This window comes from Labrus bergylta, chromosome 17 (genome assembly GCF_963930695.1).
Source record: "Labrus bergylta chromosome 17, fLabBer1.1, whole genome shotgun sequence".
Taxonomy (NCBI): Eukaryota; Metazoa; Chordata; class Actinopteri; order Labriformes; family Labridae; genus Labrus; species Labrus bergylta.
Window position 1 is genome coordinate 22,152,362 of NC_089211.1, and position 144,179 is coordinate 22,296,540.

General features: G+C 40.5%; 5 protein-coding genes and 1 long non-coding RNA gene across 7 annotated transcripts; 4 read left to right on the plus strand and 2 right to left on the minus strand.

Moving 5' to 3' along the window:
• The first annotated feature begins 1,374 nt into the window (after positions 1 to 1,374).
• Positions 1,375 to 5,130, plus strand: LOC114921035 (uncharacterized). The gene is made up of 3 exons (XR_003809337.2): positions 1,375 to 1,446; positions 3,165 to 3,318; positions 4,336 to 5,130. It is a non-coding gene; the product is annotated as an uncharacterized lncRNA (long non-coding RNA).
• Positions 5,131 to 5,545: 415 nt separating this feature from the next.
• On the plus strand, positions 5,546 to 71,785 carry adamts6 (ADAM metallopeptidase with thrombospondin type 1 motif, 6). The gene is given in 26 exon segments (XM_029280186.2): positions 5,546 to 6,011; positions 7,827 to 8,251; positions 8,977 to 9,365; positions 12,237 to 12,411; positions 13,026 to 13,249; positions 13,425 to 13,508; positions 14,807 to 14,952; positions 17,634 to 17,677; positions 20,620 to 20,725; positions 23,862 to 24,008; positions 31,203 to 31,344; positions 35,614 to 35,721; positions 39,665 to 39,810; positions 41,517 to 41,580; positions 44,697 to 44,799; positions 46,582 to 46,715; positions 51,454 to 51,577; positions 52,259 to 52,339; positions 54,650 to 54,813; positions 57,363 to 57,501; positions 59,878 to 60,007; positions 63,266 to 63,470; positions 63,556 to 63,732; positions 67,116 to 67,253; positions 67,255 to 67,273; positions 69,169 to 71,785. Coding segments are annotated over 25 exon segments (3,402 nt in total). The 5' UTR covers positions 5,546 to 6,011; positions 7,827 to 8,148; the 3' UTR covers positions 69,279 to 71,785.
• A 13,961-nt stretch (positions 71,786 to 85,746) lies between these two features.
• Positions 85,747 to 115,257, minus strand: cwc27 (CWC27 spliceosome associated cyclophilin). Its single transcript, XM_020648686.3, has 14 exons — positions 115,039 to 115,257; positions 114,688 to 114,784; positions 114,128 to 114,240; positions 113,846 to 113,989; positions 113,585 to 113,683; positions 113,391 to 113,494; positions 113,009 to 113,078; positions 112,250 to 112,329; positions 112,113 to 112,149; positions 111,866 to 112,023; positions 100,440 to 100,543; positions 92,344 to 92,453; positions 92,135 to 92,244; positions 85,747 to 86,482 (listed from the first exon to the last, which is right to left on the minus strand). Exons 1-14 carry the CDS (start codon positions 115,078 to 115,080, stop codon positions 86,320 to 86,322), a joined length of 1,431 nt encoding a protein of 476 aa, XP_020504342.1. The 5' UTR covers positions 115,081 to 115,257; the 3' UTR covers positions 85,747 to 86,319.
• A 606-nt stretch (positions 115,258 to 115,863) lies between these two features.
• On the plus strand, positions 115,864 to 122,926 carry ppwd1 (peptidylprolyl isomerase domain and WD repeat containing 1). The gene is made up of 11 exons (XM_020648687.3): positions 115,864 to 116,027; positions 116,144 to 116,246; positions 117,568 to 117,671; positions 118,067 to 118,187; positions 118,297 to 118,744; positions 118,841 to 119,031; positions 120,362 to 120,554; positions 120,652 to 120,833; positions 120,912 to 120,993; positions 121,603 to 121,785; positions 122,706 to 122,926. The coding sequence occupies exons 1-11, from the start codon at positions 115,895 to 115,897 to the stop codon at positions 122,847 to 122,849; spliced, it is 1,884 nt and encodes a 627-aa protein (XP_020504343.1). The 5' UTR covers positions 115,864 to 115,894; the 3' UTR covers positions 122,850 to 122,926.
• Positions 122,927 to 122,983: 57 nt separating this feature from the next.
• Positions 122,984 to 132,722, minus strand: trim23 (tripartite motif containing 23). The gene is made up of 11 exons (XM_020648683.2): positions 132,567 to 132,722; positions 131,693 to 131,855; positions 129,876 to 129,997; positions 129,465 to 129,743; positions 128,115 to 128,297; positions 127,757 to 127,972; positions 127,217 to 127,351; positions 126,967 to 127,096; positions 126,768 to 126,878; positions 125,398 to 125,522; positions 122,984 to 125,294 (listed from the first exon to the last, which is right to left on the minus strand). Exons 1-11 carry the CDS (start codon positions 132,663 to 132,665, stop codon positions 125,115 to 125,117), a joined length of 1,743 nt encoding a protein of 580 aa, XP_020504339.2. The 5' UTR covers positions 132,666 to 132,722; the 3' UTR covers positions 122,984 to 125,114.
• Positions 132,723 to 134,182: 1,460 nt separating this feature from the next.
• On the plus strand, positions 134,183 to 138,635 carry mzt2b (mitotic spindle organizing protein 2B). 2 transcript variants are annotated; one of them, XM_020648674.3, is made up of 5 exons: positions 134,183 to 134,292; positions 134,512 to 134,700; positions 134,794 to 134,957; positions 137,134 to 137,271; positions 137,851 to 138,635. In XM_020648674.3, the coding sequence occupies exons 2-5, from the start codon at positions 134,525 to 134,527 to the stop codon at positions 137,994 to 137,996; spliced, it is 624 nt and encodes a 207-aa protein (XP_020504330.1). In that variant the 5' UTR covers positions 134,183 to 134,292; positions 134,512 to 134,524; the 3' UTR covers positions 137,997 to 138,635. The 2 variants fall into 2 exon arrangements, with proteins under 2 accessions (XP_020504330.1, XP_020504331.1); XM_020648675.3 differs by lacking the exon at positions 137,134 to 137,271.
• Positions 138,636 to 144,179: the final 5,544 nt, after the last annotated feature.

The following is a 144,179-nucleotide window of genomic DNA, read 5'->3' on the forward strand; positions in this document are numbered from 1 at the left end:
TGAAACAAATATAACCTGAATTATTTAAATCATTAACAGGTCCCAACTCTCTGTGCTTTAGTACAGAACATACAGTAACTCATTTATTATTAACATGAGCTCAGTACATGGCTGTATTCTTCAAACTATTTCTTATACTTTATATCTATGTGCTTTATATCTTATTTTCATTCCATATGTTATTTATATTTCTACAGCTATATTCTGTGTATGAGTTCAGTGAAAATGAATATGGTTATTAATATAGTTCTTAATGGTTACAGATGCTCTTACAAAGTGAATTTTTTAAAATTTGTTAACAGTTTGCTCAAATCTTCAGACACTACATCAACCATGTAACTTTAATGTCATCCTCTATAACCTACACAGCACATTAGGTTCAGTTCAGTTTATGTTACTGACGGATAATTACTACACAAAGTTTTTTAATGTCCACATTTACGTGGAGTAAAACATTCATCATAACGTCAGATAACCATATTTACAGTCTGTGGTTAACCACCGAGATGAACCTTTAGCTTCTAACATCACACAAACTCATTTTCAACATCTTAACAACAAACATTTCTAAACCATTGACTGTAAATAATGAGCTACACAGTTAGCCGACAAGCTAATGCTAAACAAGCTAGGTCCGTAAATATAAATACCGACACTGAGTAAGCAGTAAATATAACACTACTATATCACTTACCGAAGAAAACTGAAGCATCAACTTGTTGGATGGTCTGTTAACCGCACAGCAAGCCATGTATGTTGTCAGATATGTGTTAAACAAACTCTCCAAACGATGTAAAAAAGAGGAGAAATCAGACGGATCAAGCTGTTAGCCTCCTGACCTGCTGACCGCGCAGAGCTGTCAATCAAATCTGACACAACCAAATATGGGCATAGTCGTTTTCCTTAATAGAATAAAATCCGATGAGTTATAAAAAAAATTCACCCCCCCACAGTGTGAGGAGAAGGGGCCGTCAACTTCTCAGATATATCTCGTTTTTTGAACCAGGCTGTAAACATGTTGATTCCTGTGGTAAAAACAGGCTTTTTTGGCTGTGGGCTTATGGAACTTCCGGCGCTTCTGCAGCCAGCCTCAAGCGGAACCTCGAGGAACTGCAGTTTTTTGTACTTCCGCATAGGCTTCATTTTTCGAGACCGAAGGTTGCCCCTTGGTTGCGTGACTTAAAGAGTGTAAAAACATAAATTTCCAATCTAATCAATAAAATAAATCTGCTCTTAGGGTATTTTTATGGTCATAAATAATTAACCCGTGTCATCTAATCACGGGCATGGCTCCAAGGGTGTAGCCTACCCTACAACTTACCTTAATCCCTTACCTGAATGACTACATTTAGGATAAATGTTCATCAAAGTTCAGATAGATCAGCAGGTAAGACTCGACAACGTTGGTAGAAGGGCTTTTCCACATGAGTATAAAACAGGCAGAAAGTAGGACGTATGATTTCTTGACTTTTATGTTGTTTTGTGGGTGCACACTTTGCCTGTAGTCTTGTTATCTTGTTAAGTTTTCTGTAGTCTCATGTGGCTCAGTGTTGTTATATGTAGCCCAATAATGTTGATTTATCTCAAGTACCGGTAGGCTATATATGGTTGAAAGGAAATTAAAGACACTGCAATGTTATTATAATAGTTTTGCAATAGTTAGCGTTCAGTAACAAAAAGAAACTGCAGCCTCTAAAATAAGAAAATAGTTGGATCACTACCTCTCTAAATCATTTTTTAACATTATAACCTTTATGAAAGTAAGATTTATTGAAAGCTCTGCTCTATTAGACAAGGAAAAGCAAGTTTGTTTTTACAGGACCTTTCACCAGGCAATTCAATTTGCTTCACACAAGGTGAGGTAAAAAAAAAAAAAAAAGATTAGCAAGATTCCAACAGTCCAAATCAACTCCCAGATTTATTACTTGATGTTTCCATTTCAGTGAGATTGATTCTAAATGAGCACTGACTCTTGATCGCTCCTGTTTAGGCCTAAATAGAATTATTTAAAAATGTTCAATTGTAAACAAAAATTCACACGTCCAGGATTTAGTGTGTTCAATCCAGTTAACCAAGTTATCAATGCGACTTATATCATGCGGTGAGACGCTTAAATAAAGCTGTGTGTCGTTGGCATGTGAATGTTAAAACATGCTATAGGATTTCATGATCCAAGCAAGAGGGAGCATATAAATATTAAAGAGGAGAGGCCCAAGAATAGACCCTTGGGGGACCCCAACATGTAATTATTGTACGCCCAGATACATGACCACCCAGAGTAGCTAGAGACTGACACTATAAGAATGACATTATTTAGCTCTGTGCCCCTAATAACTGGCAACTGAGTATTTAAATTCCCTTTATATGTCCAATAAGTCATTCATAAGCTAAAAGGAATCCGGCATGGTAAAGCTACTTGTGTTGAGGCGCAATAAGACTCTATTATGAAACAAAATGTACAAAAAATCCAGAAAGCCCGATGCCTTTTGATGAAAAAACTAACTAATAACTCTACGATCCCCAAGTACAAGTAACATTTAATCTGTTGCATACTTCTTAAACATGCATCCAATCACTTGAGTATTTTTTTCATGGGGCAGCTGCTACTTTAATTCAACTATCAAATCTGAATGCATCTTCTTCCTACTAAAATGAACAAACTTTATCATGCGCTTTTCCTATAAAACAAATCTGGAGTATGAAAGTTATACAGCTGACACACCTTGTTATGACTCGCAACAAATTCAAAGAATACTCTGAGTCATTTGCCCTCTTACATAAATGTTGTTTTATCATTTTGTTTTCCTTGTAAAATCTTGGCTGAGAGATGTGACGCAACTCCTCAATCTTGAAAAACAGAAAGTTACCAATACATGACTCGTATGATAAATCTGAGAGAAAATAGAAAACCCTTTGTAGACTATATTAAAGTTAAGCTCAACGCCACACCATGCTTACTGTAACTACACAAAAGCTAGAGTCACACCTTTTTCATAATCATTAATTTAACGTTGCCATAGTAACCCATCATTTAAAGGGAAGTTTTGCTTCATTTTTCTATACCACTGCCTTTGTGTTTTGTTTAAAATGAGAAATAAATGAAAATATGTTTGATCAAAGAAAAATCTTCAAATATTTAAAAATCCTTGCTATGCTCCTTCCAGACACAAGATGGCGCTGCTTCCCAAAAAATAAAAAGGTAAAACCCAAGCTGTCACCTCCTGAGGCTGCTGTGAAGGGGAGCATGTAATGACGAGCTGACTGTAATCATATGGGCTCCTACATAATGAGCAGCTGTAACTGGAACTCGAGGAATAGGTATGATTTTCAATTTCCTACAGACTAAAGATAGACGTGGGCTAAATTACACCAAAAAACACACAAGGTTACCATTAAACTCCACTGCACAGCAGAGCAGACCCCCTGAAAGACTTTCACCCAAACTGAGCAGATCCACACATTTAGACATCAAACTTTGAATTCAAAGTGTTCATGGCAAACCATAAATGTATCTTTTCAGAGTCTGAGATGAGATGTCTTTGATGTTTTTTTCAGGATAAATCAGGGTTGAAGTAAAATCAGACAAACGTGTGCATGTTTCATTTGAGCCCCACAGCACTTTTCACAAGTTTAATTGAAGTTGGTGCCAAACAGACGTCAGAATGTGTTCTCTCTTTTCTGATATTGATTCTTGTTGATGTTTGTGGTTGCTGGGTGATCATCTAACATAGGACACATCTCAGTCTTATACCAACAGTGAAGTGCAGATTATTAATTAGAAAGCACTTTGACTCGAGTACAGCTGAAAGGCTGTTGATTATTTGATGACATCGGCAGGAGTACATTTTTAACTTTTTTAACTACACAAAGCTGTGGATTATTTTCCAGTTAAGATTTAACATTCCAACGTGATCATTACAGTTTTAATATGTTGCATTATGTCAACCCAATCACATAAAAAACGGTTATAAGTCGCTATTCCTTGACTTGCTCTAACATGTATGTTACACACATCATCACACCTGTATAAAGTAAAGACTTTGAAGAAGACCCGGTCAATCCTGGCAGATCACAGTCCTCCTTTGTCCGAGGAGTTTAAGTTGCTTCTGTCCGGCCGCAGATTCAGCGTGACAGCATGTAGGACACAGAGACAAAGGTCTTCATTTCCCTGCTGCCATCGCCTTTTTGAAACGACTAATGGTGTTGCTTTTTCACCTGTTTCTATCTATTGCATTTATTGTCCATTGGAACTTAACTTCTTAGTGTCCTTCTTATGTTGTATTGGCTGTATGTATGTTTTTACTGCTGACTGCAAAACAAATGTCCCTCTCACAGGGATGACAAAGACAACGTTGAACCTTGAACCTTCATCATAATACCTAAAACATAGAGTCTTGTGCAGGAAGATTGTCTTGAATGATCTTGGCCATATTTTTCAAAAAAGAGCCACTAAGAAGGCAAAGGCCATCCTGGGAGACCCTCAGCACCCTCCGCATGCAGAGTTTAGACTCTTGCCAACAGGGAGGAGGTTCACTTATATCAGGAGGGACAAATCAAACTGATATCTGAGGACATTTCAGCATTCATCAGCAGTTGGGATTTAATATAAGCTGTATGCATTGTTGTCTTTGTGTCTCTTATCTCCCTCACGTCCATCATGATGATATCAATGGGAGTTATGTTTTATATGTATGTATTTCAGTTTTTCTGCTGTTTTTCTGACGTGTATTGCCCGTATGAACCTCTGTTGCAAACCAAATTGCCCCTCGGGGACAATAAAGATTTTCCAATCCAAAATGGTGTAATGTAGTCTTCTCCATGATTAGTACCTTTTCTCACTCAGATCCCTTATTAAATTTAGTTCATCATTAAAAAGAGATAAAAAGTAACAGAAAAGAAGTAGCATCTGCAAAATGAACTTAAAGTATCAACATTATTCTGTAGAAAAAGGGGAAAAGTTATTAGTTTGTTTCTATAATGATACATTCATTTTGTAGACACATGTTGCTTTATGTTGTCCAGTGGTTCCCAACTTTGGGGTCTTGTCCCTCCAAACAGCCACGGGATGGATCTGAGGGGTCGTGAGATGATTGATGAAGAGAGGAAAGAAGAAGAAAAAAAACACATTTTTACACAGCTGGAAAGTGTTACGGTAAAATGAAGTACTTTTCTAAATGGAAATTTGAGTTACATATAGGTCTTTACCCTACTCAAGAATGTATATTTAACATTACTTTATACCCTTTTTCCCTACATAATTTAAATTGGTTGAAAAATCTATCTATCTATCTATCTATCTCTCTTTACACCCCTCAGATTGTCTTGAGGGGGTAACAGAGCAGAACTGAGTGTGAGCTCGTGTTATTTCAGGGCAGATAGACATGCGCACAGCTGATGAAGAGGCACATCTGCACTGACGTCACCCTCTGCGAAAAAGCTGCCAATTTGAAGCTGTCCGGACGGGGACAGACCCGGTCTTTCTCTCTCTCTCTCTCTCTCCCCCCCCCCCTCTCTCTCTCTCTCTCTGTGCAGTGTAGTGAGGAGGAGCAGCTCCAGGCCAACTTTAGCTGCTGTTTGCATGCACTTTTCTTAAAAAAGCAGAGCTGTGGCGGCTTCCTGAGGGGGCAGAACACCTCCTGCAACCTCAACTAACTTTTTAAGCCCCTCTGAGCCACAACACAAAGTCTAGATTATAAAGACGACAGATAGGCTGAAAATAGACCCTTCTGCTGGAACAAATCCAGCACTTTGAGAAGCTGAATAACTGTCTTTTTATTTTTTTTTCTGAGTGTGTGTGTGACAGTGTCTGAGTCTGAGCTCCTGCTCCGGTGTCTGGTCTGGAAGAGGAGACTCACAGTTTTTTTTTTTAGGAGGATGGCAGAGTCCAGAAGGAGATGAAAAGAGGAGAGGAGCAGCAGAGGTTTGTGTGCGGAACTTCAGAGCTGCAGAAGCCTTTTGTCCTGAGCTCTGCCTGCACAGTTGGGCCGGATCTGACAATGAAGATGAGCGTGGTAACTATCTGTTTACTCTGAATGTAGGACGATATCTCTCCCAGGTAGTTTGATCGGCGCACATTCCGTGCTTGTGAGCGGTTCAATTCTCCCCAGACTTTGTCCACAAAGCAGCAATTAGCCAGTTTAGTTGCTCATTTTTTGGCACAGCGAGTGTACGCCGAGAGTTTGGGGGGGCATTTTGCGTGGAAAAGTTTGCTACTTTCTTTTGGAAACATTTACGCACTGGATTGCAGCGTTAACAGCTCTGCAAAGTAACTTTGAACTCATTGACAGCTTGAAGCGTTGAGCAAAAACAGCACAGAAACGCATCGCAGTGATGTCAGAGTGCTTTTATTTCTGATTTGTAGGTCGCCCTGTGAGGCTTGTGTTTAAAGGTACCGGTGTAATAATGCATGCGGGCCGGCTGCCAACTGTCTGGGTCAGAGTGGCCAAGTAAGTAGCGCTCTGTCTGCCTGTCTGTGTGCCGGAGAGCAGGAGTACAAACTCAAGGAATATACACAAGGAAAATAGAAAACTTCTAAAAAGTTGTCGCGCAGGTTTGGAGTCCTGTCACAGCAGCCGTCTATCACCTGAATCCACTGACGTTTGTTTATATTCCGTCTTGTTTGCACATGCAGCCGTGAAAGCGCGTCAGTGAGTAAAAAAAACCCCACAAAGTGCACGAATGATATCATGTTTAATGCATCCATAAAAAATCGGGTTATAACGCCTCAGTTACGCTGTGCAGCCTCGTGTTGGTGAGAGACTCAAGTGTCACTCAAGTGGTTGAATATCAAATGAACAGTTACTTGGCACGTTGCAGATGTGACTGAAATCGGTGTTTTTAGTGGCAATGCAGCAGCTTCAAGTTGATGATGTGTTCAATGGGATATTTAACTGTATGTTGGATTATTATTCATTTGGAATAGATAATGCCTTCAACTCTTTATTAATCCATTGAAGCTGCGAGATTTACCGATTTTTTTTTTTTTTTTTTTTTTAAATCAGCCAGCAATTAATCAGCAGCCGTCATTGAGAACAGGTTAATGCTGTAGTCACTTTAAAGCAAAATATTCCCCAAGAAATTCAGATTTTTACTTTAAGAATCGTGATGATTTGCTGCATGTTGTTGGTTCATCATTGTGCATTGAGCATATTGGGTTTTTTTTTTTTTTTGCACAGTTGGTCAAATAAAATAAGAATTGTGAGAAGCTCATGTTTGGACCTTTAAAATTGGAATGAGCATTTTTCTTAACCTGTTTGACAGTCATCTAAAACAGAATGCTTCCTCATGAAACTTCCACTTTTGAGGTCATAGTCATTCTTTTACCCAGTAAAAATCTTTAACAATGTCTTCAGTAATATGAGAAAAATCTGCTAGTTGACGGGTCACATAACTGAATATTGAGCATTGGATTTGTACCGGTTGTTTGGGGGGAAAGCTATATGTTAGATATAACATTATATTCACATTTCTTTTTGTATTAATTATGTTTTTTCTCCATTAGGATGTAGTTTATTGCTTATAAATTGTTGAATAACTGAGAAAACGCTTAATACACTAAACTTTCTTATTCCATCTTATAGTCAGAAATCCGGAGAAATGTGATGTAATGTAATCAGCATCCTTTCATTGTGAAGCTGGAAACACCAGCTATATCATATTTAGGCCTAATAACACAATATGATCATCAATTATCTAACCAAAGTGTTTTTCTCTTGTTTAAGAAAAGATCCTTGACCCTTCATCTTTGCAGTGGATGACACTTTGGTTAGTACCAGGAGGTAAAAGAGGCGTCTATCCTCTGATTGATCTCTCTCTCTATCTCACAGGAATGCAGATGGATCGGTCAAGACAAGCTTCCAATGTAGAGCTTCCTGTTTGGAGTTACACCTGAGAGCGACCGTGTCTGATGGATTACGTTGTTTTCTCCGAGCTGCTGACATGAATCCAGAGGCCAGTGAGATGTGGAAGCACTCGCCCTCAGGAGAGCTCTGAGAACCTGGATGAGCCTTTCGAGCAACGCCCCGAACTTTCAAGTGAAGGAGACGAACCATGGACTTGTTATGGTGTGGCGTCGGACCCGTCGCATGCTTTTAGCCCGTTTGTAGCACCCCTCTACCCCTCACCCCATGTCACAGCTTCCCCTGAATAATGGAAATTTTGTGGAAGACGCTGTGGAGTTGGACACTGAGCCTGGTGATGATGGCTGCTTCTGAATTTCAAAGCGTCAACAGACTTTCACACAACTCTCAGGGTATGACCGGAGGATAGAAAGATCCTCCTTTTTTCACCAACAGTATGAACATACTCAACCAACCAACCAACCAACCAACCAACCAACCAACCAATCAATCAAATCAATCAGTGTTGGCCAGGCAGACGGCTCTTCACCAATGTGTCCGGTTCTGCTCAAGGTTTCTGCCTGTCAAAGGAAGTTCACTTCCAACTTTTGTGAAGTGTTTTTTTTTAAGATTAGGATTCATGTTTTGTGTCTCTGTGTGTGAATGTACAAAGAGTAAAGCTTACACCCACTCTTCATGTAAAGTGCAGTGAGATAACTTCTTTCCCAACAAAAGTTATCTCAGGACACTTTCCAAGAAGAACCAGCCTAGACTGTTCTTTCAAGAAATCACTTGGCAAAAGTTGCAAGAAGAGTCAGGCAGAAACCTTTTGAAAGATTACCAAAAAACTTTTGCCCTTTTCATGTGTTTATTTAGAGGACAGCACAATGAAAAGAGTCAGAAATAAGCGCAATGTGGGGGGTGACATATGGTAAATGGCGGAGGCTGGGGCCACCAGTTCAAGGGATAAAGCCATGAGTGGGTGAGCGGGTGTCCTATAGGCAGAAACCTTGTGCAGAACCAGACTACACAGGAGCTATATGACAAATTTGAATTTTTACTGCTAACAAAACAAATCTAACTGTTGATAATAATCGTAGCTTTACCTCATCGTCTCCTCTTCTCTCTCCTGTAAAAGAGGAATCCCTGTCCTACCTGCAGCACTACCAGCTGGCTGTCCCGGTGCGGGTGGACGAGAACGGAGAGTTCCTGAGCCACACCGTGAAGCACCACCGGCCGGGCCGACGGAGACGGGGCGCGGTGGACCCCATGATGGGACAGCCGCCGGCGTTAGACCCGGACCCCCCGGAGTCTCGCCTCTTCTACAGACTGTCAGCCTACGGAAGGCACTTTCATTTAAACCTGACACTCAACCCCCACTTGGTGTCGAAACATTTCACAGTGGAGTACTGGGGCAAAGAAGGGCTGGAGTGGCGTCACAATGTGGTGGAAAACTGTCACTATGTGGGATTCTTGCAAAATCAGCACAGCACGAGCAGAGTGGCGCTAAGCAACTGCAAAGGCCTGGTGAGTATGGAGGGGGGAAGTTTTGTAATCATTTAGATTTTCAGACTAATACCAACATTGAAGAGGAAAATTCACTGATCATCTGACACATAATGCTGTTGAGGAGAACAATGGTACCAGGGACAAATTAATTGAACTGTTCTCAAATTAATTTCTTAAAAAAGTAGTTAGTTTGACACTAAAACAGGATTAGAAACAAACAGATCAGACACACTTAAACCCACTGCTGCTGCTTGTCGCCACATAGCGGCGAAATTAGAGGATTTCAGCCTGCATCACAACATTTTGAGCTTGAATATTACAGACATTTTTTCAGGAACATACACAAATGTATCATTGTGGTGTCTTAGCAATCGCAGATAGATTTGAATAAGTAAGAGTTATGAGAACGACGACGACAAGTAGCAGCTGATGTTGTAAATTTAGAACCGTCTGTTGCTCTAAACGGGCAGAAATCAGGCCCGAGTCCCCGGTTCTGTGTTTCCCGCATTACTAGAATGATGCAGAGATTTTTGCACTGATATGAACGTGCTTTTTGTAACAAAATTCATTGATGACTATGAAACATTACACATTGTCGACTAAGTGTAATGGACCGATGTTTGCGGTGCTGCAGTGCCGATAGTTTCCTAAGAGAAGGGCCCTGCATAACGACTACATGATGACACATTGTTTAAGACACTCCAAGCATTGATTTCTTTGCTATTTGTTTAAAAAAAAAAAATCACAGCAGCGCATATTAGAAGACATCCAAAACGGAGACATATGGCCTAAGACAGGCCCGTATCGGCTCGACGTAATTGGCCCGACTGATATATCGGTCAGGCTCTATTATGATTCTGAGTGGCGAGTTCACGCTCTCTAAACTGCCCTTTGAGCCACAAAGAATTCACACAGCTCACCTCAAACAAACCCTGACACTAATGTCAGATAACTAATATATGCCGAGCTGGTGGTGCTCTCATGTCAGCCAACCTTTCAGTTGCAGCGCCAAAGGATTAAACCAATTGTAGTGTGCTTAACAGAGTCTTGGCTCCGTTCCACTTGGCAACGCTGCGTCTGCAGGCAGCTTGAGCGAGGTGATGCTCAAGGAGAGAAACCACATCATCTCGGTGATTTGCTCAAGATAAGCTTTTACTTTCCATTTGTGCGTTGAATATCACCTTGTTATCCGCATGTTTTCAACGCCTTGTTAGCCGGGATCAAATTTCCTTAACCGGATCCTTTTTTGTGATTTGTAAAAAAAAAAAAAAAAAAAAAATATCTGTCGAAATCGTGGAACGGAGCCCCATGTGCTTTGTTTCAAAACAAACTGAACAGCACTAACAAGGCATCTAATTATCCTGTCCAATCATTTAGACCTCAGGCTTCTTGTGCACAGACTTTTGTGACTGTCCAGCTTCTCTTTGCTAATCAAGACATTTTGGAAGAAGTTTTAATATCCCTCCTCTGTTCAGAATAACTCTAAAGAAGGGAAAAAGACAAGCCCTGCTTCTTGTTGGCAAATGTAATCATGTGGAGAAAACATTTAGCCAAATGTGTTGGCAAAGGACTACACGGAGTATCATAAATTGAATTAGTGTTTGCCCTTTTTTTTTCTTACAGCACCAAAAATGGACAAAAAAACAGTGTCTGTGCTTTAATGTAATCAGCTGTCTGGACGGTTTGAGACCTTGACATCACACACTGTTAAAATATTGAATATTTTTAATCGTTTCCATTGTAAGTTTTCACAGAGCCAAGCCAGTGCTTTTGACAAACTCAATTTGACTGAATTGATGCTCTGTAGGGGGCGTCGAAGAGCGGGAGGACGTTGTGTTTTTAAAAGACGGACTCGATCATTTGGGGTTCTTGAATTTAACCGCAGACAACATGATCACATTAGGGAGAGGAAATCAACTCCATAGTACTCCAAGAGACACAAAAGAATATATAATTTCTAATGGCCAGCAGCAGGTGACTTAACTGATTGCAAAAAGTTAATTAATTGTGAAAAAGTCTGTGAGAAACACACCATTCTTTTCAGTGAATTTGTAAGCTAAGAAAACCCCTCATGGTAAGGTTATTCTGTCAATCGCTATCTTCTTCAAACAGCATGATTTGTCGGCCATGGTCCCATTTAGCGTAAAGTAGACACGAGCATGGCTTCCATTTGAATGACAAGTTGCTATCACCAGCAGAAGGTAGACATGTAGAAATGCGTATCTACCTTCTTGTCCAAATGTGATAGCTCTTGTCTCCAGAACCAAGACGGCGTCAGCCAGAAATCCATACCCAAGGCTTGAAATCCATGGGTGATGTCACAGTGGCTATACGTGCACTTTCTTACACAGTGCATGTTTAGTCTTACAACATTTTTACAGAGTCACAGAAGAAGTGGTGCACCTGTTGAAGACACTTTAAGAGATTTCTCCGATGGTCATTTACGTCCTTTTTATATATTCTTGTGTTTTTTTTCCAGCACATACACTCAGTGCTGAGCTTGCAAAGATAGTTAGCATCCCGATCGCAAGACACCCTTTCCTTCAGTCTTTTTGTTTCTCTATATCTATGAAGAGCAGGACGAGCCTTACATTTTAAAGTTGAAACACACAAACTGTGTCTAATCGTGTTTACTTTGTAAAGCATCTCTGTAACTTTCTCTGCTTTTTTTTTTCCTTGAGCACACCGGTACCAGCAAACTGTTTAAAAAAGGAGAATTGCTCCTAATGGAAAGAAAATGTAACGATTAGTCAGGGAAACATAACAGTGCTCATCGGTTTCTTCTGCATCTTAGTTGTTTTGTATGCATTTTATTGCAGTACTTGTTTGTGTTTCTAACTTGTTTTTCTTTCATTCATTGTCTCTCCCCCTCAAAAAAACAAAAACAAGCATGGTGTTATAACAACAGAGGACGAGCAGTATTTGATAGAGCCATTAAAGAACATATCCTCCACCACCTCCAGTGAATGGAACCTGGAAGAAGCACAGCAGCATGTTATTTATAAAATGTCTTCCATTCCCTCTCCGCAAGAGCCTAGCCAGGAGTTCAGCTGTGGCATTTCAGGTTGGTGAACCTCCATCTGGGTTGGACTCTGTGTGGGTGGGACTGACGTAAAGGAATAACTATACATAGCAGGTTAGAGGAAGTGCTGGTTTGGTTCTAGGCCCAGGTTCTGGTAGGCATGACCGGGCCTCTTGTGCGCCTGGACACCTTTCAACCTGCAAGAAAAAGTCCTCTCTCTGGCTTTCATAAAAAGGCCTTTCAGTGCATAAAGAGCTTTTTGGCTCAGGCTTTTATGGAAGCACAAATCCTATTTATAGAACCAACAATCATGTTCAGAATTTAGAATTCAAACAACTGCACCAAACGTCTGCATATAGATGTGACGAATTGGAAAAAAGGACCAGGTGGATAGGTATTTGGGCCAAGGTCTTATAAGAAACAGCAAAGGCTGTCATCGCCAGGAAGCTAGCAAGCCCTAACATGTACCATCTTATAGCTTTTTCCCAGAGCATCTGGGTCATAAAGCAACGGCTTTACGCTGCAAGGTTCAAAGGGCCAGATTCTTTATGCATGTGCATCTACTGCACAAAACTGGCTCTCTTTCAAACAGATCAACATTTTGACTGTTTCATAATTCACTCTTAACCTGCCCCTGCCTTCCCTTTTGTTCGCAGACCTCATAAAAAGCAGTGCACCTTGCCAGTCCAGCACACCCCCTCCTGTCCACTCGTCCCCTGCACCCAAAAACATCAGCGAGCAGTCAAACAGCACCCACAGGCAGAGGCGCTCGGTTAGCAGCGAACGCTTCGTGGAGACGCTTGTGGTCGCAGATAAAATGATGGTCGGTTACCACGGACGGAAAGACATTGAGCACTACATCTTGTCTGTAATGAATATTGTAAGTTTGATCCTACTTTTTGGTCGTTTATTAGACCTCCACGCCAACATTTTTATCATACATGGTTGCTGGTTTAGTTTAAGTGGCTTGTTGCTTAATGGTCTAAGAGAAGATGTTGTGATATGTGGACACAATTTGTCTGACTTTGTGTCTTTTCTTCTTTTCTGGAGGTCAGGTTGCCAAACTTTACCGTGATGCCAGTCTAGGAAATGTTGTGAACATTATTGTGACCCGCTTGATTGTTCTCACTGAAGATCAGGTAAAAAAACCCTTCTTTTTCGACCACAAAAACTTGTCTTTATTACTCTATTTTCCATCTTTTTACACTTAATTTGACCTATCCATGCAGTTTCATCCCAGCTCTGACTACCCTGAGCCTTTTTTTATAGTATCTGCACCCTCACCTGCTGTCAGTGTATAACCGATATGCTTGGCGTGAGTGCACTGCAGTATTTTATGTGATTACCTTACTTGAAGGAGAGAGAGAGAGAGAAGAGAGACTCTTCACCATATGGCCACCACTTCAGATGAAAGATATGCTCAGGCATCTTCCCTCAGGGAGCCTCAATTGAGGATTTTTACATGCACGGTACATGTGTATGTATGCGTGATGGGAGAAACAGAGTGCCTAGCTAGCATCTGTTTTTTTTCTCATAGCGGCTCTTCACTTAGCAGCAGGTCCAAAAAAACAAGTTTTCATGTTAAGTGGAGCCGCACTTTGATCCAATGGGAAGGCCATTCATCAGCCTTTGTTTTGGATACACTGAATGTAAAATAAAGTTACAAAAACACAACATTTTAATGGCGAAAGTGAGTCACTGATGGGCTGTTGAGTTGTTCAGTATTGTTTTGTAGTTAATCATCAGGCAAGCTGGAATCAGCACTGCATCACCGGCTGGCAATGCGATGCTTTACAAAGGTTGCATCCATGACAGTAGATGCATTTTACAGACTCCGCAACAAAACACTCCAAACTTCTTTCACGTCTCCTTGCTTTTAAAAATAAAATGCAAAAAGCTTGTTTTAGTCCTTTCTTTGACTCGTCTCACGCCTCCTGCCATAAATGGGTTTACCTTTTACTACGACAGCATCCTCTCTTAAATCAAAAACAAACGTTTCCCTTTTCCAACGACTTGTCCTTTAATCTCAGAAAAGCCTCCTCCAAAAATAATTTATCTAGATAGTCTTCCCGCTTTGGCAGCTCACTTGTTAGCGCTGTCAACACATGACATTCAGTTCAATGTCACGGTTATTCTGCAACTTAAGACAGTGCTAGAAAGTAATGAACAAACAGGAAGAGAGAGGAGTAAAGCATGGAACAGAGGTAAATGCACTGTACTGTTCGGTTTATTTAAATTTTTTGTTTTAAGCATATTCTTTATGAAGTTTATCTTTAAGTTTTATAAAATGTGTAAGAGTGCTGAACTGTGTATGATAGGATAGGAAAGGATATAACACCACACGATGCGATACCATACCATACCATACCATATGATAAGAAACCCATTATTGGTTCAAGAGTCACTGTGCTGCATGTGTGTTGTGTGTATTTTGCAGCCTAACCTGGAGATTAACCATCATGCTGACAAGTCTCTGGACAGTTTCTGCAAATGGCAGAAGTCCATCCTGTCTCATCACAGCGATGGAAACAGCATTCCTGAAAACGGGATGGCTCACCATGACAACGCTGTCCTAATCACCCGGTAAGTGTGACTAACATCTACAGGTATAGACCACAAGGGGTTGCAGGTTTATTTTTCAGTGCTGATAGAGTTAAAAAAAAAAAAGCCATGCAGACAGAAGTTCAGCATCAGGCTGTGTCGGTGTGCTTGTTTGCTCAAAGAGTTGGCCAGTAGCTTAAGTACTAAAGCTTTTTGAATGTCCACTTCTTTGCACAAGGTCTACCTGTTACTCTTAAAGCTGATGGGAAAAAAGACCTCAGTTCTGACAAGAAAAACATGCTGCGTCGGACGTACTGTACCTGTCACACTGCAATTTATGTCAGGGGTGTTACCATAAAACAGCAAAACTCTGTCATTACCGAGAATAGGCTTTATTGTTGCCAGAAATGTTTTGGCCACACAAACAGCAGCTTAAGTATATATTTTCTACTACTGGGTTTTCTCTTGAAAGCGGATGGTGTTTAGTGATTGAGATGGGCTGAAGCCAAACTTTTCGACTCTCTGGCTCTGCATAGAACAATTTTTATACCATCAGTGTGCTCGAGCTTGTTGTCTGTCGATTGATATTTTCCAGCTCCTTTGGATCCTGTTTTTATTCTTAGTTAAAGCTATAACAACCACCAATACCAAGGGCTGCTTAGTCTGTTTGAATCGGTCATTGAGTTTATCTCTGTGCATGTCATTTTTGGTGTTTTTTTTCACGGCTGATGATACATTTAATAACCAACACTTCACAGGAACCTGTTATAGAAATAGTCCATCTTGGGGCTCACAGGAAGCAGACATTATTCATGCAGTTTGTCACTTATTCGTCAGTAGAGATCAGTGTTCATGTCCAGCAGAGATGCATCAGCGGGACATGAACGAACATTTAATTTAATTTAAATGATTCTCTATTTCCACCGTCGTTCAAGAGACCTTCTTTGTCGGTCTGTGACTCGGCGAGCAGTATATTTTAGGCTGTCTTGTTTTGAATGTGGCCTGTCACGTTCCAAAAAAGACACCGAGGGAAATTAGGAAAATAAATCCAAACAAACAGACGTTCCTAAACAAGGTCAAAATTGTACCTCTCCGGTTTGGAGCTCTCTTCTGGTGAGGAGAGAGAGAGAGAGAGAGGGAGTGAAGGGGGGGAGATGAGAAAGAGGAGGGTGAGGGAAGGAGAATGAAATTTAATTTGCTGTGCCCTTGGTTTTAATAGATTAAAAGCTCTAGGAACGATTGGATCATTTATTTGAAATGTATGATGTGTTTCTTAAAGCACATGGGGCTCAGAGTGCCCTGGCCCTTTGTTCTATTGGATTACCTGTAGCCTACAGTATGTGAGTTACGGGGGTTACCGGTAGGGGACACAGCATGAGCTTAGCCTTTCTCTGTACTCACATTCATGTCTGGGCACTGTGTGTTAGCTTGGTCACATTCTGCAACATGCTTGTTCTTTACATTGAGGAAAGAAAAAGGTGTTTTCCAGTTCAGAAACCTTCATGACTTCTTTCACCACACCTCAGCCACCTGCCTCTAATAAGGTAAAGGTGGGAGGCCAGGTGTTTTCTAATAGGATGATGCCATACTGCTGTCAAGTTGCAGCTATGGAAAAAATGACAAAACTTTTTAATTTTACAACCTCCTGATTTATCATTAACTGAAAATTGTTAAGTGAAAAATCAGCGGGACATTGGACCATATTCAAAAACATATTCAATAACCCATTAGTTAGAAAACAGCTAATGTTAGCGTTAAGCGACCTGCTAATACAAAAGGAAAGGTGAACATTCCTAACCAATGGTAATAGCCTAAAATAATGTGACTAACATATACCTAATAAAAACTACTATATAAGTAGCTAGCCAAAAAAACTGTTGGCTGACAGTAATGTTACTGAATCGCCACGTTGCTGAAATGCTATACATGCCTTGTCTTCAACAAATGTTCGCAAACAAACACCTGCAAGCTAACACTAGGATTTGATGACATAAAGTTGTAAATGTCTCGCTAAGGTAAATGCTAGCCAGTCAACAGAAATGTAAGCGCGCTAACAATTACTTTGGTCAGTAAGTGGTTGAGTGCAAATGCTAGCTGTTTTTGTCTCAGCTGTACGTAGGCTACTAAAGAGTATTAAACGTTATTTTACCCCTGAAAAGAAAAGGCGGGTTATCACACTGGATTCTTACATTGCATTTAAAGTTGCTTGTCAATAAAGAAGTGTTGAAATGAGAAGAATTTGTCAAACAAAAATACAAGTTTAGGCTATTTTGTTTTGTTTATAAGCTACAAAGCATCATTTGAATGTTAGCATCCAGCTATTTTGGGCTGTAAGAACTGCTTGATAATGTTTACAATATGAGTATGAACATTTAATTTTAGATATAATATCACAAAACAAATTGTATTGTTTGCGATTAGCCTAATTGTTGACGGTTGACTGCAGAAGCTATTTGATTATCTTAGCCAGCGTGGTTAACAAGTTTGTCGCCATATAGGCTAATGTGAAATATTGTTCTTTTTTTTTTACCATACCTTACGTTTTTACTCAAATCAGACATTTGAAAAGTGCTTTCCTTGAAAATATGGGGAATTATATGCTCTTGTTATGCAAAAGGTTGAAATTTGATCTCAGTAAACTATGCGATAAAACAATTGGCGCCATTGGAATAAACTGCCATGCATAAAGAAAGGTTAATTTAATTTTGTTTTCTCCCCTTTAGGTACGACATCTGCACCTACAAGAACAAACCCTGCGGTACCTTAGGTGAGTAAAAGCAGAGCGAGATGTAGGCTACATGTTTTCTTGCCAAGATGGTAATCTTAGCTGATGTTGACTATACTATTATTTGCTTTAAGAGTTTATTCTTCTCTCTTTCCCCCCCTGGAGAGATTCACGTTCGGCCTACAGCGTGTCCTCAGACAAACCTTATTTAGCAACCTTCACAAGTGTCCTTTAGAGAAACACCAGACGGCTCCTGTGAGACATAATGAGAAGGATGTTTTCACTTGTGTTATTACCTTAGTTCCTCAGTCGACTCCCCCTTTAGTTAGTGGAGGCCACGAGCCGTGAACTTGGACGGGACAGCAGTGGTCACCTACAGTTTATAAACCTGCCCTGTGTGTCGCTCTACTCAGTTTGTCTGAGGCGTTTACACTCCCTCAGGGGTTTGACAGAGAAAGGGAAAGAGGTACGAGTTGGTGGGAAGCCGAGGAGGGGGTGGGGGGAGACAAGAGGAGAAGATGGGGACGGAGAAGGAAAGGAAAATGGAAGGGGAAAAGGACAATTACAGGGAGTGTTAGAGTATGCAGGAGAGAGATAGATTGGCTGATAGGGACAGCAAGCAGTGGCAGAGACCTCGTCCCTCCTCCCCCTCGACACACCCAAAGCCTCCTACCCACCCAGTCCTCCTCTCCCCATCTTATCTGTGTCAAGGCCCCGCAGGCACCACAGTATATCTTGGAGGTAATATTGTGACTTCAGGGGTGGTTTGACAGATTGACCGCATTCGTCACATTCCCCGGTCGCATAATTGCCCTGGCATCTGCTTGGCTTCCTCATTGTCTCAACCTTCTTTTTCCTCCTCCCCCCTCCTCTACTCCTCTCCTCCCTCTCCTCTTCGGGGATCATGCTCCCGGGTCAGATCGCTGGCCTTTAGGGTCGCCAAGTAATCACGGGGCTGGAGATAATACACAGTCCAGCCCGGTGTTAAGAAAACATCTTGCACACACACTTTACTCTCTCTGACACACACACACACACACATTCTTAAACTAATCGTAGAGTAGCCACCCTCCTTCCTTTCCCTCCCTCTCCTCCTTCTTTCTTCACCTTCAGGCTCCCTCTTTCCCTGCAGTCATGGCTTTGGTGGCCTCCTGATTTGCGAGTCTATTCTTGTTTAGCCTCTTAGTGAAGAGGATACAAAAGCCGTGCTGCCACTTAGCACGTAGTTCCTGCAAGAAAATGTGAAGCAGCACTGACCACCAAAAGACAATGATTACTACAGGTTACTTTACCTACACGTGCAAATGCAGGTGTTGTTAAATCTTAAGGCATGTTCAACTCTTCACTGAGCCCCAAAACTCTGTTGACCTAAGTTAAAAAATTAGAGAATGAATTGTGATCAGTGTAAAGGGTCAGTCCTCCTAAATTAAAGTAATCGTCACTTTAAACCTTGTTGTATTCTGCCATACAGACTGTTTCTTTTACATTTTGTGATGGCCTCATCTTCATCCAATACATAAAATATTGATTTAAAATGAAAAAGACCTTAATGAAGATGCCCAAAATTGAGAAAATAATCACCGTATATCAACAGTTAGGTCAAAGAAACGATTTCTATCACATCGTTGCTTGTTTAAAACTTGACCGCCATCTGTTGTCGTGTATTAATGTTGCATTTTTTTCTTCTGCAGTAGTTCAATGGCATACAGCTGAAGAATTAGCAAAATAAACTATGAATCATAACGTGCCTTACTCTTTAAAACCAATATAACAATGGTGCATGAATGAGCCAGTTTAGTTTTTCTTTAAATTGTATTCAGCTGAATTTTATTAAAATGTATTTACTTGATACTTGAAATACAGAAGCCCTAAGCAGACATTCATCCATACTTTTACCAACAAATTGTATTGTTTTCTCCAGATTTCTACTTATTTATGGCGACTTATGCCGGTTGTCCCAAGATTACAAGTACGTTTCTCATGATCTCAAGAAAATGACGGAAAACTGGTGTTGCTATCCTGAGATAACTAAATGAATAAGTCAAAAATGAAGAAAAAAAGAACCCAAAATGTGCGTGTAATCGTGTGAAAACAGATTAAATAAAATGTATGGACATTAGGACCTTAGGGCTTTAATAACTAGCATATCAGAGGATACTGTTAAAATATTATGTATGTGCTGTTTTAAGTGATATGAGCAACACAAAATAAACCCGATTCACTTTAATGTAACTGGAGAAGGTAAGGATGTTGATTCATAAATGAAAACTGCATGGGTGCATTCAACAAGAAAAGAGGGAGGGACGTAATGTAAAGATTCTTTATTGCACCTCTTCTTTTCCTCAGCCTAACCACATTCAAAGTCTTTCACTAATTTTTATGGGACACATTTAACGTGCTTTCTCCCACACACACACACACACACACACACACCTGCTTTGTGCTGTCATACGATCCGCTCTGCAGTCACCTGTAGATGTAATCTGTGAAGAATTGCCTCCTGTCTCCCTATCTGACCTGTCAGCCTTTAGGAAAAACGGACCTGCGACACCTGGATTGTGGAGAGGTTTTTTAACTTTAAACTCCCTCCTCTCCCTTTTCACTCGTTCTCCTGGGCTGGAGTTCTGAAATGAGGAAAACATCTATATTCTCTGACAGGTTTCTGCCGGGGTACCGCGTTGGTGAAGGGGGTTCTTATATTCCCCTCCTTGGCTCGCGTTGTAGGCGATCCCTTGTTACATGAATTGAAATGTATAAATCTAACCATGTCTAGACATTTTCCAGCCGACTCTGTAGTGTGCGAGGAATAAATTAAAAAAAGGATGTCTAGCCGCGGATGCTGAACTTAACTCCCCCTGGTGACTAGGAGATCATATGTGTGGAATCCTAATTTTATGACCATGAATCCTAAGAATGCCTCGTGTTGACCCTGTGTTTGTATGTTTGTCTCGTGTGTGTGTGTGCGTGTGTGTGTGTGTGTTCAGGCTTGGCCTCAGTAGCTGGAATGTGCGAGCCTGAGAGGAGCTGCAGCATCAATGAAGACATCGGCCTCGGGTCTGCTTTCACCATCGCACACGAAATCGGCCACAAGTGAGTTTTAAGACGTTTTAGGATCCTAATATAAAATATATAAAATGTGACTTTACACTGATGCAAGTAGCAGCGGTGGGATAAAGTCAGAGTTCCTCATGGAAGAATCACGGACTCATTCTTAAAGATCGCCCTTGAGACTTTTATAAGACCCCAGATGGTGCTTTCACACTTGCACAAAAAGTCTTTTTTTTCGGGATGTGCTGCATGTGTGAACGCACTCAGCCGCTGCAATTTTTCATCCTGACTTTTTCGGGAAGTCAGGATGAGCTGATGTGAGAACGCAGCAGGAAATATTCAGGGAAATTCACAGCGACGAAGTGGGAGGATGCAAAGACGTTTATATCCTGTGACCTGCGCACAACCTTAGAATGTTTGCACTTTATCCGGTGCGATGTCAATGAACATAATGCAACTACTTCCTTAAGTTTTCTTTTTGTCCTTCCATACTCTTTTGTCTTTACCTTGAATATGTACCATACTGTACGTAAAACTACATGTAGCTGGATATAAGGATAAAAATCCCGATATTGCTTCGTCCTCCAATTCCACATTGCTCTTTATATTCACCTATATCTTAAAGAATTATTTTTTGGGCTTTTTCTGTATCTTGGGGTGTATCTTAATCGCTCTCAGTCTCAGCCATTGTCTGTTATGTAGCCGCCCCTTTAGCATTGCATTGAGTGTTTTTGTACAGGTGTCTAGTGCTTTGCATACAGTTACATTTCCCAGAGAGTATAGGTATGCACTCTGCGCACAGTGGGTTTCATTCTGAGGTTACAACATGCTGTTTTAGTGAACTGAATAACATGTCAGTATGAGATTTCATAGGCAGTCTTTATAACATATTAAACTTAGCATGGAGGTTAAATCAAGTCATTCCAAATCAAAAGGAGAAAGTTCACGTCATGTCTTAACCTACTGGTGTCAAAGTCAATGTCCTATCTCTTTCTCTACTCTGTGCTCTGATAATTGCTCCTAAATGGACTTTTCTTTCTCCTTGCATGCTCTCGCTCCCTCTGCAGACGCTCTTGAACTGTATCTCCACATATTCCCTCACGCAAATGTCATCGTCCACATTCTCTCTCGACTCTTTCTTCCTGAATTTAAAGCAAAAAATAATAATGATGATGCATTAGTCTACGTATCATTCTCGGGAGAGTTCAGCAAGCTGGCGATTTCCTTTATTATGTCTCCGTGTCTGCTTCTGTTGTGGGGCAGTTGTAAAAATAGTCCCTGCTTCTAGAGGACGTATAAAAAAAAAAACACACACTGCAGTGGGGGTTTCGGCGAGGCTGATTTATTTCAGGAGTAGGGTAAAATGTCATAAACGCCGGCCTTAGAAAAACAGGCTGAGGCTGCGCGATGTGGTCGGGTTTGTTATATACATTAGACCTGATTTGTGCTCCTGGACTGAAAAGAAAAGTAAGCTTTGACATCCTGCTGTAAAGTGAGAGTTTTTCCTCAAATCATATCCAGACAGATAAGCTCTTTTTTTTTTTTTTTTTTTTTTGAAAAATGAATTGTTAAAAAGATTTATTTCCAGCCCTCAGTGTGAAATAAATTCTTTCAGAGACCAGAGCCTCAGGTCGAGGTTTTTGGGTCTTTTTTTTTTGTCTGTTTGATGTGAAGTATCTTTGCTCCTGTCTGCAGTGACTCTCCCTCCCGGCCTGCTCAGACCTGCAGGCGGTGATTGACAGGCAGGCATCAGAGTGGTGATTAGAACCTTTTTTTCGTTCCTGCCGTGCCCCAGACAGGGTTTGACTTCTGACCCCGGGCTCTCCCCAACACAGCTGTTTCAGAGCCATAGAGCTGCATGTTTACAGCCAGCAACCTGAAGGACCGTCCACTCTCAGCCCGGCTAATCCGCCAAACAGTGGGATGCTTTTAGACCCTTTGTTACTAAGGATCAGAATTCAAAGCTTGCTTTAAGTCCCACTCCAGCGGGTTTTTCTAACAGTTTTTTTTCTGTTCATTTTCTCTCCCAAACAGATGCATGACATCTGTAACTAGATTGCTGAACTAGCATACCATTGCACTAATGCAAAAAAGTCATATTTACACACTTTATTTACAGGAAATTCATTGCAAGTTCATAGAGAGGTCAAATTTTTGTCATGAGCGTGACATTCCTATTATAAATACTGCGGCGCAGTTACCACCAACTCTCTTCAGACTGTAATATTTCATCTTTAACTGCACGTGGCTGTTAGCTCTAGATGTTATTTGCAATAGCTAGATAGATAGACTTCATTTGGCATGGACAGCACTTCATTTGCATATAGAGGGAACAGATTTACCCCAAATATATGAACAATAGATCATATCAATATGCGCAAACATTATCGTCGCACAGAGACACTCTGTGCGCTGCAGGACATTTTGAGAAGCACATCACCCCTTTGTGTGTGTTATATGAATTAGATGGACTCTTAACAGCTTTTTAACACAAAACTCCAACTCAACTCCTTCTCCAGGGTGAGCTGCACGAGTGAATGAAATAGACACATTTTTCACCTGGACTTTATGGAGACTCTTCCTTGTCAGCCTCCTAGTAAAATTTCTGCAAAAAGTCGGAAAGAGCAGATGTGTGAACTTAGCAAAGTAATATTCACACAGGCCGAAATTGTATCCGCTATGTTGGAAACATTACATGTTGACTACCAGAGCTTCCTTTTTTGGCATGTCTTACCTCCAAGTTGAGCGAGCTGATACACCTTATGTGTGAACAAATACAGTAAGCTGTTTTCATCCACTTGCAGTGACTTTTCTAGAATATTATTATCTTAAGCTAACTCAGAGGAAATTCTATTTTCATGCTGGCAGGAGGATAATGTGTGCGTTCTCAGATGCAACCCACCCTGAGTTTAGTGGATGTGTGAATAAGGGTTTGAAGAGGAAATAGCTCACTCAGTTTTTGCACTTCTTCGAATTTGATTTATTCTACACTTTTATTTTTTAGCAAAATTCCACCCCGTAAAAAGAAAGGGGCTGAAAAGATAAACTTTATTTCATATTATTATAATTATTGTCAGACAATAACTTAGAAATATATGATGTATAATAAAAAAAAAAAGCCAATAAACAGTTGCATTGGGACTAACCCTAACCCATTTTTTAATACTGTGTCTTTCAGTTTTGGGATGAACCATGATGGGATCGGGAATTCCTGCGGTACCAAAGGCCACGAGACGGCCAAACTGATGGCTGCTCACATTACAGCCAACACCAATCCTTTCTCCTGGTCCGCCTGCAGTAAAGACTACATCACCAGCTTCCTCGAGTAAGTGGATGATGGTTGTTCCCTGTGGGGCTGTCTGAGTGTGTTTGGATTTGTGTGTGTGTGTGTGTGTGTGTGTGTGTGTGTGTGTGTGTGTGCAGGAGAGAAAAGGTTTATGCCTTTTTTCCAGCTCACTTGCAGCCTCCTTACAGCTTCTGTCTGGCCCTTGTGGCTGACTCGTATGGTAGTCCTTCCTCATTTTTTATTCACATCCATTTCATCACTGAGGCTCCTGCCAGACCTCCTTGTGGCTGTGTTTGATAGCTGGGTGCCTTCCACCCTTGCATCCTCACACCACAAGGCGGGTGATGTTAGAGCTCCTGTGGTGCTCCGTGGTGATGTGTCGGCCAGCTGCCTTCAACCGCTGCTCTGTGGAAAGGTCCTAGAAGACAAAAACCTGGAGAGCACAAATAAACTGGGGGAGGGGGGGGGGGGGGGGGGGGGGGGGGGTGAGATGTGGCAGAATGAGGGATTGCTAGCTGAAACTTGCCAGCCTGGCATGGTTTAAAAAAAAAAAAAAAATGTAGAGAAGGCCAAAAGAACATCTGGAGCTGCTGCTCTCCAGAATGTGCCAGACACGAACTCTAATTTGTCTGAGCTGCTGTGGGATCATTGACAATGACAGGATAACCTCTGAAGGGTTATTTTTGAGAATTTTAAACCTGCACCTTTACTTATTTCTGGGACCTGAATGACTAAGGCCCCGTGTCCACCAAGCATCTTTTTTCAATGGTTTTCAATGAGTACAGAGCGTTTGAAAGCAGAAAGTGGAGAAAAAGCGCAACGCCCAGCGTCTTTTCTGCCCTTTTTTGAGCGGTTACTCCGAGTGTCCCCAAAGTTCAAAACCTTCAGAAAGGTGCCTTTGGACGTCACCGGCGCTCTTTTCAAATGTATGATATTTCCCTTACTTTTGCCGCCTACAATTCGTTTCTTGTACCCACATGCTCCTCGCTCCGTGTTTGATCGGGAAATAAACGATCTCAAATAGAAAACATGCAGTAAAAAGTAACGGAGCAGTTTCGGTCATACAGCAGAGACAGGATGGACGTGCAGTGCTTTTCTTCTCAGCGCACAAACGCTTCATGCAAACACGGCCAGCGCTTTTCTGCCAGGAAAAAACGTCGACATGGTGCCTATGTTCATTCTGTAGGTCCTAAAACTGCTCCAGTAGACTTCGACCTGCAGCAGTGAAACAGGCTTCAATCTTCTCCTTAGCTCACCATCCAGTCATAAACTGTATCCCCTTTTTTTGTTTCTCAACAAGACGAGGTTTTTCCTCTTGACTTTTGTTTAAAAGAAAGCTGCCTGTCACCGCTGTAAATCAGGTTAATAAGAGCTTTGAGAGTCAACAAAAACAGAAACGCTGCAAAACATGAAACAATTTATGCTAAAAATAACATTTTAAGATCCAGTTAGGAAGGCAGTGCTGGTTGTGGTTTTGACTCATTCACATTAAACATAGTAACGTCATCCATTGTTATAATGAAGATATTGATTTAAGCAGATTTAAAAGCACCATGACTCACTCAGAGCGGCATCGGGCATGTTATTTCTCTTTCTGGTGGTTCTCGTGCCACGTTTGTCCTCGTGATCTACTGAGTCAAAGAAGCTTTTTATACCAATTGTTCCTTTCCATTTTTATTCCATCAAGAGCAAGAATCCTTGACGTCAGTCCGTAATAGTTTAAGAAGTCCAAAGACAACTGGCAGCATGTTTCCCCTTCTGCTGGAACAATCCCAGACCCCTTTATGATTGTTATTTTCTACACAATGAAACCGTTTCCCAACAGTGGCACAGCCCACCCAGGGTCTCAGTCTGATATTTTCTTTTTTGATTCAGACCACTGGGACTGTTAACTTTATTGTTTAAAAAAAAAAAGGGGGGAATTCCACCAATTTTGCACTTCAAAGTGTGTTTACAGGTCAGGGGAAGACCAGACCTCTGTAGCCATGCCATGAGGCTAACACCCCCAGGACATGTTAGCCACTGCAAGAAAAACACCAGAATCCCTGACCAAACTTAAAACAGTTGGTGTGCACTGTGGTCAATGTAGGGGATTTCAACAAGAAGATTTCATAGAATACGAAAGCTTCATCTCCAGACGCTTCATGGATCCATTCGTTTTGTTAATCAAATTTGTATAGAAGTCCAAAATAATATTACTCCTTATAATTATAATATAACTTATAATATTAGTACTTTCACTTTATTCGCCTCACTCTGGTACGGAAGCCCTAAGCAGACATGTTTCCATACATTTGATTTACCTCCTGCTTTCCTGTGATAACGAGTAATTCCCCATTGTTTACTCGAGATCTCGACTCATTTATCTCGTATCCTCAGAGTTGCAAAAGCACAAAGCAAACCTGGAAATATATAAGGTTTACCTCACCTCGCCTAGTGTGGTGACTATGGCATGTGGTTCTCTGCAGAGGTGTAGTGGTGTCTGAAGAAGAGGGCGTACTCTGTAAGTGTCCCGTCCAGCAGAGGATAAACGGCCTCCGTTATTAACAGGGACATTGGACTACTCTTGCATTTTTAGTCAGTGCATACTAGCCGATTAGAGACAGAGTATGGAGGGTCATCCCTTCACCATCCTAGGAAAATTTGCAGCGTCCTACTGAATAATGTCAATCAATCAAAGGTGTGAATGAGAGGAGATTTAGAAGTGTGAGACTGAAAAAAAAGTGGGTATGCTCCTTATACCTGTGAATATCCCTGCACTACACCACTGGTTATCCGGCCTGTTGTTTTGTTTTGTAGATCACCAGAAAATTAACCTGTTGTAAAAAAAATAAACAGGCTTTACGGTCTTGAATTAATGAGACATATCGATGTGATGAAAATGGAAAACCAGCAGAAGACTTAGTCTCAAGGAAACGACTGAAATTAACTCGTTATTACAGGAAAATTTAACAAAATATATGGATACATGTCCGTTTAGGCTTCCATACTCTGGGCCTATTATAGATGGCTAAAAATGTAAACTTTCCCCTGCAAAACAGCAAAGAGGATTGCAAACACAAACTTTTTTTTTACAGTAACGAAACTGCAAACAAAAACCCCTTCATTTCCCATCCTTCCTGTAGAGTCTTTCTCTCTCTCTGCAGCTCAGCTTGTTGTCTCATCACTGTAAGACCGGAGTTCAAATCCTGATACGTGACCTTTTCCGGTGAAGCTTCTTGCTGGACGAGTTGCAAGCCCGCAGTGTGTCTTCTATGTGTGTGTGTGTCTGTTTGTGTATTCATGTTTGGTTTTAGCGAGGTCCTCCAAGAAAGCCGATAATAGCTGCCTGTGGTTGTCAGATGATGTTTCCGGCTGAAAGCTGTTAGAGGAGGGGTCGCTGAACAGCACTTGTGACAGAGACGACAGTATTATATGCCAGCTCCCAGCGGGGGCACAAAGAGCCGCTTCTCTGCCGCGCCGCCGGGTTCCTGTCCTCTTTCTGGCTCGAGTGTCTGAGAACGATCGGAGCTAAAGAAAGAGACAAAGTTGTTATACTTAATCTCTCAGTGGAATCAAGTATTACTTGACCTTTGATGTAGCTCCACCGGCATCCATCTGTTAGGGTTTTTCTCCTTTTTTATTTTATCGCCTTTAGCTTTTATTTTTGTCACAAAAGAGTTCTGTCTGTTCTGTAAACTCCAATTATCCTCCCATTCTCTCCCCTGAATCAGAGTTTTGGATATCGCTCATGCATCCCCTCGCCAAGTAAACAACTTTGGCTGCGGTGTTGGCCTAGATTCACCGTCTTGCTAAAGCAATATGTGGCGCTTTGTTTGGGTTTTTTAAAGGCATGGTTTATGAATGCGCTCACAGTTCAAGCACAGTTTATCCTGTTAAAAATGTTTAACAGGCGGGGTTGTTCGGGTTTATTAAGCTGCCACAGACCACATTTTGAATATTCGACGTGTGTTTGCTGAAGTTAATTGTCAGTTAGTTTGATATAATCATGCGGCCGTCCCTGCGCTGATTCGCTCCAGTCAGTTTGGGTAATATCTACACGAGCGGGCTGAGTGTCAGAGTTCACGGATCGCTGATGCTCTTGCTTATTAGGAGGATATTTCCGCTCAGCATTATGAATTTGGCTGACTCCTCTGGACAGGAAGCCTTTGCGACAAGTCAAATAATAGCCTCTATGTTTAAACTTTGACTATTTTGTCTCCCTCCAAACCAATAAATAGTGAGGCTTGCCCTCACTGCACAGGGAGTCTGAGTGCCTCTGAGACCAGCTCTCTCTCTCTCTCTCTCCCTCTCTCTCTCTCTCTCTCTCTCTCCCTCTCTCTCTCTCTCTCTCTCTCTCTCTCTCTCTCCCTCTCTCTCTCTCTCTCTCTCTCTCTCTCTCTCTCTCTCTCTCTCTCTCCCTCTCTCTCTCTCTCTCTCTCCATCTTCTTGATGATGAGGATCCTAAGACGAGGAAGAAATTGAATAATTTCATTCGGTTTGTGAAAACGAGGGATGGAGAGAAAACGAATGACAGCAGAAAGAGGGAAAAAAGGGGGCAAAACGGGGAAGAAATAAACTTTAACTCTCTTTGATTTGGAATATTTAAGTTTAATTTAACGCACATTTGTTTCTCTGGAATGGAAAGAAACGTTAGATGTCTGTTTTTAATGTGTTTTAAGAGAAGCCACACAATCTTGAGTACGTTAGAACTCAGATTTCAAAAACATGCTGGTTTGGGAAGTCCAATTGCTTCTCTCTGTTTCTGGCGTTAACGTCATGCTAAGCTAAAATAAGCTTACTGGCTGTTGGCCGAAGCTTTATATTCAACATGAAAGTGTGAGATAGACATTCATCTTGTAATCTAACGTTCAGGGAAGGGAATGAATCAACATTTCCCAAACTTTAAAACCAATCCCTTAATTGTGCGATCTTATTTGATATAACCAAAATTGCAACTATAGTGCTGCTGTAGTGACAGGGAGGAATTTGAATACAAGAATAGATGGTGGAATCAAAGAGTAACCAAGGTAGGAACTTGAAATTAAAATAGCTTTAGTGTTATGTCTTGATTGGTTTAATTTAAATTCTTGAACATCTGTATGCTTCCCAGGCCCAAAAGGGGGGCGGGGGGGTGTTAGTCTGTGGTGCCTCACAAGAATGATAAAAATGTGTTAAAAAAATGAGAAACAATGCCCCACTTCCTTTCCACAGAACGCATTACCATTTCTCCAGATTATTGTTTACATGAAAAACAACAATTTATGATAATATCAAATCAGTTGTGCTACTTCACAATCTGTCAGTGTACCCGCCGGGGAACTGCACAAGTAACCCCCCCCCCCCCCCCCCCGAGTACAAATAATAGGAAACAACTTCCATTCATCTTCAGCGTATTGAGACAAATGTGTCAAAACTATTCAGCTTCCAGTGCGTTCTGGGCCCCGTGCTGCAGTCTGCATTATTGTTGTCAACAGGCCAACTTCTCCTTTCGAGGGACTGGAAGCGTTCCCCTGCATGCTGCAGCTGCCACAGCTGGAAAGAACACAGTGTTATAGTAAATAGTCGTAGGGATATTTCGCCTTGAGAGGAACTTCTGACTCAGGGACGAGCAGGGGAGGTCCAGATCAAAATGAAACACATCTGTGATTGTTTATTGGCCATTTTTGGGGATGATTTTTAGTGTCTTACAAGTTTGCAAAAGGTCAGAAAGAATAAACATAAATTGTATCCTGTGAGTTGTCTGCTCTCAGTCAAGAATAAACAGAGACACCAACAAAAGACATTTTTAAGATAATGAGACCAAACTCTAGTGTGTATGAAGTCTTTGCAAACACAATTATTTCTATCTGACAAAAAAGACTAAACATAATCTGAGGCCTGAATATATGACCCATAGCTCGCTCCAGATTTTCCTCTTCCCTCTCTAGCTCTATTACCTCGTCGTCTCTTCTCTGTATTCTCTATAAGAAGTGACGTACAGGATAGCGGAGCACATGAGACATATAATCACAGAGGGCTGGTCTTTTAAGACAGGCTGGTGAAATGTCTTTGCTTGTGCTCGCTCCCTTTGATGAGGAGGTGTTGATGTGTGCTATCAGCATTAACTACATGTCATTTGAGACCCTCGACATGCTTCCTACAGTGGTAGTTTGGTGCTAAAAATAAATCAAGCAGCACCAAGCCAAGGTTTTAGAAAGGGGAATGCCAGTATCTCTAAACCTTGGCTTTATTTGATAAAATTTGGGGTCCAAGTTAATTCCATGTGCAGATTATTTTGGAATTGCCGGCAGAGGATTGCTTCAGCGTAAAGCAGTAAATCAGGCTGTTACGGTGGCAACTTCATCAATTTAAGGATGTGTTAATGATCAGTGTTTGTTTTTCTGGGGTTTTCGCAGATTGTTGAATGTCTGAGGGTATTACAGAAAGCATCCCTACCGAAAAAATAACTTTTTATGCACCTCAGCACTTTTACCAATGTGCCATGCATTTGTACTTTGTATGTTTTATGTATTGTCTGTGTCGTATTAAGTGACTCTCCCTGCAACCACGTTTATCTACAGGTACAAATAAAGTAACCTGAATCTGAACCTAAAGCAGGAAGACCCCTTTTTTAAAGAAAATCTAGAAACAGCAGTTATTTCGCTCTCTTCAAAGCCACCAGACTCCGTTGACAAAAAGAGGATTTTCACCTTGCACTTAACGCTGGAGTCGCAGATTAATCGCTGCTTCAAACCAGTTAGTTTCATATGTGCATTTAACTTGTATTGGATCAAGTATAGCCTTTAAAAAAACAATTTTACCAATCCCAGAAATCGAGGCATTTTGCCATCAATCAAGGAACCAGGAAGTCCTTATTCCTCTGAGGTCAAATGGAATCTGGTGATGTTGAAGAAAGCAGTAGAAAATATGTCTTCTTCTTTTTTTCTGTCAAACAATAAAACTTGATTTGCATAAATATGAACCTGTAGAGGGCATTCTTCGCTCAGGTTACATTGCAGCCATTACAGCCTGTTTTATGGCAGCTGACTGAAGCAATCTTTGGTATTACTTTTAACTTTTTCTACATATGATGCATTAAGATACCAAGAAATGATCAAATAAGTTTAAAAACACTGTTCCTTGAAAGGAGGATTGGGCTTTACTCTCAAGATCTTTGGCTTTTCCATTTCTGCCGATCTCTGCCATTACCCAAGTGAAGAAAGGTTTCTTTGTGTAAGAAACAATCCTATTGTAGGTTTGTCTTTTTGACAGCTCAGGTCGGGGGACGTGTCTGGACAATGAACCTCTGAAACGAGACTTCCTGTACCCAACAGTGGCCCCGGGGCAGGTGTACGACGCAGACGAGCAGTGTCGTTTCCAGTACGGAGCCTCCTCACGCCAGTGCAAGTATGGGGTAAGAAACCAGCATCTCCTGCTCACCTGTTCTCTTCTCACTGACCCAAGGGAAATCTGATTAATTGAGTTTACATCTTCTGTTTTCAAGCCAAGTTATAGAGTCAGAAAATTGCATCGCTAAAACACCAACATATGCACAAAAAGATACAATACGACGCAATTTGGCAAAGACAAGACAAGACACCATTAGATGCAATATGATACGATACGATAAGACATGATTGGACCTACTTTATTTTCCCATCAGGGAAAGTGGTTCTTGGGCTCCATTGCTCCACACAATTTTCTGAAATTCTACCGAGTTCCTCAAATTCGAAAGGAATTTTTGTTCCAAATTGGACGACATTCACAACAGGTGTTTCTAAGATACAGAAGAAGAAGGGGAGGGTGGACCTAAAATCCTTAGCCAGAGCAGAAGGATAAATATGGTAGCAAATGAATATTCTGTCATGAAACCAGTTCCCAAACCTCCATTGGTTTCTGAACGGATTTATGGAAGCTTATTCTTGATGACCATCTCGAATTCCAGATCCTAAGACAATTGCAAAGAGGTGGACTGAAGCAGTGTGTGCATGATGGCTGTCGGTTATCAGGGGTCAAAGAATCCAGGTTAAAGAGGTCTTGCTTCTGGCCCCCTTTAAGCCTATCTGATTTATTTCTTTTGTCTGAGAGAATGACGCTGATTGGACCAAAAATGGAAAATCTTCCCACATTCTTCTTTTCACACACTTCATTGGATGTACAGTACATTTAAGTGTCAAAGGGCTTTAAACTTTACAGTTCACAGGTATTTTATTCTTATTTTACTCGTTGATGGACAGTCACAACATGTTCTGTCCTCACTTGGATAATAACAGTTTATACTTCCTTGTTGAGATTAAAGGTGGGAAAACATTGAAAGACAACTACAACAGGCTCTTAGGTGTCTTTTCACACGACGCCTTAATTATCTTTTGAATCTATTTACTCAGCAGACAAAGAGACGAAGGATCGGCATCAATACTCCCCACATCTGTAAAGATTATGATTCAATCCTCCCTGACTGAGTGATAAGAAAACCTCAGTACATACAGTAAAGTGACTCAGGCCGTGAAAAGACGAGCAGCAAAAACAGATCCAACAAGATCTCATGGAAATGAATGTGATATTGTTTTGCGTTTCATAAATATTTGATCAAACGTTGGGGAAAAAAAAAATAGGGGACAGAGATTAGCTGAGATCATAGAGTAATTTCATGTCACTGAAAGAAATATCTGACAGCAGATTATAACAGGCCCAAAGTCAAGCCCTGTTATTTTGGCTCCTAAGCTCATAATTGTGGTTTCAGATCAGCATGAAAGCAGAACATTTATGAGTGGACTCGGTTCCAACGAAGCTTTATTAGATTTCTTGCGTCTGATCTATTTCATGAAGCCAATTTGTGAAAGAGATGCCCTTCGTGACTCTTTACAGGACAGTCTTGACCACAGGAATGGATAAAAGGTCTAATGAACAGAAGAGTCTGGTTTCTAAAGCCATGACTTATAGATGAACAGCGATGGGAAACCTGAGGAAGTCTAGCCGAGCTTATTAAAGTTTATCTCTAACATAACAATAAATAATCTTGCACGGTCATAATGTGGTTTTTAATATTGCACTCGTTAAACATGTTGGCTTGGACTGTGACATGACAAAATGATTTATTATGTATTCAACCACAAGATACAACATTTCTGGCGACAACTCTTCACCATATTGGGTCATCTTTGGGACCACACATCCTATCTCCACACATGACCTGGAGTGTCCTGTTTAACTGTGTTGTAAAGCCCTGGTTCCAACCCCACAAAGGGCCACCAGGATGTCCACACCGAAAAATGTTGACGTAAATACCAATTAGTCTGGAATCACTTGATTTACATTTTAATTCTGAGAGGCACTCTGCATGCTGCAACCAATCCAATATATCTTCCAATATATATTGGTACCCAGACATATTTGGTAGCCTACACTTACTATGAACATGAATTACGGTTTGTTTGATACTTAATTAAAAGCATTTTCAGAACATTCCCCATCAGTTTTGGGTTTTTACCAAATGCCTTAATGCTCAATTCTGCCTCATTGTAGAAAAATGGGTTTGCTATTGAATACGATAAAAGACTAAACAATACGATAATGAGTTAGGATACATTGTTTTTGCCTGCTTTACTTTAATGAGTTGCTTCTACGCTTAACACACAAAATTATAAACAAAACCTAAAGAAATGAAAAAAAAAATGTAGCTAGCCTAAAATTTTTTTCAGCTTTGGTAATAGTTCTAGGGATGTTAAAACCTGTTTGTTAGATAATTTGTCAACCACTTTAAATACATTAGCCTCAGCCTAAGATGTACTTTGTGTTTGGTCCTAATTAGCATGTCAACATGGTAAACATAACCTGATATCTTCTTTTAAAATGATGACCATGTTAGCATGTTGTATAGGTATGTATGTGTGTGTGTGTGTGAATCTATCAATGATCTATGTATCCATGGAGCCAACTGTGTAAGCTGTGACTACAAATTTCCCCCTGGGGAGACAGTCGAGTGTTGTATTGATTGTATTGATGTTGACTTTAGCATTACGCCAAGGACAGTCTCAAAAAAGGTGTTATCATGGCTGTAGACTCTGTAGAATTTGGTTTTTACCATTTTCCGAGTCAACTTATTGTTCTGTCTTAGCTCTTCTGTGAAGCCTTTTGAAAACAATTACATCTGTTCATTTAAGAGAAGACGTCAACGTCCAAAACACTTGGTGACTTTGAGGTGGGTTTGGGACTCTAATTGGGCTATTTTGGGATAAATCGAAACAATCTGTCATTCCTTAAACAAACCAAACCAAATCATGATTTTCTTTTATACTCGTGGATCGTTACCAAAAGAGCCTGAGAACCACTGATGCAATATTTCACTGGATTTGGCCGACGACACCTTTAGCAGGAGGGGATATCACAGCCGTTAAATCACAGCGTGAGACCGTGTCAGAGGTGGGAAAAGTAACTTGGATGTGAAGAAAGGAAGTTTGGGTAATTTATAGCAATAATTTAGTTTCAGTGACTGCTTTGGTCATGCTCAAAGCTTCCGACACAGGAAGCTGGAGGTATGAAAAACAAACAACCTTTGATGGCTATATTAACGAGACCCTTACTGAGTACCCCTGCCCTTTTTTTTATTACCCGCTTGTTCTCTCTTTAGCGTAAATCAATCAGGCTCACATCCAAGTTCGTTAAGGCCCCGGCCGCTGACCTTTTAGCAGGGCCCAGATAGTGAATGGAGCAGCGGGGTGGCTTATTGAAACCAGCTGGCCTCGGGGAGCTGCTGCAACTAGAGAGTGGCAGTTTGCTGCTTTATTTAATCTGGATAGGCTCAGGGAGCTGAGGGGCCGTGGCATATTTACTGACCCCCGGGGTCAGAATCAATGCGCAGGATCATAACTCTTTTTCATGGGCCTGCTCTTCTGCCGTACACAATTGTCCTGTAAAAGCCTTTGAAGTTGAGAGGCAAGTCGACCCAGTTTGCTTTAATGGGAAATCTAATGCAAGGTTGTGCAGAGCTGTCCTTGTAACATGTGTTCACTTTATGGTTTTATTTATTTGGGGGCAACTTGGAGCTGTCTGCTCTCTATCTCTCTCTCACACACACTCCCTTCCTTTGGTAATCTAAATGGATTCTCCTTATGCTCCAGACTGAGGAGTGAGTGGTGTTTATACAGACCACTCAGTAATACTAAAGATATTTGTCCGGCCACAAGTCGTCTTTATCTAAGACTTGGGAGGCCTGTTGCTCACTCTTGATTTCCCCTAAGAAGAAGAAATTGGATTTCTTGAACTGATGTCACGGTCCCGTGTGGTCCCGGGGCGAACGTGAGCAAAGGTTAGTCATGGTGGTGTTGATCCAGCTGACTCTTCATTTCTCATAAGAGAACATTAACAGCAACCAGTGACCCTTGGCGTATTGCTCAAGATGCGCCGTGATCCAAAGCATATGGGCTCTTGAAGTTAGCAGTCTCGATGTGGTCCCTTTTTATCTCTTCTCATCCTCTGATCTGATCTGGAATTATGCAGATTTATAGAGGAACTTTCATGCAGTTTGTGTTCATGTTCCTCTCTCGCCGACTACAAAGGAAAAAATAGGAAAACCACAAAAGCTTCTGATAAATCATCCTCACTCTTATTCACCAGCAAACATGAAATGATTTGCTGCTAAAATGATTTATTCTGACCAACTTGCTTTTGCCTTCTTTCCTAGGAAGTGTGTAGAGAGCTCTGGTGCCTTAGCAAAAGCAACCGCTGTGTAACAAACAGTATCCCTGCTGCAGAGGGGACTCTATGCCAGACTGGGAGCATTGAGAAAGGGGTAAGTCATCAAATGTTTTCTCGTACATTTTGCAAATATCAACCCCCCAAGAAACACCACATTTTCTCACTTACTCAAAGTGGTATCTAGGGATAACTGTGGTTTTAAGATATCTTCAAAGTTTTTATTTCACTCTACCCACAACTCCCTCAACCGTGATGAAAGATGGGGAGGAGAATGATGAAAGACCATAACCATATTCCTTCGGAAATTTTAACAAAGTTTTTTGCCAAATCACATCCCAGAACACAACTCTGAAGCAAGATGTCCTTGCTAGCTTTTACAACTCAAAAGTTACCGCTCAAGACAGTGAAGAACACTTTAATATGATGCACAGGGTCAAACAGCCCCCTTTTTCATATTTCAATCACACAGCAAATCACACCACACAAGGACAGGACTAAGCGTAGCTCTATTTAATACTTTGGTTACTTGTTTTCTCTTAAAGGACAGCATGTCAAGGTGGTTGCAATTGTACATGACATGAATTATTGAGTCAAAGATGAACTGTATTGGGGTGCCGGTGGCAGAGTGGTTAGTGCGCGCACCTTTTGTACGGAGGCTTTTCCACCAAGCGGACGACCCGGGTACGAGTCCGACCTGTGGCTCCTTTCCCAAATCATCATCTGGCTTGTTTAACTTGGCAATGTATGTGCAGCGTGTCCATTGGTGATCTCTGTCTGAACCCATTGGCAATTGGCTAATGAAGCTGTAGCCTCAGGGAGTGACGGCGTACATCTTTCCAGTCTTCTGGTAAAGCCAGTAGTTGTGTTAGACTTCCTTTTCTATGTGTTGCCATTGTTTACAGTGCAATTAGCAACTTGAGAAGTGGAGTTGGAGACCAAATTGTCATCAGATGTCTGCAGAGGGTTCAGGGATTGCTTTATGGTTGTTTATGTTCTGCCTCTTTATCTGTCCCCTTGCACCGTTGCACAGCTGAAGCCTGTTTAAATGCAAGGGGACGATGCTACTGGTAGCCTACAAAAACTGAAAACCAGAACACTTCCTATACCAAAATATGTCCATATCCATTCACATCCATTTTTTGACGTTGAGGCCGAAATCTCAAAGAGAAATGATCAAAACTAATTTTAAACAAAGCCACTCAACTACATCTACCAGACAAAGGTCATTTATTTGCAACTTGGGGCAATGTACCCTTTAACTATTGAACACTTAGAAAGTGCTGTACCTGGTTCTATGTGTGCTGAAAAATTAGTTGAAGCTAAAGCTACCCCATTACTTGGACTTGCAACTATCCCACTCTGGTTACGGGTACCATTCCCTCCATTTGAACTCGTCCAATGGGTGATGCTACTCACTCACACATACACACATTCTCACACACATGTAACCAGGCCAGGCTTGAGGTCATCGGCCCGCTGTTGATGCCAGCCAGGTTAGTGGAGACAGTTTTAACACGGATTACGGCAGCCATTGTCGCTGGATGGACCGAGGTCTAAAAGGGAAGAATAGGAGAGTGTCACGAGCTGTCACCCGTGATTACCATTAGCTGAGTGGAGCCTTTGAGGTCCGGGGCCCACGGACAGGGTCCTGGACAACACAGGGGGCCCCAGGTTGAGCCAGGGGGGTTTTGGAACAGCTTTGGAACAGCTTTAGGAGAGCCACTGGCATACCCTGTCTGCCCCTGCCGGGGACAGCTTCAAAGGAATATGAATGTCAGCCATTTCTCACCCAGCGTGTAATGGAGAGAGGCCCTTCCAACAGGAGAAGGGAGAGAGGGGGAGAGAGAGAGAGAGGGGGAAGAGACAGAGGGAGGTGGGAGAGAAACCGAAACTGACCAACGCAGAAGAGATTATTGTGGGAATGGACTTGGAGAAAAATACTCAAGATTGTATTTGAAAGCCGACTTCACCTCCCCTCTGTGTTGGGTTTTCTTTCTGTGTCCTCCTCATCTCTCAAACCCCTCGTCACCTCTCTCCCGCTAATCTTGTTTAGACAGCTTCTCAGGTCAAGAATGAGTAAGCCAGGGAAAGAGGACGGCGGCCTAACCTCACCTTGACTGTCCTGGTATCACTCGGTTCTTAGCCTACTGACACAGTTGGAGAGACAAAGAGCTGTCTCTGATCCCCTCTTCACTCTGTGGCTCTGAACAGCTTAGCAACAGGATTAAAACACTCCTGAAAAGCCACACAGTGCTTTCTATCCCTCACCTGAAAGACCCTCACAACACCATGGCAATGTTAAACTAAAATACAAGAACATACTGAATCAGTTTCAGAAGTTATTCTGTTGATTAAATAGTGTTGGGAAATGGTCAAATTAAAGGTATAGATCATTTTATTTACCTCCTTGTAATACTTCCAAGCATATCAAAGATAGATAAAATAGAAATAAAACCGATCCTGTTCCTATTATAGAAGGGGGGTTAAGGAAATAGTTAGCCTAGCTTAGATTAATACTGAAAGCAGAAATAGCAGAAATAGCTTGCTAGCTGGCTAGATTTGCCCAAAAAAACAAAAGTATTCCTACCAGTTCTTAAACTATTATCTTCATGTTGTGTATCTTCTATGTTTAGCTCCAACAGACACAGCAATGTAAAAACAAAAACTATTCTAAGTTGACAAAACTTTTGGAAGCTTTTTCCCACAATACCCAACGCGTATTCTCCCGCCTAAAACACAGAATCACTGTTTTTGAATTAAAAATTGAAGATCAGATGTGGGATGTATGATAAGTCAATGTAAGAGTTTTGTGTGTTTCTTAACCTTTGAAAGATGCTTATTTAGGATCCACCTTTTAGTTCTATACGTTGAGTTAAGCTAAGCTAGGCTAAAGTCAGCCAAGTACAAAAAGAAACAGCACTAAATTAAAAAACTGTCAAAGAGGATGCATGATTCTGAGATCTGACTTAGCAATGCCTTAAAATGTACCTTAAGTTTACTCAAATAAGCTAACATTAGCTACCGGTATTCACACCAATGTTATGATGTTGAAAGAAAATACCTGGAGGATTTGAAATGAGCAGGTGTACAATGAATTTCTTGAATAATATTTTATAATTTCAATATATTTTATTTGCAAGCGGACAACTGTCAGATTTGCATATATCCCTTGCCTACAGTATTAAAGCTAAGCTAGGCTAATCAAATCCTGCAACTTAAAAACTAGGCACGCTTAAAAAACAGGCACATTAAAGAATAATGTTCAATGTAAAAACTCACTGTCAAAACAAGTCAAATGGAGAAATCCTACAGTCAGTGAAGTGACCAAGTCATGTCTGTTTGACTTCAATTTTTACCATAAGATACCGCAGCAAGCTAACATTAGCCACCATAATTAAGAGGTAACACCAGACTTAGTTCGGCTGTAGCAAGAAAAACCTTGTCGAGAAAAATCTAAAGCTGCACAATTTTCTGAAATGTTGAACTATTCCTTTAATGGTAAAAAAAACAAACAAAAAAACAAAAAAACCCCAAGAACAATATAACAATAGACTTCTGTGAGGAGGGAAACCTAGACAGCTAAAGCAGCAAAATGGCAGGTGAGAAAGGCGAAATAACAGGACTAATGCAGAAATGAAATTATAGGCTGAGTAATAGTGTAATCACAAGTTAAGTAAAGTGTGTGTCTGTCTTTTGAGTGTCTTTATAAAGCAAGGAGAATGTGTTATTGAAGGAAAACTTCATCAGTCAGGTTCTGTATAGTCTACTCTTCACTATAAACAGATGCTTATAAATTTATTGGGAGCTAATAACGGTTTGAGATGTAAAGCTGACACTTAAGCATTCTGAGTCGTTATAAGTTGCATGTTATTGTGAATCTCGCCTAAACTTCAGAGTATAAAACAATCGTTAATGTGTCTCAGTGTTTGTGTTGTAAAGAAATGCTGCATAATAAAAACCCTCTGTCTCTCTCTCTCTCTCTCTCTCTCTCTCTCTCTCTCTCTCTGTTGCCTGTGGTATCGCTCCTCCCCGCTCAGTGGTGCTACCAGGGGGAGTGTGTGGCGTTCGGTACCTGGCCTCAGAGTGTGGACGGAGGTTGGGGGCCCTGGTCCATGTGGGGGGAGTGCAGCAGGACCTGTGGGGGCGGTGTTTCCTCCTCCATGAGGCACTGTGACAGCCCAGCGTAAGTAGGCAAAGTAAGCCACAGCAAGCTGAACACACACATCCAGGTCGTGCCTACAGGTGTGTGTTTGTGTGCATGTGGGTGCTGTGTGGATGATTGTTGTGTCTGAGTGGGGAGTAGAGATAACTAGATTTTCTCTGAAGTAAATCAGTTGTTAAATATTTCCAGAGTAAATGCCTCCTTCTTTGGGAAAAAAAAACACTTTATTTTGAAGGTCTTTTGAACACTTTTCTTGTGGAAAATTGAAGAGTATACCCACTTCTTTAGGCAGCACTACACCACTGACTAAGTGGTCAATCGTAAACGGAAAAACAGATGACAACATTTGAACTGGTCCGTGCTGCATGAGTTCAACACCAACAATATACAGTTTTTCAAGGGAAGTTGTACCCATTTCACGAGGCCTTTGAAGTGAGATTATGTCTTAGATAAGTAAGTCAAACTCTTCCTCTCACAAGCTTACACTCTAAACAACGAAAATGAAAGAAAACACTCATTTGATTCAACTCTCAAGGCAGCCTAGCTACAGTCTGACCTGCTCTGGTGGGACCGGTAACTTTGGGTGGCACATGGAATGATAACTGAATATTGCTAAAAAAAAAAAAAAAAAATACAGACATGAAGCCAAACTCGCTGTTTAGGTCAAAGCACATCTATGAACACTCGCACAGAAAACATCTAGGCAAAGATTGTCTTCAAAGGCACAATGCTCAAGGTCAAACCTTGCTGTCAAAAAGGTTCATTTTAATCCAAGAGACTCAGATTGACATAAAATTGTCGTAAATTTGCTAACATTAGAGAGTAGTAACACAAGTGTAAATAAGGCTACAGCAGACGCCATGAAAAAAAAAGGTTCTTTAAGGTTTCCCTGACCGGCACTATCGTATAAAACTAAGCACAGACGGATCTCCTCATGCTGTTTAAGATGGACTGATACAGCATGTGCAATCTGTTAAGACACATCTCTCTCTACTGTAGATTATAGCCCTGTGTAGTTTTTCTTTTAAGGACCCTCGTGTGTCCTCGGTAGACAAATCATCGTCTGGTGCATCTCTGTCTGGCAACGAGACGTTTCTGGATCCTTATCCTGCTTCCAGCGCTGCATTCCTTTCGCTGTGGAAGCTAGATATTACGTCAGACACATCATGGGAAGACACGAGAGGAGAGCCAGGGTGAACCAGGGGGAAGGAAAATTTAAAAAAAAAAGGAAAGGAGGAGGAGGAGGGGGGGGGGGCACCGAAATAATGTGGAACACCTGTGTAAGGTGATCGTTGCTGCTCAGGCATCAGGGGAAAACAGAGCCAGACGAGACGTTGTGCAATGAAGTGCAAATAATGTAGGACAGGGAGGTTGATGAAGGTGAGGAAGAAGGGGAAGAGATTTCTTTAAGGGGGGAAAAGTAGAGAATCGTCATTTGCATCGCTCCCAAATCTCAAATAGCATGTCACACTTAAGGGCTTTAAGGGTGGCTTGGATTTCATGAATGAATCACTGGCACTCACACAAACACACTTTTGTCTTCTTTCAAAGACTGATTCAGGCCTTTTTTTTTTTTTTTTTGTCATGACCTGCACCTACCTAAACCTTCTTAAAGATCACCTTACATCACCAGTAATGACTTCTATTAAGACAACTTGTGATTGTATTTTTTTGTTGTTGTTGTTGCTTATTTCCTTGCACTCATTTTTTTCTCCTGTGTCCCTCAGCCCATCTGGAGGAGGGAAGTACTGTCTCGGGGAGAGGAAACGCTACAGATCTTGTAACACAGACGTGAGTTTTCTTCCTTTTTTTTTTGGTAGTTAAAACAAAGTTGACTTGGAAGCTAAACTATTCTCTTGATGGATGCACTGCTCTGATTTGTAAAGGCACTGCGATACACAGCCTGCTGAGATACTCTGACCTTGGATTGGTTTTGACCTGGCAGTGTCACAGCACCTCCTCTTCGCTGCTCTACATTTTTGCTTCTGCAGGACATGTTAAATTAGGGAGAACTTTAAAAAGGAGTACGCGAGCTATAGCAGCATCACAGTTAAGCTTTCCGACATGTTTTCTTCCTGGAACGCCACGCAGATGATAATAAAAAAGGCACAAGCTGTGATTCAATACTCCCAATGGTGACTTTAGGTTTACTCGCCTCTTTGTCACTTTAAAGTCTGCATATTGTTTGTGACATTTCACATGAGTCGAGGATGATGACAGTTTCAGAGCCGAATCCATGAAAAGCAATTCACTGAATTAAAAAAAGAAAAAAAAAAACGTCTGGAGCAAAGCTTTAAACAAATATTTAACATGGCTGCAAATGCCAGATCTCTGTTCAACTATTTCTAGGTGGGCTTTTTTTTCATAGGGTGAAAATTGAAATAGTTAGGGCCCTGGTGGACGTTTTAACCACAAGTCTTAAAAATAACAGCTGAGAGCAAGCACCGAGTGTTTTCTTTGGAAAACAAACATCATCCCTAACCGCCGTTTCATCACACTGACCACACCTCGTCCAAGGAAATGTGTGTGCGTGAGCTCAATGACAGATATTCACACACACATGCATAAATTGATGTTTGAATCCCAGCTTTTTCTACGTTGATCAGCTGTCAGATATTATTTGGCAATGTTGCCTCCCTTTCCTCCTTTTTCTCCTGTGTCTGTCCTGTTGGAGGACAATTTATATCACAAAGCTGTTCCAGTTCGCATAATGCTTTATGCTAGAGCCCATTAGCCAAAGACCCCACCAGATAAGGTTAAGACTTAAGCAAGTTGTTGTCAAACTTCTATAAAATGGGAAGATAACTTAAGAGTCCATCCCAACGCTTCCAGGCACTGTGAGGCTGCACTTCTACCATCTGTGCTGAGTGCTAATGTCAGCCGGAGAAAAGGCTGATTTTAATAGTAACAACTATATTAGATTATCTTGTAAGCATGCTTGCTTTGGCCAAAAAAGCATTACACACACAACTAATAATGGGGAAAGGACTTATAATCATAATCAAATGTTTTTTGCAAAAACATAATCATGACCACACCCCTTTTTTGGGTATTTTTTTTCATTTTTCACAATTTGTAGACAAAATTAGAAGTTCACCAAGAGAGTGCTGACCTTGGTGAAGGCCAGTCGTTAAAGGGAGCTATAGCAGCTATAGTACTGCTTTTCTGCATGTATGGTTTATAGCTATAGTATGTTACTTGTGTCTCCGTCTACAGCAGTACTAAGCTTTGCATATTGTAAAAACTTAGGCCCTCTTCTCCAAACTGGGACTGTGCAGACCATCATCTACATAGTACACTTACTACTGATAAGTACCTCATATGACCCCCTTTAAAAATAACTTAAATAGGAAGGAGCACATCTAAAAAACCTAGTTCTATACTGTATAAGTCTGGAAATATTTCAATAAATATTAGAGTTTTACATTTTACTTTTCATGAGTCCAAAATGTAATGGGTTCTTTTTGGCCCTAACAAGTTTTAACAATCAGGCCGGTAGTTTTTCCGTAATCCTGCTGATAAACCAAATAATACCCTCTATGGCAGAAACAGTTAAGTATAGATAATTCATTACACAATCAGCCAGTCAATAAGAGATGATAAAAAGGGATCCGTACTTGCAGCTCTTCTAATTTGATCCTTGAGGTCCTTCTTCAAACACGTGTTGGCACAAGTTCAGCTCATTTGGTCTTGTGTCGCATTTCAACACACACTTGTAATAATATTATTCTGTCTCCTCTGATTCAATCTGCATGTTTGATGTGCGAGTTTAAAAGCTGCCATATTGCCAAACGCTTGACTGGTAATGAAAGTGGCTCGGGCCTTCCCAATGGCCCACTCCAACGTGGAACACTTTCAGCATGAGAAATACAGCTTTGACCTAAGAGCTTTTATTTGCCCCATGGGAGAGTGTTTTGAGGTTTCTAAGGACCTTTTCACACCAATAAAGTGTTTCTTTCCACTTTGTGGACCACTTTTCCACTTTTTTTTTACCTCATCTAACTGGAGAAAACATCATAAAAACGAAGAAGTCCCTACAAATGCAAAGCTCACTGTTCTCCATTAGAAATTCTAAGAAGCAAGTCTGTTTTAGTGTCTATTAATAAAAAGTGACATCTTATATTGACTTTGTCCTGTAGTTAATTATCAAGTTGTCAATGAAAAAAAAACACTTCCCAGAAAAAAGCAATCGCGGTTGCCAATTATTCACTGATGGTAACAACATGCTAGCTTTGCATCTGAAGATCTTACAGGACCATTACACGTGTTTCTTGAAAGATTTAGCTCCTTCACTGCAAATCATGTGCGTTTGTTCTGCCTTTTTTGCGAATGCATGACACAGGTTTTTGAATTTATGGATACTTTCTTTCCAGTCGTTCCAGTTATGCATTGGTTTCCATTCATTTCCCTGTGGCATGAAAATCTATTGGCAAACTCTTTAAAGTTGTAAAATCCATTAGAGCGAACATCAAGTCTGCATTTTCCTTTTGTCAAAGTTACATAATCATTGCTGGGTAATGAAGTTTAACTGCTAAATGATAAGAAAAAAGACTGTATTGCTTTACTCCGCTACATTAAAACAAGGTTTGTACATTCAGAAAGTTGCATATTTATATACTTTACCAAATCTTTATGCAGCACTGAATACGCTGTGAATGGTTATCCATATTTAGCAGCTTATGCAACAACATTAGGAGTATGTATTTAATGAAAATGGTTATTAAACAGAAAGTGTTTTAAATCTACTATAGGGAAATACCTTTTTTAAAAATATATTTTCATAGCATTAGGGGAAAGAGTCAATGAAAGTGCACTTTTATGTTTATGATTAGCTAAAACTCTTGTATTATATGGTCATTTAAGAAGCAAAAATCTCAAGTATTATTATTATTTCTTTGTTTTTTCAGGCCTGCCCTGCCGGTGCTCGTGATTTCCGAGAGAAGCAGTGTGCAGACTTTGACAGCATGCCTTTTCGTGGGAAATATTACAACTGGAAACCTTACACTGGTGGTGAGATACATTTTAAAGTGGAAAAAATATGCGCTTGCTTAACATTCAGTAATGCTAATATAACAATTTAGCTGTTTAGTTAATTAGTCTAACAATACTAGGGCTTTTTTTTTATAATTTCAGGTACATTTAGATATTTTCCTGAATGATAACTTACAAAATTCACTTTGCCCATAACATTTTAAGTTCAATCACCGCTAGCTTACATTAGTTGGTAGTCGTAGCTCAGTTAGCTAGCCAAGTGCTACTACTGTATGTACACAGGGAGTCACTAAGCTACAATGCGAGCAAAACCGGGACATGTCAGTGTTTTATAGATATTCTTTGGCACTCGGGACACGGAGTTCGAAAGCTTCACAGGCCTGGACAAATCCAGACCTGATCCGGATGGTCACCCGCCTACACTTTAGCTACAATGTTCGCATAACTGCTGCCAAAAAAAACGAAGCAAATATGTTTTGTAAATTTATAGTATGTAATTATTTTTAATTATAAGTAGACCTTCATGGGGGGGAAAAAAAGAATATCAGTGAACTACAGAATGAGCGAATGGTACTGTGCAGTAGGCTAATGGTAGATTAAAAATGTAGTCCCATGATTATCTCATGAAAACATTTTGTTATTTGAGTTATGTTGTGTTACTTTGGTGATTCTAGGTTCCAGTTTTACCTGTTTACATTTACATTACAACAATTTGAATTAGTTAAGCACCTCTTTCATTCCTCTATTCACCAGGTCGTATTCACAACAGCTAACGCTCACTCTCTCTGTAAACTAGCTTAGCCTAGCAGTATAAATTTCTAGTATTAACTAATATCTCTGTGTAATCAGTTTTTTGTTAAATCTTCATTTAGTCAGCACTTAAAACGAGGCTAAAGTTGAAGATATAAACAGCTGATGGAACCAGCAGCTCCACACCGACTCGCCTCGGCGCTGAGCTGTAAAATCTTTCTGTCATCCTTTTCACGTCACAAATGACAATCTGCAGGCCGGCCTGTCTTATGTACTGAGTTCACACTAACAGAGTGAAGGTCTCTTTGAAGGCCAGGGAATTCTTTAGATTCCTATACACGTGACTCTGTTTAAAGACCCTCCCTGGTCTTCTGGATATACTTATTGTCCTACCTGGAATAGTTTACATTTTGGACAGACTTCCAGACATCTCCCAGAAAAAGGTTTTTCTTAACTCTCTTCTAGACCGACACTTCTCGTACTGAGCCAGAATGCCTGGAAGTGTTAATGTTCTGCATCACAGTTACTGTGCAGGGCTTTGGGAGTACAGGTCTGGTGTCATCCCCCCTCCCCTTAAGTTCTCTTCTTGATGTCTGCAGATCATGGAAAATTTCCACTTAGAAAAAGCGATAAAAGTTTGAAGCATGTAAACACGGCTTTTATTTTCCTTGATAGATGGAAGAGCTTAAGCTAGATCTCTTTTATCTCAGGGGTCTGTTTTGTCAAATCTATCACCTCCTGACTCAAAGCGTTCCTTGGAGCTGGGAGCCGTCATGTACAAACAGTAGATAACCTGCGTCAGTGTAATTGTTGTTGGCAGCTAGTTTTGGTGTCCCAGTGACGTCAGCCTCGGAGTTTCAGATCTGACTTTCCTCCACTTGATTACTACTGTCAACCAAGTCAAAAGGAGATCCCAGAGCTGGCAGTTTCCTGATCCCTGCGTATTGTTTATCTTTGACTTCTTCTGTAAGGTTGTGTTGTCTTGTTTGCTATCTGCAGGCTGATAACAGTGTGCTCTGTCTGTCTCTGTGTGTATTCTGTGTAAACCAGGTGGTGTTAAACCCTGCGCGCTGAACTGCTTGGCAGAGGGTTACAACTTCTACACAGAGCGCTCTCCTGCAGTCATAGACGGCACCCGGTGTCAGGCGGACTCTCTGGACATCTGCATCAATGGAGAGTGTAAGGTAAGTTAACAGTAAATGGTCCTTTAAGCACCTTCCTTTGAACTACTTTATTTGTATTGCACTGACATTGTACTTGGTCTCTTGTTTTAAAATCCAAAGTTGTTCGTCAGAGACATTCGACTGAACTCTTGGCTTTTAATACAATCTCTTTGTTTGTATTTCCTGCCCCATTGGACTCATTACTTACAATTTAGACACATTCACATACCAGAGGATTTCCTTTATTTAATAATATCTGATACAAATGACGACAGGAGCTAGAAATGTAGAGCCCAGAAACACAATAATGATACTGTGTTTTATAAAGACCAACTTAAAGCATCGACACAAATCAGTCTGACTAAAATAGAAGCAAATAAACTGGTAAATAAGACCAAAACAACAAAACAACACATACATTAATAAAAGTCTGGCAAAGACGTATAACAAAGCCAACAGTTAAGAAAAAGGTAGTCGATAAAAAGTGAGTTTTCAGAAGAGATTTAGAAGAGGGCACTGAGTTTGACTGCCTGAGATCTCCCTAAAAGTTGACATGCAGAGTACACAGTAAAACTTAAAATAAACGCTCATCCCAATTTAAGGCCCGGTCACTTTTACCAGCCGGATGTTGCTGCACGTTTGGACAAATAAAAGCAGGTCTAAATTATTGGCTCTGATTTTTTCCTTAAAGAATTCTGGATGTTTTTATTCCAAATATATCATGATGGCACATTTGCAGAAAATTAAAGGCAGGGTTGGCAATTTTCCAAAACTCTGATTTTGAAAAAGAAAGTTTAAAAAAAAAAAAAGTAGAAAAACAAAAAGTGACTATTTCACTACTCACAACGGCCAATGACAAACTCACAGTATACACTCCGTCATCGCTGACGGTGTAGAGAACGAGCAGGGAGACAGGGAGGCGTGATTGGTTCATCAGATTGGTACCTTGTCGCAGATTTTGGTTGAAGTTTTTACAGACTTACCACACTACAGATGAACATTTTTCTTTGTTCCTTTTTCAGAGCACATGAGTTATTAATTTCTGTCAGAACCTGAAGACAATTTCAACCAAAATCTTAAAAAGTGTATCTGGAGAAAATGACCAACCCTGCCTTTAAATGACACTCATGCATCTTTTACCATGAAAAATAAAAGTCTGTGTAGGTCCACAGTAATCCAGGTCATGATTGAAGCGTCCCCTAGAGTAGTGACAGTATATACATTACAGCTACAGTGACAAAGCAAGGGTTTCCTCAGCCTGTGTACGTTTTTTTTTTTTTTTTTTAAATCTTGGCAAATTCTGATAAACACAACAAAAATGCACCACTTTCAGAGCATAACAATTAAGCCATTGAGTGTGTGATTGTGATCTTGTTGACTCTTATCGGCACTTTGCAGCCTCAAGCGGGATTGTTCTGTGATGAATAAAACACAAAAATCTTTGTTTTTAATGAATAACAATTTGATATATATTTGATTGAATAAAAAAAGGCCGAAAACATCTTATTGAAAGGAGTTGGCGATTGGTGCCGTCTCTGTTTTCATGAGCATAAATCATTATTGTACAGTTTGTGTGTAAGTGTTTGTGTGTGTGTGTGGGTGTGAGTGTGTGTGTGTGTGTGTGTGTGTATGAGACATTTTTTTGGTGCATTCTCTAAGATGCAGCTGAAATAACTTTTTGGTCCCTCGCTTTAAGTATTTGCTTTGACTTCCACCTGACCGTACCGTTTGGCATGACGGTGCAGAGTCTGCGCCAACAACATTACTCTGATTCTAATATAAAAACACAACATGGTGTGTGTTTTAATGGGTAGAGAATCCTGAGAGGTGGAATATTTTCAAACCGAGAGGAGCACTGCAAGGTTTTTTATTTCCAGACCGAACGCAGCGTTTTTTATTTCAGAGGCTCTGCCACGCCGTGATAAATCTCTAGAACTCTGCTTGGAAGGTTTTCAGAAACACTCAAAACTGTTCAGCTGTTTGCAGGCGCTGCAGAGACAGAGAGAGAAAGATCACAAATAACAAGGAGACAGACAGATAGACAGGGAGAGAGAGAGAGAGAGAGAGAGAGAGAGAGAGAGAGAGAGAGAGAGGACGGACAGTGAGAGAGAGTTGAAAGAAGTGAGAGATCCAGAGGAGGAGTGCAGGTGTCGGTGATAACAGCCCTCCTCCATATCATTAACAAACACTTGCTGAAGCTGTTGTTACACAGTTTTTTAAGGGCAATGCTCTGTCTGGGTTAAGGCTAAAAAAAAACAAATATCATAAAATTAAGCTGCACACAATTTTAAGGCTGTCAAATGTTCAATACTTTTCGTTATCACATGTTTTAATTCACTACAATCTCAGTTATAATTTTTTTTTTTTACCTAAAGCTGCGGATAGCCAAAGAGAGAGCAGCTGTGGTCCATTCAAATTCACAGGTCACCAAATACTGATGTTTCTCAAGTCCATGTGGAGTCTTATAAAGATGCAAAAGTTACGTTTCTGTCTCTTGAAAAACAGACAGAGAGCAGAGGTGGCAACACTGTCTAAATCTATATTTTTAAGTTATATTTTTGGGAGATGTGGAGTATTGGAAGAGACAGGAAGTATTGGAAGGAGAGGGGTGGGGACAACATGCAGCAAAGGGCTGAGGTCAGATTCAAACCCATGACCGCCGGGACAAGGACTTTAGCCTCTGTACATGGGGTGCGTGTCATAACAGCTCGGCTATTAGTGTCCCCAAAATTGCACAAAAAATTATACTTACGATTTTTCTGTACAGAAACATTGCCACTCTATTTGACTGTGCAGGACTTTGCATGAGTTATTGGTGATAAAAATTCAGCTTCTAGGTATCGATTTTGTTCTGTTTTTACAGGTATTGTATCCAAATTAAGAATTATGTCAGCCGTTTTGTTTTTAAATCAAATAATTGATCATTTGCTCCAAAAAATGTTGGAACATGTGAAAATACCCATTACATTTTTTTTCACTTTGTCAGTCAAGAGCTCCAAACATAGCAAATCCAAGCAAATCCTCAACATGAGAAGCTACAATATGAGAAGAAATGTCATTAACAGACTAATCATTTTAATGCTTCAACTTACTTAATTAAAGTGTCGAGTTCATGTACGATAAACCATCTCCCCCTCAGCTAAAGAAATGTACCAAAATGCATTTTAAGGATGTCAAAGTTTTTCTTGTAACAAACATTTTAATTCTCAGATGCTCATGTGAGTCCATGCGCTGTGGATGTGTCAGCGTTTGAAGAGGAGAAATAATGAAATATTAAAAACACTGAATCTCCCGAAGTCTGCTGAACTCTGCAGCTTGACTTCCAAGGCATTACCAATCAACAGACGATGCAGCAATTACTTTAAATTGAGTTAGTTTGATCAGTTGGTTAGACTATTTTTATGAGCACAGATAAAAGATGGAATGGGCTCCATGTGGCCTCTAAATTAACGTTTATTTGAAGCCAAACAATGTGATCTGTGATATTTGCTAGTTTGACCACTCAGAGTCCATCATGTTTAATGACCTCTTGTTTATTTAATGGGTAACAAACTTGCCAAGTTATTCTTGATTAAAGCTGTTATTGCGTGTGTTGTTGTTGTTGCCGTGTGTGAGAGACTCAGTCTGGCGTTGTTCTTCATTTTTATTCCCAAATCCCCCAAAATTTAACAACACAACATTTTTAAGGCCATCTCGCAATAGTTCATGGCGTTTCTAGGGCGGCCAAACCTGTTTTATTTATCCTGATTATATAAAAGTTAATGTAATATAGGTCTCAAATGTACAGTTTTGTTTAGACAAAAGAAAAGGTAGATCCTAAAACAGCCTGGTTTTTCAGACTGGTGTAAACATTTGTTGGGTACTATTTTCAGCAGCGGATTAATACACATGGAGCTCGAGCGAGCGAGTGAGTGAGTGAGTATGTAGGGCAGCAGCAAAGTGTATGGTGGAATCTGGACTCCTACATTTTGTGTTTTCATGCAAATCAAAGCATGTCATCTAATGAAACAAGACAGTTTATGAGGGACAATCAGGAAGCTCATTTACTGAAGAAACTTCCTTTTTTTTTTTTTTTTTTACAGAATGAGTCAAAAATGACAAAACTAAAGAGTATCGTTGGACTAATTGTTTCAAAGCATGACAAAGTTTTGCTGAGGTAGCTCACTGTCAGTGTGAGCACTCAAAAAAATGGAAATTATCAAATTATGAAGTTGTTTTAACGACCCCACACAAACAACATGTTTGACCATTTCCCGCTTTCTTTACGAAGCTGAGTTAACCGGCTGCATTTTGGTTGCATATTTATTTGTTCCTTTAAGAAAAAAGGAAGCTAGGGAGGGACTTTTGGAGAGTTATAATTGGTGTTAGCCCATTGTATTCATTGTTAGAGCAATCAAACTCAAACAGTGACGACTTTCATTCACCTTCATTGAGGAGGTAGGGACGTAAAAATTCATTATTTCAATGGATTTAAAGTTTGTATATGCTTTCACAAACACATATGAGAGTGGGTTCACTCCTGGCATCGTCTCACACTCGTGACATTAGCTAACTATTGCCTTTGAAAGACGATGAACGCATTTAGCAAATTGTGGAACTTCTCCTCGGGCCTGCGAAGCCTGAGCTCTGAAATCTGGCTTCGAGGAGTTTCTGCATTGAACTTCAGAGTACAATGGTGCTGAATCCTGATTTAATTTTCCAGTCTACGGTTAAAATAAATACTCATTCGCATTCTCCAACTTTGTTTGTTGGCTTCAAGCATGTTGGCTGCGACAACATCCTGGGCTCTGATGCAAAAGAAGATCGATGCCGTGTGTGCGGAGGGGACGGCAGCACCTGCGAGGCAACAGAGGGACTCTTCAACGAGTCTCTGCCACGAGGAGGTAAAACATGTCTGACTCACACTCATATTCTCTCACCTCAGAGGTCTGTTTAATAAACACATTTTAAAAATAGGAGCAGAGATAGAGTGTTTTGATTGGATGACCACATGTGACAAACTGTTAGTCACTGGAGATACCCGTAAAGAGAACAAACTTACTAACTATTCGTCCCAAAGCCAACACATATCCGAGAAGAAGATGATAATCATAACAGCAATATCATATTTTTGGCAACAGAGCGTTATGTTTTCAGCCGTGTTGTCAGAATATCAGTCAAAACACAATGATTCCCCCATTGATTACATCATGGAGTGAGGAAATCAGGAGTGGAGACAGGACGTGGTGTTGGCTACAGCCTGAAGTCGTCTATAGAGAGCAGGAGAGAGAGAGAGAAAACATATTTCTCCTTCTATGGTATGGCTAGTAAACCATCTAAAAATACTGTGTGTGCATGTGTGTGTATGTCGGAGACTGTAAAAAGAGAAAGGAGGGGATTGTTTTGTCCTCCTGCTTTGTCCTTTTTGGGTGTTTTGGAATTTATCCTATAGGTACTCCTTCCCAACATGATATTTAACTTTCTGTCTTCACCGTGTTGTTAAAAAAAAACCCAACAATGTCTCATAGAAATGAGGCCTTGGAGAAGGAATACCACCTTAACGATCCCCGTGCTTTGTCTCGCAGGCTACATGGAGGTGGTTCAGATCCCGAAAGGATCAGTTCACATCGAGATCAAAGAAGTCGCCGTATCAAAAAATTATATCGGTAAGTGTTGGCCAAAAACATGATGGTTACTTCTCTTCATTGGATTAATAAGCACTTATCGGCTTTATTTGTATCAGCGAAGCTAGCAGCATGGCTCCAGGGACTGCAGAGTTGGTCCGTCCAGTACTTTGGTCCAGTACTGACAGAATAGCTGCTCTACTATTGGATGTGATTGCCGCGACTATTGTAGGAACATTCATGGTCCAAAGAAGTTGAGTTATAGGATCCGTTGACTTTTCCTGTAGCATCACGACACCTGGTAAAACTCTTCCAAAGGGATTGTGACTGACCAAATATTTGCAAAACAATTCAGACTTTGTGTTACATGCTAATTAACAATTGTAGCGGGGCGCCGGATAGCCTAGCGGTTATGGTGCACGCCCGATGTACAGAGAATGTGGGCCAAGGGGTTCAAACCTGGCCTCGGCCCTTTGCTGCATGTCAACCCCCCCAACTCTCTCCTTTCCTCACTCTTCAGCTGTCCGATCAAATAGAGCCAAAAGCCAATATCCAATTGTCACCATGACAACGATTGGACGTTAGCATGCCCTTACATGCTAAAACTATGATTGGAGGTAATGTCATTGTGAGCATGTTAGCATGCTATTTAACAATTGTTACAGGGCGCCGGTTGTGATGCAGCCCCATGTAGAGAAGCTGCAGTCCTTGTCGCGGCGGCCGGGGGTTCGAATCCGGCCTCGCCCCCTTTACTGCATGTCAACCCCCCCCCCTCAACTCTCTCCTTCCAATGTTTCCTTTCACTCTTCAGCTGCCCTTTCCAATAGAGCCAAAAGTCACCATGCCAACAATTTTGAAGTAAGCATGCCCTTACCTGCTGAAACTATGATTGGAGGTAATGTAATTGTGAGCATGTTAGCATGCTGACATTAGCACTTAGCACAAAATGCTGCTGTGTTACAGTGTAGTCCCACAGGCATACTAGTGGGACTATGTTTGGTTTCAGTTCCAATCATCATCAACCTCAGCAGACCCCGCAGCTCACTGCAGAGTGATGAATTGACAATTTGCAACATCAAGCTGTTTCATATTATCTGTTCAGTTCTGTGTAAACCACATTTTTAAGGGGTAGGGGTTTTTCCTCGTGTCTTAGTCAAGAGCCAATTAGAGGATGCCATCGTTTAATCTCCTGTTGCCTAATGCGAAGCCATAAAAACGTTGAGTCTGTAAAATAAAACCTCCCCCTGAAACCTTTGCACGTGTGATGGCCATCTTGGCACCAGACTCCTCCGCTCTGTTCCAGACTAAACAGAAAATACTACTTTGCAACACTGGAAGCATCAGACCCAAAACAATCACACAACCGGATTCAATCAAGCCAGCTCTGTGTCTTTTCATTAACAACAGAAAGACATGTGACAGTGTGTCGAATTTATAGCGGATGGTGTTGATGGAGGGCTTAAGTAACACTTTGAACCGGAGAGCTGCATGGGATTTATAGGGCCGTGGTGACAGCTGCCTGCTCCACCAGGATTATGGGGGATATAATGTCTATATATCTCAGTTAAAAGAGCGCAATTTTAGCTATTTTGTGGGACTACTCTTTTCTCTCCAAGTAATTTGTAACTGTTATGAATTGTATCTGCGACCCCAGTGATTCTAAAGATATTTGTCTTTTGCAGCATTGTCTGGATCCTCGCTATTTAGGTCAGCAAAGTTAACATCTTTATGTTTTATTAAAGCAAAAACTGCGTCAGACGAGATAAAAAAAAACTCTTATAAAGACTTTAAAAGTAAAAGAATAACAATGCTCTCAACCAGAGCCAGATGTGCAGAATTTATTACGACGAGGGATCGTGATACGTTAAAGAGGAGTAAACTATTGTTCATCTAATCTGCGTAAATGCAGCAGAGGGGGAATCTGCAGCACGAGCCAGGGAGACAGAACAGCCAGCGGTTGGATCGCTTCTCCTCAATTTGGCCCCGTTTCAACGCAGAGAAAGTGGATATTTTCAGATCTGTTGTGCTTGGAGACCGGCTCTTGTTTTGACAACCAGACAGAGAGGTATTCACGAGAGTCGTCCAAGCTTTCACCTGAAAGTGTGTTTTCTTTCTCTTCCTCAATTAGACGTATGTACATGTCGACACACATGAATGCCTTTGTGTACAGGCTTTAGTGTGTGTTTCTGCTCAGTCTTTGGATGGATAGGGAGCCGTCTATGACATCGAGGAGGCTGAAAATGATGATGATCGTCTCCACCTGTTGTCTCTGCTACTGTTGCTGTCTCTTTGGATTTCATCCTTCTGAACGTTTTTTTTTTTTTTTCTTTCTTCTTTTCTCTGATTTCTTAGCTCTTAAATCAGAAGGGGATGATTATTACATCAACGGAGCGTGGACCATCGACTGGCCCAGGAAGTTTGACATCGCCGGGACGGCCTTCCACTACAAGAGACCGTCTGATGAGCCGGAGTCTTTAGAGGCGCTGGGAGCTACCACTGAAAACCTGTTTGTCATGGTAATACAAAATAAAACTTCATTGTACACAATGCACAAATAAAACAGCTGACTGTGACAAAACTACAGTCTTGATGTTTCCTGTAGAGTTGGAGGAGCTTTCCTGTACTGTTTAACTTAAAAAATAATAATAATAATTAAGAGCCTCAGAACTCCTCATCATAGAAACACAGAAGTCTTTCGGACAACTTAAACCTGCAATTACTGATTTTTTTTTGCCAGTTTTAAAGCCTTTGAAAGGATCTGTAAAACACGACTCTGCCTTGGAGATCTCTTATTTATTGTGTTTCATGTTACACAAAGCAAACACAGCAAAGAACATGACAAACATCTCCTTGCCCCCCATATCATCTACATCAGGGATGGGGCAACTTTGGTCACAGCAAGGGCCACATTCATTTAGCTCTCACTGCCAGAGGGCCAAATTGTAGTACACAAAAACGATTTCAGTCAATTATGTCTCAAATTTAACTCAACATATACCAGCGATCAAATATTATTATGGACATATTTCTGGTTTTCATGATTTCATGGCAGATTTTGTCATGTTTTCTTCATGTTTCCAATTAGTTGATATGTAAAAATTGACCTGAGGGGCCACGTTGAGGGTTGATGGGGGCCGCCAGTTGCCCACCCATGATCTATATCCTCTAGCGTGACCCTGTCATATCAATCCTTAGTTAGTATTGGAAACTTGTTGGGGCAAAAAAGATTCATCAATACAATTCTTGTTGGAGTTGTAATTGGGTATACCTGAGCAATCTGTTCAATATGCACCATCCAGTTGTTCTGTTTTTGGTCTCCACCAACTCCTGATGGAAATTGTGTGCTTTTTGGCTGCTTAATGCTCCACTTTGTCCATCAGCCAATCGCTTTCTGGGTCTGACTGCTGTTTGGTTCTGAGCAGGTCGAGTTTTTAAGGCTTGTATTCAAAAACAGGCGCTTGCTTTTGCCTCGGTAATAGTGACCATAACTAAAAGATGACTTGAACAATGCTAAGAGGTTTTGTATAACTGAGGGGGAAACGCATATTTTTTTACAAAACACAAAGCTATTTGATCCATTATTTGTACAAAAAAAATGACCTAGACGTATTTGTTTTCTAAATACCGCAGCCAAATGTGGCCATTGGACAAGCTGGTGGGATGTGGCGACTTAAGTTCGTTTATAAAGCACCTTCTCTTTTTGCATTCTTTGTATGGGATGGAAATAACATGGTTCTGCATGTCAATCAAATGTTTCTGGACTTTTTTCTCGAGAAACAGCTGCTTGCTGAGTCCAGGAATACCTCAGTGAGAGCATTGAGAGTAAAACCCCCCCCCAAAAAAACAGCTAAACAATGAGCTGAAATTAAAACTGAAGCTGCGTAAAGCTGATGGGAAGCTTCAGATTCAAGTGATGATTATTTTCTCATCAACACAACAAAGTGACCGCTTTTACATCTGGTGGCTAATAGCAGCTTCTATGACAATATCAGCCGCCTTTCCCCTAACATTGTCTTTGCAGAAAATCTCACTTTCCAAATATGTTCGTCAACTTCTCGGTCGTATTGTGCTTTCTAACATGTGTGAATTATGTTGGGCTACTTCTCAACATCTGGAGGATCTAACCTTGTCTGACCCCTCAGCCAGCGGTTTTGGGTTAAAAGATATTTACAGTAAATGTGGATATTGAAAAGAATAACTTTACTTCATTGGTTAAACGTCTGTGTTGTTGCATGTGCACATCAAGAAGTGTGACTGTACCTTTAACTCTGCATGTATGTGTGTGTGTTTGTGTGTGTGTGTGTGTGTGTGTGTGTGTGTGAATATGAGGCAACTGAGCATTTTCTTGTCGTAATGCTTGGCGGTTTTCTGCCTCGACATGCACGCTGAAAATACCAGACCACACAGCACCACTGGAATAGACGCGCAACCGGCCGCTCGACCACTGGCCATTTCTCTGTGGCTTGCAAAACCCGACTCCCTCAGACTCCCTCAGATTCCCCTCTGCATCCAGCAGACTAATCTAAACCCACCAGAGACTCCCTGATCTGGACTTAAAACAGCATTTAAAGCAGCTATATCGTTGTATTTTTATATTAACAATGGTTTAAACGACTGCGTAATGTGAAAGAGGTTGTTAGCAGTGATTAACCAAACAAGAACTGTCTCATGAATCAGCTGTTCCCTTCGGAGCGTTCAAAGGTCTTAGCCTCTTCAAACTCACTGTTTAGGTTGTCTCCGTCTTTTGTTCTGTCTCACACCTTTCATCAGCTCTTTTAGGCCATATAAGATATATGAAATCTAAAGATAGTGACGTATTTGGTAGTTAAAGGTCCATGATTTCTATGAATTGGTAAAGAGTAAAACTAACAGAAATAAGTGTAAATATTGCACCTAATTTAAAAACCCATGTTAGCATTATGCTGTCTTAAAATGTTGTTTAAGTCAAGTCAAGGCTGGAACTATATGACTATAAAGAAGTTATTTTTTGTACCAACATGTACTTTCTCCTTCCCACTATTGTTCCTTTCTGTCCTCACCTTCTGTGTGCTGCTTTCCTCTGCAGGTCCTCCTTCAGGAGCAGAATCTGGGAATCCGATACAAGTTCAACGTGCCAATCCAGCGGACAGGAAGCGGAGACAACGAGGTGGGCTTCTCCTGGCACCACCTGCCCTGGTCTGAGTGCTCGGCTACCTGCGCCGGAGGTGAGTCACCTGCACAACACCTCCCTGCAGAGTCCGTCCTCTTACAGTATCAAACTTAAGGAAAGGAATGCAGCAAGTCACCAAGAAAGACAGAATAATGCTGGCATGGTACCAACCGTGCAGGAGAACTGTTTTTTATAAATGAAGATTATCAGTTTCTTTTTGGTACGAGAGAGGAATCCTCTTTCTGTCGACCTTCGGCTGAGCTCCTGTGGCCCTCCGAGCATTCTGCTGCTGAATACCACAACATGCTGCGGGTGTTTAAATTCCTCTTTTGAATATTTCTAACCTTCTCAAATATTTAATGCCTCATATAATGTGTGTGTGGTGTCATTCTGTAAATCTTCCCCAACCAGTAATTACACAACTGCCGAAAGAGCCGTGTGTGTGGAAACCCAGTATCATAATTTGCGATTGGTTTCCAAAATCATTACTTTAAAGCTGGAGATTCAGCCCCCTAATAAATTCAATATGTATATTTTCCATCTTTCAGCCAGAGTAATGAATACACTATCATTTCTGTGAATGAGCTGCTCTGCATAGCTTCTGGTTTACCAGCGCTGCACACAGATATACCGGCCGCTCTACTGCAGCGCTTGTCCTACAAAGTCAAACATTTAAAAATCTGAAACCGCAGTGAAATGTTGACCATGGCCCTCAAGAATGACTAAACCAAACCTTTTAGCCCAAAAGCAATGGGTTTCATGTAACAATAAATAGTGTCTCTTCCCAGTTGTCAAGTGTGGCCTGGACGGGTTTGTAATATTTAGTAAAAGCATGACTGAATAAGCATGTGGCTTTCTGCGAGGAAGGATTTTCAAGACGTTTGAAGCTGAGGAAGGCGGCACACATGTTCTCCTGTTTGGTAATCAAGCCTTTTGCTTTATTGATTTATTGTTGATCTTAATGATCTAATGAGGGGGTCTGCTGTTTGTGTCTGGCCGGGATGATTTTTAAACTACAGCCTGATTGAAAGTGGATTCTTTAGACTTCACTGCTACAGTTCTTGGAGAGTGGCTTAAAAAAACATGAAAAATGTAAACCTTTCTCTAAAGATTTTCTAAGTTTTCTAGGACAAATAACTTTTTTTAAAAGTTGGGTTCGGTAAAAAGAAGATGCCTTCGTCCATCACCAATCGCTAACAGTCATGGACAACACAATTCAGTGCAGCTGTTCACTTATAGTCTTCATGAGTCTAATTTTCAACCCCTGACTCTGTATTTAATCCCACTGTTCCTCATCTGTGGTGTAAAAACAGAGTCAAAGTAAGTGCTTTTGTGTACCCTTTGTACCCCATTGACCATGATGTCACAGCAACATGGCAGGTCGTGATATGTTTACCTGCATCCGACTGAGAAGCTGTGCAGCTGACATCAAACTTCAACAGAGCAGAGAGCGTTTAAACAGTCAAAATACTCCAGTTTCAATTCCCTAACTCGCTTTGCCAACCTCTACAGTATCACCCCTCTGCACCTCCATCACAGTTATATATGTTGTGTGTTCTCATTTTATGAATCGGGTTGTAATCGTCAAGCCGGCCATACTGTTGTTTATATGTACAATTACCCAGCTTATCGCTTATTTATCTGTGACCCGAGTGTCAACGACTTTTCTATTAGCCTAAGAATATAAAGGGTCTTGTCCTACTTTTATTCAGTAAGCTGTTATATAATTATACACCCATTAGTTATAGCCAGCTCAGCTAATAATGAGGTGTAGTTTAATAAATCACTGCAGTAATAAAACCCATGAAAAACAACAACTGAAACTCTGTTACCCCATGCCTCGTACTCCGACTCCAAACTGTAATTCACTCTAAACACAGATGGGTAGATTTTCTCTACTTCACACACACACAAATACACACACACACACACACACACACACACACACACACACACACACACACACACACACACAACGTCCATATCTCATTACATCTGCCAGACAAGTCTGCTGCAGGATCTGTCCCACGAGACCCCAAACAGACCCTTTCTGAGTTGGTATGACACACACACACACACACACACACACACACACACACACACACACACACACACACACACACACACACACACACACACACACACACACACACACACACAGTGGGAGGTGTGACACTGATACGGTAGCCCTCGTTCTCTCCATTAGAAGCCAAAGTAAAGAGCTCTCTGCTCTGTAAAAGTGATTTGCCAAGATATCCTGCAAAGAATCAGGAATTTACATGTCTGGATTTACTACAGACTGAAAGCGATACCATCCCCGCTCAAACACAGCGCTCCAACACGACAGGCCGGCTTCCATGTTTCCTGAGAGCGAGGGGTTTAATGTGCGAAGATCAGCTGGTCCTTATTGATCGGTGTTCTTCCTCTGCAGGCTCCCAGAAGCAGGAGGTGGTGTGTAAAAGGCTGGACGACAACTCGGTGGTCCAGAACAACTACTGTGACCCCGACAGCAAACCTCCAGAGAACCAGAGGGACTGCAACACTGAGCCCTGTCCCCCAGAGTAAGTGACACCCACTTCTAACTTCTAACTTTTTGATGAATAAATCATTTGAGGAAAAATATGCCAATCACAAATTTCAAGATCCCAACAACAGATCTCCAGTAAGACTTCTTTCTTTCTGTCTGTCAACAACATAAATCTTCAATTTGACTTTATTTAACCAAATAAAGGCAGAAAAACGTCACAGTTCAGTATCTGGAAGCAGAGGAAGTTTGGATTATTTCTTTCAATATTGAAAAAAAACTAGATTACCTAAATGAACTTTAGTTGTTTTTATGTTGAATTATATACATTTTTTGTATTTTTAATTTTTCCCCCCCCAGAAGTCCTGCGTCATTCAGCTTAATGTTTGCAAGTAGCCTTTTTTCAGCATCTCAAACCTGCATTAACTTATATTATAACAACTTGGGGACAATTCCAACAAGCTGGAATCACTATAACACACTGTATTATCACCATACCACCAGATGATAAAAGAAATGTTAGCAAACATTTACCTCACATTCAGCTGGTGTTACGGTTCATTTAAATGGAGCTCCACCAACTCCTGGGAGGAAGTGTTGTGTTCACTTTCTATTGCTGCCCTCATAATCTATTTGTATTTGGCGTGTAGTAAAGAGTGTTCTGAAAGGTCGTTTTTGCCGAATACAATTTGTAAAAACTGTTGACGTTTAGTAAGAAAGTAGTAATCTGTGAAACCTTAGCTGTATACCCTAGAGGTGCTTAAATGCTCCGTAGATCTGAGGAGGACTTTTAAAGACGATTATTTTATTAGTATGTCTCGGTGCAATGCCGCTCACATTACTCACACACACATTTCAACCATTGTTGATGTGAAGATATTGAGTATAGCAGCTTTAAGTTTCCAATAACAACCCTCCATAAAAGGAGACTGACTCATGACATGAATTCACCTTCAATGAGCCTTAGTTTGCGAGATGTGTTTGGAGGAACATAATAAAATAAAATGGCAGTGATTTATAACTTCATGTGTTAACCATTTTGCAGAGTTTGCCTCGTGCCAGAAATTAGAGCCTTGAAAATGACCACCTGTGTTTGATTGTTTTGGCCCTCCTCTACCAGTCCTCGAGCAGAAACACACACGTATACAGGTGGAACATGAACTTGTGTTTGGTGGCCAAATGTCTGCAGCTTAAAGCGCGGCCAGACTAACTTCAAACACGTCTGGAAAAAAGAGGGATTAAATGCATCGGGTTAATTAGTTTCAGACTATCTGACAATTATTTGTGTATTAGAGTGAGTGTTGGTTTCAGACGAGAAAAAAAGGCCAAAATCTACTGTATAAGTGGTAATTTGTTTTCATACATTTAGACTGCAGTCTCGGGTTATTTATTTCCCCATGTGTACTCAGCGGACGCAGACTTGTGGTATCTCATTTGTTTTGATTAGTACTTGAAGGCTATTGCAAAGCATGTGTGTGTGTGTGTGTATTAGATTACATTACACACAAGATAAGTGTGTGTTAAAAAGGGCTAACACCCCCCTGTGCAGCCCCAGCAAAAAGGCAGACTAAAACGAGACCATGTAAACACGATTGTTTTAGAATAGGCCGGGGTTTATGGGCTCGAGTAATGAAAGCTAACACAGATGTTTGAACACGTCGTTAATTCTGTATACATTCCTTCACATGATGTAATATCTCACAGGCTGGATGTGTTTAAAGGGCTGTTGTCTGGGCACTTTTATGATATTAATTCTAAAGTCTGCAGACAGAGAGTTGGATAAAACCGGGTCTGATTTTGGAGGGTTAAAAGATCAGAAAGCCGAGAATGGCATGGCACAGTTATGGCCATTTCAGAACAACCCGGATGGTGACCTGTCTGTTTGGTAACTTGCATAATGTATGACAAAATCATGGTTAAAATGTTAAAATCAACACAGTCCATCCAGGTGTTAATCTTGTGTCTGAAATCATTTTTTAACGTTTTTGTCTCTGGCGGTAACTTCTGCGCTTTTTATTATTTTTATTTATAAGCAATTAAAAAAAAAAGTGTCTCTTATGGCGCTAAAAGGTAACATTCTACTGAGGTTATAGTTTAAAAATGTGTAAAGTAACGCTTATCTTTCTCTATGAGAGTAAGGAAAAGATTGATACCACCCTTGTGTATGTAAAACGCTGAGTAAGTGGTGCTAGCTAGCTTACACTTGCTAGCACCACTAGCCTAGCCAAGTCACGCCAGGCAACCTCATCTTAAACCACAGATGTTTTTGTTTTTTTCCCAATTACTGTTTGTGTACGTGTTAAACTAATGAGATTCAATGTGTCAGTAACACAGATAACACAAATATACCCGGAGTTACAGAGCCTTATGCTAATACCCTCAGACAGTATGACTGGCTATGCTGGCTCAGTTAGATTAGCATAAATGGATTAGCATAAGGTGAAATAAGGTAAACTCCAGGTAAACATAACATTAGTTTTTGTTTACCTGGAGTTCAGTGTTATTCCCACTGCTTTTTTTCTTAAGCTAAGCTAATTGTCTCCTTGTTCCTGCTAAATACTGAACCTACAGATTTATTTAAGTGGTATAAATCTTCTCATCGAGCTCTTGGCAAAAAAGTGCTAAACCTTTTTTTCTCTTAATACAAAACTAAAACCAGAATTGATATAAAAACTTGACTTTGACAACTTTAAAAGCGGCTCTTCTTTGTTGCGCTTGTCTTTTGGCACTTGACTGCCAACTGTAAGAGACCACCAGCAGACGTGTGCATACACTGTACATGATGTGCTGCAAATCACAAACACAACACAACCTGTTATTTAAAAGTCTCTCAGTAATAAAAGTTAAACACAGGCCTCAATGTTTTACTTTAATTTCACTTCAATTTTCTACGCTGGTGGTGCATAGGTCCATGAATCAAAATACCACCAACCTCTGGACACAAGATGAACCAATGGCTTTTGTTGGCCCCTAATGATCTCTGAGTTTCTCTACCAAAACCAGAAACGTTCTTTATGTAATATGATAAATATTTGCCAACAGCTGTCGAAGATCTGCCCAAGTAAAGTAGTCTAAATGTGAGATTTCGACAAGTCAGCTTCAGATACTTGACAGTTTTGAGGGTCAGAACTATGGAGATATTTGCTAGGGTGAAAAAGCAGCTTGAAAAATTGTCCACTACCTTAAGAAAAAAGACTTGCAACAACACATACTGTCTGATCACTTGAGAGCTGTTAGACAGAGCTCACTGTTAGCTGTGGCTTTTCTGTCGTAACTCTTTTTTTTCTCTCCTCAGGTGGTTTATCGGCGACTGGTCAGAGTGTGGGAAGACATGTGACGGCGGGATAAGGACGAGGACGGTCCTGTGCATCAGGAAGATCGGCCCTGCCGAGGAGGAGACGCTGGAGGACACCCACTGTCTGACTCACAGACCCATCGAACAGGAGTCCTGCAACAACCAGTCCTGTCCGCCAAAGTGGGTCACTCTGGACTGGTCAGAGGTAAAAGACAACTAGCTGAAGGTAACTGTAGCTCACTGTGCTGTCCAGATGTTCCACTTACACCACCTCTTTCCTCGCTCTTTAGTGCACGCCAAAGTGTGGACCCGGCTTCAAGCACCGCATCGCCTTGTGTAAAAGCAGCGACCTGACGAAGACCTTCCCTCCCGCTCATTGCCCGAGCCACAACAAACCTCCGGTCCGAATCCGCTGTAGCTTAGGACGCTGCCCTCCTCCTCGATGGATTCCTGGTGAATGGGGACAGGTAGGACTTCTCCCGACATCACAGCCTGATCCAAAAGCAGATAGACCCTTAGGCCCTTTTTCACATGTAGGCTCCTGAAAATATCTCGAGAATTTCAGGCAGACTGCACATGAAATCCTCCTGAGCTGGTTGTTCACACATCCCTCAAAGCGGGAGACTGTCTCTGTATCCTGAAAGGTTGGGGATTATTCTCAAGAGGCAGGACATGATGTAAAAAAATCGATTCAGAAGTGGAGGACAAGGGGAAAAAAGTCAACTATACGACTCAGCTCACCCCTAATTCACACAGAGTGTTTGCTAGATTGTTTGCAGGAAAAACTCCCGCTAAAAAAGCTGTTTTACCAGTTTTTCTAATAGGTTTAAACTTGAATTGTCACAAAGATTATTCTGGATGCCACATGAGACCCTGTCACTTTGATATATATGCATCTCTAATAAGTTAAGGATCTATCTTCAGCATGATTCTTTTTTTTTTTAGCTCTCCAAACAACACAGAGCTGGGTAATCCTTTAAAGGAGATCAACAGAGAGATTCCATGTGTTGGTATTTACACCTGGATACCGAAACCCTGTGACGTCTGCACCAAGGTTGTGTTTGCGTGTTTGTGTCCAAACTCTCCAGCAGACCTGCAGTGTGTTATCAGTGGCAGCAATATCCTCCAGGGTGTTTGAAGTTTATCTGCCTCACTATCACTTCCAGGAACCAGGACTTCAGAGGGAGACGAGCAGTAGCATTCTTGGGCCTCACTCTGACGTGACAGAGAAAAAAAGCTGTTGAGCACTTTACAACTCAGCTGACTCATGCTCGGGAGATGTCGCCAAAAAAAAGTGCGTCAGAGAGAGCAGAAAGTGTACAGAAAGTATGGCTTGTTAGGTCCTTGGATTTCTTAATATTTAAGTGCAAAAGTGGAATCTTTAAACAGACTGTCCGATGTTTAGACGAGGGTTTTTTTAAGGGTGCTCTGCTGTGGTTGATGGAGGTGATGTCATGGTCTTTTGGCTCTGTCGTTCGGGGTCAGTGAGGTCAGAGGTTAAGAGCCAGGCAGTCTAGGTCTCATAACGGCCACATGTGCGCTCGCACGGACGTCAATAACACACCTTTACAATTCAATCAGAGGCAATAACAGTCGTAAACAAAGCAGAGCTGCGTGATAACCTCGGCGAGGGGCCACCAAAGAGCTTCGTCCTCATCTGGGTTAATACCTCACAGAGCAACAGCTGGAGTCTGCTCTTACACAGCACTTTCTCATGCACCTCTGAGTGTGTTTGTGTGTGTGTGTGTGTGTGTGTGTGTGTGTGTGTGTGTGTGTCCTTTCCCTCTATCTCTGCTGTAATTACAAGCCTCGTCCTTGCAGCTCGTCCTCTCCAGAGCATCAGAAAAGGGAGTGAGATTGTTGCCAGCTACCGGGCACCCGTGCTCTCCCCGGGCCAAAAGGTCACCGGTTCAAATCCCACTTAAGTCGCACCACTGACGTACGCCATCTGTCATGGCCGGCAGCGGGTCCTAATAAAGACTCTCTAATTGGGAAGGGATGACATGCGGGGCTCACTGATCTGAGGCGGCCAGAGAGGATCATCGAAGGTGACAGAAAGCCTGCTCGTTCTCTCGTCAGCAGGGAGAGGGGCCAGCTGGGCTCACACCGTCACATATACACAGACACACTTTGTCAAGTGATGTCCGACAGGTGTGCGTTCAGAGGAGAGTCATTTGATGACATCTCCCCTAATTTTGCCGAGCATGTTTTGCCGAAGGTGTGTTGGCAGTTGGCGCGATTGTTTTCGTAGTTGTTCTCTTGTTAAATCCTTTTTACACACGAAGATCCAGTTTTATTACAACTGGCACATTCATAGAAGAAGAAATAAAGGTGTGTGTGTCTGGATCAGGACTACAAACTATTTCATGCGTCAACAAATGTTTTCCCCCCTTAGTTCTGTTGTCAAGGCCACTTCATCCAGTATTTATTTTTCATTACGTTTTTTGCTTCATCTGTTAAAATGTCATGCCAGGAATGACCATATGCTTTTAGTTGCTTTTTATTTCGTTGCATCAAAATTGTATTCTGTTGTTTTGGAGATATCCTCGTTAATAAATCCTAATTAATTGGCGCAGTACTGGGAAAGATCGTTGACATTGATAGACCATTAGGTACTCTTTTTGTTGCGGCATGGGGGCAGGACATTGTTTCAGCAGATTGAAAGAAGAAAACTGAAACTGAGGCAAATATATCATATAGCTGTCAATAAATGTTTTATTTTGACACTTTTTGGGCGAAAACATAAAGGTGTAATTTTTTCTCATTGCTGCAGTCGTATTTGTACATTATTGTTTTGCTAAGTTTTAAATTAAATACGTTTTGAGTTGGAAAAACAGATAAATATAGATGCTTGCAGTTTCAGAAATCACAACACTGAACTTGTTAAGAGGAAAAAGAAACGGCAGAAAGAGGGGAAGACGACGGTATGTCAGAACCAAGCGGTAACCTCCGATGTGCAAAAGTGAAAACAACTTGAGTGTCCACTTTGGGCTGGCTAGAAAACCCAAGGAATCTCCATTACGTCACATATTAAAATGCCAGCAGAATTTAACATCACTTTTCACTGCCTGCTTCAAAAGAACAATTTTTTTCTAGCTTTTTGGAAAGAAAATGAACCATTGGGGGGGAAATGAGTTGTATTGTTTCTGTTTTTCTAGATCAAGGTTGAAAGTTAGTTAGTGTCAGCATTTCCAATATGATGACCGCCATCAGTGGGCTTCAAACTATCATAAACTGATGGATGACGTCACTGAGACTGTGTCCATATTTCCATATTTAACACACTCTATGGCCAAAACAAGCTCACTGAAGTGCACAAAACAAAGCTAGAAGGTTTGATATTAACGATAAGGAGGCTTCAGAGTCAGTGGGAGCAGAAACATTTCCATCAGTCTCGTGTAATAAACTGTTTAAAGAGGAGATCTGAATTTATTCTCCATCTTCTAATTTATCTGTGCTTCTAGCTCTTAACCTGGAAGGACTATATCCAGAGAAATACAGACATTTTTCTGTCCGCCTGTTTCTTGTTGTTGTTGTTTTTTTCATTGAGCAGGTAAAACCATGTGACCAACAGTTGAGCTCGTTCCTCACTGTAAGGGAACACATTGACATAACAGGATGCCGGCCAAATAAGACAAAAGGAAGGTGACCCTGTGTGCCTCTGGGGCCTCATGATTGGTTGATGGGATCAAGTTGTTTGAGTGTAAATGCAGGGATTACTTGGAAAGAGTGTCTGTCTGCATACTGCGACCCAGCTCTCAGGGGTCACAGGAGGAAAGATTGGTCCTCGTTCACCTTGTTGGAAGTTTCAGACAATAATGTTGACTCTGTCTCTGAAATTCTCCCGCAGTGTTCGGCCCAGTGCGGCCTCGGTCAGCAGATGAGGACGGTGCAGTGTCTGTCGTACACCGGGCAGCCGTCTAACGAGTGCGCGGACTCCCTCCGACCGACCACCATGCAGCAATGTGAGAGCAAGTGTGACGCTACCCCCCATCTCCAATGGCGACGGTAAGACATCAAGCACGCGAACATACACACACCTGGGTCCTCTTCACCACTTTTTCCTGCTGCAGAAGGCGGAGGAGTTATACAGTTTGATTGGCCGCAGGTAGGAAAGACCTCCTGTGGTGCTCCTCTGTGGTCAGACACTCCAGAGAGGCGTGCAGGGGGTTGAAGGCTCTTTGATCCATCTTGTAAAAATGTCGAGTTTATCTTTATCAGCATACATTTTATCGCAGTCCCCTATCAGGATCATTTTATTTCCTGACCCTGTCCAGCCATCGTATTTCTACAGCAACGTCTCGACAAGTTGTCAATTCCGATATTTCCTCACACAGCTGCAGGTTTCTGTTTCAAACTGCTAACACAAACACAGCTGTGAATACCTATTGTGCTGTATATTCGTTGCTTACACACAAGCCAGTTCTCTACACAAGTGTCTCTATCTCCGTCTTGACCGTTCTGCTATGACCTAAACACGCTCGGATGACACACTCCTCTACACTTTGCCAGCTACATTAATCTTTCCAGTGAGGTTGGCTCCTGGTCAAAGCGAAACAGCTCAGCCCTCCATATACACTTACACATGATGGATGGCTGTTCAGATGCATCGGGAAGGGCCTTTCGATTAGCCTGAATGGAAAACGTGAGCAGCGTTTACATGCTGGCTAATGGGATTAGCTGTAGGCTAATTGTTCCTTTACGGACAGCAGTGAGGCAACGTCTCGTTTCATTTGGCTCTGAGGAGGCCGGGTCCAAAGCCTAATAAGGGAAGACACTCTGATCGTGATAAGGCATTTAGAGGACTGCCTGTCCGGGGTCCAGCGAGTAGTTTGTGTGAGCGTGTTGAGTGTGTGTGTGTGTGTGTGTGTGTGTGTGTGTGTGTGTGTGTGTGTGTGTGTGTGGTGGGGATGGCAGATAGCCCAGCAAGTGAACGTGGCCAGGATCCGTCTCAGTCCAAGCCTCTGGGTCCAAGTATAGCTGCAAAGTTTTGTTCTGTTGAAGGAGATGCTGGAGTGCTCATGTAGCAGATTGTGCCTCTTAAGCTTACAGTTATATGCTGTTTACATTTTTACAAATTCTGGACCCCAAACACAGGCAATCTCTTAGAATATCCATGGCTATTCCCCTTGTCTTTGCAGGCCCTCCACAGGTGGGAAATGAAGGGTCCTGTATTACTCCCCCCCCCCCCCCCCTATTTTAACTCCAGTCCAAATACTGATTACTGGTGCATGTACTGGGGATTTGGCACAAGTACCCAACAAGAAGTTTTTACAGGACTACAGTCTTTCTGTAATGACTTAATTTGTTTAAAAAAAAAAGAATAAAAAACAAAAAAAAAAAGTTATTGATTAATAATTTTTATCTAGAATTTTACTACATTCATAATAAAAAACATCATCTCAAAAAAGGAACAAGTTTGAGACTTTATCCTGATAACCTTTTCAACATTCAGGATTTAGATTGTTTAATTTGTCATGTGCACAATTAGTTAAAAAAGTTCATGCATTAATCTAACATTTAACAATTCAAACATAAGTATAGATAAATATACAAAATGTATAGTGTAAAGTTGTGAAAGTGTAAAAGTGAACACGTGTCTGCTTGAATTATAAAAAATATAATCTGAAGAACTGTTATCAAACTGTGGATAAAATGCTTCAGCGTCACACACATGGATGATAAAAATAGATCCAGGTCAAATTTGACATGTTGCCAGACAATCAGATGCTGTAATCACTGAGCCCCTCAAGTCACTGGAAACTGGACCGACACACAAGAAGCTCAAACTGGGGTCGGCCTTTACTCACTGAAAAATACAGAACATAAAAGAGTCATTTAGGAAGCTTCATTAATAAACTGCACTGACATTTATTTGTCTTTTTTTGCGTCTCTTTCTGCAGAATGCAAAGATGTAAACAAAGTGGCCTACTGCCCGCTGGTGCTGAAGTTCAAGTTCTGCAGCCGTGCGTACTTCAGACAGATGTGCTGCAAGACCTGCCAGGGCCACTGACCGACTGGAGCACAAGAGCGTGACACAGCGAGAGAGAAAGGCAACGAGAAAAAAACAAAGATGGAGGGAGGCTGATATGGCACTGAAAGGGAGAGGAGACAAAAACAAGGAAGACTGACAGGAAAAAAAATCTGGCCACCAGAGGAAAAGATCTGTCAAAGGAACAAAAGGAGAGAAGTAAAGATTTCCCTGTTGGTCACATGTGCTCCTCCTGCCCTCCATCACGGTGGGAGCCGAACCACTGCTCAGCCCACGACGCTGACACAAACTGAATTTTTAAAAAATATTTTTCACTTCTGTGAAGTGGAACTTGGAAGACGATATGTTGGTGATGTTATTTTTATTATAATAATAATTATTAATATCATTGTTAGTGTTCCTTTGTGCTGGACACATCGCTCACAGAGGATGTTTCCCCCGCAGACGGACGGACAGAGGACGGGGGCGGGGGGGGGGGGGGGGGGGTGACTGTGATGGTGCTATTGGCAGACTTTTGTCTTTGGTGCACTTTTTTTTTTTTTTTCTGTGTAAATACTTTTGCCAATTTTCCGCTCAAATACAGCGACAGAGAAACCCCATCAGTGTACTGTATATTTATTGTACAATTCCAAACAGAGCTGAGTTATTGTCCTCTGATCACGATGTTGTCAGATAGGAGCCTACTGTCATGGAAGGGAATGTAATGTGACTGAAATCATATTCAGTGTCTCTGTGCTGGAGTTAAATATAACATACTGTAACATACATGAAACCCTTATATAGTGTAAGGATTTATATATTATATATGATGTTAATCCAGGACCAGAAAAATACCAAGATTTTAAAATCACTTCTTCTTTCTCCCACATGGGTGCCTTAGTTCCTCACTCGTTAGTCCAAAGTTAGCATCAAGAGTGTGCCTGGGCCGCATGAAACACTGTCACCAACCTGGCCTTTACTAAAACATCCCGTTAAGGAGCTTCCACTTCCACGTTTGAAGGAATCATTTTGAAGGAGCATATGCAATGAAGCAGCGTGTTCGTTGGATCACAGAGCAGTCACTAGTTCTTATTCTTTCACCATCAAACGTTGATTAGCCGACTTTTTTGTATTTCAACCGAAAGTAAAATACGTTTTTGGAAATGTTGATATTTGCCTTCTTGCAGAGAAAAAAAGAGGCTTGATACCAGTTTCAGGCCTGTTAAGAATGAGGCTTTGGGGCGCGCTGGTGGCGCAATGGTTAGGGCGCGCGTCCCATGTGTTGAGACTCTCGTCTCGAGCGGTAGGCCCGGGTTCCCTTTCCGCATGTCATTCCCCGCTCTCTCTCCCTGGTTTCCGACTCTATCCACTGTCCTCTCTCTGCATTAAAGGCACAAAAAGCCCAAAATAAATCTTTAAAAAAAAAAAAAAGAATGAGGCTTTGACGGTTTCTACTGTTATTATAAGGCTCTAAACAGTGAATAGATAGCTTAGCTTAGCGTAAAGACAGGAAACGGTGGGAGGGGGACAGATAGCCTGCCTGTCCAAACCTAAAAAAACATACATTTTGGATCAGGCTGAATCTATTATTATTTTTCAGAGGATAAAACAGTGGATAAACTATAACAGGGATAAAAGGGTGGGGAAAGTCATGAAGAGGGGCAAGGGTTGGAAGTCGAACGTGGGCCATCCGCTTCTGAGATTTTAGCCTCAGTGCATCGGGAGTGCAATGCTAAACTGGCATCCTTATCTGTTTTCTTCGATCATTTTTAAAGGATTCTTTGAATGAGAATACATTAAAAAAAAAACAATAATAAGATGAAAGAATGCAAATACACGTCATTGCATTTCAATAAGATACGGTCGAACTTATATTAAAACACTAGAGAATACGATTGTGGAATGTCTCAACATAAGCAAAACATTTTCATGGAAAACAAACTAAAAGTCAAACTGTTCCAATAAAGTCATAGAAATAAACGTTTGCCACCATTTATGGCATTCCTAACACTGTTTTAACTAAACAGAGAAAGAACATTAAATGAGAGGGCCAGAGGACTACACAGAAAACAATATGGATCTGATACATGATTCCAGCTATCAGATGTAATTTGACACTAACCAAGTTAGCATTAGCCTTTAAGATTACTCCAATTGGCTGTTATGGTTAAATATACATTAGTGGCCAGAGTGACAGAAGCAATAAGGGGAAAAATTTCACCTTTGATTTCACTTTGATGTACACCTTTAGAGACGTTGTCAGCCTCGAATTTTCCCGCTTTTTCCAGTCTTTATGCTAAGCTAGGCTACTGGTTGCCGTTCTAGTGGTATGTGATGTTGGTGCTCTTCTCGTCTAATTCTCTGCAGAGAAAAAGGGAAGGTGTGCATTTCGAAAAACATACTGGCTGGGGCTAAATGTACATGTTTCAGAATCATCATTGCTATGTCGCCTGACGAGGGTCGGAGGCTTCAGACATCTCTCCAAATGAAGTCATCGCCTCTTCCCTTGAACCTTTCCTCTCATTATCTTTGTTCCTCAGTGAAAACACCCTACTCAACGGTGCTTCCTTCTTGATGTTTACTTTTTTATTTCCATGGAGTACTGTGTTTACCTCCTTTTTTTCCTCCTGTTCTGGCTCAGAAGGTTTAAGGCCTTCCCAGGCTTCTGGTGCTATCAAGTGGGTGCTTCCATTCGACCCTCTCCAGTGGGCTTAAAAGTGAGGCTGGATCCAAACAATATGAAATAATACCCTTGTCAGTTTCTCTGTTGGTTAAATGCTGGTCATGTTATTGTTTTGTGTGTATCTGTTTTTTACCTCACACTGGGAAATTTCATTGTTAACCATGTATTGCTGTGGACACTCACCCGGTTGTTACTGATCCCTCTATTCAGGGGACGTGAGAGCCTATTTAACGTCTACACCACACTTTTTAAAGAGGTACAGTAGGAGAAATGTGAGAGACAATGTAGGAGTGTGCAAGAATCTCATGAAAGCTGTTAACAACTAATTTCTAATTTTGCTGCTGCTACTTTTCTGTAGCCACCTACAATATGACAAGGTCGAGCAAGTTTTTATGGTTACCAAACCTTGAACGAGGCAGTTGGGAGAGGACAGTAGAGGCTGGGAAGCATTTGACATCTTCAAACTGCTTGGACTTACTCATCTACTTGGGAAACAGAGCCTCCGGAAACAAACAAAAAAAAAAAAACAGAAATCAATCAAACTGGTACTCATTGCTGTGAACTTGGATGTTTGAATGTCACATTGCTTATACCTGTACCTAAAGTGCAAGAGAATGAAAAAGCATCATGTGATTATTTGTTTATATTTTATATTCAGTATTAATGTTGTACACTGTTACTAAATTTTTTCAAATGTAAATTATATGCTAATTTATTTCGTTGTCTCACTTGTACATTTATTTCACTGCATGCAAACTGAAAATTAGCATAGTGAAAAAATGCAGTGATACAGCCCCTCACCAGCCCCCTTTTTTAAAAAGTAGATACAATAAAAAGAGCAGCTTTTAAAGAGACTATGTGTTGGCGTGTTCATTTGTTTTGACTAAGATGTTTTTTTTTTTGGCTTTTTATGCCTTTATTAAAGCGACAGGACACTGGGTAGAGTTCTAAATCGGTGAGAGAGGAGTGGTGAATGACATACAGTAAAGGCGCCACAGGTCGGATTCAAACCGGGGCCACCCTCTCTGAGGACCACAGCCTCTGCACATGGGGCACACAAACCAATCACCAGACCACCAGTGCCCCAAGCTTGGTGGTGTGAATTTACACTCAGAGCGAGTTGATGAAGTGCTGAAGCAAACAGCTAACCCCGAAAATATGTTCTGTCTGGGTCTTGTTCCCGCAGAGACGTGGGACGGAAGGTCAAAGAACTTGCTGGTGGTAAATCAGCAATCTAGTTTGCTTAGCTTGCTTAATATTTGAATACAAATTTTGCAAAGACTATTCAAAAGATTTAAACCAACAAGCCTTTACTTACTGTCCATTACATGGCAGCCTTTCTTATTAAAAGCCACTCTTAAAGACACGGGCAGGTGAAATGATTTGGTCCAAGATGGTGTTGTCATTTATCTTGTGTGTAATTCAAGAAGCTAAATCATTTAGTGATTTAATCCCAGGGATAGTTGACATAATTCTGTAGCTGGCAAGCGAACAGCTAGGTTTCTAATGGAGCAACTTCTTTATCTAAGTATTGTAACAACAGTCGTCTATCTTTCTCAGATACAAAATGAGCTTTTTGAAGATAATCTGTGTTAGCATGTTTCTTTTTTTTGTAGAGGCTCTATCTGGATTTTTACCCATGAAAAATAGGAATCTAAAGAAATCTAACAATCTTGCTAACAGTCAATCAGCAAGCTAGCTGGCCTCCTGGCTTAGCTTAGCCTACGTAATGTGGGAGCAATGACTCAAAAGATTTGTTTCCATATATTCATCTTTAATGATACTAATTTATTGAGTTAACACACTTAACATTTTACTACATGCAAAACTAACAGTATTATCTTCGTGTTTTTTCCTGCTACAGCACCTGGTTGATATGTAGCAGCTAGCTGCTTGATGACGATTGTCAGGTATAATTTCTTTCTGTTTTCCTTTACTGGGCTCTTTATGTTCCTTGGCATTTTGGTCAGCAAGAGTGGAAATACTAAGCGGTCCATCTACTATGTAAAGCATACTTTGGTCCCTTGAAAGGTGCTATATAAATTTCAATAGATTATTATTATTATTATTATAATATATAAAGCTCAGACCAATAACTCATTACTTGGGTCCTAACACTACATCATAAGTTTCCACAGCATAATTCAAAAGATTTGTACCATCAACTCCTTTCAGAGTGGAAAAAAGCAGTGATACAGCTCTTCTCCAGGCCTTTCCTTTAGAGAGGAAAAAAAAGTAGAAGACGCTTTTCAGGAAAAGCTGTTTTAGGTTCATTTTTTTCCACTGCTTGTCAAAACACATCAAAACATGTCTGCCCAACATTTGGAGTCATGTACACAGTGATCCGTTTGAGAAGAAAAAGGCTAAACATACACTGAGGATCAAATGAGAAGTGTTGGTGCCAGGGTTGATGCTCCGTTCTCACAGGCTTTAAGAGATATACTCTTGTCCTTTCACTCAACTCTTGGAAGGCACCCACAGTATGAGAAAAGCCAATGGCATCACACCAGGATACCCGTTACCACCACTGAGGAAATCCATTCATTTGCTGCCTGAGTTTAGGGTGATTGAATTGGAGGAGGAGGGGAACATTTGTAAAAGCTTTTCTTTTTTTTGTCTTTATCTACTCGACTCCCACACGCCAGCTGCATCATCATCTGGGACTCAAACATAATAAATGTCAGCCATTCCAGGTTAACAGTGTCAAACCTCTATCTGAACTGTCCCAGGTTTGTTGCCATAGCTTTGGTATGGCACTCTCCTTCCTCTCATCCTGGCCTCAAGTGTCTGGATTCACTCTTTGGGAGCTGTGAGGTTTCCACTCTCCTTGGTAATTAATTCCAAATAAACAGTAACTATCCCACTTGGCTGGGAAACGCAGCAGTCTCCTTCTAATCCACAGTGTCCAATTACAGAGGGAGACAGATGGCCTGTTTGGTTTAATGTAACCAGTTTAGAATACCTGTATGTCTGGCCCAGCTTCTGTCTCCCGCATTGGCCCGTCTACAGGGGTCTGTGATTACATTAGTCCTAACCTACAGTGCTGAGGGCGACAGGGAGAGAAAAAGGGGAGTTGATAGAGTTCAGGCCTCGACTCTGAATCTGCAGATGACTTTACAGGCCTGAGTTATATGAAACTTGTATGATGTGTGCACATATGTTGAACACACATTAAACATACAAACAAGGTATTGTCTTGAGAAACAAACCAGTTCTCTGAATATGTATACATGTTAGAATGAGCAAAATACCTTTGGATAATCAGCCAATGGAAACAAGAAAATAAAACATGCTGTCACACACATTGATTTGGTATTTTTATTCAAATAATCAATAAATGTCTTTGTTACGCTGCTACACAACCCCACATCTAAATGCTATCCTTGCGCCTGACTCTAAGGCCAGTGAGCCTGTAACTTAATGCCTCACCTTACGTGTTGCATAAACGTGAATGTGTATCCTGCCTTACCTGAATGTGTGTGCAACTGTCCTGTCTGTTTGAGGGGTGCGTGTAGTTGACTCACCGCCAAGATCCTCATACTTGCCGCGACCAGCACACTCGGACTACATGATCCACGGAGTCACTTGGGTACGATCTCCTCCGCCAGCCCTCTCTTTCGTATCAGTTTAGTTCATGTGTAAAAAGCACCCGTGAAGTGTTGACACAAAAGCAAACGTTACTTCAGATTCAGTCTCTCAGGTGTCCTCGCATCTCCCTCGTGGCGTCTCTTTGACTCAAAACCAATTTCCGCCGGCTCCTCCACAGGTGCTGCTAATGAAGGTAACAGAGACAGAGCCACCACACCCCCCCCCCCCTCAGGTGTGTCATCAGTACTGACCCTGCTTCTCCTCCTACCAACCACACCTACGGCTAAAGACACTGAAGTGAATCCTAACGCATTATCATAACAGTCTTGGTTTTTCAAGTGCCTACAAAATGGCCTGGTCACATCCAAAATAAAGCCAATGTGGAAGTGCAAAAAAAACAGTTTCTCAAGTGTCCACTTAAGGGCCAGCTCCCCAGGGAATCACAATTGGTTCCCATATTAAAATGCACTTTTTACAGTCGAATATGGCGACCACCATCGTAGGGCTTCAAATTGGTCTCGAGTTACCAATGAGTGATGTCACTGAGACAACGTCCATGTTTTATACAGTCTATGGTCACATAGGCGATACAGTAACATTGACTGCATGTCTTTGTGAATTCTTTGTTTCAAGGAGCTTGTTGACATAATGACTATACAAACAGAGCTCATTGATGAACGTCTTGATTGGTCACTCTAAATTTCCTACAGGTGTTAAGTGTGAGTGTGACTGATTGTTTGTCTCAAAAAATCAGCCCTGGATTGACTGGCCACCCATCCGGAGGGAGGCTCATGCCCTCTGCGACCCTGAACAAAAGCAGTATAGATAATGGATGAATAGACGGATTGATGGAATCTTCTGGTAAACGGCTTTATTTACAACAGCCTCATCTTTTACTGCAACGTCAATTCAGGTCGATGGAATTTTGCCCTTTTTAAGCTCTGGTTTGTCCAGGCCTTTTGAGTTTAGTGCACTGCCAGCTTGACTGTTTACAACAAAATAAAAGCCTGCTGAAAAGCATGTTCGCGTTTTCCAGTATATTGAATTTATTAGTCAAGGGTGTATCAGTCTCCTTGAGGAGTATGTGTACTTGACTGAATAAATGACATGGGGATTTCTCAGTTGCTGAGTCATGGAGCTCATGGGCCGCTGAAGAAAGGAGGATGGGGAACAGATTTGCCCCCTCTTCAGAACTTTGCACTTCAAATAGAAACCACTGACAGTGAAATAAGCCATTGCTGTTGCTAATCAGCAAACAAATACCCCTCTCAAGCTGCATGACAAAACAAATGCCTGCAAGACACACCAGCTATAATGTACCAACAGTCATGAGCAACTGCGATCATGCAGGAGAACATGTTAATATTCTTAAGCATTCAAACTTCAAAGATTCTTTCAGACTCATTTCAGAGTTGCTCAGGTGGTAATCATCTTCCTCCCCTCAGGGTTGAACACCAAAGACCTGTGGCATTACTCTTGGTTGGGCTCCTGAGCTCTAAACTTTAAACCAGTCTCTGTTTGTGTATTTATTCTCCAACTGAAAGGTGTGAGGATTAGCAAAGTGACGATACAACATAGCTTCCTAAGAGTTTGTCATTCTTAATCAAAGTTGCGGTGTTACTGCGGCGTTGTCGATGAGTGCTTGAAGCGTTTCCGACACTCTTCAATCCGAAACAAGCGCAGCAGGACAAACAGCTCCAGATGGTGTGAATGGAGACAGTGCATGCACGGACCTGGGGGGGTCTGACAGGCAGGAATGCTGGCCTGGGATGGGAAGGTCATGGCTCCGGCACCTGCTATCTACTGGGCTTGGTTTGGGCTCTGTACTGTTAAGCCCTGTTGCTCTTTCCCACAGCTGAGGCCCAGATTGAACTGCTGCCGACAAGATCAAAGCCCTGAAGAGCAGTGGCTGTACAGGAGAGGGCAACAGTTACCCCATCACATATCCAAGAAGGATGTGTCTTTTCCTTAACACCTTCAAATATGCAAAGAGAAATGCTTCAGCTGTGAACCATAGCCGCCTTCAAAATTGCTTTCTTTAAGTGTCTAGAGCTCCGAACGTTTCTTATCACCTGTGAACCAACTTCTGTGCATTCAGATCCCATCAATAAATGTACATTGAATTTTGTGCACATCAATAGAACAGTTCAGAATCAATCAGATTCGGGGTTAATTGTCAAATACACATACAAGGCATTTGACTTGGTGTATTTGTGCTAAACAATTAACAATTAATTGTTCTCTACAAAGTGGCAGGTCACATAAGGAAGTGGCATATTGGATTGAATTTGTATCCACAAAGTTTCTTTTGTAAGAAGCCATTTTTTAATTCTGATTCTATAAGATGTCCTTTTTGGAACAAGATCCTGAGATGCAAGCTTCTGGAGATGGACAACACTTTGAAAAAGCATGTAGCTGTTCCGATGGCTAAGTCAAACAATTTATTCACCTGTTCAGATAGGATCCAGATCTTGATAATATACCACCAACAGGCACAGGTCTGTGACCAAACAAACTGGAGAATCAGATCATCCTTCAACCTGCAACCTGATTTTAGTGGTTTTCATGAAGACTACTTTTTTTTTGGTAATGGGAAAACATGTGTAAGATTAGTTAAATACTTAAGCTACCTTAATAGTTATAAAACAATTTCTGTCCAAGGCTTCAACTGCACCTTCATGGCAATTTTTAGATTACGCTGCACCTCTGCTGTAGGAAGCTAAAAGGTTAAATAAAGTTAGCCTAAGAAGCTCCATGATGCACTCATTGACCTTCACTATGTTGGAGGTTCCATGAGTTCCTCCAAAATGCAAATTACGTTAGAGTTAACTGTGAGCCCTTGAGTCCAAAGGACATAATTATTATTTCTACTGCTGTCCCATGACACCAGTGATGCAGGTATGTACCCCTGAGGCTCCAGGCTAAGAATATCAAAGGAATTAAGAGCAGAGAAACAAAGTGTTTGTGGCCACCAAGCAGCAGCATGTTTCTGAGAATACAAGGTGACCGTGCCGAATTATTTGCCCCCTAGTGTCCAGCATCCACAAATGTAATATTACAGCTAAAAGGAAACAGATGGAAAATCCTTTGTTCTTGGGATTTCTGTCTTGTAAAAGGCCATACTTAGTGAAATATCAAAGATATAAACAGTTTGCTTATGTAAAGATTTCAATTTGGGTGAATTATCCTCAATTATCCATCTTTTGTGTAGCCCTGGCTGAGCCAATTTAATATCTTAGAAAAGGACAACTCTATCTGTTAACCTCTGCTTGGAATAGACTTTGTTCACCAAAGAGCACCATTGACTGATGAATCTCAAGTCAATTAACAAAATTGCTTGCAAGCAGATCATTTTGTCTTTATAGCCACTTTTTCATTGTAATGAGAGTGGCAAGAGATTACTTAAAGGACGGCTAACACACTCTGTAAAACAGAATGACTTATTCCTCCATTAAACACATTGTTACTTCAGAACATAATTACAGTTACAAGCTACTAAAAGAATAGATCTTAAGAGGGTTCACATTACAGTCGACCATCAAGACTGCTGTCAAAGCTCCAACGTGTCCCACCTCGATGTCCTCGGTATGTTCGTGTATTACACAAAGATTCACCTTTTCCTTGGCAGGAGTGAAGGACATGTGGGCTATGAAACAGAGACAGAAGCAGCATTACAATGAAACCGAACAGAGTAATGGCCGTGAGCCTTGTAGCTTTCTGTACTTTGACTACAGCCCCATTATCATTTGTCCTCATTAGCTTGCTGTAATTTATTAGTTGTAGGCAGTTGGAGCAGAAGAGGCCAAATCTCAACATAATTCATTCCTGATGGATTTCATAATGTTCTCGAGAGATAGAGGATGTCCTTAAGTAAGCCGCACAAAGAGTAGGCTGTTCAAGAGGACCATCCAACCAAATGATGACTCTCACATACACACACATAATGTTTTTCAGCCTCATCCACAACCAAGCTAAATCTCTTGGCTTTACTCCATTGGCCTAAGTGATTGGCTATTGATTCTTTATACACTTAATCCATTTACCTGCTGGATTTCCTGCTGACAGAGGACAGTACTGGAACAATGTTGCATCTTTCAAAGGTGACCCAGCTACCTGCTGAACCAGAACGTATAAGGAACCTGTACAATGAACGCCTCAGTGTGCTTGAAACTTGATAACTATGACTCTCCAACCATTGCACATCCATTTGAAACCCTATCTAATGTAAACTCAAAACCTTCACAAGTATGATTTTATATTATAGCTTTTAGCTTTGCAGGTGTTTGACTATAAATCTAATAATAGACAATTAATTGGTGATAGAGCCATGAGAAACAATGAATGTATGTACCAAGTTTCATGGCATCCAATATCATAGTTGTTAAGACATTGTCTTTAAAACAAAATGTCTACCTCAAATTAGTGCCAGAGAAAGGATCTGGGGATTTTTCAGGCCATTAAGATTTTCCTCTGCGAAGTATTGCATCCCTCTATCAACTGTAGATGCACCTCTTAAGAATACAGAGATTTTTCATTGCTACATGAATCACAAGTCAGAGGACTAGAGTGAGAAGGATTCGTCCTCTGGGCACAATAAATGGTTTTTACTAAATTAAAACCAATTAATCAATGGGTCAACAAGACATTCATCCACCCAGCAAAACATATCTTTCTGAAACCTAATGTCAAACTAATGGTGGCGCTGAAGGAAAAGTCAAAAGATACTTAAAAATGTTCTCATCTTCTGGGAACCATGAACATCTAATCCTAATTCCACTTAAAACAAAAATGTCAACTCCATGCTGGCTCAAGGGGAAAAGTGTGGGGATTAAAAAAGGGAAAAAAGAACGTATTCTTTGGGCAAAACAAACGTTTCAACCTATAATCACCAATCTATTGAGCAGACATTGAGATCTCTCATACAGTCCCAGAGTATTAAAGATTTATCTTCTGGGCACTATGAATGTTTTTGTTAGAATTTACATGGTAATCAATCCTTTAGTCATAAAGCCATCATTATATAACACAATCATCAATTCTATAATCGCACTGGAGGAAAAGTCGGGAAATAAACAAATAAATTAGGATTAATCCTTGAGGAAAGATGGATGCATCATTTTTTTTGCGATTGGTCATCTCTACCGTGTCATGGCATTTCAGTTGTTTAATGAAACTTTTTACTCACATTTGTCCCTTTATCAAAAGACAGAGGATTACAGGAGTCAACGAGATCCCTCCTCTGTGCAATCATACATTTTTGGACCAATTTTCATGGTAATTCTTATTTTAGTTTCAAGGAAAAACGTGAACCCAATGAATAATTGTATTACCACCCCTTGAACTCTGCGACTTTCATAGGAAAAATAACGTCTATGATTGAACCATATTGTTCAAATTCCTGTCCGTAACAACAGTTAATCCTGAAAGTGAAAAGTATTTTTCTTGTATTAATATTCCTGCTCATACACTACGATTGGTTGGCATCAGTGGCCAAATTTAAGCCAAACCACAATATGGAACCTACTATCCTTTTAGTATAATTCAATTTTGTGTTTATGTGATCTCAAACTGTGAATATATTTACCTAATAATTTTACACAGTCAAATTAGGAGGTTCAATAACAATGGCCTTCTATGTAATATAATGCTACATATTATATTTTCAGTTTGAGGTAGAGATATTCTGAGGTTTGCTTTTTTTTAGTTTAACCTTGGACTTAATTTATTGTTTATATTATGTTCCTTTTTCTGAGTTCAGTTTCTTAGAAACAGCATTCATTCCTGATTAGTCCTGTCCAATTAATGTGGTTTTGGGGATTTCATGAACAGGCCACACGTGGACCTCGCGATTGGCAAGATTTGGAGAAATGACTACATTATTTTTTAACACTAGTACTTCTCTCCCCGTTGTCTCTTCCTGTGACTGGCATCTCTCTGGCTCCTGACAGGCACCTCTGCACTGACATGTCATTTTCAAGGTGTGTCCAGGTAGCCGTAGCTTGGATCATCAAACACAGTAACAACAGAAGAGCTCAGCAGAGATGCCAGACAAAGAGTGCTCTGTATTACCCTATCGTCTTAGAATGTTTTAACAAGTTTTTATGCTACTTTAAGAAGCAATGAAGGGGAAAATTGCTCACAGAAAACAGGACTGTAATGAAGAATAGACTTGGTTTGATAAAAGATAAATACATTTTGTGAAGTAGCTGCGGGATATGAACATGCCCTGATAAAGGAACTGATTAAATGGTCTCTACATGCCAATATATACCCATACACATACATCACAACATCATTTAAATGCAAGTCCTTGGCTCTGAGAGAAATAATGCTGCCAATTGGCCGATGCAGACAGCTTCAGAACAAAAGCACAAGCTGTCCAGCCAAGAAGTTGAACCAGGCTGAACTCTTGCCATCATGCAATGTCATCCTGCAAAGTGCTGCAATGATCAATAAAGTTAATGCATAATGCTCTTTGTAGGAGGATTTCTTTGTTACATGAAAACCTTGCTTTAGTTTACTGCTCTAAAGCTGGGAAACATGATAATCTGTATCTGTTTAAATTAGAATCTGGAGGCAGTTGACCCTGTTTTTGGAGTTGAAGGGTTCTGGTAACTGTTAGTCAGTCACAGTGGCGTCGTCCTTTTTGTCTATCGTCCATGTAGGCAGGAAAAACTTTGCGGCAAACAAAGAGAGGCAGAGGCAGAATGCACCTACTGTGAAACCTAGATCAGCTATACTCCAACATTGATTTAGCTTTTAAAAAAAAGTTATCATCTACATGCACCTCTCAACCTAAGCTCAACTCTCGCCTGTCCATTAGTTCGCCGGACTGTAAAAAAAAGAAAAAAAGAACTGCACTGAAAAGAAAGTTTTGGGAAAACTTGCTAACTGCTGACTTCACCAGAAAGCTTAAAAAGTTGGCCGTCACTCAAAAAAGCTATTTAGTTGATGGGATATGGAAAATGGAATGAGTAATATTTTCATGGACATGTTTGATTGTGTTAATTAACAAAAAGGGATCTTGGAGATTAGAAGTGTGGTAAATGCTAACTAACTCACATTGCTTGATAATAATTGCTTAATAGCCAGAAAAGACAGGAGGAACAGTTTAAGCAACCAATTACCACTTCAAATGAATGGAGGCCCATTTGAGTGTTGTTTTTGGATTGATTGAACGATTCATAAAGTATACTTTTACACAAAAGTAGAAAGAAAATGCAGGCGGCACCAGAGAAAATGAACCCTTTGTTCTGTCCTTGGATGTCTGTGAGTGACCAACCAGTAACAGTGAAAACCTGCCGTCGCTGTCTCACAAACGCACCCCGACTTACCGAGCTCTCTTCTCCTGCACTACCTTTCCATCTCACTGTGGGGAAACTTTGTGGGGAAGCTTTGGAGTGACAAATCAAGGGCATCACATCGTGGGTGGAGTGCATCTCTGACACCAAACTTACATTATGCGGTAGTAACCAGCTGTAGACCCCTCACTCGTCTCTCCATGAATGTATGATCATGTTTGTACATGTGTGTATTCCCAGCCTGTATGTTTCTCCTTGGGGATCAATAAACTAGGTATTTGTCTTCTTCTTTTTAATTGCAGAAGTGGTGTAATTGACAAACATTTTACTTTATGTAAAACATTAACAGAAAATAGTTCTTAAAATGTGCTTAAAATTTCTATTAAATGTCTTATTGTTTTTAAGAGAAAGGAGAAAGAAGTCCTTGACAAAAAGGAAGTGTTGAATTTCTAACAGAAGAGAGGGATTACCTGTCTATTTTTAGCCCTTTACTACAAGGGCAGATGGAGATAGTGTTTGTAGGATAGCATGATAATGCTATTACCATTCCATCTCATTCCTGGAAGTCATGTGAGCAGCAGCGGAGAGTGGTATTTCCTGCTTTGAAGCTGGGCACAGTGACACTGGGAAACCCGATGGTTCTGGGGAGGAACTGTATACTGTCTTGTCTTTGCTCAACTTTAAACATACATTCATTATTTATGCATTATGAAATATCCTAATGAAAAGCTGATTTACCTTAACAGTTCTGTGCGTCTTCATTCAGAGTTATTTGATGATTTGTACCTGAGCTGCACCCTGAAGGACATACACAGAGTTAGATCATTGTCTCACCTGTTTCAGATTTGCAGCAGCTCAGGCTGGGCAGGGATCACATTGTAACATTAACTCTCCTTCCTGTCCCCTATGAAAATTTAAGCATAATCCCAGTAGTGCTGTCATAAAATAGTGCTGCTCCTGGTCATACAAGTATGGTACTGGCGGATCATTTACCCTAAAACCACCAGCATGAGGTAAAGCCTTTGGTTTGAACGGTTCCTTTTTACAAGCTCTGGCTGCTTCTCTGGTGACCTAAGCAGGACACATGGATAGATATTGTAAAAAAGGAATAAAAAAAAGCAACATGTTGGTTTGACCGTCATTGGATTCTGCCTGGGCATTAAAGGAATAGTTCAACATTACTTATTTTCTTACTGTGAGTTTAACAATAGAAGATTGGTACTATTTCAAAAGAGTACCAGGAACTTTAAATACCAAAAACTACCAGTCCTTTGTTTGATGTGCTTTCAAAAGGGCCTGAACTTCTTTTTTTAACAATGCGTCGGTATCTTTAACACAACAAACTGATCAAAACAATGGACATAAATTACTAGTTTTTCTTTTAGTTACATTTTTAAGGAGTAAAATAATGTTTATAAATTAATAAATACCTTATTAAGTTCAAGTAGCCTACCTAGGTAAAGTTTCTGTGATGGAACGTATCGCTTATTATGAAGCAGCTACGACAAGGAGACAGTTAGCTTAGCTTAGTTAGCATAGAGACTGAAGGGACATAGCTAGCCAAAATACATTTTTACACAAGCAGATAAACATAAAGTAGTGACACATTGAAAATATGTCAGGATTAAACAAACTCGACAAAATCTGCATGTTCAAGAGAGCAAAGGGTATTTTTTTCTTTTTTGTCGGGATAGCAGTGCTTAGCCTAGTCTGTACGCTAAGCTAAGTGTTTTCAGGCTGTAGCTACCTTCATTTATCAAACAAAAAAAGGAAACTGATTTTGAATTCTCCTCAAATCCTATTAAGTATAAACCCTACTAGTTTCCAAAATTAGAAATTTTGCATTCAAGAGTTAAAAACTGTTTTCGATGATGACTCAGCTATTCATTAAGCTAGCTCCTATTGTCTGTAGCCTACTTAAACCCCTTTTATCCTTCTTTTTGTTTGTTATTCACCCTGTTTATAATAATTATCAACAGCTGGTGAATGTGGCAGTATTAAGGCATCTTAAGGAGTATAAAAGTAGTGATCAGAGGAGGTAAGGTTTAGTAGCCTATATGAGTCACTACCAATTATTACTGAGTCAATTCTGTTTATTAGGTAGGCTAGACCTCCATTCTGCTGTCAAAGAGTACATCATTCTTTTCTAAGGCTCCCTCATAGTCGTTTTTTATATTTCTTGTTAGTCAGCAAGTTTCCACAACAAAATCCACCTGTTCTTTAGCATGAGCAGGTACAACGGTTAGCTAGCTACCTTTAATGTGCATGCATAAACAATGTCAAAGGTGAGAGCATTCGGAGAACAGATGTTCAACCGTATGACATCGCAGCGGAAAAACTCAGAGTTTGCATTTTGTCCGTATAAGTAAGTCCCCCCCCCACTCGGCTCCACACCTGGTGTGAGTCTCCAGGTGACTATAAACAAGTCTGAGTTGTCAATTTTTTATTTCATGTAGGTTCACTGAAGGACTTCTGGTATAGCCTACCTGAACGTGACTGTAGATAAATACCGGATCATGTCAGAAATCAAGGGTTTCTAATAGAATATTATTATTCAAGCATATTTGTAACCTCAGAAACATAATGGCTGAATTAAATAACTTAACTAGAACATGAATTTGTGCTCTGATGCTTTTATATCCTTTACTGAAGTTATAAGATTTCTGTTCTTAAGAGAAACAGCCAATAAACTAATTTCCACGATTGTTCCATGAAGAAACTGTTTGGTTTATGATCTCAGAAAATAGTGGAAACGGCCCCATCATGCTTTCCCAGAGTACAAGGGGATTGGAGGTTAGACAAAATGCTGATATGCCTATTGTCTTTCGTCAAAAAGATATTATGATTGTCCTGCACTCAACTCCAGCAGAACAACCGTATTGTAATATTATCCTTATCATCATATCGTATCATCAGATGGGGACAGTTGATGAAATCCTTAACTTTGTCTTCTTTTAATCTGTCAACAAAGACTTCAACTTCCACAGCAGTTAATCAGTTACATTTTTGTGGTAAAAACACAACTTAAACTTGCACAGAACAAAATCAATAAAGAGATAAGAGCTAATACTTTCTGACAATGTTATCAAAAACCTAGACCAGTGAGCTTTGTAAAGGGAGTTATTAGTGCAGAGCCGTTGTTCTGGATTGTACAGGTGTCCCTTATAAAGTGGCCGCTGACTAGTGAACAAACAGAATCATTTCAGGCAGCTAACAAATGTTATTTATTTCTCTGGCAAAGTCTAATGCTCCCATTTAAACATTTACAGAAGAAGAATGGGATATAAAAGTTAACAACGTTACATGTAATGAAATCATGACCTCAAGCATTACTATGAGGCCCGATGAGTAAGTGAGCGTCGTCCGGGTGCAGCTGTTTTTAAGAGAGGAAGCCCTTCCATCACAGATTACAGAGAGCGTTTGGTCAGCATCACGGTCCAGATGTTCCAGTGGACGGGCAGGATGCTGGAGGACCAGTTTTCTTTGAAAGTCGTTTGGCTTAGTCAGGACCTCACCTCTTGGCCTTCTTCTCCTTCATGATCTTCTTGCTCTCCTCTCTCCTCCGTTTGTTGACGGGGTTGCGTGGATCGTAGATCTCGAAAGTGTCCTCGTCCTGCATGTTGGCATCCTTGACTTTTCTGGATTGCTCATCAAACTGCAGAACATGGGCCATCCTAAATCAGACGGAGAGAGGCGGAGAGAGTTCAAAGAGGAGCTGTGAGAGGATCCACTAAATCACAGATCAGTTGGACTCCGACCAACAGGCTGGAACGTTTGAGTTTAAGCTGTTTGATTATGATATGAGGACGAAGAAATACATGTAGTATACACAATTCAAGTAGTATTTTAAGCAGCTAATCATGAAGATCATCATTATCACTGTGACAGAAACAATAAAAATATGTCTACGTTTGAGCTGTAAAAAGGTTCTAATAAAACAGAAAATAGACCAAAAGTTTGACTGATGTGCAGTCATGCATCAGCATGCTTTAACCACCCGACGTCCCTGACGCCTAGCCACTACCAGCGGACCGCGATGTCCCTCAACCACCGCCCGATGCCCAGCCACCACCATCCCCAAAACAGCTGCCGTCCTCATTCATGCACGGCCTGCTCCGACCGCCACCTCAGCAGTAAGGAAGTGTGGAAAACAGGAACACGAGGAATACAAAGGAAAAATTCAGCATATGCCCATATGCTCTTTTGTAAAGCGTCTACTTTTTTAAATACTCAGGTGTACAATTTTAAATTGAAGAAGCATTTAGTCAAATATTATACAAACAAAGCACACAGTAAGTTTATTCAAGAGATTTGCTGAGATTTGATCGTTCAGACTACACCTGAATGTTTCCAAATAATCTGTGTTAGTTCTGTTGGAGGCCAGTATATCACAGCGCTGTTAACACAAAGTGTTCTTAATGCACATTTTAAGCCTTTTTTAATGTTTTAGACCCAGCAGCAGACAGACAACATGGTGAAAACATCACCTGAGCCTGGTCTGTGAGTATTCAAACTGCTTGAATCATCATATTTAAAGAGCTTCGATGAGTAAAAAGTACGATTTTATTAGCAGTTTAAGTACAGTATGACGCTCCTTCTTTAGCTGTTTGAAAGTCCTGACAGAAAGCTCCCTCTGGTCCCCAGAGGACAGACGCCCATGTGTCTTTCATTTCCCCCATCAGTTCCTCTCCCCCCAAAGACAGATTAAAGAATCAGGACTTTCCTCACAGGAGATATCAGTGTCTGGCACTTCACAAATAAACACATTTCTCCGGCTGCTTGATGGATGCCATCTGTGAATCTAAACATTGAAGCAGGAGTCGCTAATCAATTACAAGGATCCATTTATAGCCACGCTACTACAGGCAAAACGATCCACCCACGTTCATGTCTGAGTGGAGAATTCATGAAATCCAACAAAATATGAGACTCATGTAAACATGAAATATCTTAACTAGTGGATGGATTTCTCATTAAACATGAACAGGTATTCATGGTCCCCATAGGATGAATCTTTATATCTTTGCTTTCTCAGAATTTTTGCAGGATCACCATCATCACATGGTAACATCAGTTCACAGAGGAGTTTGTTTAACGATTAAAGATAAAGCACCAGGAATGTGGTATTTTTGTAGGCCAACCTGGGAGTCTGATCGATCTAATCTCTACAGATTCTGCATAAAAACACAAAATCTATAAGTGTAGGACTTCAGTGTCAGAAGTAGGGATGGTCCACGCAACTAATTTCCCTGTCCATCGAATTGAAATTAAAATTCAGACTTGTTGATTTGCCTCAAAATAAGAAATCAAAATTGAGCACAATATATTTATCACAGCCCTGTTAAAGTCCCCATGAAGCAGAACTTCAAGAGTATCTGACTGCCGTGTCCTACTGAACAAGACAGAACCAATCAGGTGATAGAAGGCGGGACAAAGTGCTGGGATGAATTTGATTAGATTATTTAACTTTGAACTTGTTTCTAAATGTTTTTTTGGAGAGTACAGAGAGTGGAATATCTGTGAAGTTTTGGGCTTTGTGAGCTACTCAAACCAATTTTTACATTTTTTTTTTCATGATTTTAAAACATCACCAATTTGAATCCAGCCAGAGATCGAAGCGAAGGAGTAGTCAGGTAGAATTTGGCCCAAAAAATAAAGCCACTGAGCTTTTCCTTATACACTTGTTTAACATAAATTTGTTTTTAATGTGTTTCTTTTTTGAATAAAAATGTGTCAGTCTTAACTAGGGCTAGGTGATATATTTTCAAAAGAGATAAAGGGTAAGACTAAATGATTTATATTGATATATTTATGTTAAAAATCTTTATTGTTTTCTTCCATAGAGCTGCCAGTTCGCCTATTTCTCTTCTCTCTGTCTGTCCCTCTTCACTCTGCTCCACCTCTCTCTCTCTCTCTCTCTCTCTCTCTGAGACAAACTCAAAGAGCACCTGCACTGAATGCACAGCTGTGTGTATTCTGTTCTGCAGGAAGGGGAACTGTTTTCATTTCATTTTATTTAAGAAGCATTAAAAAAGATATATTATTTCTTATTTATGTCATTTTTCATGCACATGTTGACACTGTGCAGCAGGCTGTCAATTAAAGTGCCTGAATGATATTTGGCATTTGGCCCATGTGGATTACTCTCAGAATTGTTTTTAGCCCTCTTCAGAATGCCATTTCAAGCCGCAATATGTACAACCCCTGTGATGTGAACCTGAATGTCATGGAGGCGTTACAGTGGCAAGGTGGTTTCAGCAGAGCCAGCGGGGGAGCGCAGCGTTGTGTGTGCGTGCATGTCTGTCTGTGTGTATATGTGGAGCTCCTGCTGTGCCATGCTTCTGCAACGGTGAAATGCAATGTGAATTTACAGACTGGGACACCAATATTACACCGTCGCTGAATAAATATGAATGTACAAAGACGTTATGACGGCAGAGCTTAGTAACAGCACAAATTCACAGAAAACAAAATTCTGTATATATTGTGTATCACCAATCACCTAAAAAAGGTTTTTTTTTTTAGCCCACATAGACCAGCCCTAGTCTAAACGCCTGAGCTAACTCACTTCCTCTGCCTTATGTCACACTCTTTAAACTTTCCCTTTAAAGCTGATGATCAACAGATCTGTCTTATCGGCTCCTGAACAAAACATTTACACAACCATGTGTTGTGTAAGTCTGTGTGTGTACATCATGCTCATGCTCACACAAAGTGTCTAGACCTAAACACAGAAACTGAACATTCTCTGCTGTGTTCTTGCTGCGTGTAGCATGTGGTGTGTGTCTGCTCACTCCCCCTGGCTGAGTGTTACAGTGTTGCGCTGCCTTCCTCCGGTGTTCATTTGAAATCGGCGGGAGTTGTGACAGCTCATCTAGAATGTCATGGCTAGACTCCGGCGGACCCCTTGAGGACTCCTGCAGGGTGAGCCGGCCCGCCTCTGATAATTTGTCTAGCAGTCGCGGTGATGACAGCCCGCCCGGCCGTACAGCCATGTGGAAACCCGGCGTTCTGGACTTATCAAAACCACTCTGTGCTGCTACAGAAGCCTCTGCTGCATTTATTTTTCTTTTGCTGGAGTAAAAGGGGGCTGGGAAATAAGGAGGAGAGGAGGGATGGAGAGAGTGTGGCCTGAGAGGAGGAGGAGGAGGAGGAGGAGGAGGAGGAGGGAGAGTTTGTGGACACAGACAGATGGAATAGTTTACCTACTCTGGCCCAGACTTGACTTCCAATGTCTGACCTGTTGTAACCCACATTCTGTTCACAGCGCTAGAGTGGCACAGACTTCCCACTGGTGTTTTTCTAGGACTGCTATGCTACTGACGCGGCCCCTCCCTCCCTCCTCCTCCTCCTCGCCTACCTGGCGGGGGCGGCACAGTGAGGTGTCTGCAGCTGAGGCAGGCTTCTCTCAAATTCATTAGGGCCCCTACACACACACAGACACACACACACAGACAGGCTGCACTTCAAGGGGGCTCCTCGAGACTAATAGCAACTACAGATTTTGTTATTGTAAATCTCTCACACGCGGACACTTTGCTCACATTTTAAACACATGGTATTCATTTCAAACCCTGTACTCAGTGTCGTCAGTCTCGGAGATCTTTGGTGAAAAACAGAATATGAGAGGAAAACACAGCGTCAGGCCTGATTTCCTGATGGCCAATCTGGCGGTTGAAATCCCGACACACACACATACACACACACATCATGCATACACAAGAGTTGAACTTTCACACACATTTATCAGAACCATGAAGCGAAGCTATGCATCCGACAAAAGGTCAGTTTTCATCCCTCCTGCTACAAAAGACAGACCTTTCTGCACGCTGCTGTTCCAAGTCATTCCAACTCTTACTATTATAATGAATGGTTTCTTTTTACAGTCCAGTGTTCACCGCGAAGGGTATCAATGGGAATAACACGAGCGAAAACCCAGCAGAGGGCTAATGAAAACGGTCTTCTGGTGCCAGCTGGTCATGCTCGAACTTCACCGTCCACAAAACAGAGTTGTTTGCCAAACTGCTTCTTGAGCTCTCCAGGCGAGCTCGGGGACGGCGGTGCTCACGTGCTGCTCAGAGCTGATAGAGCTGATGACAATTTATACAACAGAGAATAAGGGCACGCTTTTTAGGTGGAGCAAGACTTCTAGCACTGCAGCTTTCTCACTTCTTCTTTTCAGGGATCCTGTATTCATAGTGTGTTGGTAAATGTATTACCGTCATGGTCAGCGCTGCTCCTATAGTGAGAAACCTCCCGTACTGCTGGATCGAAAGCAAGGCGATACCATACTATACCTTATTCATCTAATTTTAGGAAAAACAATCTAAATACATAGATATTGATTATATTTTTAAGCATGTTCATTTACTGCTCTCAGAAAGCTAGTTTCTTTAAGCACTGTATCCCAGACTGTTTATTTAATGTCTTTTTGCTGCTCCGCCCTTAACGGGTGTTCACTATAGTGGAGTTTCTTTTCAGTAAGCAATGAAGTGAAATCCTAAACAGTCACACAAAAGATCAATTTCTTCCAACAGCTCGTTACTCGGATGAACTCAGAGAGCGTCAGAACTATCACCTGTGACAGACAAAAAAACATCCAGTGTGCCTGTAAAAATAATGATTTCCCTTCACTTTATGGACACACATGTAATCATCATTCCCTCATTTGTCATGAACTGACTGTTTTAATGTAAATACTACATAAACTATCTACCTCATGACTATTAACCCATCTGTTACATAATTTACTGTCCTGTTGAATACAGCGTCTGTTGCACTCCTCACCACTGCACTGCCGTGTTAAGTCGGCTTGTATATATTAGTTTAGTAGCTTAAGTTTAATTTCTAATTCTTGTATGTAACAGAATGAAACCCGTACCTGGCCAATAAAGATGAAGTGAAAGCAGAAATTTGCAATAATAATAATGATTTTTCATATTTGATTTCTTTTTTTTTTTTTTTTTTTTTCATATTTGATTTATTTGCTCATTTCAGTGTCTGATTTCAACACAATAATACACTACAAAAATATTTTCTCATAACACTGAAACACTGTTCATGAGCAAACAGGAGCAGGAAGAAGAAAACTTATAATACCTGCCCCTTTTTCATTCCAAGGGCATTCCAAGTGCCCTTGGTGTAATTTGATTAGTGAGAACAGGTGATGTGTTATTCCCTTCTTGATTTCCCACAGTGTTGTTCTTAAAGATGTCTTACTGTATACTGTACCAAATGAGCCTGTTGTTCTCACTCTTGTTCTCTGTATCAGTTGCCGTGAGATCAATTAAAAAAAATTAATTAAAGTTTTGGTCAAGTTCACTGACCATCCTTTGTCGTCATCCTCGGCCAGCTCCTCCTCCGCCGCTTCCTCCTCTGGAGCGTCAGTGATGGCCGACGACAGCTTGGACTTGAATCGATTGAGGAGGGCCAGAGTCTAGCAAAGAGCACAGACATAAATAAGATAGTTTACAGGATGAGATTCAAGAGTACAACAACTACCCGTCAAGGATTTGAAATGATTGTAATCTTTTACCTGTTCTTCCCTCGTCTTCGAGCCCTTTTTCTTCTTCTGTTTCCTGACCTCTTCATACTTCTTTCGACCCTCCAGATACTCGGAGACGGCCTCACTGGACGGCTTTTTCTCTGGAGGAGACAAAAGAGAACATCACACATGATCAACTTTGAAATATTTCCTCTAAGAATCTGGTCACTCCTAACCACTTCCTGGCCTGAAAAACAGTCACTTGTCATGAGGTCGTATTTTTTAAGAGCAGTTTGTTTGTTTGTTTGTTTGTCAGTTGTATGATGGGAAAAGTTGCCTGCCAGATTTTTATGAAACTTGGTGAACAGAAGAAGCTGAGGAGTATGAAGTCCTGGAGCAGATCTGACTCCACTTATGATCAACACCTCGGCAGATTTCTAGTAGTTTTCTTCTTATTTTCCATTGTTTTTAATTTTTCTTGCATTGAACAAAAAATAAAAATATGTATGAGCACAAAAAAATCCACTGCGCACAACTTAAATACAAAAAAATAAATAAATAATGAACACTAATGCAGAAGCTATCTGAAGAAAAACAGATTAAGAACAGTTAAAAAAAAATCCCAAGTTCACAACATCTCAAGAGAAGTAATACCACCGCTTCCCATGATGCTCTCTGGCACATGACAGATGAAATTAGCAGAACGGGATCAGAGAGAAAAGCGAGCGGCGCTTGTCAAGCTGTGACAGTTGCCGCCGTTGTTGATCCGAGAACATGATAATAAGAAAAAGGTGAGGAGATGAGGCAACACAGGGCAGTCCCTGTCACCTCACACTGACATGCTCTCTGCGTGAATCCACACTTCTGCCAACCCCTCACTAAGATGTAGTGGAGGAGAGCTCCAACCTACTAACCTCTCGCTTTATCTCTCTCAGAGATGACCTAAATTCCGACGGCTACCTTATACCCAAAACCTTATGTAATTGATCGCTCCCGGGCGGGAAAGACCTCTTTAATCCTCAGAAGACGAGAGCACATGTGCCCTCTGGTTGCAGGAGGGGAAAAAAACAAAAAAAAGTAATTAAGCTGGTGTTACAGAAATATTTGTCATGGCTCATCTTTACAAGTATGTTCTCAGTTTGTGTCATATTTTTGGAGTTTTGTTTTAATATATGAAGATTACAACCCAGTACCATTCATAGTTTGGCCCTTTTTTTTAATAAACTTTAATGTGTGTGTAGCCCTTATTGTATTTTCTTTACGTTTTTAGAGGAAGCTTTGGTCACACGGCTTTATTTTATTATCTGATGATGTCATTTCCTGTCAGGGCTCATACAGCATCTTTGCACCTTTTGTACATTTTGTGTTTTTTATGTTTATTTTTTATATTTTACATCTTTAAATTCTATTTTATATATTGTAATAGCTTCTTATACTGTATTATTTAAGTTGTTGCTAGTTCTGCTTTATTTCCTTGTTAATTGTTTTGCACCAAAACACCAAGTCAAATTCCTTATATGTGTAAATGTACTTGGCAATAAACCCCGATTCTGATTCTGATTCTCAGTATTAGACCTGCACAATGTGAGCTGGTGCACAGAGCAGATTAAAGTAAGAATGTGCAACATTTTACACACAAATACAGCATAAATCAAGAACATCCTCTGTAAATGTAGACGGTCATGTCTACAATGAGCGAGAAGTGTGAGTCCTGCCAGCTGTGTTGTTGTCAGAGCTGTGTTTACATCATGATTTTGATGACCTGTTTTAATCAAGGACTAGAGAAAAGAAGAATAATACACTCGCTGCTTATTTGGATGTCATGTAAGTGTGTTTAAATCACAGTCAGTTAATTCATGTGCAATATGAAGCTACGAGCTAACTTAAGTGTGCTAACATTAGCCTGCTAACACAACAATGCATGCAAGATTTAATAATTGCATGAGTGCTTGTAATATTTGCATGTTAGAAAGTGACCTCGGGATAAGACTTTGGCCTAAGCAGAGGTGTTGTTTGAGTTCAACAATTCACAATTCGCTCAAATCTACGGTTGTTGGGCTTAGATATGAATATATTCTGTATTTCTGCTTGATAATGTTTTCAATGCTCCGATTGGTTTTGGTCTGTTGCTTTAAATAAACCGGCCTTGCCTTGCTGCAGAAGTTAAAATGCAACAACAGCATTAGCGATCAGCATCAGCATGTAGTTGATGGTTTCTTTGGTAAAGTGCCAAAAGTGTTGAACTTATCACTACAGCTGTGTCGGAAAGAACTAAAGAGGTATCGTCTGTGTGTTTTATCAAATGTAGAAAGAGAGTCAACCTGCAGAACTGACAGGAATGTTGGGAATATTTTCTCCCCTGAACGATCCACCTTTGCTGAATGTGTGAAGTGAGAGACGTCGGTGTCTCATGTAGTTAATTTGCTTCTGAAGGTCTCAGCTCAGACGGCCGGGCTGTGAAGTCACAGAGCAGCAGACAGTGTGTACAGTCTGCTGGCTGCTGCAGAGCTTTATTTTCCACAACAAAATGTGATGTCACAGACACACACACACACACACACACATCTTGCCACTTCTGACAGGATGCTGTGGCACATTCAGGTGCACCAAATAAATGATGTAACTAAGAAAACACTGAAGTTTACGGTCTGTCATTCAGTAAAAGCTGCTGTAATGTGTCAAGTGTATTTATTAATATATCCCTTTTTCATGAGCAGTAGTCGTACTTTGTGTCCAAAATCTACTTTTAAAATATGCATGACAGATGCCGTGAAATCATAAAAAACAGAGAAAGACCTGTCAGAAGGAAATAACACACCCACACTCATCTGGTGACAGTCAGTTAAATGGTCATTAAGTTTACAATTTCTTCTCCATGCCAATCAAAGATGGACGATACGACAGCTCTGCAAAGGAGAAGCCAAAACCTTTGGACTGACTGACTGCAGCATAGGTCACAAGCTCCGCCTCCTCCATGTTAACAGATGAAAATAAGGCTATTAGGTTCGTATTTTACTGGATTAGCAGAGTAGGGAAAGAATGGCAAGAGGAAACGTTACAAACACTAACACCTGAGTGATATATTTACTAAACCATACCTTGGAACTGTGCTGACATGAGGGATCTTTGCCATTTCATCTCTCGGTTAATTGGTGTTTTTGTTAGTGGACGGGGTAGGACGCCATTCTCCCGCGCCCATATGCGTCATTCATATTAATATAAAGTCAATGATATCAATGAAGAAACCGAAATACAAAACACAAATGGTAAATCCTTAATGAGGTGTTTTATTTATTTGCCTTTATATTGGAAGCTCTTGGCAGACTCAATTCAAGAAGAATTAAATTAAAGATAAAATACTTCGAGGTCAGGAGAAAGATAACCAATGATTTCAAGCCCCCGAGAGGACCACTTTTCTTGACTTTCAGTTTAAGAAAAGTGTGCAATTATTTCAAGGCTGTGAATTCAAAGCAAAACATTACCTGGAAATCTTAATGCCACACTCTCCTCACTTCCCGCGGTGTCAACATGGAAATGTGCTCTGCTGCTCGGGGGGCTAAACCTTTTTTCTCCTGATTTATGAGACCAACAAGTGATCTCCCCCCACCCCCCCCCACCCTTCTCTCCCCACAGTCACCTCTCCTGCTCTGCATCTTGCTGCTGCCTGTGTCATGCTGGATGCTGACTGATGATGCCCCGAGGTCCTACACGAGGAACACACATCACCTTCTCCAGCTGTTGTCACTAACTACTATCTTTGAGTTTGATGGCCTTTCTAACTACATTCCTCCCCCCCCCCCCCCCCCCCCTCCTGTCTCCTGGCTCAGGAGAGCAACAAATCAAGGCGCCGATGCTGTAGCAACCGAGGACTGTTGAGGTCGACAAACGCCTCTTTTTTATAGGATAAAAGGTTCCTCTTCTCTGTTAAACAATCAACAGTTGAGCTGCGAGGAATTACCGCCGATCATCAATCAAAAACACATCAAATATGATTTTGTCAGTTGGTACTTTGAGGTCAACCCCAGCTATCCATCTTTGGATTATGCAATAACAAAGACTGCTTCAGAAGCGTCCAGTAATAAATAAACTTTCCCAACAGCTGTCAAAATGTGTAGCGTGTAGACAAAAAAATATGCAAATCCCGATCACACGTAAATCTTGTTTCAAAAAGGGATCCACACTGAAGTTTTAATTTTATAATTATCGCTAAGTCAGCATTCTTGATAAACGAAAATACCCATTATGTGTACAATTTACGTGTCAGATGGTGGCTTGGGCATTACTGGCCTTGCTTTTAACCATTTTGATTCTATCAGATGAACTTTTAACTATCTTTTCTCTACCCTCGGATACATTGGTGCTAATTTAGTCAAGAAAAAAACCTGCTTCTTTGATTGGTTTTGGATTCAGGAGGGAAATGTTGCAAACACAGGTGTTGTGAAAAAATCTGAAGAACTGCAGAGCGACAGAGAAACTGTAAGTTATAGCTTATTTGTTGTCTTGCACTTCAGTATAAGAACTATAAACTCTTAACACTCTTCGATATCTGTTCATGTATCACATTTCATATCGTTGGCGCCATATTGAACAAAATCTCACATCACATCATTTAGTCATAGATATAGTAGGTGTTAGTTTAAATTACCACTGCTGTAACACTTATATACTGAACAAGTATAATAAACAAACAATCAGGCATAACCTGTAACATATCTACTTGGAATAACTTATGGCCGTATTGAAAGGACAGTAGTTTCAGAATGGCCTTCATACAATGCTGTTGAGAAAAAACCCAAATTACAGAAACATGCTTTAATATAAGTGATGTACTGTCATGATACTGGGCGTTATTGGGTCTGACAATTCAAGAGCTCTATTTGGTGTCTTCTCTGTTTATTTTATGTATCTGGACAAGGCATAATAAAAGACTTTTTACACATTTTACCTACATACATTTGAATAAACTATCCAGTAAGTGTGTTATTATCTTAGTTATTATATGCAAATGTCATTTTGATCACCTCAGAGCAGACAGAGGTTGTATTTGGCATGTATGCATCGCTTTATAAGATGTAATTTTCGGGGGAAAGTACTGTACAGTAAAAACAAAAACATGCTTCTATACTTTTTACAGGTAAATGACTAACTGTACCCATCAATGACGAGTGAACTTTAGGTTTTGGCCTGTAGCTTTTTCATTGTACGGCTCAGGAACAGAATTATGTGGGTTCAGATGAATCTGTTAAAATAAGATTAAACTTAAACTATGGAGGACGTGTTACTCTGCGTTACTCTTTTGTGATCTTCATTCTCCGTTTGCTATGGACGAACCTCAGAGTTGCCTTAAATGCTTTTGGCAGTGCTTTTGTTACAAAGTGTCATTGCTCATCAACAGTTTATGCCATTGGAACAACATTTGGTGGACAACTGTGTATATGCTGTCTGAATAGCCATGACGAATTTGGGGGGATTTGACCAATTGGTTGTGCTGTTGTACTTCAAGTATAAATCAGTCTCAAAACTTCACACTTGGGGGACATATTGGAAGGACGCAAAGGAGCGCTTTGTATGTGATGTTTGAAGTATCTTACTAACAAAGAAAACAAAAATCCCATTGGACTCTAACGTCTACTCAAAACCAGAGAATGACAAACAACAGCGTCAAAACATTTTGACTAAATCCATAAAGATTTCTCTGGTTTTGGTTAGAATTGTTGGGAAGCAATGATTCATATTCCACCGACAAGAAATCTGTACTCAGACTGTATCAACAACATTATTACCGTTACTTTAGGCTATTTTGGTGGTGTTTTGCTTTGTATTTGACAGCTGACAGTGCAGACAAACATCGGAAACGGGGGAAAAGGGGGCATATAACACCATATGGTTTTCGTCTCAACCACTTGTTTTTGTCTGGTTGGTTTGACCAGACAAAAACATTCAAATCCTCAAGACTTCTGAGAATAAAGGTTTTTCGGTTGAAGGGATAATTGATCAAAAACCCAAATCAGTCTGTCACTTTCATCAATTAAGTCATCTTAACCCAAAGAATGAAGATATATAAAAGTTAACATTAAGAACTAAGGGACAGTGTCATGGAGAAGTCAGTGATCCAGACAACAAGGCTTGACAGGTTTTTATATATTTCTGGAAACCATGTCTTTATTAAGATTTGTGGACAGACTGAAGAGCAAATTGGGTGGATTTTTTTTTCCAAAAAGAGGGGCTACTTTAGATTTAGATTTTAACATTTACTTAAGGTTTAATGTAGTTCCTCAAGCTTAAGGTTTGTAAGCTTGAGGAACTACTGTTGAATCTTTCAGAGCTAAAATTTTAATTTAATGCAATGAATCCCCTGAGTTTTCCGGGTAGACATCACTCCTCGCTAGCGAGAATAAAAATGGTGGACCTGCGCAAAACTTTTGCTTTAGGCTGGGGATGGAGTCCATGGGTGAAGATATCAGGGGAGGGGACGGTATTTTCCCACTGTGACATCACAAGGAGAGCAAATTTTAAACAGAGTATTTTTCTCTGTGTTCTAAGACTTATGCAGACCACAAACAAAGGACTTGATGTGTTTATTTCACATTTTGTGGGTTGGTAGACACTCAGGTTACCCAAATATATGTTCGAAAACATATGACCCCTTTAAGGCTTTAGAAACCATGTGATTGACGAATAAATCAATGATGATGATTAACTGTTGGTTGCAGCTCTGACAAAGATAGCACTGAAGCCTACATGATGCCCATCCCAACACTGACCAGTTTTAGAAGCATGTGGGGGGAGATGAGACCAGAAGGTTGACCTTCACAGAGGCCGGAGCAGAACCAGGAGAATGATTTAAGCTTTAAGGGATGACAGTGTCAATGTGAGATTTAATGTGTGTGTGTGTGTGTGTGTGTGTGTGTGTGTGTGCAGCTTCATAACAGGGACGAGATAAAACGAGCCCTCGCCACAGTGTTCCTCAGCAGGTTGAGCTGGGTTTGAAGATTTCCAGCATCTGAGCTCAGCTGATATCCGTCTCCCCTGCAGTGGCCATTGGCCCATGACATCTAAGAATCCCATTTAATGGAATTAACTTTTGCTTCCAACAAAGAAATGTAATGAAGAACTCTTAAAAACAACGCCCTGCCTCTGGCTGCAAAGAGAAGTACAAAACAAAAGGTTTCCTGGCAGAGTTGAAATACTTAGTTGAGATAATGGGGGAGCTCAGGCTAGATGCCACTCAGGTCAAACAATGTAGGGCCGTTAATGACTCAGCACTTGACTTTATAACTGGATCTATTAAGGGAAAGATTATTTCTGCCTAGTGTGTTTTCTTAAACAGCTTAACTCTATGCAGATATCACTAAGAGCAACACATTCTTTGTTAATCTTTCAGTACAATGCAGTGATTGTATTTTGTTCTCAATTGCCTTAAATCTTGAACAAATCACTGTCTGGGTTATAAAACATAAAACCATCAGTGTTTGTGCAGACAAAAACAATGTTTGAGCAACAATAAAAGCCCATCATGGTGCTCTTTTTTTTGGAGGGTTTGTCTGGTGGTAATCCATCAGTTAGACTGCAGGACCCCCCGTGAACAATTTTGTTTTGTTGCACAACTACACAATGCTAACCTCCGGCCTCAGAGGCTTTAGTAATTTTCAAAAATCTGTGTCAGCATCAGCAAAAATATCCGAAGATTGACTGCGTTATGACAGACATCGGTGTGGTGAGGACCGGAGGAGATTTGGTGGGTTTTATTTATGATTTTATTTATTTTAACATCGATCAAAAAGCTGCAGACTAACAAACACACAACAGGATTCAATGTGCAACTATAGCAGCCACTCAACAATTTCCCCACACACACATTTCTGAGAGCTTTAACACAAAAATGTAGACCCTTTGGGGGGAAAAATAGACGTCTGTTACTAATTGACAAAATCAGAGGGTTGCCTGTGTTAGTGTCCATTAGCAGAGAATGCAGCACAGACCACCCTCTTAGAAACTTTGTTCACACTTAGAGCTCTGCGGTAAAAGACTTCCTGTCAAGATCCATGTACAGTATATTATCAACCACCCATAAATTTACAGTGTAATGGGTAACAGTGATAAACATCTATCAGTAAATGAAGGGGATAGAAAATCTGCCCACATACCTTCCTTGACTTCTTCCACTACAGGTTTGAAACCCTCTTCTTTTCTTTGTTTTATGGCCTGTAGGTCCTTCTTCAACTGACGCGCCTCTTTCCGCAATTCATCACTGGAAGTAGAGAAATGAGGAGTTTAAACTCAAAAGAGATAATTCATACGTACAGATTCAGAGACTAAAGCAGATCATGACAAGTGTTTAATCAAAGTTTTGAGAAGACTGTTGGTCCCATTTGCTTCAGCTGTAAAATAAGCATTTACACATTCCCTTTTAAAGATAAATTCATACTATGGTATGCACAAACAAACACCAATTGTTCTGAAAATGTAATGCCCGTGATTAATTATGTGGGTATAAACACTCTGTGCAAGTGTCAGGATAAAGAATGTACATTAAAAGCTTGTGTTGCCCCAATAAATGTAATGGAGCCTTAATAAAGTAATTGTTCCCCCTCCAGGCTTCTGGACAGCACTAAAAGAGAGCAGACTCAAGTGAGAAAAATGTCAATGTGTTTCTTGTTTCGAGGCGAGCAATTTGCATGAAAGTAGGACTCATTAAAGCTGAAAATGTTAACCCATTAGTTCAATATACCTTCATTCAATGTTCTGAGCATTTGTAATGGATTCAAATTCTGTCACTCAACCGTATGGATGATTGCGGATATATATTCTAACTCTTTAAAGATCTAGTGTGGGCAGAAACATTGTATGTGCTGCGTCTTCAAGAAGCATTTTATTTGGTATGACTACTTTTGATAAGAAGTGGATTCACTGGTTGGAAAATATTGTTTTTTTAAAGTCCCAAGCAGGTTTGTCAGGTCAAAGCCACAAAATCTACAGTTTAGACTCAGAAGTCCAACATTTTCATAGACTAAAGAAAGACTAAAAGACTCTGTTCCAAGTTTTCACAAACACGTCTCAAATAAGGGAAAAAGATACATCCAGGAACTCCAAAGTGAAGACCAAAATGTTCAAAGTCAAGGCCAAAGTGAAGACCATAAAGTCCCAAGTCAAGGTTCAAGTCAACACCAATAAGATCCAAATAAAATCCCAACTCAAGTCCAATGGAAGCAAGGCTGGTGTGCTTAGAACAGCAAGACTTTATAAAATATCAGAAAGTCCAAGCCAAGTCTCCAGTCAACAGATAGAGAAATCCAGTCAAGACCACAAAGTCCTATAACAAAACCAACAAATTGTAGGTCAAGAAAAACAAAAAGCATGTGGAGTATTTCAAGTACAGATCAACAAGTCATAGACCAGGAAGTTCCAATTGATGGGCTGTAACAACTAACTTAAGACCAGTGTCAGAGTACAAGTCATGACCAGCAAGTTACAAGCCAAGTCGACAGTCAAGACCAACAACCATCCAGTCGATGACGTCTTAAGTCGTATCAAAGTCAAGACTAACAAATAGTCAAAATACATGCAAGTCATGAACACAAAGTCTCAAGTTAATGACAAATAATGCTTTCATAAAGACAAACATGTCCCAAATCAAGAGCACTTGGTCCAAAATGAAGCCCAATGTTGAACCTAGCAAGTCAAAAATCAAGCGAAACAAGTCCAAAATCAAAATAAGAAGTCCGAAATCAAATGCAATGTAGCTTGAGGGAAGTACAAAATCAAGCTCGTCAACTGCCAAATTAAATGTAAAGTCAAGAATAACAAGTCCCAAATTATTCTTAAATCGAAGGAACAAATCCCAAATCCAGCCAAGTTGCACCCTAGCTAAACTCTGAGGAGTCAATCCAGGCAAGTCTTAATTCAACATTTGACAAGTGTCCCTTCAAATCCAGGTACACAACAATGATGTGCCCTTCATGAAATGTAATTGCAATGCCACATCAAGTTGTCCTTTTTATTGTTAGGCTTGCCAGGTCGTAACATGAGTACCAATCAAGTCCAACATGCTTGGCTTGAGTTCCAACCTTTCAATAAGCATAAGCATGCACTATGGATAAAACCCCATGGCAAAATAACAAGCTGTGTGCAATGAATTACAGAAACATCCTTTGATACCTTAAACAAACAACTGTCATGCTATGTTAGTGGCAGATGTAATGAAAGACTTTATACATCCCTCCCTCAAGTGGAACAACATTAAATATTACAGTCACTGTTCATGTCCAGCCACCCTTATAAAATCTTTAACAGGATGACAGCGGCAGGCTAAGGCACATCCTTGTTACTTGACTCAAGGTAGCGTCCCCTTTGGCAGGTGGCCTGAGGCCCAGCTCATGCAAGGCTAAATGTTCGTCTGAACCAGGGCCAGCAATGCTGATTATTGTTCCCTTTCATATGATTGAGTCTACTGCCAGTTTTAGAGCAGATATGTTATGTTAGGAAATGATAATATTTTTGTACTGCCTGACAGTTCTGTTTTTGTCCCGTTCTATTGCAGAGCCACAAAGCACAGGTAAGCTGCTCAGTCTGGGCCCCTGGCCTAGAAACATGTGAGGCATCTCCAGACCAAACAATGGCTGCCTTTGTTTCTTACATCTGCTTCTCCTCAGCACTGACATACATTTATATCTTCTTCTTTTCTTTTTATCTGAAACGTTCACTCTTCTGTTTCTACCTTTCCAACACTCATGTTAACCATTGTTTATATTCTGACATAGACTGTTCACAAAGCCTTCAGGGGATGAAACTGATGGATATTTTAACTGAAAGTGCCTTGGTAAAAATTAAGAGCTTTGACCCAATTTGAAGCCATGTCTTTTCTTTGTTAGCTTCCCTGCAGCTCTTATGGATACACATGAGGAATCAGTCAGACATACAGTTGTTAGTCCTCTCTTTCCTGAAGAAAAAATGTTGCAGCTGAGTTTTAGACGGAGTTGCCAAAAGCAGAACTCTTTGGCAGAGAGTTGGACTTGGCCTGCACGAGAAAGTTGCCTGCAAAGCTCTGTCTAGAAGCAATGACAACAAACCTTTTTGGCACTCATTTTATGTAGGGTAACTCAGAAGTGAAAAAATAAAGGTCGGCTTCATAATATTCAATTAACACTTTTTGAAATGTATACATTTGATTTTGTTTTTTTTAGCTGGAAGAACTTGATTCAAGACAAAACGTTAAAAATATGTCAAAAGTAAAACATATAGGCACTTTATCTTCAATTTATGTTTATCAACTGATTTCACAGGATCCGTGTATTTGAGCTCTGTTGGATGGACCATGTATTTCCTGAAGAACCTCACAACAATACTTTCTCTATAAAAGACTATTACTACATTAGGCAGCTAAATAAATGATCTATTTATAATTCGTCAGTACTACAGCACTTTGACTCTGGCACTTTGCTTGGATATTTATTGAAACATCTGATGTGATGTGGTTGTTTCTTTTTTTTTTTTTACATTTTTCAATGTACAGTGTATGCTTTGAAAATGTTTTATTATTTTATACAAGCATACCCTTTTAACTTTTATGTCAACACCAGAGTTGCCGCTTCTAATCTTGCTGTATCCTGTCACACAATGAAAATAAAGGGTTTCAGTTGAGTTTATGTATGAGAATATCAATTGGCTGAAACATATTGGTTAAAGAGATTTTTCACAAATTGCCCTACAATTTAGTATCAACGCTGGACACACAGACGAGGTACTATCACACCAACCTCAGGCTCTTACTTGAATGCAGTCCAGTCATTTCCAGAGCTGAGAGTTTTTTGAGTCATATATAATACAGTGAGGAACTGTTTGGCTTAGTGATCATTTTCGACATGCCTTAACATGCTGCCATTCAGAAAACAAGAGACGTATCCTAGGCAATAGCCAAACAATCGGCTCCACAGCCCTGGTGCTAATAAAGAGAAAGAGGCCAGAGAGGACAGGAAAAGCCCCAACAACACCTGTTGAGTCACACCTTAGGGCTCAGCGAATTCCTGCTAAGACCCTCACATCACATCACAACAAATTGTTTTGTTTTTCCATACTCAAGAATACATAGGACTAAACAAAAATTCAAAAATGGTTGACCTATATTTGAGAATTCCTCAAGTTTTGACTGGGGCAGGCACCATTACCAGTATTGGAGATGTAGAAAAATCAAATTCCGCCATTTCGGACATTACGATGTTTTTACTAAAATACACTTTTTCTTTTTACAAGATTCTAATATGGTTGCATAGCAGGACACTTTATAGTTGTAATAATATATTTGTGAGAGATCCCTGGAGGACAAAGCATTTATATGTACATGATTTCAAAGATTTCTTTGACATATTTTGAATGTAAAATCTTTCTTTCATTTAGATCAGGAAACTATTTATTTATAATTCGTCAGTACTACAGCACTTTGACTCTGGCACTTTGCTTGGATATTTATTGAAACATCTGATGTGATGTGGTTGTTCTTTTTACATTTTTTTGCCTTTATAGCATAACTTAACAACAGGGGTAGAAGGATGGAGCCTTGGGGAACACCACAGTTCATAGAGGCCATAGAAGGCCATAGAAGAGGAGACATCACCACTATTGAAAATAATTCAGTTTGAAAAATAGATTTGAACCAGTCTCACGCAGTATTTCTGCTGCCAATGACAAAGACACATCCATCAATCTCTCAATCCATCAATCTATCAACAGGATCTCCATTTGCCAACAGGAGAGTACATTCTGATGATCATCTAAAAAACAGAAGGCTGAGCAGAGAAAGAGAAGCTGCTCAGATGTTGCCATAAGTTGCCAGATAAAAATAACTAAATGGGTTAAGTGTTTTTTTGTGTGGATCCCTGCTATTCCCAGTGGTCTGGGTGCACTTGGGGCCTGCCAGCTACTGTCACTCTTTCAGAAAATTCAAAAACAGTGAAAACCCAGAGAGCTGTGGATGATTAACTTTTCATAAAGAAAGCATAAGAAGTGATTGGCAGTAGACCAAGAACTCTCTCATGATTCAGACATTGTATTTAATACTCCAGTGTCTGGCAGGAGTCTGAGGCGAACACAGGAATTCAACAACCTTAAAAATAGTACAGTGATGACTGTATGGTTCATCAAAAATTCAATTGGTTTCCAAAATGCACAAGCAGACTCACTTTCCTTTTTTGGATTTCTTTGGATTTTCATTTTCCAGCCTTTCAGAGAATTTAGGAAATGTAATTACCGATGGAATCAAAATAATTCAACGGGAAAATATCACCACTATGCAATTGGAATTTAAAGTCTATTAAAGTATATTAAGAAGTTAAATTTAACTCCTTAGTCTTATTAGGAGTGCCAGCAGCAGCTTCTACTGCTATGGAGGACTCAAACCAGTCTAATGACCTAGCAAGTGATGTGGATGAATGTGCTAGAATAACAAGATGGCTGGGTGAACTCCCCTCAGGGGGCACTCCATGGCTTGGTCAAAAGCCAAGGAGAACTGTGAGCTGGAGTGGAGGAATCCAACCTCAACACAGGAATTTGCATGACTTAGCAGAGTGATCTCGACCAACACATTACCCACGCAGTGGACCAAGGTTCCTCTTTAAGAAGCTCTCCATTATTGACAAGATCCTCTGGAATTCAGTTAGTAAGTTATGAGGGAAGAAAGTTATGAATCTTGTAGAATATAGGGTGATTCTTTTCTTGACATTTATATCACTTGTATATCAAGTTGTGAATTTTTCTGTTCCTCTTAAAGACACAGAAAATCTGCACACTGTCAGATGTTGATGTTGATCACAGTCCAAGTGGAGTTCTGCTGGTTTTTTATTCCTTTCCAAAAGTCTTCACCCTCCTCGTCCTAGACATGCATCGCTGTCTGGAACTCTTTCCAGCCAGCAAGTGCCCCATATGGGGCAGGCATGCTACAGTGGGCCAGGGATGTGTAAACCTGGCAGTTCCAAAACATACACAATCCTACTGCCAAGAACTGGATTATCTCAAGCAGTTTTCTGCACAAAAGCAGAGCCGAATGCTTCTTGATCTCTGCAACCTTTCCTTGCGAACGCGTTGGGTTATGACCGATGACAAGAGACAGGTGCAGCCAATTAATAGAGTGTGACGCAGCGTCCAGGGTTAGGCCACTTGGGCAGGATCATTAGTGTCTGATGTCCCATTTAGGTTACACTGTCCACAAGGCTAGAGGAAGGCTTTCTTCAAGACAAGAGTGGCAAAAAGACAAATACAGAAACAGTACGATAAAAGAAACAACACTGCAAGTTGGTTTAGGCTCCAACAAAAAAAAACATTTATTCCTTTTAAATTTCTTGATTCTTGTTCTTGTTCAGTTGTGTTTCATGGTTGTAGATTGTTCCAGGCTTTTTATTAAGACACAGCAATTGTCTTTCACTAACGCCCTTGGAAATGGCTCTGTCCATAAACTTACACACAAGCCCTAAAGCACCATTGTGTGGTTATTGGTCTAATGACACACTGTAAATGGCCATCATGTGCATGATGTGATAATCTTGATAGCACCTTGATTTTAAGGGCTCTATTGAAGTCATTCCACCTGTATCATTAGACTCTCACTCAGCCTCCACATACTGTACACACCATATATATATATAAGTATGTGATAACAAGTGATATAAATAACAGGAAGTGCAGTGCTGTCATTATCTTCAGTCAGCAGTAAATGGAAAGCGATTACCAGAGACAGCAGAGGGAGCCAGGCCCCGCTGGCAGGAGCAGCTCACACTGTGTCCCACAGCCATATGGAAGCGTTTTGCTTCCCCAGTCATGCCCCGTCGGGTTTAACAAAAGTGGCGACTACCACATACACTGCTTTTGGGACTTCATTCAGTAGTGTCTTTTATGAAGCAAACCCCCCGAAAGAGGCCTTACTTCAAACATAGCAACACCACACTTGATCAATAGCAGCATTAAAAGAAGCGTCAAACTGTGAGCACAAGAGCTTCAAAACAACATCAAAACATCACAGCAAGACGAGTCAAACTAAACAGGACCTGCCTTCATAGATATGACTCATCTTTTAAAGTGCCTCTTAACTTGCTCAGCGCAGGTACAGAGCAACATTATTTGGCAACTTTCTCGTGAATGTGAACAAGTCCAAGCGTTTTGCAATCAGAGGACATCGCAGTGGAATATCATCTGGCTGCGATGTCGGATAGTTTGGACCTGATGTAAAAACTATTTTGGTTTCAGGGAGAATCCAGATTCCAAGGTCGTCTCAGCACGCCTGGACTTTGAGGGGAAGAAAGACATTAAGTATTAACTCCCCCATCCCCCCCCCCTCCAACTGAGACCTGAGTGCACTGCAGAAACCAAAAAACTGATCACACATCGAACACTCAACATGAGAGTTTTAAAGAATTATTCTTAGGGTTCAACGATGAGCTCTGTTTTTTTATACATATATAGATTGGGGTTTAAATGACTCATGGGAAATTAAAGGAATTGAATTGTTTTACTTCAACAGCTGGGATGAGCTGTGATGGCTGCAACGCAGAGGAATGACGACACACTCAGCTGACGAGACGGTACACCATGTTGGATTCATGACAACTAGACGAGGATATATTTTGACACAATTTTTTGAGAAAACTTGGAAGACAAGATACATGACTGGAAAAATAGTACTTTATCTGATTGAAAATCAAAAAAAATGTCACAAAAAATGTCTTGTCTCTCGGTCTGTACCCAAAATGCTGCCATGCAAACAACTTAAAATTGGCGGGTGCATCTTCTATGGTAATTTCTAGTTCGACATCAGACTCTGTTCGGCCTGCTATTAAAGGTATAGCAGACAGTTGCTATACATACCAGGCCAATCAGAATCGAGTATTTAACACAGCCGTGTAATAACCTGGATTTAAGTCACTCAGGCAGACAGAAAGTAATCGATTATTTTGTTAAGAGTTTTAAATTAGTTACGAAACAGACTGAAAATAATACTGATGGCTCTGTATGACCTTCAGAAACAAAGTAACCATCAATTAACCATCATAACGTTATTTTCTAATAATCGTAACTACTGTTGCCGGGTAGATGTCTGACCATGTGAGCTGCAGAAACATCCTTTGTTTACATTTTCACGACAGAGAGTTGTAGTATTGAACTGTTAAAAGACAACAGGGTGAACATCAGAAAACACTACGTACACATGTACAAACAAGATCAGCAAAGTGTCCCACATGATAACAAAAAAACAGAAAAACCAAACAAGGCGGTGGTAGGCAAGCAGATCCCGTTTTCAGCAGGTGAAAATGACTGCTGTTGTCAACGGAGTCAGGTCACTTTTGCGCCTCCTGTGAACCGAGTGGTACATCTGTTCTCTTTGCTGATTTGCCCACCAGACATGTTGTCTGATGAAAGATCTTATCCTGTGTCAAATCAAATGCATCACTAATTCAATGAAAAGCATAAAAAGGCTGCTCCTGCTTAATGCTGTCAATCCACTCATATGACACACAACCCAGGGCAAGGGATTCACGCTTTAAAAATAATAAATCTTGCTCCTGACAGTTTCATTTTCTCTAGAAGGTCATGAAGAGGCTTAACTATTCATTTCAGTCTGTTTCATTACCAGCTAAAAACTCTCGACAGGAGCTTTAAGAGGGGGTGTAAAAGCTGTTTCTGGTTAAAAACACACTTTGTTATTCTCATTGTGAGGCAAGAACAACATGTTATGCCTTAATTTTAGAGACAGGACAGTGGATACAGTCAGAAACCAGGAAGAGTGAAAGAGTGAGAATTGACATGCGGGAAAGGAGCCACAGGTCAGATTCGAAACCCGGGCCGCCCGCTCTTGAGGACTTTAGCCTCTGCACACTAAACGCTAGGCCACCAGCGTCCTGACAAACAGCCCTTCTAGTGGATAACGCACACTATCCCTGAAATGTGAAGGCATTAGCTGGAGTTATTAATAAACTCAAAAAAATATGTCAAATATAGAGCCCTGTTTCAAAAGAAGAAGAAAAAAAGATTTGCCCTAACGAAAACAAAAGTCCCACATCAGTAAAGTCAATCAGACAGAAATGAAAACTGCTTTCAACATCCTCTCTCCGTTTTTCCCAGGTGACCAGACACCAGTTGGTGTTCCCTCCTCTGCTCACAGAGCAGCTGAAAGCTCAAAGAAAAGCAACAGTGGGAGAGCAGAGCTCACCCTGCAACAATGCCCCCTTTGTCCCGGGCTAACACTGTACCTACCGGCCTGCTCTTTGATTCGCTGCCAAGACAAACCACTGTGTTGGGTTACAGTTCTTGTAGCAAAACAATCTGCGCTTGTGTTTAATATACTACAGTCTGCCTGCATTGGGCTGGCTGTCAGTCAGGACACACACACACACACACACACACACACACACACACACAGAACTGAGCGGGCGCCCTCTCTTTATCCCATTAGCACTAATGAGAGAAGGGTATGTTGATTACGTGTGTTGAGGGCTACCTGTTAAGAGGATATGAAGGAGAGATAACTAATAAGCATCAAAGAGAGATGAAAGAGAAATCACTCCCTCGTCTCTCCTCGCCTTTCGTCCCGACGCCGTCTCACACACCCTCACCTTCCACTCTCACCTTCACACACGCACCGTTTGCTTCTAGCAACAGAAAGTAATTTGGTTGGAGTGCCAACATTCCTGTTTTCAAACAGAAAAAAGGCTCCACTGATGTCGGTCCAGGAAGCTGCAACGGAGAGTTGTAAGTGTTTGTATGTGGACGCGTGAGAGAAACACAACTGGAAGGTACGGGGGTCCAGTGGCTCGCCGTTAGCTCAGAGAACGCCACGAGAAAGTGGAGCATCATATTCTCTGAATGAGTCTCTCTCAATGGAAATGACTCAAACGTCACACATGAAGTGAACATGACCAAATGGACTGAAGCTGTCAAACCTAAAAGACCACATTTGATTTGACTTATTACAACTACATGACTGATATTTCTTTCATCCGTTAACCTGCTCTGTATTTCATTTTCTTCTTTTCTATCTCTACCCCTCCGAGGGGAAGGCTTCCTGTGTTCTTTTCTAAATCAGTTTACGTCATGTAATGTGGAAAAATCTTTGAAAGAGTTCAATTGTTAAATATACGGGGAGCCTCATATCCAACTCTTTACGTTAAAAAAAAAGCTCCAATGTTTGAAAGTTTGAGGGAAGAGTTTTGCAATTATTCTGAGATTATATGAAATTATGAATGTGAAGAGAATGCTTTTTAAAAAAAAACCAAAAAAAACTGGATAAACAAATAGTCTGTATATCAATCTTTATGTGTATAGCGACAATTCACCATATCATCTTTTTTAATCTTTAGATTTATTCCTTTTTTATTCTTCTTAGTGATTTAATTCTTACTTATATTTCCTTTTTGTGCTTTTAATTTATTTCATTGATTTCAGTTTTGTTTTTCCTTTCACTGCCTCTTTATCGTTTTAACGTCTTCTTTTTTGATTTCTTATTCCTTTAATTGTTTTTATTTTTCCGTTTTATTCCTTCATATTGTTTGTATTTCTTTTTATTCCTTTTGCTTAAAGATATTAGGATCTGCTAGTCTTCTCAACAAACCTTCCATGTCAAGTGTTTTCTATTAATGAAGTATTAATGGGTAGGTTAACTAATAATGTAAACAAGCAATATGATGGTTAAACATGAACCATCACCATGAATCACATTTAGAGCCCGTCTGTCGTCAAGCCAACCCTCTGATATGATCAACACTCGCTGGATCTCAACATCGTTCGTGTTTTCAATCACGCTGTAAAATACAAAGTTAATTGGTGGATTCATTTGTACATGAAGCTGCTTCTGGAATCCAACCACTACCTATAAAAAAAAAAGACACAACAACCCTAAAGACAAATCTTTACCGCCCTTGAAGGATTTACGGCTGTAAAGATGCAGTAATGATTGTTTTTAGTCGGCCCACAGTCGAGGAGTGTCCAAATATGAGCTAAATCCTTCCCTATGTTTCAAGATGAACTCCACGAACAGCTGAAATTAAACGATAAATCCTTAAATCCTTTGCACATCCAGCAGAAAGGCCAAACGTAACCTCAGTCTGTTTCTCTAAAGTGAGAATCAGCTGCTGTCCTTTAAGACACTTGATCGATTATTAGATGATTGGTTGGAGGAAAGACGTTTGGAAATGTCACCTTTATCTCTGTCAAATGATCATTTTCTCATCAATAGTTGACATTTCATTGACTTAGTAATTCTTAATAATGAAATAATGTTGTTATAATGTTGAATGAAGCAGCCCCTCAATCAGTGTTCAGTAGATGTTGTAAATGAACCATCTAAAGCCCGGCTGCTGTCTCTGTGGAGAGAGTTACTTCATGTGCTGGTCATCTTTCCGCTGTACAACACAGCTCAACAGCTCCCCCACCAGGTTGTTACATCTTATTACAAGTGGAAGAACAGCTTTATAAATACCTCTGAAGCTGTTAGTGACCAAAGCTGAAGTCAATATGTACAAAACAAACCTTCCATCTGTCAGACAAAAAAAATCACAGCAGAGACTACGATTAAAAAAAAAAAATGCAGTTTTACCTGCGGCTGCTTTTCTTCCCTCGCTCTTCTTCACTGAGCTCTGCACCTTTTTCTTTCTGCAGCTTCTTACTGATGAGCTCCCTTATCTTCGCTTTCCTCTCTGAGTCTTCATCTGTATCATCATCATCGTCGTCGTCGTCGTCATCATCATCATCCGTCTGGAAGAATACAAGGAGATATAACATCAGAGAAAATGACGTCTGTAAAGGAAAAAGATCAAACTTTTCATCTTCACAGGTCGACATACCTCGAGCGTTTCTCCTGATGCTCCCTTCTTCTTTTTCCTTTTTTTTAAGAAAGAATATTGGTTGGTAACACAGTGCTGGAGGAGTTGTTTCTTTGATGTTTAATCTATATTTATGTATATATAGTCATTGTAGTTACTTGTCCACTGCTGGGACAGAGCTCAGTCTGGGGTCGTCCTTCAGGAGGTCGTGGCTGCTTTTGCTTTTTCCCTTCAGTGTCTGAGCGAAAAACCAAACAAACCAGAGAAACGTTTAATAAACCTTTTTAACTGCAGAGTAATCTCAATTTCTGAAACTCCATTTCATATTAATACGATAATTCAAATGAGATTCAAATTTCCACTGAAGAGCCAAACGGATACTGATCATGGCTACCAAATGTAATATGGTGAATGAAGAGCTCCCCCTGCTGGCTGGCTGCAGTATAGGTCATGAACCCTGCCTCCTCTATGTTATCAGACGGGACACGGGGAAAACATTCAAACTAAAATACACTTCAATAAATGTTCTCACACCACGATTATTAAGCTGATTTATGTCCATGTGTTCATTTTACTGAGAGCTTTGGCTTTAATTTGATATTCGATGTGAAAAAGAGCGGGAGTAATGGTCATGCAGGCACGTTTTTAAAGGCTAAATAACTGCGATCATACTTTTCTTCCAAACATGGAAAAGGCAGTGTTTAGTTTTACTCTTCTGTATCCTTGTAAAAACCAAATAATACAATTTGTTTAGGAGATTATACACCTTTTCACGAGGATTATATTCCTGTTCTGCCAATAAATCCCCCTTAATTTGACACACTGGTTTATAATCTGCCTGAGAGTGAATGGACACTGAACTCTTATTCACTGGCAGCCAGCAGCAGAGAGACGACAGCAGTTATGTGTCCGAGTACCTGGCTGACTTGATTAGCCACCTCCTCTTCTTCTTCAGCTTCCTCTCCAAACGACAACAGACTGAAGTTCCTAGAAAATTCAGAAGCATCAGCAGAAGCAATCCTCAAACTAAAAACAGATTTCAGTCGAGCCCTAACTATAATTATCATCATCATTATTGTTATTACTATTACTGGACTGCTCATTCCACGTTTGATTGTAATAATAATACAAACAAATCACATTAATCTTTATGTTTTGATCATTTTTTTCCACTTAAAGACGTTTTTGATGAACATGAACTTTCACTTGCTGCTTGAGCACGTGTTGCTGCTTCACAGTTACACACACACACACACACACACACACACACACACACACACACACGATCCGATGACTCACTTGGTGGCTTTCGACTGGGATTTCTTCCCCTCCTCTTTATCTTTTTCCTTTTTGGCTTTCTTTGTTTCACGAGGAATGATGTCATCAAAAGGAGAATGAAGGACCTGTTAAGAGAAACAGAAATAAAACAGGTTTGATATCACTAAAACGTACGACTTGAAAATGATCAAACCAGCAGAAGAATGAGTCAATACCTCGGTAGTTTTAATCTTGTGGGGATTCAAAGGTCTTTCGTCGCCGTCACATTCCACTTCTGCCAACCTTAGCATATTATAAACGGTGTCTCCAGTCACCTGCATTGGACATTAAGAAAAAACATGCAGAAATCGTCACTGGTCGTATTATTCCATGTGTGTGTGTCTGACGTGGGTCCACGCAGGATGGAAACATTTCCCATGTCAGATATCTGTGCAGAATAAACACACAGAGGTCACAGGTAAGGTGCTCAAATGTACCTTTGCGAATATGGTGTGTTTATTGTTCAGCTCATCTGCTCGTCCCAAAGAGAAGAAGAACTGACTGCCGTTATCATGCGGTCCAGCATTTGCCATGGCAACCAAACCTCTCCGGTTAAAGCGCAGCCTGGAGTGAAACTCATCCTAAAAAGTAAAAATACAAACATCAACAAAAAGTTACTCCAGTTTTTTTTTTTGTTTTGAAAGACTTGTGATGAGTTTGATGTGCGATACATTCCTACGACTGATTCAGACGGTTTGAATAAGGAGTCAGAGTCTGACCTTGAACGGTCGGCCGTAGATGGACTCTCCACCTGTGCCGGTTCCAGTGGGATCTCCACCCTGAACAATGAACTCAGGCACCACTCGGTGAAACGGCGTGCCGTCATAGTAACCTAGAGGACGAAGACGTATCAGACAATAAAATCACATTTTTACGACTCTTTGCACGCACGTTTCAAGAGGTGTTCTGGAGATTAACGTGTTATTTGGTTCATTAGAAATAATATAAATATGGGGCGCTGGTGGCGCAGTGGTTAGTGCGCGCCACGGGTTCGAATCCAGCCTGTGGCTTCTCTCTCTCTCTCTGATTTCCAACTCTATCCACTGTCCTATCCCTCCATTGAAGGAACAAAAGCCCAAAAATAAATCTTTAAAAAAAAAAAAAATAATAATAATAATATAAATAAATCTACAATATATTTACAAATATCAACACTGATGCAGAGTTTTGTTTTGGCGACTGATACAGCTGTTTTTAAAGTCCTGCAGCATGTTAAACACACAATAAATCCCTCAAACACAAGATAAATCAAATCTTTTAACTAGATATGAAGGATTACCTTCCATGCACAGTTGCACAAAGTTCCTGCATGCTTTGGGAGCTTCCTTGGACCACAGCTCGATGTCAATGTCACCTGCTGAGGTTTTCAACAGGACCTGTGGAGAAGAATCACAACGCGTGGCCTTTAAACGACACTTTAATATTTATATTTAAAATGTTTTTCTTCATTTGACACAGATTGCTTACACTGCTGCAGGACACACACATGACTTTAGAATAAACAGCTTTATCAAACTAAGTATAAACATCACATCCAAGCACGATTAAGGAGTTCTGCTGCACATCCTAAGATTTTTAGGATTCAAAATTAAACCAGAAAACGTTAGAAACAGAAGAAAGTGGCGCTCACCTTTCCATTAGTTGGCGGCTCCTGGATGTAAATATTGCTCATTCTTACTCTTACGTCGTGTTTTTCCTTTCAGCAAGAAACTATAATGTTTCCTATTATTGTTGTGAACCTAACAGTTTGACTCTGTGGGTGCTGTTTGATAAATCTGCTTGCTTTACAAGATTACAAATACTATACTTTACTGACTACAGCCATCTTGGCCATACATGTGAGCGCATTGTTTACTTCCGAGTAAGTGGGGGGGGGTGGGAAATCAAAAGAAATACACTATTTATTTTATTATTTCCGAATAGTAATGTTTAATTAAGTTTCTCAGCTGCCGCGTTATATTATTTTTTTTTATTATTCTATAAAAAAAAAATCAACTTTTTAATTCGCTTTGGTGACGAAAGAAAGCAAAGCACTATTGTTGACTCCCCTGTCTAATGTTGATTTTGGTTTGCCCCAAGTGTTCCAGGACAACTGGTCCTCGGAAACAAATGAGATGTGTTGTTCCGCAACAGGAATACTTAAATTAAACCTAGGCAGACATTTTAAAGCACAATAAAGACAGAAGTCAACAGCAAAAAAATAATAATATATTTTAAGCCCTAAAACTATTATTTCTATACATAAATATATAAATAAAAAGCATCAATTCATATAAAAAAATACATTTATAAATTAATATATTTTGTCTATAAAAAAATGACACAGAAATAAATAGTGAATACAAATTAAACACGTATGTAATGTCTTGTTGACATTACGGGATTAGACTTTTAACAAGTTAATTAAACATTTACTCAACAGAGCGTCAAAGGCGACAACCGGAAGTACCGTAATTCGGAGCGGACCACACGGAAGGTTTGTAGCAATGGCGGCGGCTGAAAACAATGTGGAACTGAAGCGAAAAGCAGAAGATGAACCAGAGCAGGATGGAGACGGAGAAGAGGAGGAGTGGGTCGGACCCATGCCGAGTGAAGCTTCCTCGGCCAAGAAAAGGAAAGGTGAGTTTCAGACAGTTAGGTAGTTCTTTATGACACATCCGGGACTCCCACTGAAGCTATGCTAACATGCTAACTGAACTCCCGCTAACTCCGGCATGTTTTTGTTTTTTCTTCAGTTCTCGAGTTTGAAAGAGTTTATCTGGAAAACCTGCCGTCGGCTGCGATGTATGAACGGAGCTACATGCACAGAGACGTCATCTCACACATAGCTTGTTCCAAGTAAGTGATGCTTCCGAGTCAACTTGGCCATTGATAATAATAATAATAATAATAATAATAATCTAATAAAAAAAAATATAATAATAATAATAATAATCTAATAAAAAAAAATATAATAATAATAATAATAATCTAATAAAAAATATATAATAATAATAATAATAATAATATAATACAATAAATATATAATAATAATATAATAATAGTACTAATATAATAATAATAATAATAATAATAATGATCTAATAAAAAAAAATATATAATATAATAATAATAATAATCTAATAAAAAAATATTATAATAATATAATAAAAATATATATAATAATAATAATAATGATAATAATAATAATGATAATAATAATACTAATATAATAATGATAATATAATAATAATATTAATAATAAAATAATAGTAATATAATAATAATAATAATAATAATACAATAATAATAACGATAATAATAATAATAACAATCTAATAAAAATATAATAAAAACAATATAATAATAATATAATACAATAAATATATAATAATAATAACAATAATAACAATATAATAATATAATACAAAAATATATTATAATATTAATATATAATAATATTAATAATAAAATAATAGTAATATAATACAATAACGATAATATTAATAATATAATAATAATAAAATAATAATATGAATATATAATAATAATTATTTATAGGTTATATATGTTATTATCAGTAGGGCATAGGGGGCTGGGATGAGGGATGTCATCACGTCATTATGACACAAGTACCTTGTGTTTATTTCAAATTCAAAGTGTCAAGCATAAAAGTTTTGTTAGCGCAAATCAGTGACAATAATATACATTTATTAAAATTGGTACAAGATATAAATGCTTCCATGCATTTTTTAATTACATGCATCAAACTGCCTTACAAAGGAAGATGGACAGTTGTTTATTACCTGTAATATTCAAAAGATAATCTACTTATTCAAAGTTGAATGTTTCCTGTCAGAGTCTGAAAAGCTGGGTGACGCTTTCATCTACTCAGTCTACCTTGAACTGTCCTTGCTGCTCCTTATTTTGGCTTATGTTGCTGCTCTATGTGTGTTGGAATTGCTGGCTCATTGTATGTATGTTTGTCTACTTTGAATTTTTAGCATATTGAGTCCATGCTTGTCATATGAAATTTGCTATAAAAATAAACCTGACTGCTTATTACACAACAGCAGCAAAATGATAAAGACATGGTGAAGGGTTTAAGTAAGTTGGCTTGACCATATGTCTCTTCCCCTCCTGCTTTTGTGTCTTATCAAAGTCAATATTCTTCTTCCAGGACAGACTTCATCATCACAGCCAGCGCCGACGGCCACGTCAAGTTCTGGAAGAAGAAGGAGGACGAGGGAATCGAGTTTGTCAAACACTTTCGAAGTCATCTCAGTAAGTGTTTGGATTCACAGAGGTGCATGAAGGCCTGCACCGAAAGATTATTATTAAATTACTATGAAGACGTGATCTAATTTCCCCAAGACCAAAAGCATCATTTAACTCAAAGATATTCATATAACTGACACAGAGAAGTCGAGACGTAATGAAATATTTATACTAGAATTTTGAATAATAAAGTAGTATATTTGTGCAACTTTTAATATCTTAAACATATGAACTGATCAATTTAATAGTTGCCTCACAGTTGGAAAATCTTTGCCGTGCACGTCTTCTTTTACATCGATGGGCAAGCTGATAATTTGCCACCTCTCCTTCATTTAATTTCAGTGTTTGCACACGATGTTGTAGGAACAGATGTGACATGTTGTTGTTCCCTTGTTGTGCAGGTGTGATAGAAAGCATCGCAGTCAGTTCTGAAGGCGCTCTTCTGTGCTCTGTTGGCGACGACCAGGCCATGAAAGTCTTTGATGTTGTCAACTTTGACATGATCAACATGCTGAAGTTGGGGTGAGTCTAAATAAGAAGTAAAACGTGTGTTTAATCTCAACATGAAAGCATTAACAAAGATGCCTCTCTCCTGATGTAAAGAGTATTTGTTTGGTGTTTCTTTGTGCAGCTTTCAGCCGGGCCAGAGTGAGTGGATTTACAACCCAGGCGATGCCATCTCCACAGTTGCCTGCTCGGAAAAATCCACGGGGAAGATCTTCGTCTACGACGGGCGAGGAAGCAACCAGCCGCTCCACGTCTTTGACAAGATGCACTCCTCTCCGCTCTCCCAAATCCGCCTCAATCCCAAATTCCGAGTCATCGTCTCCGCCGACAAAGCGGGAATGCTTGAATACTGGACAGGCCTCCGGAATGAATTCAGATTTCCCAAATACGTGAGCTGGGAATACAAAACAGACACAGACTTGTATGAATTTGCAAAACACAAAACGTATCCGACCAGCCTGGCGTTTTCTTACGACGGGAAGAAAATGGCCACCATCGCTACGGACAGGAAAGTCCGGATCTTCCGCTTCCTGACAGGGAAGCTGATGAGAGTGTTTGATGAATCTTTATCTGTAAGTCCTCGCCTCACACATTTGTTCTGCACAGGTATATTTACTGATGGTGCGACTTCGCCGTGCTAACACCCGTACGCCCGCTCTGTGTGTCAGATGTTCACAGAGCTGCAGCAGATGAGGCAGCAGCTTCCTGACATGGAGTTCGGGAGGCGGATGGCTGTGGAGAGAGAGCTGGAGAAGGTGGACGGGATCCGACTGACCAACATCATCTTTGATGAGACCGGACACTTTGTGCTGTACGGCACCATGCTGGGCATCAAGGTCATCAATGTAGAAACCAACAGGTATGTTCATCAGAATCAGATTTATTGGCCAGGTAGTCTTACACACACACAAGGGATTTAACTTTGGTGAACTGTGCTGTCTTAACCTAAGATAAGATAAGATATACTTTATGCATCCCAGCAGGGAAATGTAGATGTTCCAGCAGCCAACATACATACAAACACACAACACAACACATATATACACAAACATATCCACCCATACAAAAAACATGAGCCCACAATACAGTTTGATATATGATATATGCAACTGCAAGTTTAAAAGTTTAAATGTCTTCTGTCCTTGCTTATGTACAGGTGCAACATTAAATATCAACAATAAACATAATAAGAAAAGACTAATATTTACATGACTAAATATGAAACAGTGCAAAAGATGCTGAAGTAACATGATAATAATGATAAGAAGGAGAAGAGAGTTCCCCATGAACTCTAAAGTTGCCTTTGGATCAAGCTTTGAATTTAATTAATTGATAGCACATGTTGTTCCTTCTTACGGCTAATATCTTGCGGAATAATGCTGAGGTGTTCGTATTTATTCCCAGTGATATTTTAGAGTTAATTATTGGAGAACATGTACAAAAAAATTGAAGTCTTTTTCTGCACGTTGAAGTCTATATTTATTCTTCGGCGTTGGAAATTCTTTCTTGGATCTTTATGACACTGCACTATAAAATGTGTTCGTCTGGGTTACATCAGGGGAAAATGTATTTTCTAATGTTCCGTGATGTAGCTCGAAGGTTAGCCTCCCATTCTTGGTAGCAATTATGATTTCCCCTCTCCTCTCCCTGACGTTTTGTATTCTTCTCATTTCTTCTCCTGCACATGGTGGAAGTTTAAAACACCCCAAACCAGTATATGTGTTAAAATGGTATGCTCTTTATTGAGGTTTTGTTTTATACCTCTTTAATAAACACACACACACAGGCTGACAGAGGTTATGATGAAGATAAATAAAAGAAAGAGCGAGAGCCCCACATCTCCGTGCTATGAACTACTGTTAAAGTTAGACTGAGGAAAAAGATAGGATCACACACTTACTCAAATGCAACAAAAAGTTTTCCTTTTTTCACAATCACAACGTTTCGACCCCGAGGGCTTCTGCAGGTGATCATTTTTGAACAAAGGAGAGGGGGCGGGTGTGACCAATGTGCTGTTTTCTTCACTGCCCTGCACCTACTTGATGTGCGTCGTGATGCCGTTTCATCGCTTTATTGATAAAATGAGTTGTTGATTGTTTACTTGAACGTTGAATTAGTCGATCCGTCTGTCACATGACCTTTGTTGTAGTGAATGTATTATCACACATTTGTCTCGATCTCGTCTTCAGGTGCGTGCGGATCCTCGGGAAGTTGGAGAACATCCGCGTGGTCCAGCTGAGCTTGTTCCAGGGGGTCGCCAAGGCCATGCAAGTGGCGGCGCCCACCGTGGAGATGAAGGCCTCGGACAACCCGGCCTTAGACAACGTGGAGCCTGACCCCACCATATTCTGCACCGCCTTTAAGAAGAACCGCTTCTACATGGTGAGAGAACAAATCGAAGGTGCTGCAGCTGCATCGTGTCGCTCTGCTTTCAGTTCCTGATGCATTATTCTTTTTTTTTTTTTTACCTCGACTTAAGTTCTCAAAAAGAGAACCGGAGGACACTAAGGGCGCCGACTCGGACAGAGACATCTTTAACGAGAAGCCCTCGAAGGAGGAGGTGATGGCCGCCACGCAGGCTGAGGGTCCGAAGAGGGTGTCAGACAGCGCCATCATCCACACCACCATGGGAGACATCCACATCAAGCTTTTCCCAGTAGAGTAAGTTCTAGAAAACACCGGGTTCTATTAAGAAGTCTCCTTTACACTCCACTTTAACATATCATCTCTCGTTTTTAGATGTCCCAAAACTGTGGAGAACTTCTGCGTCCACAGCAGGAACGGTTACTACAACGGACACATCTTCCACAGAGTCATCAAGGTATGTTAGTGATGTGTTTGTAAAGTCATCTTTTACGACATCTTTTGGTTTCTTTATGACTTGATTCACGCACTGATTGCAGAGGCTGCTATGTAAAGTGTCCACCAGTATTAGCTAATCCCATTCATACACATTTATACACCACTGAAGAAGTGGGAGTAAGGACATATTGGACATGTTTCTGCATGAGCTGGGGATCGAACCCTGGACCTTCAGGTTGAGCGAAGACAACGCTACCACTGAGCCACAGCCGCCCCTAATCCTGATTCCTTCTTATGACCACAAAAGCAAACAAGATAACGACGGAAAAGACTGACTGTTCATCAGAAAAAAAACTTACAACCCATCTACTTTACAAAATCAGGAAAGAGATGACATGTATTGTTTTGTCCACAAGGAGGCGCCAAAGTTATTGCAAATTGAAAAATCCTCACAGGAGCCTAAAAAGAGAACACTGTTTCTTTAAAAAACAAAATGTACTAATTTTATCCATTTTTAAGTTACACCACAAAACAGGTTTTAAAAATGTTCCTGTTTCAAAAACAAGACAAAAAAAGTCATAAACCAACTAAGCTGTGATTTACTCTTCTATGTTTTTTTTCTGTGCAGGGTTTTATGATTCAGACAGGAGACCCCACCGGCACAGGAATGGGAGGAGAGAGCATCTGGGGGGGAGAGTTTGAGGACGAGTTCCACGCCACGCTGAGACACGACCGCCCGTACACGCTCAGTATGGCCAACGGAGGCCCCGGCACCAACGGCTCCCAGTTTTTCGTCACCGTTGTACCAACTGTGAGTTCAGCTGCTTCATTTGTAGTTCGTAGTGGAAACCCCTTCTCAGCACGTCTGATTAGATGTAGTGTCAGGACTCGTACGAGTCGAGCCACAGAAGTAGATGACCCAGGACTCCAGCTAAGTTTGATAATTAGTTAGTGATCAGAATTATAATGGGGCTTATTCACATACGTTTAATAAGCCATGAAGTGCATAAAAAGAAACCATGTATTGTCACAGGGTACCAGATTTTTAAACTTAGTTGCTATACTATTTTAAAAAATTTATTGATACCTGTTTGGATACCACGGCAACCAAATGTCCAACCCTAGGCATTAAATATTGAGTATTTCTTGTTTTTAATTACGGTACAAAGAAATGCAGAAATGTCCTTCACGCTGTCTAAATTACACAAATGCATTGCAACGTTTTCATAGCATATTTGTGAAATTTAGACCTCCGTCCCTCTCGTCTGCTCCACTTAGCTTTTGGGAAAAAAATATTACTGGCAGATCTGTTTTCTTTAAGCTTTTCTTTTTTTCTTATATAATATTTGCAGATTGGTTTTAAATTGTGTTGTAGTCAAGGCTTCACTAACCGAGACCGAGTCAAGAATAAGACAATAAATATCAATGAAAAAATCTCATCTCGTGTGCAGCAGGCTTGGCCCTCATTTAGACCGTAACTCTGGAAAGTTTTCAGATTACCTGGTGATGAAAAACAAACTGCATATGAATTTAAGTTGTTCGTTCTTTTAGAAAGGAGTGTTACCTTCTAATCACAGTGCTGATGTGGAAAACACCACGTCATGTGCTCTACCTGATAAAATATTCCAAAAGAATTCGACCTTCAATCTGTGAAAGTGCTCAGACGCTCTTATTATTCATTTAAATTATTAATCACATCGTGTTGTTTTTTTTTTTTCCTCCGTCCTGCAGCCGTGGCTCGACAACAAGCACACCGTGTTCGGCAGGTGCACCAAAGGCATGGAGGCCGTCCAGAGGATCTCCAATGTCAAAGTGAACCCCAAGACGGACAAACCGTACGAAGACATCAGCATCATCAACATCACCGTCAAGTGATCGCACGGTCTCCGTCACTTCCTGTACAGCAATGTCTCTTTTTTTTATTTTATACCAGATTAAAGAATGATGAGTGACTGTGCTTACTGAAGATTCTTCAACCACTCAAAAAAAAAAAAAAAAGAAGCAGACCATTAAGTTCAATTAGTTTATTTTACAGCATCACATTATGAATAATTTACAAAAAGCCATCATCAAGTCGACTCGTAACAAAGGTTCCGATGCGCATTGTGCTTCTACGTTTCAGAAACAAAAAAGGAAACAAACGGAAAGGTTTCACAAACTATGTGGAAAGGCTTTTCACACGTGCATGTTTTTCAGTTTTATACATACAAATAGTTAACATTACATAGCAATGAATAAAGACAAAATCAAAGTCAAAACGACGGTTTTCTTAAGAATCACAAGACGAGTGTGTCAGTGTTAGGATCCATATTTCACTACGTTTCACATTAGAGCTGAAGGCTGGAGACCAAAAAAGGTGTACGTTTTCATACGCACACACCGACAAACAGGACCTGGTAGGTGTTTTAAATAGTTTTCACAAGACATTTAGTTTTTGCAGCATTCATTTGCGTCTTAAATCAAAACCGGTAGAGAGAGAGAGAGGCAGCAAACGAGTGCATGCCACACAAATCTGCGTGCGGCAAACTCCACAAAGCAAGAGGCAGAAATCCATGCGTGAACAGATTCCTTTCCCCCCCCGACTCGTATCAAAGTTCACGCTCATAAATAAGTTCAGTAAACACGTCTGTAACAGAAAACAACACTACATTTCAAACAAAAACCCCCAAAAAACTACACATGATGTGCGCCATTTCAAGACCAGCTGCGGCTTTAAATAGGTTCATATAGCACACGGGGGGAGAAAAAAACCAAACAAACGCGTAAATAAAAGACGCTGCTATTGATTACAATAGATGTGAAGGCAAAGTCTGAACGTTTGAGCATCAGTTTGAAGCCACAGAAACTCTTTAACACACACACAGAGAGAGAACCGTCTCAAGTCCCGTCTCGCTTACCTGCAGATATATACGGAATTAAGCGTAAAATTGTCATGGGCATGTTGCCATGGTTACCATTAAAAACTACTGGATGTTTTAAGTTTACTGTCACGCACAGAGGAGGTTATTATAAATGACAATATGAGAGGAATTACTCGAGTCCACACTGTCGGGGCACGATGAGCGTTATAAACATCTACCGAGCTTTAGTTACCTAGCTTAAGATGTCGGACGAACACGCTGGGAGTAACGAGGAGAGAGAGAGAGAGACAGGAAAGAAAGCAACGTTTAAGCTGGCTCAAAATGAAGCAGTTTGGTAGTCTAAGAGCGCAGTTTGTAAACCACAATCCTATTTTTTAAAGTATTTCAGGGTCAAACTGACTTTAAAGTAGAAAAGGTTTTAGAATTGAGCCGGTGGATTTCTCCGCCTGGCAGCTACAGGCTGCTGTGGTGAGGTACCTGATAAGAATGCTGAATTAACCTTTTTTTTTAACGTTTTAAATTAAGGTAAATGAAACGTTTGACTGCTAAAAACAAGCAAGGCTATAATTCTTCACCAGAAAACACTACCGTCACATGTACAGGTCAAAATCTGCAGAGGTACCACTTTTGTCCACGGTTCCTTAAAAGTTCCTTTTAAGTGCTTTTTTTTTTTTTTTTTAAGCAAAAGTCACTCTCAGATTATTTGAACTGTCCGTCATTATTACAGAAAGGATCCCGATAAAATAGTATTGGTTAGTTTAGTGTTATTGTGCATTACATGGATATTTTATTTGATCTGATAAAAACCTTAATACAAATGATCAAGTGACTGATCGAGAAAAACAAGAACTTTAAGGAGATTTGATTTTGTTCTGGCATATTTGAATATGTTGCAACAGTTTTAAGCTGCCGGCTGAAGCAATAAACTGGATTAATTCCATATTTTTTGGTAACTTTTGGTCATTTAGACCCTGAAATATAAAAAAAAAATAGGGCCAAAGTTTAAAGATACCAAAGTTCCCATTTCTCTCAGCTTTTTAGAGCCAGAGGTTGGCTCCTACTGCAAGACGGCTTTGTCTGTTCCATCTACTGAATCAGTGAAGCAAGAGAGAGAGAGAGAGAGAGAGTATTTACATCTTTGTGTTCTTTGCGCATAGTGGTGCACAAAGGAGGAAAGATGAGGAGGGCGGGCTGAGAGCCTTTTGTATTTCATGTTTAGGTTCAGTTGTTAGGAGGGGAGGGGGGCAGAGTCAGTAGAGACGTAGAGCGAAGCTGACATCTAGGCGACGTCCAGGACGCCAGCAGCCACCAGCTGTCTGGAGAGCCAATCCAGCCCCTCGTGGAGGCCCATCCCACTGCGGGCGTCGCAGCCCTGAATGTGCCAGCTCCTCCCGCAGCACAGCTTGTGTAGGCTCAGCAGCTCCGTCATCTCCTCCACAGACACGACCCCGGGAACGTCCTGCAAAACATTCAAAATAAAATAAAAAGATGATCCAGCTCGGCACCAGCTGAAACTTCAGATTGTGAAGAAGTGAAATGTCAGGGTGTGATTCTGGTGGTACCTGTTTGTTGGCAAAGATGAGCAACAAGGCGTCCCTCAGCTCTTTCTCCGTCAGCAGTTTGGCCAGCTCGCTGTGAGCCTCCATCAGTCTGTCCCTGTGGCAGCTGTCAACCACAAACACCACCGCTGCACACACACAGGGAAAAGTCATCATTCATCAGAACTTCACCATCCAAAGCCCGCTACATAGACGACACATCTCAAAGCAGATCTACTTCACCTGAACTTAAAAACAAACATAGAAATGAACTTCTAGTGTTTCAGATATTAACAAGAACTGCAAGAACCCGCTCCCCTCCCTACAGTAACCGCCATATAGAAAATGATTATTGAACACAGAACAAGACGAAAAGTTCCCAAAAGGTAAGTGTGCACATTAACATGACGTTTTTAAATCACGGAGCACTTGAACTTTCACGCTCCGTTCTGAAAAACAGGAAGGAATGTCACTTTTTTTGGTGAATAAAAATTAATCGATCCTGTAAGAGACAATTTCCTCAAAGGGTGTCTTAAAAATAGTCTTTTGTTCTGCATTCAAACAGTAATACAGCTACCCAGACTATATTAACGGACATATAATGCCTAGAAAAAGAAGTCTTAGTCACACCTCTTGGACTTTTTAATATATCTATAGCCAATTAAATCAACACAGACTTAATCAGGGATGTGATTGGCCATTAAAATATGATCCACCCCCCCCCCCTGTTGTTTCTAGGAAGTGGGCAAAGTTCATGGTGCTGCATGGTTGCTATAGTAACCAAATGAGCTTATGCGTCTCAAACACTTTTTTTTTTTTGGCACTGTTATGTAGATGTAGAGTTCATATATTGAATTAATCAACACAACAGGGATGTTATTCTCAGGTAAATCCATTTCTGACCTGAAGAAGAGATCCACTTGAAACATGGATTTCCAGAAAAACACAAAAGCTGTTTTGAGAATTAAGAAGAAATTCAGAGCACCCGCAAGCTTTCCTGCTTCTTTGTCCGATGCCAATAACACGCCTGATATGAAGCGTATTCAATCATTTCGGTTTCTCTTGTGAACAGAGTGGTGTCAGATTTTTGTTTATGTAAGAGAGCTCATCCAAACTCAGGCTGGACGAGGCGCTCCGGTCTGATCAGGATCAGATCCACATCCTTTTTCTGCCCTCAGGCGACTTTTCCTTTACACTGACACTGCAGATATATTTGATATTCAAACCACCGCACTGGGGGAAAAAAAAAGTGTTTTTTGAATATCAAAATGAGCTAAAGAAAAAAAAAGCCTGCAGAGTCCGTCACAATGTGTTGATGGGATTCTGAATTTGAATCCTTTTTGCATATTTCACATATACACAGAACAACATGTAAAGTTGAGCACAGACGTTACCTTGAGTGTTCAGGTAGTAGTGTTTCCACAGAGGCCTCAGCTTGTGTTTTCCTCCCACATCCCAGATGGTGAATTTCAGATTCTTGTATTCGACCGTCTCCACATTGAAACCTTTCAAAATAAAAGCTTTAATTTAGAACAGTTTTAAAAAAAAGACTCTTCTGAATGAGTAAGCGTATTTTAATGTCAGAGGAAGTACCGATGGTTGGGATTGGCTGCATGAACTCATCCTGCTTCAGCTTGAAGAGGATGGTGGTCTTTCCGGCTCCATCCAGCCCCAGAGTGACAACACGGATCTCCATCTTTGGACCAATGTGGACCCGGTTGTCCTAGAAAAGAAAGGAAAGTCACTTTTCCCTTTTTTTTCTTCAAATATCACCTGAACACATCCAGGGCTCTCTACTGTGAGCGATCGGTTTAGCACAGCGGTGTGTGAGGACAGTGTGTACCTTGGTGAAGGTGACGGGGATGCCGGCGTCCAGCTGAATGTGATCTGCCAGCTCTGTGAACTGATGCTGCTGCTTCTGAAGCGTCTCCAGCAGACAGTTGATCTCCTGCTTGGCCAGCACAACTCTGCAGTCGTCCTGAAAGAGGAGGGGAAGTGACAGAAATCACTTTTTACTGAAGTCTTCTTTCAGAAACTAGATATCATCAGTGATAAAGATGTTTCTCTTTACCAGGAAGTTTTTGTTTTATCTTTGATCATTTCCTCTTTACTATCTTTATATTAAGATGACATACTTTATTGTCATTGTGTGCATACAACAACATTTTGTTTGCCCAGCTGCAAAGACATCAAATATACAAACTGCAGAGAAAGAATTTTCCCAATCTTGCTCGTTTTCTTATCCTCCAGCGCCGCTTAGAAACTGAATTTGTATTTTGGATGAAAGTCATTTGATTGGGGCGCTGGTGGCGTCTCTCTCTCTCTCTCTCAAAGGCACAAAAGCCCAAAAAAGTCATTTTGTTGAAGTCGTCTTGTCTCGTACCTGCTGAAGAGTCTTCTCACAGTGCAGGCAGGCCGTGGACACCTGGGACAGCAGGATGGTCATGTCCTCCTGCTGCTGCCTCAGCCAGATCAGCCTCTCCCTGACGTGAGCGTCCACCACGCTCAGCGCCATCTCCTCCTGCCGACACAGCGTCTCGTGGAGGTCCGCGAAGTAAGCCCGCACACATGAGCGGGCGCTCTCTGCCGTGCCAGGGACCTGATGGGCAGACACGGGGGGGGGGGTTAAGTAAATAGAGGAAAGGGTCTTCTTCTGCAGCGGCCTTTTTCCATGTCTTACTGAGCAGCTCAGAAAAAGATCTGGGCGGAGTGCATGTGTGAACAGAGAAACAGCGTCTTACATGTTCAGTGTGTGCCATGCCGACTCCGTCCTCCACGATCTGCTCCCCTCCCTCTATTTGCTGCACGATGCCCACCAGCTTCCTGGAGTACTCGGACACTTCATCTGTGAAGGTGCGGATGCAGTGGGCCATGTCCAAAATGGACGCACGGATCTGATTGGCTTCAGTCTCCAGAACGGCGTGCTGGAGAGAGAGAAAGGATGGAAACACATTGGGCAAAATTTGACATATTTTAGGATCCCAGAAAAAAAAAAAAAAAAAAAAAAAGGTGTTGGAATAGCTCCAGCAGATTTCTTCAGCCAGCAGCTGTGAAACAAGCTGTAACGGCTCTGGATGTCGTCCCTGCAGGCGAGGGAACCAAATTAAAGTGTGTTCACTAGAAGCTGCCAGTGATAGAGGTATTACAAGAGTCTCAACCTGAAACATTCATCTCTTCAAAGCCACCAAACTCCAGCCGTCATTCAGCTGTATTTTGTGTCACTTCTAAATGTTTCAGTATGAAACAGTACATTTTTGCTCCTATCTATATTAAAAAGGAAATAATCTAATCAGAAAAGGTAAAGGGGGTAATTAATGGATTTGAAGTGTCTAAAAATGTAAATTCTGGTTGGCGTTTTTTTGTTGTGGATTTTTTGAAAATTTCAAAAAAATCAGAGAATTGAAAAAAGACGTTGCAATGCATTTGTGTAATTTAGACGGTATGAAGGACATTTCTGCATTTTTTTTGTACCGTAATTAGAAACAAGAAATACCCAGTATTTAATGCCTAGGGGTGGAAATTTGGTTACTACTTTGATTTTTCTGTTTTATCTTTCATGACAAGAAGTTCACTGATTTACACATTCCCTTTCCCGCCTCGACTAATCTGTCAGTTTGTGGTATTGTTTTGTTTTTGACCCAGGCTGACTATTTAAAACATCAGAGTCACACATCAAAAAAACAAGCTTAACACAGAACAAGGCAGCTGTAGACCAGCAGGTGGAGTTTCAGGGTTTGTCAATGGAGTTTGGATGCTTTGAAATCAGGAATGTAACATCTATTTCTGCTTTTAGAAAAGAAGGTATCATTTACACAAAAAGCTCTTTAGGTTACATTTTCAGAGACTTCCCACAAACTACTGTGCACACCGCGCTCAGTCAGTGCCGCACAATCCTTCCACAGCAGGCACCACGGTCTGTCAAAAACAATCTTTTAGTGTTTATACCGTTATCTGGTTGCAGCCATTACGGCCTGTTTCCCTGCAGCGAGCTGAACCTTTTCATACCAATAGTTAGGATCATCAAATGTCAAAATATATTAGTTTAAAAAGTAGGGCCCGGCTTGTGAATTCCATAGTTCCTGCTGGACTACCTTATGTCCCTGGTGCTTGCCGTACTCCTTACACACGCAGCACATCAGGGGCCCGGACTGACACGGCTCCTCCAGGCACACGAACTCGATGGCGTGGACCTGGTGCTGCGGGCACAGGGTCTTCTCGTGAGGCTTGTCGGCCAGCGGGACGCGGCGGTGTTTGGCCAGAGTGCGGGTGGAGTGGGTGAGCTGGGAGCATTCGGCACACAGGTGGGTGGCGCACACGGTGCAGTACATGGAGGCCGTGTGGCTCTCGTCCTCGTCACAGCGGATTATACACTAAGACGAGAAGAAGGGACAGTTTGTGAAACAGTGTGAGTGCTTTAGACCAGCAGGGGTCGGATGATTTAACAGAAAACATGATGCAGCGCTGAGTTAGACGACAAACATTAAACATCTCCGTCGTCTTACTTCTCCCATGCCCTTCAGAGCGTCCTCCGCCATCCCCGACTGGTTGGAGGCTCCGTTCTGGAGTCGCTCCAAGAGCTCAAGCAGGGCAAAGTTCTTCTTCAGACCCCAAACTCCAGAGTCCCCTAAAAATGAGAGGAAAAAGAAAACACTGTAAGACAAGAAGAGCTCCTCCCTGACAACAAAATAAATGACAGTCTGAAGGAAAACAGAAAGAACTGCTTCTCTCCAGTCATCACTTCACACTCAGGTTTCTGTAGCAGGTCTTATTTTTGGTAGTGTTTAAAGGTGTGTTTTCTATCCTCTCAAAACCAGCTGAATACGCCCAGTATTCCTTGCTCATTGCACTTTATCATTTTTATCTGGATGCTGGAGCATATCTTCATCTCTGCTGGGCTTCATGTACTTATGCACTTGATGTTTGGATGATTTATTAGCGTTGTTTATGTATTTGTATGTCTCCAGCTGCAAACAAATTTCCTTGTGGGGACAATAAAGATACCTTTGACCTTTGACCTTTGAGTATGTGTCCACATTAGAGCCCAAATAATATGGTTTTATTGGGAGGGATTATCAATATGGCAGTTTTTTTTATTGTGAAAGTTTGAGCTGGAATTTTTCCAAGAACTGTAAACAGAGTTAGCACAAAGTTCTCTAATATGCTGTCAATGTTTTGGTCCAAAAGTTTTCAAGAATAGAAACACATAAAACACAGAATCTGATACATGTGTGATATGCCTACTGGAGGTCTGACTGTGCTTAAAGTTGACCTTAATGTCGATTTAAACACAAGAATGTTCTCCAGAAAATAAGGGAAGACAGAGAGCTACAAACCACCAGGGCAAAAAAGCTGGACATAAAAACAAAAATCACAAATACCAAAAATACACGCGAATAAAACATTGTAAAACATAACACATAATACACTACAACACAGTTACACATTAATGTGTCAGAATAAACTCAATTTGAATAAATGCAGCTCAGTCAGGGGGATTTATGATCCAGGATTTACTACTGTGACAGAAAAGCATTCAGTTCCTGGTGCAGCTGTTACCGTGTAGAAAGAGATGCTGTGATGCTAAATGAATTAATTTAGTATATAAGACCAACTTTTAAAACATCTTTCACCTGGGTAATTTTAACATTCAATATGATGCTATTAGATAATAAATACCTGTTTCTTATCAATCTTTCTGATAAATGCACATATCAGAAAGCACATAATACATTTGGAACAGTTCAATACAGAAACGCTTCAAATGTATTTGTGCAATTTAGACAGTGGGCAATCAAGGCTTGAAATATTTGGTAAGTAAAAATCAAGAAATTGGACACAAATTAAGTTTGATACATCAAAATAAATAATAGAGATTGTAAGGTTTTAAAACAATGCTGTATTATTAGTAATTCTGGGGTGCAGGTGGGTTAGTGGTTAGGTTGCGCCCCATGTACAGAGACTATAGTCCTATCCAATAGAGACAAAAAGACCCAAAACAAATATATATATATATATATATATATATATATATAAAAATTTAGAATTTTGACAACCCGATTTCCATACAGGAGCTTTCAATCAATCTAATCTGCAGTCATGATTTCAGAGATAACTGCAGTTTCTGATTTGAAGATGTTCTCTGTCAGTTACATTCTTGTCTCTTGCTGGTTTGACCTGATCGTCCAGACTTTCACCAGACAGACGAGACGTGATGTGTCAGGTCTCAGTGCCTCAGTGAATCTAATAGTCATGGCTTTTTCTTTTAAGATTTTAAAGGAGCAAAGCTTGCAAAAAAAATCTGATTTGACGTTTGACTTACCCAGCTCAGTGACCTGTCTGTCGAAGGGGCAGCGGACCGCTCTTCCGTGGAGGGGCAACCGGGTTAGACAATCATGGCACACTGTGTGACCGCACAGCAAAAGACGGGGGACCTTATCTCCTTGGAGGGAGAAGACATCCTCACAAACACCACACTCCAGCACCTGCAAGTGAATAAAACAACATGATAAGCTTCCAGAAAACACTTACATGTACCAGAAACTAAAGCAGAAAAAAAAAGCTGAGATATGTTTAACAGCCTGCACCAATTTTAATATTTACATGACGTAATGCAGATGGATACTCTACATGGAAAATTACATAAAAACAATAAAACAATAAAACAAAGAGTCATTGAGGATGTCAGAGCTGCAGTCACCTTCACTAAATGTGTCACTTTCTAGACACGATCTTTACACAAATACTAAGTCGACATAGAGGGTTTAATAGAGAAAACCAGGTGCTAACTTGCATGCAAACTGTGCTGCGACTTTTGAAATCAATCATGTGAGCCCTGGTTGCCACACAGTGGAGCTGCAGGCTGCCCCTGAATGGCACCAAAGCTCATGCAGACCACAATGTGAGCATTCTGCACACACCAACAACACCAGGCTGAAGAGTGTGCATTAATACATCTAAGTTATTTAACAAATAAATAAGAAGAAAATAATCCTGATGTGATTTTTACACATATATCTTGCAGAGTCAAGCATGATAGACTTGTCTGGCATCCACTGCGGACAGCAACGCCAACGCAGCAGCTAACTAGCCTGGTGATGATCCCTTTGTGCAAACTAACCCCCCCCCAAAAAAAACACAAAGCGAATCACTGCAGGTTTGTATCGTGTCCTCTATTCTAGAGAAAGCAGTACAACCTTGACGCTGTTTCCACTGGCCCCCCTCCCGTGTCGGATGCAGGGCTCCATCGTCGCTACAGCGCCCTGCTTGTTTATTCCTGCTGCAGCAGCGGCCATTCTTGGACGACAGGCGGAGACGACTGAGCAGGTGCAAGATGATGCCTCCACAAGCACTTCCGGTTTCGCTCAATCAAGCGTTATTTTTGCAAAATCAGTGCCGTTGGTTCGTCCTCCTGTTTCGTACTTCTACTTGATCATTTAATGTACCAAACTTTATGTGTGACTTATTTTACTTTCTTGATCAGATAGCATCACTTTCGAGAATTCAAGAGAGTTATAAAAGCGATGCCCTTAACTTCCTGCGCATGCGCACTTACACAGTAGGCTTTTTTTCCTCATATGATAGAATAGAATAGAATAAAATAGAATAAAATAGAATAGAATAAAATAGAATAAAATAGAATAGAATAAAATAGAATAGAATAAAACAGAATAAAATAGAATAGAATATAATAACTTTATTGATCCCAAACTGGGAAATTGTGGCGTTACAGCAGCAGGTTATCAAACACACAATGAGTAAAAAACACAATGTTAGCAAATTTAAACATAATATGATATTAAATACAAAGTAAATAAGCACTAAAATATCAAAACTAAGAATGTGAATATATACAACCAGGATTTAACTAAGCATTACTAGTCTTCAATATGAAAGATTAAATGTAAATGTGCAAAAAAAAATGATGGTACCACCATATAATATAATACACTTGTACTTTTTGTCCAGCCAGAATTAGACAGAAAATCTTCATAAACAAACCCCGGCTAATGACTTACAGCATATTAAAGAAATAATTTGCATGCAATTTTACAGTTATCATTAACTGGCTCTATTATTTTAGAAAAATATTACATTTAATATCAAGTGCTTAGGACACTTATGTATCCACATTTGTGATTTATGTTGTTTCTGTAAGTCCTTCGCCTCAGATGAATCTTGTCCGTTTATGCCACTTTCTATTTTTATTCCACCACTCTTGTAAGATTTAAAATAAAAAAATAATTTGAGATTCAATCAAACATGTTCTGTATTGTAGGCTAGTCTACCAGAGATTGTAAATAGAAAGCAGACTACACAACAATAGTATTTCAAGCAAATGTCATACCAGCTTTTAAAGATCCGAGTTCAGGTTTTGCTCTCCTTTTCATATATGATTTGTAATACATCTTTTATTATTATTATTATTATTATTATTATTAATAATAATAATAATAATAATAATAATAATAATAATATTATTATTATTATTATATTATATTATTATATATTATTATTATTATTATTATTGTTATTATCATTATTATTGTTATTATTATTATTATTATTATTATTGTTATTATATTATTATTATTATTATTATTATTATTATTATTATTATTATCTTTAAATACTGTCTGATATTTTTTTTTATACTGATGGTTAGCCAAAAGAAGCATTGTTAAAATATCGCTTTGTGTAGTTTAATTCACTCGGTGTTAATAAACAAAAGCAAAAAGTTTGTTAAAAGCCAGATTTGTTCAAGTACCTAAATCGTGTGACTATCGGACTACAACTCCCAGTGCAGTGAACTGTGTGTCCCTTGGTTATGACGTAACTTTGGCGCGCCTCGTTTGTGTTGAAGCAGGAGGAACTGTTGTGTTTAACGACGCTTTGTAACGCGCACCTGGCCCTATTTTCACGGTGTGTATTTTGTTTTATTAAACCATCAGTTGAATTTGTCAACGCATTTCAGGTCTGTTATTTATATGTTTGTTAATATTTGGTGGAAAATGTCCATAAAGGTTAATTGTTCCACATGTGAACTGCACTACGGTTGCTTGCAGCGTCAAAAAAACCCAAAAATAATGCAGCTGTTCTGTGTATCATGTAATGTTCCTTCTCATTCACATCCGTGTCTAGATTTCAGCTGGAGATGTCTCAACAGCCTTCACAGTCTCTGCCCTCCGCCCCGGACTCCCCTGCCCTGCTGGTCACCAGTAATGTGCAGAAATATGCCATCAAGAAGAAGAAGGTCCTCAGTGCTGAAGAGATGGAGCTGTTTGAGCTGACTCAGGCTGCAGGTATCACTGTGGACCAAGAGGTCTTCAAGTGAGTGTAACATAATCATCAATCACTCTGCAGCCAACAAACAGACAAAGAGCCTCATTCAACACTCCTGCATTTTGATTCCTTGCGTCCCAGGATCATAGTGGATCTGTTGAAGATGAACGTGGCTCCTCAAGCGGTCTTCCAGACTCTGAAGGCGATGTGTGCAGGTCAGAGGGTCGCTGAGAGCTGCGGCGGAGCGGAGCCTTCAGCGGCCTCCCACACGACCGGCATCACCGCAGCACCAGCGGAGGCCAGAGGTCAGTGTCTGTCAGCGAGGTCACGAGCAACGACAAACCCAAGTTAACAGTCGAGTTCACGTCGGGATGACTTAGATTTAAGTCTGTTTAATTATTGATGCTGGTAAAGGTTTCCCTGACAGGTACAGTCCAGGGGTCCTGGACACAAAACAAAAGGGAGCCGGGTTTCATCTGTCTGAGATTTTTAAATCACCTCAGACTTTAACGCTCAGTTTGTTGTTGTACTAAATATCATCATTATTATTAAGACGACTCTCATAAGAAGAAAAAGATGCATTATGGTCTAACAAACTCTTTTTTCCCCCTGATCAGCGTTACGTGTTGAAGTGGTGCACATGAGAACTTTGATTGACATACTGAATGTGAGATGCCCCGCCCACACAGTCCTGAGAAATGACCTGAGCTGCTTTTGAAAGAGGTTTTTTTTTCTAATAGTTGTGAATGTTTATTTTCACTCAGGTTTTAATCGATGCTTTATGATGCATTACATTTTGTACAACAGGTGCATTTTTTAATATTTCATGTCAGGTTTTCCAGGGGCCTCCTAACTCTGCATTGTGGGAGTCTTAAACCAAAATAAGAAATAAGAAAACATCAGTTTCATGTTGTTTCATAAAAGATTTATTTTGGGGCTTTTTGCCTTTATTTGATAGGACAGTGGATAGAGTCAGGAAATCAGGAAAGGAGCCACAGGTAGGACCCAAATCCTGGATTTCCGCCCAGAGGCCTGTTGCCTTCCTAATCCCCACATCAGAATCAGAATCAGAATCAGAATCTGGGTTTATTGCCAAGTACATTTCCACATATAAGGAATTTGACTTGGTGTATTGGTGCTAAACAATTAACAAGGAAATAAATCAGAACTAGCAACAACTTAAAATAAAACAGTATAAGAAGCTGTTACAATATCAGATCCTGTAACATGGGCCTCCTAGCTGGACCTCACTCTCAAGGCCCCTTCGCTTCTGGAACAGCCTTCCTCCCTCTGTGAGGTCTGCCCCCCTCTGTGGAATCTTTCAAGTCCCGCCTCAAAACACACCTCTACACGCTGGCCTTTGAGTCCTGGTTAGGTTGCTTATACCTCTTTCAAATGTCTTATCATATTATTGTCCAATTATATTGTTCGTATTCTGTGTGTAGGCAAACATTTATGTGAGTTTTTGCCTTGTTATTCTTAATTTTTGTTTTTTAATCTGTATTGCTCTCTTGTTTCATGTACAGCACTTTGGTCAGCTGTTGTTTTTAAAATGTGCTTTATAAATAAATGTGATTGATTGATATAAAATAGAATTAAAAAATATAAAAAACACAAAAATGGGGCGCAACCCAACCGCCAGGCCATCCTGCGCCCCCTTAATGAAGTTCTTTTAAATCTTGGTAAAATTGTATTTTGGACCAAGCTTGTAACATGTTTATCTCTGCTGGGCTTTTTAACAGAGGACCTAATGATGATTCAGTTATTTGCGCTTCATTTGGGCTTCATGTCTGCTCGTTGGGAAAGTGACATGTAACCTTCAAAAAAAAAAAAAAAACTTGCCTCACTTGGAGAACACTTGAAGGTTATTCACGCCCTCACGTCTTTATGTGCAGCTGCAAATACTCCGAAGAGAAACCTCCTGCAGGTTGTGTCTAGAAAGTTGTGAAAAGAAAGCTGAAATACCTTGAGTCTTGGAAAATAATTTAAAGCTTTGGATGTTAAAGGTTTTGTGTTCGACGAGGCTGAACAGCATTTTGTGTGTGTGGATCTTTTTCCAACACAGTGTTAAAGAGCTCAAGGTCTTTCACCCAGCTTTTCTGAACAAAGTGAAGAAAGGGCCTCAAATCTTAGGAAAAAATTCGACAGATTTTTCCCTTTTCAACTCGCTCTTATTGTTCTCCTTGTGCCTTTTGCTTCTCCCTTCTCTTTTCAAGCATGTCAAAAAAAAAAAAAAAAAATCACATTCCTCATCTTAAGCACTGCAGACTGTAGTCTCGAACTCAGCACCGACTAATCCCCCTCACAAACTACTCTCCCCTCCTCACTTCACCTCACACTTTGGTCTTTCTCCTGAACAGAGGTGAACTGAAGAACCAGGATGTAAAGCTGATCGTCACTGTGTGCATGTCGCAGCACTCTCTGATTTCTCCTCTATCCTCCTGAAATGTTATTTTTTTTTCTACGCTTCTTTTCCTGAAGAAGAGGACTCTTTGGTCTCTGGAAAGAGCCCTAAGCTCTCCGCAGCTCCTCCCGCAGCGTCTGGCCCCAGAGCCACAAGGGTCAACACTAAGATTGTGGTCTACGGCCCCCAAGACGCTAGCCCTGCTCACGCTCAAGGTCCCCTCTGCTGCACCGTGTCCCACAAAATCCATCCGTCTGTCTGCCTGCGTTCCTCATATAATAAGTGTTTTGTCTGCGTGCTATAAGGACCGGGGGTTTTGTCAGACTACATGCTGTGCATTCCTCATTTCACAGCGGTTGCCCGGTTGAAACTATGTGTGTGTGTTTATATGCATGTGTTTGTGTGCATGCATGTGTGTGTAGATTGGAAAGATGGGTGTGGACATTTTCACTGCATATTTGATTCATCTGGGAGTTCTGGAGTTATCCTAAAGTTTTGGTTTAATGAGAAGGAGCAGGATGCTTCAGGGGTTAACAGGGTTCAGGAAAAAATATCCCAAAAGACATTTTTTATTTAAAACTTTCCCTTGAATTGCTGTGAATTTGAATTAAAAAAAAAGGGTGAGAAAGTGAAACCATCTCCTCTTCTTTTTTTAGTCATGTCTTATCATTTCCATCTCTCCTTTCCATCTCCACTCAAGTGCCATTTATTTTTATTTTTTTAAATATGTAAAGCCACGATCGTAATGCACCTTTAACTTGACGCCCTCTGTTTTGTTTACTTTGTGTCTGCAGTTCGCAGTAAAGCCGGAGCGAGTCACAGCGAGAAGAGCAGGGAGGCCTCCAGCCAGCGAGTGCAGCGGCAGCCCAGCGCCACAAGAGGGCAGAAGACTAAGAGCTCCGGTAGCAGTAGTTCCTCCTCTCAGATAAACTCCACATAAGTGTCCTGTCACTAAGACACCACTTGTAAATAGTTTTCTTTACGTCTAAATTATCTGGATGTTTTATTGTGTTGCTTTTTTTAAAGGGGTTGTTTTACTTAAAATACAGAAACACACAAAAACGTCTTTCTCCACTACTGGAAGTTTGATTTGAAATGTGTTGGTTAATGACATATTTTTACTGATCTTCACAGCATTAAAACAATTTTTTTTTTTTTTTTTTAAATGTAATCTTCCCAGAAACAGTGAATCAATTTCTACCTAAAGTTTTTTTTTAAACCGTAAACCAGCACCCTTAATAATAATAATCATCAAGTTCAAATGACAAGGTGAAGCCTGTAACTATGACGACGAGGATAAAAAACAAACTTAGGAGGATAAAAAACAAAAGCTGCATGCATTGTTGGATAAAGTCCACACATGTAAAGCATCAAAATATAAACATTTCTGTCTGTATTTAAGTAAACCAATCCTTTTTAAATTCAAATGCAAACTTCCTATTCTCACTTTCAGTTTTCCTTCATGTAACAAACAGAAAATTTAGCTTTTTTAACTGAAACGTGAATACGTCTGTGTTTAATGTGCATTTTTTTAAATATAAAAAACAATCTAATAAATCCAACAACTATGGAACGATCACATTTGATTGCTTTCTTTGCTTCAACAATCTTAAAACCAAACCCAGTGCCTTACCTCAGCTGATACCACTTTCTTTGTGACACATTATATTCTTAAAGATTCTAATTCTATTAATCATTTAATTAATCTATTTATTACTTTTTTCCACAAAAATGCTTATATAGGAGTAGCTTGTTGTTATGATACGAGAAGACTATTTTCACACCACTGTCACGCACCACTTGTATTATCGGTACTTCTAATCGAGAATTATGTCTGATCAAAAAGTTGAAAATGGTGTTGTCAGCCCTCGGTCTTTTAGTGGAAAAAAAAAAAGAAGAGACTGAGGCGACAAATAAGGAGAAACCACACTAATCGAAATTGGCCGAAAAAACTAGGGAGACGATCGCTCACGATCTCCTTGGTGTGTCAGGGCCTTCACACCGCAGGTCACACCTACACATTCACACACTTAATGGCAAAGGCTGCTATGTAAAGTAAACCATGAGAATTAACTAATCCCATTCATATACATTCATACACCTCAGACGAAGCAGCAGGAGCCACTTGGGGTTAAGTGTCTTTGGGACATGTTGCTGCAGGAGCTGGGGATCGAACCCTCAACCTTCTGGTCTACCAACGGAGCCACAGCCACGAGGGTATTGAGGGCAAACTCTTAGTTTCTGGTCTATTAGCTATAGATTCTGGTAATGTAAGGTAGCTCATCACACTTGTTTAAAGCTCCTGTGATGAGATTTTTTACAGTTTTGAAACAGATTGAAATGAATATTGATGCTTCTTCATGACCAAAAAAAGCAAACAAAGACCATCAGCGACATTATTGTTAATCTAGAAAGTTCTATTTGAATGCTTGTAAAGTCTGTGGCTGGGTAGGTGACTGACAATGTGAGTCACAAAAAAAAAACGCCTTTTTTTACATTTTCCACATCGGTGATTCACAGTAAGTGATATGACTGTAGTAGGAAGAGAAAACACAACTTCAACATGTTCAGGACAACATCAACAAAGGGACCGATATGGACGCTCTACCAGAAGCTTGAATTTTGCATATTTGCTTGAAAAAAGGAGGACACATGATCACAAGTTTCTGCTGCTCCACTTCTGAAATGTTCAGACTTCAGGTGAGCACAGCCTCCTCTTCTTCAGCAACTGAATGTGCGAACAAGACGTGTGTGTGAGTGAAGGCCGAACATTCAGAGGGAGACACAATAACGACAACACACTTAGGTGCATGAAACTCAGGGAGTGCTTAATAAGTGCAGTCACAAAATGTCAGGGGTTTTTGTATTTGTTGTCATTTCTTTTTCTTTTTCTTTTTTTACGACGAAAGGTTTTATCTTTCTGGCATTTTTTAACACAACAGCGAAAGGCGAAGAAAGAGGCGCTCCTTTTCTCTTCTTGGCTGGTGGCAAAGAAGTCACCTTCGTGGGTCTCTGTTCAGTGGTTGTCTTTGTGTCCTCTTTTGTGTGGCGCTTGGAAGAGTTCGGCTGTACCGTCTTTCTCCTGTTGAATGCTTACAATACAGGGAAGAACCTTGAAGAATGTGACAAAAAAAACAGATTTCTTTAGGCTTCTAACTCTTTGATTAAATATGCTGTCATGCTGATTTTTTTTTTTTTTTTTTTTTAGCGAGGGGGGTCGGGGGAATTTTAGAAAAGAGAGGGAATGTGGCTGTTAAAAAGTTTGAATATTGAAGCTCGTGCTTTGTTTGTTCTGCATTTCTCTCCATGTACCACAAGGGGGCAGTAGAGACACACAGGAAATCCACCAAGGAGGCCCAATTTTTTTTTTTTTGCCTTTTTTTGTAAATCTGCATACTATCATGAATGAAAGTGAGTCTGAAACGAATGCATATTTGAAACAAAGCATGCTCTCATTCATAAACACACAGACCATGAACCTGCAGAGAGAGACAGACAGACAGACAGACAGACAGAGCCGTGTGTCTGTGAGGCAGGCCGCAGGGCTTTATGTAGCTGCAGGTCTTTTATGTGGCCGTTTGTCCTGTTTATGTGCGCCTGCCTCTCCTCGCCTCTCTCCTCCGCGCTCTGCATTGATGGCAGCGTGCCTGTAATTGATGGCACCTTATTGCTGTGGTGTAGCAGGTTTAATGGGGCTTGACAGAGCAAGGGAAAGCAGCATGCAACCAGGGGAGGGAACTTAACCCTTTCGCTGGGTTCTCTCTGTACGACACCCTCGCCTTGTTTTCCTGCATCTTCCCTCCCTCCCCCCCTGCGGTGCATGCAAACACAAATGGGAATACAAACCCTCTGTGATTAGCTCGATTCCTACTGTTATCAGTGGTCTCGGCTAATGGCGGAAAGGAAAGGAAAGGAAAGGAAAGGAAAGCTAAGACACCCCCCCTCTCCGACACCACTTCCCAAAATAAACACTTGCCAGCTGTTGGTGCTCGCTGCTGTTTTGCTTGGAGGGAACCTTAAACGTGTTTGACAAAGCTAAACAGCTGGGAATTTATTCCTTGCAAACTTGCAGCAGCCCAGACTGCAGTTCCTCCTGCGACCTTTAGGGGCCACTGTGGGTCCAAGCTTTTGAGTATACGGGCCCTCGGTCGTTCCATAGGCATCCACTCCTGCAGGGTTTTTTTTTTGGATGTGTTTATTTTGTTATGAGGGAATTTCATAGCAAGTGTAGACTCCTCCATTTAAAAGGAAAAAAAAAAAAGGCGGTGTTATCCTTCACTCATGTGGATGTGTGCGCGCATGTACACACTCCACGCACCATTAATCAATAGAGACGATGGAATGATGCTATTGTGTGCGAGGCGCGTTGAATAATGAGCTAGTCAAAGCTGTTGGCAAATCATTAATGCAAGGTGTTGGTCTAAACCAAGTTCTCACACTCTCTCCCTGCAAGCTGTTCCCAGGTGACAAAAACCTGGGGAGAGACACTATTTTAGGTGCCGATATCACACCTCTCTTTAAAAAAAACCAAAAAAAAAAAAACCCCTCATCACTGTATGTCTGTCTGTGAGAGCACTCGGGTGGAGGGATATCATCCTGTTTTCTTTCTTTTCGTTCCCCTCAGGTATTATCCTCTCCTCTGAACTCTTCCACACATTTCTCTCTAAATTTATAGGCCACTTTCCCCTCACTTGTTGTCCTCCTTCCTCTCACCTCGCTCCCTCTCCATCATCACACCCTCCCCTCCTCCCTCCTCCCCCCCCCCCCCCCCTGCCATCACCCTCCTCTTGCCAGGGCTGGCTGCAGATTGGCTATTTCCTGCACGCGCTCAGTAGAGCCCTTATCAGAGGTAGAGTGCTGATTGTTGGTCTGTCTCTCAGGCTGACTGACAGTTGGGGCTGCGCTGCTGAAATGCCTGATTTGGTCAATGTTTGTCTGTGGGGCCTTATCTCCACACCTTATATTAACTGCCTTGACAGTATGTGCAGGCAGTCTCTCTCCATCTTGTTGCACCCCCCTCCTCCTCCCTACTCCTCCCACCTCCCCTCCATCCTCTGTCTCTATCTCCATTCACTCTCTCTCTGCTCCGCTCTGCTCTGTAGTCTTTCAACCAGCAGCTAAACACTCCTCCTTCCTCTCCATCCTTCTTCCTCTTGTAGCTTGATCAGCATCTTTAACACCATTTATTTTCTTATGTGTTATTTATTCCACAAACAGTAATGCAGCTAAGATCCTTCAGGGTCAGTTAACCTCCTCCCCCAAAAAGACTATTCCTTCATATTTGCTGCTCGATGTACAACATAAATAAAAACCCATCGCTGAGGTTTCGGCTCCTGCTTCAATAGAAGTCTGTTTTTGTTCATCAAAGCGTTAGCCAAAGTGTTTTTTTAAATTCACAAGAAGCTATTGTTTGCAGAAACAATGTCTCAGTTACTCTGGATACGCCACAGAAAATAAATAAATATTCAAATAGGAAATTACTCTTGCTAAAGAAAAAGGTTTGTTTGAAGCTTTTGCAGCATTTTCTGTTCATCATCCTGAGTACAGGAAAAAAATCTGTATGCATATTTTCAAAATGAATGATTTGTAATGAGAGACAGTTATATGTATCACTTCTTTTTTCTTCAGGTTCATATTTTAAGTCACAATACTAGATTTTTAAACTTTGATTCAATTCAAGTAAAAGAAAATCAAACTGTATTGATTCCTCTTCTGTTAACATGGCAACAAAAATAGAAGTCTTAGGTGCTCAATGTTGGCTAACTTCTTGTTTTTAACGACCAACAATGCAGAGAAAGTCCTTCACAATGTGTCTAAATTGCAAATATTTCAGTACCAAAACGCTGCAAATGTATTGGAATGTGTCATTTAGACAGTGTGCTCTCTCTTTCTCTCATAGCGGTTTTAAAATCTGATTGAAAATAGTGCAGTATTTTTTCAATCTTAAGTAGCATATAGTATTGAAAATAATAATTTTTTGAACTATCAATCAATAAAATTACAGATTGTATAATTTAAATTGTTTTATTAATTAACGTTTTATTTGATAGGGACAGATATGATATACACAGACAAACTGAAAACAGTATCATAGTGTTTATAGCGGATACTAATTTGCAACACTCGGCTTGAGAAGTGCTTTTGTGTAGATTAAAGATCAAAACAGTTAAAAAGGATTTAAAAAAAAAAGGGTAAACTGGGTACAGTGAGAAACAATAAGACGCACATTAAGCTGTGACATCGCTACAAACAAGTCTGTTCTGAACTAACCAGGATTTGGTGGCTCTCTGAAAAGTGGTGAAGTTTGCATTAAGCTTCAGGTGATCAGGTATTGACTGCCAGGATTGTGCTCTTTGTTTTTTTAAAAATGAAACTTTACAGTTGCCACTTGAAGCTTCTCTTTTGGATCTGCTGCAGCCCTGTAGTCTCTGGGTGTTTTTGCAGAAAGACCTTATCTATATCGTGGTTGTTTCCCATCCTTATGGTGCTTTCACACTGGCACAAAACTCCTGAAGTTTTTCGGGGCGAGCGGCATGTGTGAACGCAAGCAGCCACATGTTTTTTTACTCAGACTTTATGTGGAGTTTCTCCGATCAATTTAAAAGTATTTTTTCCACAGAAAGTCTGAGTGAGCTGATGTGAAAACGCAGCAAGATATTATCAGGAGAATTCCCGTCGAGCGAGCTGAAGGAGGCGGTGACTTTTATTCTCAGCTGCATTACGTACGCTGTTCACCAGTATGTTCTTCTTTTCTCTTTTGTTGCTATTGTGATTATTTCTAACTACACATAGCATTAATATCAATGCAAATATTCTCATTTTAACGTTGTATAGTGGACTCTGTTACTTCGTCCGGCAATTCCTTGTCGTTCTTTTTACTTCTTGTCTGGCCTCAGGAGACCCTCACACCCCCCTTCCATCACAACAGGACAGTCAACCGCTGTGAGGTGCATGTGTGAACAGCAAATTAATTTGGGCAGTCCTGAAATTCTCCAAACATTTTCAGGAGTGCATCTGTGAAAACAGCTGAGTCAACGCTACAGATTTGAAAACGCGAGACTCAAAACTACAAAACAAACCACATGAATACAAAGTGAATTACTGCAGCGTAACTATTGGCTGC

What these genes read in the sequence shown, in the direction of transcription:
- cwc27 (XM_020648686.3), bottom strand. Translation starts at nt 115,080, where the DNA reads ATGAGCAATATTTACATCCAGGAGCCGCCAACTAATGGAAAG. An exon ending in TCTGTCCCAGCAGTGGACAA is followed by an intron (nt 112,150 to 112,249) that starts GTAACTACAATG and finishes CTTAAAAAAAAG; the next exon opens with GAAAAAGAAGAAGGGAGCAT. An exon ending in CATCAGGAGAAACGCTCGAG is followed by an intron (nt 112,024 to 112,112) that starts GTATGTCGACCT and finishes GTATTCTTCCAG; the next exon opens with ACGGATGATGATGATGACGA.
- ppwd1 (XM_020648687.3), top strand. Translation starts at nt 115,895, where the DNA reads ATGGCGGCGGCTGAAAACAATGTGGAACTGAAGCGAAAAGCAGAAGAT. An exon ending in CTCGGCCAAGAAAAGGAAAG is followed by an intron (nt 116,028 to 116,143) that starts GTGAGTTTCAGA and finishes TTTTTTCTTCAG; the next exon opens with TTCTCGAGTTTGAAAGAGTT. An exon ending in TCTTCCACAGAGTCATCAAG is followed by an intron (nt 120,994 to 121,602) that starts GTATGTTAGTGA and finishes TTTTCTGTGCAG; the next exon opens with GGTTTTATGATTCAGACAGG.
- trim23 (XM_020648683.2), bottom strand. Translation starts at nt 132,665, where the DNA reads ATGGCCGCTGCTGCAGCAGGAATAAACAAGCAGGGCGCTGTAGCGACG. An exon ending in GTGAGAAGACTCTTCAGCAG is followed by an intron (nt 127,352 to 127,756) that starts GTACGAGACAAG and finishes CTCCTCTTTCAG; the next exon opens with GACGACTGCAGAGTTGTGCT. An exon ending in CTACTACCTGAACACTCAAG is followed by an intron (nt 125,523 to 126,767) that starts GTAACGTCTGTG and finishes GTGTGTGTGCAG; the next exon opens with CGGTGGTGTTTGTGGTTGAC.
- mzt2b (XM_020648674.3), top strand. Translation starts at nt 134,525, where the DNA reads ATGTCTCAACAGCCTTCACAGTCTCTGCCCTCCGCCCCGGACTCCCCT. An exon ending in GTGGACCAAGAGGTCTTCAA is followed by an intron (nt 134,701 to 134,793) that starts GTGAGTGTAACA and finishes CTTGCGTCCCAG; the next exon opens with GATCATAGTGGATCTGTTGA. An exon ending in TAGCCCTGCTCACGCTCAAG is followed by an intron (nt 137,272 to 137,850) that starts GTCCCCTCTGCT and finishes TTGTGTCTGCAG; the next exon opens with TTCGCAGTAAAGCCGGAGCG.